General features: G+C 38.4%; 5 protein-coding genes, 1 long non-coding RNA gene and 2 pseudogenes across 6 annotated transcripts; 3 read left to right on the top strand and 5 right to left on the bottom strand.

Moving 5' to 3' along the window:
* Positions 1–1,649, top strand: part of LOC125248705 — a 4,560-nt pseudogene extending 2,911 nt beyond the window's left edge.
* Positions 1,650–5,381: 3,732 nt separating this feature from the next.
* Positions 5,382–72,946, bottom strand: LOC125276910 (complement C3-like). The gene is given in 40 exon segments (XM_048204920.1): positions 5,382–5,547; positions 5,629–5,776; positions 9,318–9,563; positions 9,967–10,044; positions 16,404–16,509; positions 16,608–16,697; positions 21,740–21,825; positions 22,068–22,137; positions 22,257–22,316; positions 26,576–26,731; positions 29,895–30,058; positions 30,166–30,310; positions 33,731–33,841; positions 34,628–34,787; positions 34,876–34,951; positions 35,030–35,233; positions 35,412–35,487; positions 35,694–35,771; positions 35,892–36,101; positions 39,594–39,733; positions 39,841–39,926; positions 40,496–40,684; positions 48,245–49,001; positions 49,192–49,269; positions 50,976–51,105; positions 51,209–51,367; positions 58,712–58,909; positions 59,007–59,222; positions 59,593–59,736; positions 59,830–59,945; positions 61,213–61,327; positions 61,404–61,506; positions 67,825–67,912; positions 67,995–68,077; positions 68,888–68,979; positions 69,098–69,168; positions 71,465–71,624; positions 71,818–72,007; positions 72,150–72,179; positions 72,661–72,946. Coding segments are annotated over 40 exon segments (5,712 nt in total). The 5' UTR covers positions 72,798–72,946.
* Positions 72,947–74,619: 1,673 nt separating this feature from the next.
* On the top strand, positions 74,620–75,069 carry LOC125276843 (protein krueppel-like; the record flags this gene model as incomplete). Its single annotated transcript, XM_048204790.1, has 1 exon — positions 74,620–75,069. A coding segment is annotated over one exon (450 nt), but the record flags the coding sequence as incomplete, so codon positions are not given.
* A 6,528-nt stretch (positions 75,070–81,597) lies between these two features.
* On the bottom strand, positions 81,598–122,617 carry LOC125276778 (annotated as a pseudogene).
* On the bottom strand, positions 87,259–88,395 carry LOC125248796. Its single transcript, XR_007180382.1, has 2 exons — positions 87,681–88,395; positions 87,259–87,302 (listed from the first exon to the last, which is right to left on the bottom strand). It is a non-coding gene; the product is annotated as an uncharacterized LOC125248796 (long non-coding RNA).
* On the top strand, positions 115,194–120,570 carry LOC125247446. The gene is made up of 2 exons (XM_048158751.1): positions 115,194–116,316; positions 118,721–120,570. The coding sequence occupies exons 1-2, from the start codon at positions 115,570–115,572 to the stop codon at positions 118,949–118,951; spliced, it is 978 nt and encodes a 325-aa protein (XP_048014708.1). The 5' UTR covers positions 115,194–115,569; the 3' UTR covers positions 118,952–120,570.
* Positions 122,618–125,739: 3,122 nt separating the features above from the next.
* Positions 125,740–130,439, bottom strand: LOC125248492 (ladderlectin-like). Its single transcript, XM_048160402.1, has 5 exons — positions 130,191–130,439; positions 129,753–129,788; positions 127,887–127,966; positions 126,310–126,444; positions 125,740–125,850 (listed from the first exon to the last, which is right to left on the bottom strand). Exons 1-5 carry the CDS (start codon positions 130,246–130,248, stop codon positions 125,833–125,835), a joined length of 327 nt encoding a protein of 108 aa, XP_048016359.1. The 5' UTR covers positions 130,249–130,439; the 3' UTR covers positions 125,740–125,832.
* Positions 130,440–134,195: 3,756 nt separating this feature from the next.
* Positions 134,196–136,483, bottom strand: LOC125247694 (CD209 antigen-like protein C). The gene is made up of 5 exons (XM_048159139.1): positions 136,269–136,483; positions 135,796–136,122; positions 134,965–135,092; positions 134,781–134,881; positions 134,196–134,689 (listed from the first exon to the last, which is right to left on the bottom strand). The coding sequence occupies exons 1-5, from the start codon at positions 136,378–136,380 to the stop codon at positions 134,548–134,550; spliced, it is 810 nt and encodes a 269-aa protein (XP_048015096.1). The 5' UTR covers positions 136,381–136,483; the 3' UTR covers positions 134,196–134,547.
* Positions 136,484–144,179: the final 7,696 nt, after the last annotated feature.

The following is a 144,179-nucleotide window of genomic DNA, read 5'->3' as shown; positions in this document are numbered from 1 at the left end:
GCCCCAAAATAGGCAGTTAAAAAAATTAATTTAAAAAAATCTATGGGGTATTTTGAGCTGAAACTTTACAGACACATTCAGGAGACACCTCAGACTTATATTACATCTTGTGAAAAAACATTCTAGGGCACCTTTAAAATAGCAAGATTTTCATTTACCACATTTGGAAGATGCTTTTATCCAAAGCCATTTATAATGCATTCAAGTTTGGATTTGATCAGCTCATGCATTCATAGAGAGAGAATGAAGTTTGTGCACTTAAAGGTACAATATGTAAAATTTTTGCAGTAAAATATCCAAAAACCACTAGGCTAGTGTTATATATTTTGTCCAGCTGATTACAAACAATATCTCTAATGTTTTCAACTACTTGTAAATCATGAGAAAATTCCCATTCTAAACAGTGACACGGGGCAGTGCAGTCGCCTGTCAATGACGTCAGTTACCTTTGTTACCGCCTTTACTGACGTAGAAACCACATGACAACAGTGTCGTGGACAAATGCGGAAGTAGTGTCTAGCGTCCAGCAAACCACTAGATTGCTTCAAGCAGTTCCTTATTTACTTCTTGCACGTTTTATGGTGGATTGTGCTACTTATTTATGGAACATAATTACTGTTTACCATCTGCCGCTGGTTCTGTCGACAAGGACAGCTCCCGTAAACTCATGACCGGAAAAGCGGAAGCGGCGCCGGCGACTGTCATAATAAAAGTCCCGCTGCTCGTGAGGCGTGTGTTGATCAATCGCTCCAGCTCCTCGTTCAGCTCCCGCAACACTCGCTCCTGCTCTGCTTCATACAACAGTAACGTTAATAATCGCATCCACAAACATGAGTTCTTCCAGACTCCAATCCCTATTCTTTTGCACCGTCCGTTGAGATGGAGACCACATGTCCCAAGTTTCCGCTCTAAAACTTGGCGTCATCAAACTACGCCTTTGTTTTGAATGGACTTCTAGCGACCTCTAGCGGAAAAAAATATCACAAATTGTACCTTTAAGTGCATTAGTTTTTTTCTTTTGTGATTTCTCTGGAACAGAGAAAGCAGACCGCATGAGCGTGAGTGAGGGTGTTGCTTTAGAAAACACTTTTGCTCTGGGCAAAATAAAAGTTATTTGAGAAAGAATCACATAATCACACTGGTTTCTAGGAGAGCTGAGATTAAAGATCAAGTTCTAGAATTATATTATATTCATTATATTAAACAATCCAAGCTAAAGTTATTTTGCCAAGCTATGAAAGTGTGCATGAAAACCCCCTCAAACACAGTCAAGCTTCTGGATTCATTGCTTGCACTCCTAATAATTACCCAATCTGTAAGCCTGAAAGAGATCTGAATGCACAATTCGTTTTCTTTTTTTAGACGACATCCACTGTTGTGGTTTCATTGAAGATGTGATCCGATTGGCTCTCTCTGCTCTGGTGGGCGTGGCTACTATTGCTTTTCTGGTTTATGACTCATCAGATCTACAAGAAGTGAGCTGAACAGAGCAGAAGAGACCAGATCCCACCGTCAGACTCACGGAGTAAAATCAGACCGTCAGTATGAAATGAGCAGAAGGTTTAGTTCCAGATATGTTTGCTGAAGTTTGCTGGTATAAACCCAAATATTAAACACGCATTAAGATTTTCTGTATTTGCACTGCTGTTTATTAAAGGTCCCGTTCTTCGTGATCCCATGTTTCAAACTTTAGTTAGTGTGTAATGTTGTTGTTAGAGTATAAATAAAATCTGTAAAATGTTAAAGCTCAAAGTTCAATGCCAAGCGAGATATTTTATTTAACAGAAGTCGACTACATCGCACGGCCAGTTTGGACTACATCCCTCTACTTCCTTCTTTAATGACGTCACTAAAACAGTTTTTTGACTAACCTCCGCCCACTTATGGGTATACAGGTATACAGATAAGTAAATTATGTGAAAAATACTGTTTTTTTACACACGAAACATGAACACATGTTATATTGCACACTATAAACACAATCAAAGCTTCAAAAAACCACGAAAAACGGGACCTTTAACATTATTTTTTTTCATTCTTTGGCATTTACTGGTTGTGTATGCATAGAACATGATTTTGATTGATCTGTTAAATGAAATACATGGTCGCTAATCACGCCAAACAAAATAATAATTAGCAATGCATACTGTAGCCTATATAACTTTACATGATGATGAATATATGCATCACAAAAGCTAAATGAAGCAATGGTGATGAGATATATATATATATATATATATATATATATATATATATATATATATATATATATATATATACCTGTCCCAATTTAAATATAGCCTGATATTCTTCCAACTGCTGGCCTATGTCCAAGAAGACTGGCCATTAGAATAACACTTTAACCCCCGGTTTCACAGACAAGGCTTAAGCTAGTCCTAGACTAAAATGCATGTTTGAGCTGTTTTAACTAACACTTTAAAGGTTTATGCTATGTATTATATACACTGTAAAAAATGACCGTGATTTTAACAGTAAAAGACTGTAAAAATGCTGCGGTGAAAAACTGTTGATTGGTTTACAGAAAGTTTCCGTACTATATACGGTGAATAACTGTAATAGATCTAATGGTACATTTAATGTAATTTTACGGTAAAATACCGTTAAATTCACAGTTTTTGGAAGTGAAAAATAACAATTCATTGTAAAATTTACAGTGAAAAACCGTAAATTGACATTCCCACAATTCCCTGCGTGACACTTCACATTTGATATATTTTCGTTGAAATAACTCTGTTTCTTCTTAGTTTTTCTCATTTTTTTCTAATCAGTTATGTACATTAGGGTTTTATGTTACATGTAATGTTGTTAAATTAATGTTTATTGCATTTTTAAAATCTCATGCATGTTACCATGATGGTGTTTAGTGTGTGTGTGTGAATGACACTGTGTGCACCTTCTATATATTAGTATTGTCCTCCTCAGCTTGTGGAAAAGCTGCTTGTGATGAACTTTGATTCATCATGTGACTCTTATCACCACTGTCAGTGTATTATAAAGGTACAAAACAGATATTAGTATTTCATTAGGTTGGTAAATTAACATTATATCAGTTAATGAAATACGTTATTTTACCGTAAATTTTACTGGGATTTTTTTTTACAGTGTACTGAAATCCAATGTTAAATATACATATTTAAAATGTAAAATTCACATGTAACTCCATAAGTATGTTTACGGTTTGATGTCATTTTTACAGTATTGTTCTGGTAACCACAGCTGCCGGTATTTTTCCGTAGAAACAACGGGATTTTTTTTACAGTGTAACATTCTGTTGTCTGATTAATAGTTAAAGACTGTTTTATCAAGTAAAAGTCTTTTTAGTATAATTGTACAAACGCGTCTCTCTGCTGTGAAATCTTTATCAAGTAAACGCAAGAATAACTTTGATATTTGCAAGTAATATTTAAACTGCACCGAAGCAGCTTCGATACAGCAGTCTAAACTGACTGTAATCTGTGTTAGTTTAACGTCTCTCACATCACAGAATCATTACACTCCCATCAACATTTTCTGTCTCTTTAACTTATTTGCTAAAGCAGTCATGAAATAAGTGGGATCACGTAGAGTTAACAGGTGTGATTTTTTTTCTAAATCATTTCCATCAATAAAGTGGGAGGAGAGGAGGATCATCTTCAGCTGTGAAGGGTGGGAAAGGGTTCACTGCACACTTCATCCATCTCAACAACGTCTACAATCAGCTACTTAAATGTATAATCATGAAAGCCAGTTCACAGCTTCACTCTAAAGCAGGTCAAACGCTCGGGTCTCTGTCTCCACCTGCTGGACGGAGCCTGTAACTGCAGCTATCAGGCTGAACAGGATAGTGATGATAGCAACAGCCAGGGACCGGCTCATATCCGACAAACACTGACCAGTTACATTCACATGATCATTAATGACACTTTTGCATCTGAACACATCTCTTATGCCTAAATGCAGCTGTGCACAACTGTGACACTTCTGGATTTGCCCCTTTTACATTGCACAGTGCTACACAACCTGTTGGTTTAGGGTTATTCCACAGTAATACTTACTGTAAACACTGCTGTAATTGCACACAAGTTACAACATTTGTCTGCAGACTTTTATTTAACAGCATGATACTTCAAGCTGTTGACTGCCTGTGGTTTAGGCCTATTACAGCATGCATGTGGTAGGTAGGAAGCACAGCGAAGGCAAAACCTCCCAAAGAAACATAATTTTCATGTTACTAATAATATTTTTTGTTGACATATACATCTACACAATCATGAAGGTCACTAGAATCATCCAAATAAAGACAAATCTTACAAGAGATCTGTAGTTTTCTGTATATAGTCAAAAGTCCAAGCCAGCATCTAAATGACTTGTAAGTACATATATCAGGGGGAAATGGGGTAAACTGTGTTAAAAGCTTAATAAGTTTAAGGTTATTGGTGTTTAGTGCTTTTTGCTTTCATAATATCCCACAACTTAACCCTTTAACTGACATCTACAGTAGACCCTTATTTGATCAGGAATAAATCTGTCAAGAGGTTATTTTTTGTTGTATAGATGTAATTATTTTCTTCATTCTATTTATTTTCATTTAACATTTTGATACACACAAAGTATACTGAGGTTTGTTTTGTTCCACCTACTTTAAGACAAATGGATTTGTTGGTTGTTGTGTTTTCATAGTCAAGAGATTATAAGCATGATGCAGCTTTTTGGGGTTCGCATTCGAATGTTCTTCAACTTTTATACATAATACAAATGTTTATGAATAAAGATTCAATCTGTTGAAAGCAGTTATTTTGAGTTAGATGCCAAATGTTCTTCTCCTTATTCAAATTTGACATTGAGGGGGTGCATAACACCAGTTTAACTATAGTTGCCACACATTCAAATACAATTAAAAAAAAAAAAAACCTTTGTCGATTTTTAGCTTGAAAATGACATATTGTATGACTTCATATTAGTATTTATCAGTATATTGACAAAGCTAAAAATTGATCAAACTCATTCACTGTGCACATTTGTTTTGTTTTGTTGTTGAAATGAAAGAAAAACGATCATTTTAAATTTTCTGTTGTCAGATTCTAGACTGAATTGATTTTTGATAGATATCAGTGTATTTGCTGTGCACATAAACACACATTCTTTAGAAACCATCAAGTCAAATTTATAATTTTAAAAGGTTCATTTAAAAATATACAACACAACAGCAGTATTGTAATACTTTTATTAAATGATATACAGTGTAATATGACCTCAAAGTATACTGAGGTTTGTTTTTGCATTAAATGACTATCTACTGCATGCAGATGATCTTGTGCTTGTTTTTAAGCTGCGATGTATTGAAACAAATTTGTGCACATCTGTGCTTCTGTCATTAGTGTTTACAGAATAACATTTGTGGGACGTCTCTGGCAGCCTCTGTTTGTCACTCCTGCTGCGAAACGCTTCAGTTCAGCACATTTAACCTTCAGAGCGGATTTACGCTTACATTCAGCCTCAGACGGCCAGCGCTCAACCCACGTGTGCTTATGCAGCACATACACGTTCCTGAGAGAGAAAATGTGAGTGAGCTGTGCAGAGTAAAAGAAAAGAAAACCCCTTTCTTTTTCAATATTCAGTGCTACTCACCTGTTGGATGTGCTTTCTGTGTGCCAAACATCAGTGATCGGCCCAGTGATCAGGTATTCCTGACCCTCTTTCAAAGCAAGCCCCGGCCTACAGCTGGCATGAGAGAGGAACATCCTCCTGTCATTTTTTTTCAAATCAGCTTCTGACCCTGCATGGACAAATAGGCACAGTCACATTCATTTAAACATAGATTCATGTTACAGTTATGTTGTTAAAGAATTAGTTCACCCAAAAATTAAATTTCTTTCAATAATTACGCATCCTCATGTTGTTCCACAGCCGCAAGACCTTCGTTCATCTTCAGAACACAAATTAAGATATTTTTGATGAAATCCAAGAGGTTTTTTTTTTATTTTTTATCCTCCATAGAAATCAATGAAATTACCACATTCAAAGTTCAGAGAAGTAGTGAAAACATGGTTAAAATAGTCAATGAAGCGACTCTTCTGTGTCATTGTCTTACACTGTTTTCGTCCAGCGCTTCCAGGAGCCTGTACCATGATTGTAGTTGAACAAACTCAGGATTAAAGGATTAGTTTCGAGTTGACAAAACCAAACCACTCCAATCCGGCTTTGTTGGTACCATGATTCTGATCATCAACTTTTTCTCTCAATTCAGGTTTTGATCCTGAGTTTGTGGAGCACGTGCACATGAATGTGTGACATCAGTGGCAAACAGCTTTAATCTTTATTATTAAAGTTAAACGATTATTAAACAATTTAACTGTTTTTTTTTTTTTTTTACTATATAGTGACCTTTAATTTGGAGGAAGAGAAACTGGGGGAGTGACTTCATTGCGTTGGGTATGTCAGTGTCACTTTGTTCACATCTGATTGGCCCAATTTCAATTTGAGATCTCTGAACCAGAACATAACCTGCCCCGTAGCAGGTTAGCCATGGAGCGTAATACTGGCCAATACTGAGCTGGCGTTCAGACGTCGTAAACACGGAAGTACTGAACTGCGTTCATTGTGTCAACTGAGAATGACGGGAGTCACTTCATAGGTTGAACCACTGCAGTTATGTTGACTTTTCATGTGTTTATTACTTTTCTGGACCTCGAATGTGGTAATTTCATTGCGCTCTATTGAGGTTAAAAAAACACCCTCTTGGATTTCATCAAAGATGTCTTAATTCATGTTCTGAAGACAAACAAAGGTCTTATGGGTGTGGAACGTCATGATGGTCAGTATGTAATGACAAGAATTTAATTTTTGGGTGAACTAAACCTTTAAGTACTGTCATTTTTGCTCTAAATGTTTTGTAAATAAGAGATGCTAGCAGCTATCAGACATTTAATTGTTACAACAGGTTTTTTATTTACAGTATATTGAGTTTCTGTTTCTAGAGATCACTCTAGTGCTAGTAAACCGATATTTTTGCAATTTTGAGAAATATACCATCAGTCAAATGTTTGGAATAATTAGGTTTTTTTTGTAATGTTTTATTGTGAAAGAAGTCTCTTATGCTCACCAAGCACAGCAAACACAATAAATTCAGCATGTACAGCAAGCCTAACAATCACAGCAAGCACATTAAAGCTCAACACACTGAACAGTCAAGGGCTCTACAATGTGAATCTCAAACCACAAAATGCTATTAATATCTTTGTATATCCTTGCACTGAATATTATAATTAATAAGTTCAGATTAGATCATTCTCAGAAAGAAGCAATATCTGGAACAGATGCAACATCTTACACCATGTCTGGCCGCAGTACCTCTTGTGGTCTGGCCACACAGGATTCAAACCCACGACCTGAAAGGTTCAGGGCTTGTGGCTTAGCAAGTTGTGCCACTCAGTCGATGCTGATTCGCTAGACTGCTGAGTAGAGCTTTCAATGCAATAATGAGCACAGCAAACCATTAGTTAGCATATTAACTGTCACAGTTCCCTTCTGTCCCAGACTCCATCTCCCATCATCCTCACTGTTCCACACCTGCACTCACTTCCTCATCACGGATTCCCTGTACCTGGACTTATGGTGCGTTCAAGTCATGTCGGAAAGATCGTATTTACGAGCAGAACCGACATGAACGCCACCACAATGTCGTAAATACCAGTGGGAAGCTCGTAATTTTCTTTAAGCTCCGATCTGTACAAGTTGGGGGCGTGTCAGTCAGAAACATAGCGAAATACCACAATACTTGCAGGTATTTAGCAGTGACATTGTCAGGCTTTTCTATTTACAACGAAGTAAGCTGATTCCCAGGAAAAATACGATAGCATCACAATATAAAAATGTAATATGTAAGAATAAATTTTACAATGGCTTCATAAATTAATTAAAAACATAAAAAAGCAACATACAACTAATGCACATTCTTTGCTCTACATTTTCTAGAAGCAGAAGTGTTGTTATTTTGTGTAATTAATTTAGAGAAGGCACACCGCCATCTTACTCCGACGAAAGTGACTTGAACGCACCTACCGTCGTACACACGACTTCCCACCTCGTACATACGAACTTCCCAGGAGGACTTGAACGCACCATATGTCCTTATCACTCCCTTTAAATAGACTCACTTCCCTGCACTCCTTGTCTGTTCTTATGTTTGCTTTGTATAATGGTTGTTCTGTTTCTTTGTTAATTAAACATCTTTTTGTTGAAGTCCGATTCTGAGCCCTTATCTACTGCAACCACATGTAACATTAACCAATTAGCAAAGCTAAAGATAACTTTGCAACTAATGTAAATTATGTTTAACCTGAATAAAAAGAATGGCCTTTGATTAGCATGCTATTTGATTGGCATGCTAAGCTATTTAGCATAGGGCAACAAATGCAGTGACGGCCAAGTTCAGAAACCTATTTCTCAGGAACAAATATCAAAAATTCCTTCAGTCATTTCTGTCTGGCTCAGTCCATAGATCATCTGAGCTGATTCTGGATTGTTATACATTTATTCTGTATATGGTGGACAAACAAAATTATTGGAAAATGACCAAATGAGATATTCGTCTGAATTGGCATAAACGAAAGAAACTTAAATGTAATGACACAGAAAAAACTTTTTGGACAATGTTTTCAAATGCGTTTTTGCAAAAAAAAACGTTATAATTTAGGAACACTAGGTGGTGCTGTGTTCAAACTTCTAATCTGCTGATGATGATTCCTACTGTATTTTGTGCAGATATGTCAAATAATTTTAAAGATATTGCAATTTGTCAAAAATCTTTGCTTTGATGGTTCATCCGATCCTGGAAAAAAAATTGATTATCCCCGAATTCGGCATGACACAAAGAATCGATAGACACCAAGATTTTCTGACAAACTGTTCAAAAGTTATTAGCAAAAATAGTAAAAAAAAACAAAACAAAAAAAAACCTCTGACCTGTAGGTGGCGCTGTTCCCAAATTTGGCGTGATAATAAGAAAACTAATGGATACAATAAGGGCTATAGCACCTTCAGTGCTTGGCCCCTAATAATAAAACTAACAATTACAATTTTCTATTTGTAACTGTTTTGTATTTTAATAACATTTTCAAATGTAATTGAACAGCACTTCAGAAATCATTTTAATATGTGGACTTGATTCCAATCACAGACATAGGGCCTGCTTTTCTTTCACCATCCAGTTCAACTCCTCCTTTAAAAAGTTACTTAAAATTATATAGTTTTGAAAAGAAATTCGATAAGCACAATTGATGCATTTCAGTAAAAAGAAGTAGTCTGCCATGACTTACCATTTTGTATAATCTGAACAATCTTCATCTCGTACTGATCGTAGTAACACTTCCTTACACTCATCAGTTTAACCTTGTAGGCTGAAGAGGAGACACCAAAAGACCAATTTATTGACCCCGCAAAACTTATAAAGGTCAGGAGATGTAAATGTGACCTCAGCAAATATTTACCATAATGTCTTCCATTGCATGCAACCCGCTCTTTCGTAAAAGACATGTTCTGTGGTTTTTGCACGCAGCAGTCACCTGTCCAGAAATATTAAATAGATAATAATAATTATATATGAAAAAGACCCATGAGTGAAATGCCAACTGAGGCTATGTGTGGAAAAAAGATGCATTCATTAAAGGGTCAGTTCAACTCAAAAAAAAAAAAAAAAAAAAAAAAAAAAAATTATGTATATATTTCATATATTTTATTACTCATGCTGTTTCAGAACATGGAGAAAAAATAATGGAAAAAATTATCTGCCAATGTGACATGCTTCATGTGCATTCTAAATGTGTTAGTGTTTTCCATTTTGATGTTTTACAGTTGTGTTACCCGTATTTTGAATTACACATTGCTTTGTTATGTGTTTTAGGGTTGAAAATTTTAACAAAAATGCTGGTAATTTTCTGCTAGTGTGCAAAAGGAGATGAGACGGACCCTGTGAGCAGTGGCACACATTGCCTCTGCAGAGCTGCTGGTCTTCAGGAGGAGAGTAGAACCTGCTGCAGTGCTTATCTGAAATAACAGAGATCTTAGTTAGCATTCATCACGTAAAATGTCTTGGTTACGTATGTAACCTTAGTTTCCTGAATAGGGAATGAGACACTGTGTCAATCGCTGTGGGATCGCCTCTGCGTGATTGCGTTGTGAAGCGTGTATGAAATCAGTCCAATAGGGTGACGGAACGTCATAGGCGGGTGACGCCACTGACCAGGAACTATAAAGCCTACCCAAAAATCACACTCATTCAGCTTCTGAATTCTGAAGCAAGGTGCTTACGGGCATGTCGGGAGTATGGCAGGGCGTCTCATTCCCTAATCAGGGAACTAAGGATTACATACGTAGCCTGAGACGTTCCCTTTCAAGGCGATTGATTCGCTGCGTCAATCGCCTGTGGGTACGACAATACCAACATCGCCATATGAGCAAGTGACAGTACGTGTGAAGTCAAAACGCACACAATCATAATAGCACCTGCACCCCTGGAGTGGAGCCGAGGTCTAATTCGTAGAACCTCATGGAATGTGTGCGGTGAGGAACCTAGCCATGCCGCATCACAAACTTCTTGTAGGGACACACCCGAAAGGTAAAGCCTTGGAAGGCAGCCATAACTCCTTGTAGAGTGGGCTCAAACAGCCAATTGTGAAGGCTGACCAGCCGACTCATAAGCCAAGTGAGATGGCCTCGACCACCCACTTGCTCATTCTCTGCTTGGATGCAGGGTGACCCAAAACACACAAATAGTTGATCAGATTTTCTCCACAGGGCATTAGCTCTGTGGACATAGGCATCCAAAGCCCCTAACTGGGCACAGTAGATTAAGGCTTTTCCTGGTCCGACGTCGTAAAGTGAGGAGGACAGAAGGCCTGCAGCATGATAGGTCTCACAGTATTAGTGAGGACCTTAGGAATGTATCCCGGTCTTGGATGCAAGAAAGCCTTGACCATACCGGGCGCAAATTCTAAGCACGATGGGGTTACAGAGAGGGCTTGAATGTCTCCAATTGTCTTGAGAGACATAATAGCAAGGAGAAACACTGTTTTTAGTGTGAGAAACTTCTCGGGGACTTCTTTGATAGGCTCGAAGGGGGCCATAGAAAGGCCTTGTAAAACAACGGCCAAATCCCAAGCCGGTACTCTCGTGTGAACTGCAGGTCTAAGCCTCAAAGTGCCACGAAGGAAACGAGTTATAAGTGGGTGTCTCCCCAAAGATACACCACTCAAAGGAGCGTGGTAAGCAGCTAAGGCTGCCACGTACACCTTTAGTGTGGAGGGGGATAGCCCTGTGGAAAATCTTTCCTGCACCACTCTCAAGTCAAGTCAAGTCACCTTTATTTATATAGTGCTTTTTACAATGCAGATTGTGTCAAAGCAGCTTTACATTGATAACTGGTACATAATTTGGCTGCACAGCAGCTCTTAAATAATAGTGTCAATGCAGGCAGATCAAAGCACTGTTGAATAAATGTCAAGAATACTATTGAATATCAAATGTCAAGTGTCCCCAACTAAGCAAGCCAAAGGCGACAGCCTACTACCACATATGCTCAATGAAAAATGCAGATCAGTTAGTTCATGCGTTTATGACCTCAAGGCTAGACTACTGTAACGCTCTACTGGGTGGTTGTTCTGCTCGCTTGATAAATAAACCACTCTCCAGAACTCCCGGGAGCAGTGCAATCGGGGGAAATGCGTACAGCGGCCATGGCTGTACCATAGCATCCAGCCCAAGAGGTGCTGGGTTTGTCATAGAGAACCACAGTGGACAGTGAGTCGTCTCTCGAGACGCAAACAGGTCCACTTGGGCTTCGCCGAAGTTCTCCCAAAGGAGCTTCACCACCTCAGGGTAAAGTCACTATTCCCCGGTGCCTCGGCCCCTGCCTTCGACAGGAATGTCTGCTCCCACATTGAGGTACCCCAGGATGTAAACTGCCCTGATAGAGAGCAGTTTCCCCTGGGACCACAGGAGGATCTGAGGATCTGAGCCAGTTTGTATAATGGGCGCGATCTCAGACCTCCCTTGGTGATTTATATATGAGACCACCAATGTGTTGTCTGATCAAACTAGCACATGATGGTCCTTGAAATACCCTTTCAGAGCTTGAAACACCACCAACATCTCTGGGCAATTTATGTGCCACGAGAGATGATGGTCCTGCCATAGACCTCGAGCCGAGCGATCACTCATGATCGCCCCCCAGCCCTTGAGGGATGCATCTGTCGTTAGCGTGACGCGTCGACCGAGAGCTCCCAACACAGGTCCTATGGATGAACACACTTCCTGAATGGTTGTTCGCTCGCCATTTCACTGATAATTAAGACAGACAACAATAAATAGGACAGACAAGTTCACACATAGTGCTTGCTGAAGACACAGAAGCTGAATGAGTGTGTTTTTTGGGTAGGCATTATAGTTCCTGGTCAGTGACGTCACCCGCCTATGATGTTCCGTCTCCCTATTGGGCAGATTTCATACGCGCTTCATGACGCAATCACGCAGAGGCGATCGCACAGCAATTGACACAGCGTGAGGGAACATCTTTAAAGTGCCCAATCTTCAAAGCAAACACTAATAATGCCAAACCACTAATAATGTGACATGGCCTCCTGGTTATCGCTGTCTCCAGCGACACAAGTTTGATTCCTTTGCCGATCCCATTCCCCTCTATCCACCCCACGTTTTCCTGTCAAAATCTCTACTGTCCTATCTAATAAAGGCACAAAAACATAACTTAAAAAAAAAAAAAAAACACTAACACTGTAAATCAAATAAATCATGATGTTTTAAAATATCAAGTATAAGTTTAAAATATCTTTTTCAGTTTATGCTGTAACAAATCTTCACTAAACATTATTTATTATTCATCTCAATAAGCTTTGTCTTGTTACTTTTGATAATAAACAGTATCAGTTTTCAAATTTTATCACCAATTTATATAATAATGCAGTTTTTCTTATGTGTTTGTGTGAGCACATGGCTTCTGTCATATTTGTTTGCTATTTGTCTTGTGCACATGGCTTTTTGTTTTAGTTTCTGTTTGCCATGCGGCCCTTCTGTCAGTCTCTCCCTGCACCCTTGTTACATTGTTGTTAGTTAATTTGCCCACTTGTTTTACAGCCTGTTTGACAGAAATAATGTTTAAATCATTATTTAGGAAAATTATTGGTATGTGTCAGCTCGCACTCATTACATGCATAAAAAAAAAAAAAAAGTATTCAAGCATGTTGATAAATAGATGCACTATATTGCATGTTCATGTTATTCTTAGTGATTGTTATTCGAATTGTATGTTTCAACAAATCTCTTATGAAAACACATTGGAAGCAACTTAAATGTTTGTTTAATGCTCAGTTTTTACTTTAATGTTAATTATTTTATCTAAAATTACAGTTCCTCTCAATCGATTTGACACATTTCTCCGAACTCGGATCACTATTCTCAAAATCAGTAATCTGAACACATTGTAACTGTCAGTTGTAACATTTTCCTTCATTTCACACAAATTACATATCACATGCAGCATTTTCACAAAAAACTGTACTTAAAATTTCCAGATTGTTTTCACAGAAGTTCATACAGCCAACCAAAACTTTAATATATCAGGCAAAAACAATTGCAGCTCTTTTTACTGATCCAAACACAACAAACAAAACTCTGTTATTTGTTAAAATCTCAGTTGCACTCAGTAGCCCCAAATAAATATCTGCTGAGTTAGTAATACACACAACCCCAGCAAATGCAAATTTCCTAAGTGTTTACACAGCTATCTCATTTACAAAAACTATATAAGGGGAAAAGAAAAAATAAACAAAACAAAAAAATAAAATAAAGAAGAAGAAGAATGAGAAAAGGAAGAGGTGTAAGAGTGAGATGTTTTGGAGAGGATAGAGGAAGGGTAATACTGTATGAAAGTAAATCAGTAGCAAAACTCGAGAGGTTGTTGATTTGAATGTGAGAACTTGAATGTGAGAAATTTACACTCACAGCCCTGATGTGAAAAGCTGAATGTTTCGATTTGCACACACAGACAACAATCAAAACATCAGTGTTACGAAGTTGTAGTTGCAGATTAATAGTTACAAATGTTGGGGTCGGGGGTTGAAGCAGTTTTATTGGTTGATGCCTGACCAATGAACAACGCCATCCAGTGCGACTTGGCATGCGGAAATAAATATTTGCATATGTATGAGACAATATTTTCATTAAAATATCATTAGTTTTAACAGGTTTTTATATTAAAGTAAAAGAGTAGTAAAGTTGTTTATTGGGTGGCTGCAACATGGATCACCAAAACGGCGCAATCTGCTCTATGTAATGATGTCATTGCGCACAAAACATCCCATTTCATTGGCTGACTCCAACCAATAAACGACTTTACTACTCTTTTACTGTAATATAAAACTCAGTTAAAGCTAATGATATTTTAATGAAAACAGGGATTTTATCACAGAACTAGCCAACACATTTAGTGTTGTCAGGCTTTTATTTGTGTTTAATGGATAAAACAATGGAGCTGCGAACTCTATGGCTGCTGTAAATTTTTCCCAAAACGTTTAGAGAAAAGCTTCAAATATTTAAGAGGCTTCATTTTTCCATTCCTACTCAATAGTTTTAGGCCTTTTTGCAAATGTTTAATTCGAATTTAGCTGTTTCGAATTAACCGTTTACTCATTTTGAGCCTGTTTTTTTTTTAATTAACCATCTGTAACATCATATCCAATCAGATTTCTTTTCACCCATATCCCCCACACCCACCATGCACGCACATACACACATTTGACTTTACAACACACACCTTTATTTATTCTCATTCTCTCTTGCTCTCATATGTAATGAGTTTACGCAGATAGATTTTAATAATAAATTTTTAAAAAATGTAAAAAAATCAATTAAACAAAAATAGCGCCCTCTCATGGTATACGCAGAGTGCATACACTGGCGTTGTTCATTGGTCAGGCATCGACCTATAAAACGGCTTCATCCCCACCCCACCCCCGTTCTGCTCTCTCACTTCTGCTTTCAAGTGCTCAAGTCAGTTTTGCAACAGGAATATTGCAAAAAGAGTAGCAAAAGTCAAAGCGCCAGGAATTGAACTTGTACTGCCAGATCTGAGCGGTTGTAAGCGCAGACTTAAAGCTGTACAGCGAAACTGAAGTGTAAACGTAAATATGTCTCACATTTGTGTCTGTCATTTTGTTTATGTGAATGCCATTTTACACATTTGTAACTAACAACTACAACTTTGTAACACGGGTGTTTTGATTGTTGTCTGTGTGTGCAAATCGAAACATTCAGCTTTTCACATCAGGGCTGTGAGTGTAAATTTCTCACATTCAAGTTCTAACATTCAAATCAGCAACCTCTCGAGTTTTGCTACTGATTTACCTTCATATTACTGAGAGGGAGAGGAACAGTGGAAGAGGTAGATGGTGTAGAAAGAGGAGATGGAGCAAGAAGAGTTGAGGATGTAGGATGAGGAGAAGAGGGAGGAGTAGAAGGTAGAGTGGAAGGCAATGGTATTTAATAGATGAAAATATATGAAGAGGGAAAGGGGAAAGAAATGTATGTACAGACACGTTTCAAATGAAATCAGAGTAAACCTAATTGCCCATGTCATAAATGATCGTCTTTCCTCAAGGGAAGCTGGCCAGAGAGTTCAGCCCAATATAAACATTGTACCACAGTAAATGTCCCTGAACAACAAGTGCTCCAATCCTCTGCTGGCGTGGTTTGACAAATTCATTGGCCAGATGTAAATGAGAGGCAAGATATATAAAGTTCATTGATTCAGTGATTACAGTACATTTATTTATTTACTCACTTATTTATTTATTTTTGCTAAAACTCATCATTATACAGGTAAACTTGCCATTAAAGAACTTTGAAGAACATGATTAAAGAACACAAAAACGTATTTTTTAATTCATGTATTTGTGTATCTACAGCTGAATTTGTTATCAGATCAACAGATAGTTTTGTAGTATTAATATTTATTTTTGATAAATGCATTATTAGAAAAAAAACAGCAGAGCTTCATTATGCAGTGAATACTGAATAAATGTTTTGCCAACATAAGAGTGTGTTTAGTTTGCAGTGTTAATTGTTTTGAGAGCAACTACATTCATTTGGAAAAGTGTCAAATCGATTGAGAAAAACTGTAAATAGAAATTGAATTTAGTTAATTCATAATGATATTTTAATAAAGTTATGTTTTAACCACATAAGTGATTTAAATAATGTATTAATTAGTTCAGTAATGTTTGAATGGTAAACTGATCACATAAATAACAGCAAGTTAGTATGAACTACCTCAGACAGCAAAATTAGGAAGTTACATAAAACAACGACAGTTTGAATTACATGTGTGCACGCACCTTTGTTGTAGTAATGGTAAACTGTTACAGTGGACGGCTGAAGAAACCCCACTTTAAATTTCTGATGCAGTCTGAATGAGATCATGTCTGCCTCAGTACTGGACACCTGTCCAGGACATTTAGACAAAGAAGAATATTACATATATTCAGCCTTTTTGGACATGATGTTAAACAAGTTTGAACTAAGGCTTGTTGTTTGGTTACCTTAAACAGGTGAATTATGAGGGATCTTCTGTCGCTCAAGTTGTCCACCACTTCGAAGTTGTTGATGTATTGATCCACTGAATTCATGAGCTATAAAGGCAACAGACTCATTATCACTTATCCTGTTTCCCTTTCGAAAGGGAACTTCTACTCTGCGCTGACTGCGCTGACTGCGCTAGGGGAACGTCCTCCGTGACCCGTGCTCGAAATGCCAAAAATCACCACACTCCAATCCTATTGGCCGGCGACAGCCTATCACGTCAAACGGCGCGAACCGTGACGTATAAAGGGAGTGCCTGGGGAAACAGCCGGCATCCTCTTGTCTTTTCGCGACTGCTTTTGCTCGTGCCTTTTTCACTCTGCCAAAGTTAGTATGTTTGCTAAATCGTTCAGGAAGTGTGCTGATCCTTGTCCCAGGTTTCTGACACCGGAGGCCACACACAACTTGTGCGTTTTCTGTCTGGGCGAGGAGCATGCACGGACAGTACTCGAGGGTGCTGCCTGTGCTAACTGTGAGCGTTTTCCTATGAGAACGCTCCGTTCTCGTTTGGCCCTCTTCTCGAGGGGAGAGGTGTCATCACCGCTGCCTGGTGGTTCCGGCCCCGCTCGTGCTGAGGCTCAGCGGCGATTGAAATCATGGGGCTCGCAGGTGGAGCTCACTGAGGAATTTGAGAGGGGTGTCAATCTTTCTCAAGCTGAAGCGGCTGACGAGGACGCGCTTCTGGCGGATGACAATGATGTTGTATCCTTAACATCCTCAGACCCAGGAGCGAGTGCTCTCTTGGCTCAAGGCCCCGGGGAGCAGGAGATGGCCGAGGTGGAAGAAGCGGGCGAGCCCGCGGCTCCCGCTAGGCCTCCCTGCGTGGCGTTTTCTGAGTTGCTGGAGGTTATGGAACGCGCCTCGAGCAGACTGCAGCTGCCCTGGGAGCGCGTGAGGAGGGAACCCGCTCGCAGCAGGTTAGACGATCGTTTTCTCTCTACTCATAACCCGGCAACTCCAGCGAGCCTTCCATTCCTTCCTGATCTTCATGCTGAGATCGAGAAGGCATGGAAGAACCCGTACTCGGCCCGAATCCATCAGCATCAGTATCAGCGAGCTGACTTCGCTGATGTTGAGGGATTGGGCCAGCATGGGTACGTGTCGATGCCTCCTGTGGAAGAGACGTTTGCAAACTATCTCGCTACAGGGAGTGCACCGACACTGAAAGCTCCGGCACTGCCATCCAAAGCGTTGAAGGTGACGTCACGTTTGAATGGCAGTGCTTACGCCGCTGCAGGTCAGGCTGGTGCGGCGTTGCACACTATGTCAGTGCTTCTGGCATATCAGGCTGATCTGCTTACGGATTTTGATCAGGGTCAAGGTCTTTCCGCTGAGGCGGTCGCGGAGTTGCGTCGGACCACGGATCTCGCTCTGAGGGCCACCAAACAAACTGCCGCCTCGATCGGTCGATCTATGGCGGGCATGGTGGCCACTGAGCGGCATCTGTGGCTTAACTGTGCGGACATCGGGGAGATGCCCCTGTTTCGCCCACTGAACTTTTTGGCACCTCCATGCAGGCGGTGGTTGAGAAGTTCAGGGAGGTGAAGACGCGTTCCGCGGCGTATAGATCTTGCATCCCGCTCAGATCCAGCTCTGGGCCCAGACAGCCGGGAGGTCCGGGCAGGCCCAGAGGGAAAGTGTCGCCGCTCGTGTGCCTCCTCCTCCTCGGAGTAAGTCGCAGAGACGGCGAGACGCTAGAAGGAAGAAGCAAGATCTGAGGGAGGTGATCGAGGAGCAATCGATCCCCTCTCTCGCGAGGGCTTTTTCTCATCCTCACTCTTCCTTCGCCTCCCGGTAGCGTTTTGTGACATCTATATGCTGCGGGCTTTACAGTCGGGCTGATGTAGTGGGCCTATGGTGAATATTTTTCTGACGGCCCGCCGTCTGGCTTGATAGTGAAAGTGCTTTTGGGCTTTGGAACTTTGGATTTTCCCCTCCGTGTGACGTATCGGGGAGGAATCTGCGTTCTACGAGCTGCAGGAGGTAAGCCAGGTCCATTTTTCATTCTTTATGTAGACCTTGCTTTGCCTGTATAGCTTCCCGTGCATATAGTTGTCATCTGTTCATGTTTTATGGGGTTATTTGGGCAAATAACTGTATGTTAGGCTGACTGTGACAGGCAGGCCCTTTATGGCCGCTTTGTTGTTTTAGCGTTGATGTAGTTTCTCGGCTGATACTGTGTATAGCTAGAACTAGCTTTCGCTATTGTCAGTTATGTGTTGGCCAGTTTTTCGGCCGCCTAATGCTGTCGCTCGCACTGCTTTCTCCGTGTGTTTAGGAATTTGTAGCCCGAGTGTAGCGCGGTCTACATACAGTCCTTAGCTAGCGGCTAGGCTAGAACTAGGTTAGGTGTATGTTTGTTTACATCCCCCTGTCATGACTATTCCCCTGTGGTTGTATAGTTCCTAGTTCTGGCCTCCTTCTGAGGAAGTTGCTGGCCGTATTTTTGCCCATATTTCCCCTTCATATGTTTATGCAGGCGTGTTATGTGAGAGTGTTTGTGCTGCCACAGGTTACACCTGTTCTCTATGATAGCAGGCTTTTCCGGCCTCTATTTATGAATACGGTGTTGTTGTTGTGCTCCCCGGTTAGGGTTTGTGTTCCACTGAGTGCATCACCTGTTGGATGGCACACTCAGTATGAGTGTTGGGAGTTTTGTTTACCCGACTTCTCACGGTCGTTCGCACCACAGCATCTGGGATTCGTTGCTGTTTTATTGTTGGCTATTTGTTTTTAGTCTCTCTGTATGCAGCTTGTTTGGATACAGCGCTGTTGGTTTACGATGCTCGTTACGCTCACGCTGTTTAGCATGTTTAACATTGCCTGCTGGAATGTATATGCCTAGACTCAGGTTGTGTAGCTAGTTCCCTTAAATTTGTCATTTTAGGTTATACTGGCCCTTCCTGGTAGCTAGGGCCCTGTCATGACCACAGGCTAGTGCCACATGGTTCTTTAAATAGCAGGCCTCTCCAGGCCTCTTTTATAGCTTCCTGTTGGCCCAGCTACGCTGGTCATGTACGGGCATCATTCCATGATGAGTCATACGTCACTCTGTTGTTGCCAGGTGTTTATGGAAGTTGTTGGCCCCCGTTGGGGCCTCCTTTCATGTTTTATCTAGCATGTTGGCACTGCTTGTATGGGTTTCTGTATGTCTCATACCCCTTGGGTGTTGTATTAACGCACTAGCTATTGCCGCGCATTTTTAAGGTTACAGGCCGTTTCAGGCCTTCCTTTGCTAGCATGTCGGAGTTTAGCTTGGTACTCCTCTCGCTGAGAGTAAAAGATGTTTTTACTGAGTATTTTGTGCGTTTATTCCCTTTAGCTCTAGTCGAGCTAAAATAGTTTCTCTGTCTATTTAACAGGTTCTATTTTTGCTCCTAGAAATTTAGTGGCCGCTGGCTGATGTCGCGTGTGACGGGTAGGCCGTAAAGGCCTCCTGTGGAGCATGCTGACCTTTGACAGCAAATAACACTGCCACGAGCTGATGCCACGTGCCTGCTGGGATTATAGGCCCACGGGGCCTTTCCTTAGCGCATGATGGCATATGTTGTACTCCTCTTGCTTAAAGAGTAGAAGGTACTTCACCGAGTGCACTGCTCGTTGGTTTGTGTTGGACGGGCTGTCTCGTGGGCACTTGCAGCTGTTATGTCTTGGTGTTTGCTCCACCTTGATATGCAATAGGGTGTGGCCCTACAGGCCATCCTGGGCTACCGCCGTCTGCATTCAGTTCTAGTTCTCTAGTGAACTCTGGTTATGTTGTAGGCCCTTTTCCCGGCCTCCATGACTATGTGCCCGCTTTACAGTCTGTCTGTTAGGTTGAGCTTTGTACTTCCCTTCGGGGTTAACTGCGTAATTGTGCTTAGCTCCCTAAGCTGGTATGGTTGTAGACTTCTATGAAGTCTCCCGTTAGACCGGCCCCCAGGCTGGTTTGTGCTCCCCTGGGTCAGGGGTCTTCAGCGCACAGCCTCCTCAGCACCTTGTTAACGGCTGAGTAGATCCTTGGATGAGTGGTTGTACTCCCCTCATACGAGGGTCCAGAGCGTTTAGCTGAGTTCCGCTCTCCAGGATGCCCATCTCTGCATGTGGGTTTGAGTTGCTTACTGCCCTTTCGCAGTCGCTCTTTCCTGCTCTCCTCTCTGGAGTTTGCGCTTGGAGATTCTGTATATCAGACAAGGTTGGCTAGGCCGGATTTAACTTCGCTGGATCTGGCTAGGCCTCCTTGGTGGCAGCGGGATGGATTTTTCCCCCCGAGTGACTGGCCGAGGTTCCTGTGGTTCCTTGGCCACATTCCCTTAAAGGGACCACCCCCCTCTCGGGCTGTTGGTTCCAGATGCTCGAGCAGCCTTGGTAGGCTTTTTTCGGAAGGCCTCTTTTAGGCTCAGCTTGGGCTGTTGGCCGTAGGGAATGCTGTCACTGACAGCCTTGGAGTTCTGCCACCGGTTTTTCCCTGGAACTGCCAGATGTGTGTCCAGACATTTGGACTGGCATTCTCCTCTAGCATGGCGGCGTGGGTATATCGTTCCCCTAGCGCAGTCAGCGCAGAGTAGAAGTTCCCTTTCGAAACGGAACGTCTCAGGTTACGTATGTAACCATGGTTCCCTGAGAACAGGGAACGAGACTCTGCGCTGACTGCGCTAGGGGAACGTCCTCCGTGACCCGTGCTCGAAATGCCAAAAATCACCACACTCCAATCCTATTGGCCGGCGACAGCCTATCACGTCAAACGGCGCGAACCGTGACGTATAAAGGGAGCGCCTGGGGAAACAGCCGGCATCTTCTTGTCTTTGAGCGACTGTAGCAGGCATCCCACAGCATGGCATGAAAGCGCAGAGTCTCGTTCCCTGTTCTCAGGGAACCATGGTTACATACGTAACCTGAGACGATTCTGTTTGTCAGCACAGCGAATCTGTGTGACCATTTTGAAGACAAGTAAAATCTGCTTCTAAATCACACAGATTCCTTTAAAAAAGTCTAGATTTTACCTGCCCACGAAAATTTGCAGAGAAACAGTAAATGTGAACACACCTTAATTCATACTTTTTTACTTGCATCTTAGTATCATTTATGATCTATCAGAAGTCTGTGGTCTCACCTGCTCCAAGTCTGAGTTGTCAGGCTCAAAGCTGGTGGGCAAGCCAATATCCAGAATCACCATGTTTGCCCTTTCTTCCAAGAGACCTGAGAAAAGTAAAGGCACAAGTGCAAAAATGTGAAATGTCTTGTCCTGCCAAGAGGCTGTGAAAAAAATGTAAGAGTCTCACCTCACTCTGATAGTAAGGTTGTAGGACTTTTCTACATCTGGCCGATGATTTTCTAAAATTGAACACAGACATTTGATTGGCATGTTTGATATTAATGTTTAAACCATATAAGAATTCTTAAAAGAGAGCCAAGACTGCACCAGTTTTAACGATAGAGACATTCAAGCTGGAAACTGTTACACAGGCTGTTCTTGCAGGAGTCAGGAAGTTGGTGGTACACCTTCACTACCTGGGATGCATAAAACCGGAAAGAAATTGATTTTTATACGTATTTTACAATTCAATACACTATTTACCATGTTGTGGGCTGGTATCTTGGTTACACTTTGTGCAAGTGCATTCATGTACCTCCAGAATTCCCTTGCCATTCCCTGTAGCCACCACTGTCAATTCCTTGTCAAAAGGTACCTGGAAGTAAGAAATAGAGCTATTATTTTTTTTTTAAAACCTAAACTGAGTTGTTTTTTGTTTGTTTTTGTAAGTTGTGTTGGTGCTTTTTCATTTTCCTTTAAAATTATGCTGACTGATGACAATACATACAGTAGGTAATAATTTACTTCACAAGTAAATTGGACACTGTAGATCAGGGGTGAATTGTCATCAAATTTGAAGCCTATACTGATGACTTATATCTTAAAACTGTGATTGCAGTACTTATTTTTCAAAAAGCCATCTCACCAGTCACATTAAAAGTGTTCTCTGTATTGAACAATGTTAATGTGTTTCTTTTTGATTTAGTTCCTCTGTCCAGTAGGGGTAGGAAAAAAATGCTGCTTGTATAGCAGTTTATACTATCCTCCAAAAATAACTTAACATACAGCCATTATTGTCAAATTAGCAGGCAACAAATAACAGGTGTATGTTGTTTAACCATGCAAAGCCACATGTTCTATTCATCATGTTCATGTTTGTGTCTGCTTGACAGGTCTGCTCATCTAGCCCCATGGGAAAAACATGAGGTCTCACCCGCTCACCTCAAGCCAGTTCCCTCCGCATACCCCTCCAGTGGATCCGTCAATTACTGTCCTCCGGAAATTCCCCAAGTCCTCAGTCCAGGGATAAAGATGGCCACCGCCACGCCCGAGCCCTTGGTCAAGATGGCCACCGCCATGCCTCAGTCCTCTCCCGAGAGTATGGAGGACCTGTGGCTGATTGACTTTTGGTCAGAGGTGACTCCCTTCCTCGTCCCGAGTCCAGAGGCGACTCCCTTCCTCGTTGAGAGCCTAGAGATGGCTCCAGTCCCTGAGTCTGCTCATGAGCCCGCTCAAGTCCCGGAGTCTGCTCAAGTCCCGGAGTCCGCTCCAAACTTGGCTCCAGCCCCTGACCAGCATCTAGTGACAGCTCCAGTCCCTGACCACTGCTACAGACTCTGCTCCAGCCTGCGAGCCTGCTCCAGAACCCGCCCCGGCTCAGAGACCCATAGCTCCTCTCGAGAATTTTTTTGGTGGGTGACATATACCCTTGGCCATAGTGGCCGAGGCCACAGAGGCCGCACCGCCATGGCGCTCTGAACCTCCTGATCTGCCAGGGTGCCCTGAACCTTGTGACCTTGTAACAGTCCATAGTTCTGTTCCTATGGGTTTAGAAGGTTGTAGTACCTCTCCTGGCCTCTAGGGGCCCTAAGTGCTCTGCTCCTCTACCTTAAATCCAGGTGAGGTAGTAGAGGAAGGGAGATCTGTTTTGTGAAAAGGAAGCATGGCTTTCTCTTCCAGTATTCCCAACACAGTAGAGTCCAGGGGTCTCATTTATAAAGCGTGCGTACGCACAAAACGGGGCTGGAAACGTGCGTACGCCAGTTCCCACGCAAAGGTTGTGATCTATAAAAACAAACTTGACGGGAGAATGTGCGCACCTTTAAGCAAACTTTGAGCCGTGCGTACGCACATTCTGGAGACAAAACTGATATGAATTGAGATAGTAGATGTGCTACTTTCGATCACTTTTCCAGTGACACGCTGCTTTAATGAAAGTGAGAAGCGCTGGGAGCACAATAATTCCTCTTTAAACTAAACTGCAGATGTTATGGCAAAATATGTTTTCGAGAATGACGATCAGTGATGCACACTTAACTTAGATATTATGGAAGACACTGCTGGATTCGGTGGTCGAACGGTCCGTTGTCCAGTTTGAATAGGTCCAATAATATCTTACTGTACAACCACAGCTGCAGGAGGTGTTGATGTCGTGTGAAGGATCTTCAAACAAATTACCATTTGAAGGATATAATTTGAGGAAAAAGGTAAGACTTGCATGTTTTCTTTTTAAAATACTTTGTCAGAGACGCGCCGAGACAGACAATTGTATTTACACTGCAATAAATATGTAGGCCAATCTGTTTCCACTAAAAATAGCCTATAAACTTCCTAAAAGATATGTTCACCTTATCAGCAAAACTGCATAAATTTGATTTGAATTGTTTAAAACTATTAAAATACTATCTGGCCAGTGGAAATGAATGAATCAACTCCATTCTAAAACCTTTATCTGAAGTATTTTATACAATTTTGTTTTTATGGATATTTGATATATTTATTCTAAAACATAAAGAGGATATTGGATGATCTTTATCAATATAATGTGTGACACAAATTGCATTTATAGTCCATATCTAATATTTTCCAATGTCTTGTACCTTTGACGGTGTTAACCGTGGCATCACGTGGATGGGAACGTGTATGGAAATATGCAGATGAGGTTATGCATAGTAAAACTAGGCGTCGTAAGCTCCATATATGATGATTTCAGGGAGGAGACGGGGTGGAGATGCACGTACGCACAATCTTCCGCTGACTGGGATTTATAAAGGGATTTGTGCGCGGGTTCTGGCGTACGCATGGTTTTATAAATCTGATTTTTTTTGTGCATACGCAGAATCTAGCTTTTGCACGTACGTACACTTTAAGTATGGATCCTACGCACAGTTTTATAAATGAGACCCCAGATTGAGAAACAATTGTTTCAAGCTCAATCATAAGGACTCTTTATATTTGGTAGTTAAATACTACTAATATGTACAACAATGATGTGAGGAGCATTTCCACTGGGGTCTACCACACAGAACCTTATAGTGGATCTTTTGGGATTATTCGCTACTCAAGGACTGAAGCGTTTGTGGGGAAGCACATGGTGAATGGTTAACAGGTTGGATTATTGTTTGAGGCTCACTGAACTATAAATCATCGTCATTATCATCCTCATCATTAAGTTCAACGGACATTCACCCAAGGACAGTTGGGAGTCTGGAAGGACAATGGACAGATAAGGGTTCTTCATTTCAAAATTCACTTTGTTTGCAGTGTTGATTGCCTTTATGCCTATTGTTGTTTTTGCCCATTCATATTGTTCAATAATAGTCTGGTATTACGCATTTATCTGTGTTGGTACAAACTTTATTTCATATTTTCGTTGATCATGATCGAACAGTATTTAAGGTGCTTATATTAAATGTGGTTGGTGGGCCCCTCCCTTAACTTATCATTAGCTGTGCCTTTTTAAATAGTGGAGGACAGTTATAACCTGCCATGGCACTCTGAAACTCCTGATTTCGCCATGGCCCCCCCAGAGGCCTGAACCGCCATGGCCCCCTGAACCATCTGCTCCACCATTGCCCCCTGAATCTAGGGGCACCCCTGTGGATGTTATACAGCGTGGGATGCGCCTTCCAGGAGGGGGGATATTGTTCACATGTTGTTCTATTTAGTTCATGTCTAGAGTTTGTTTTACATTTGTCACATGTTCCCCTTTGTTCTCAAGTTTCCCGCCTCTTTGTTACTATGGTTTCTGGTTTGATTAGTGTCCTCGTTTCAGATGTGTCTAGTTAGTTTCTCCCTTTGTTTGCCTTGTATATATTCCCTATGTTCTTCCTCAGTCTTTGTCGGTTCTCGTCTATGTTGTGCTATGTATATTGATCTCCTGTGTTTTGTCATTAAAAGCCTTGATATTGAAGCTCCATCGTCTGTGTACGTTTCCCACAACCAACGCCTGACAGTCAGTAAATGAGTAAATTGAATTAATTAAGAAAAAAAAGTGGATTAAGAATCTTTTTGGAATCGGATTGAGACTCGATCCCAGAATCAGAATCTGATTGGATTGTGATCTGCCTAAACATTCCCATTATAATTCATAAATATTATATTTAATATTTCAATATTTAAAAATATCCCATATTTGAATTTGAAAATAGAGTATAATATGTGGACAGGGACAGACTGGAGTAAATTCCATCTGTTAGATACCACTAAATGAAACAGTTACTGTATCTGTAACAACTGTAAATTCTGATGTACTGCAGGGCACAGTCTTAGGCCCCTTTTTTGATCTCCTTGCATATTACTCACTTTATCTTATGAATGAGTGAAATTATGCTATTTTTGTCCACATCTATTAATTTATTGAAAAAAAAAAAAAAAATAGTTTGAAAATTTTCTGTATACACCACAAATTGTATATTTCTAGATGTATTTGGACTGGTGAAATTTGACATTTCATTTGAAAAGCCAGTTTGGAATAATAAGTACTGTGAAATGATTCATACAGAGCAAATGGATTCAATAGCATAACAGAATACTGTAAACCAGTGCATGATTATCTTGTTTTATTTTTTGAAAGAAAGAAAGAAAGAAAGAAAGAAAGAAAGAGCTAGTGAACGTCCCCTATCAGATGCTCACCTGAGCAGTTTGAAGCTTATGAGCCATTTTTGGTAGGAAGGTCCACTGAATGCTTTTGTGACCAGGCACACGGAGCTCCACCTTTAATATACGTTTCGAAGGAGGAGGCCACTTCACTAGGTACTCAGACAGGGCCTGTAGCACTATTACAGTGGACTGGGGATAAAAGAGTGCAAACAAACAAATAAACAAACAAATAAATGTGTTGACAGTTTTTTTAAATGAGGTAAAGAGAGAGTTAATAGCTGCATCTAAAATTGCATACTTTCCTACTATATACAGTAGTAGAAAAACAGAAAGTAACAAAAGAACACTCAGAAGATGTCCAAATTCACAGTACTTCAGCAGTAGGCAAAAAGAACCCAGATGATGTACTTCTCCCGGTGACTGAAGTCTGTATTTGATAGACACTTTACTGTCCCATGAGGTCATAAGAGGTTTTGTGAATAATAGTGAAGCGATGCAACTGATGCTGGTAGATCACATGATAAGGACAACTTTATAGAAAATACTTTTTTAGTGGTCGTGAATGTATTATAAGAAAGAATCCATTAATGGAAATAATGTATCGCGAACCAAAATGCTTATTATCCTAAAGATACTATTCCCCTGCAGAATCCTCTAGGCCAGGGATGGACAACTGCAGAGTTTATCTCCATCCCTGATAAAAACTCACTTGCCTATAACTTTCTACTAATCCTAAAGACCTTGATTAGCTGGTTCAGGTGTGTTTGATTAGGGTTGGAGCTAAACTCTGCTGGACCTGGCCCTCCAGGACCGGAGTTGTCCATCCCTGCTCTAGGCCTATGTCACAGTTCCCTTCTGTCCCGGACTCCATTTCCCACGTTCCTCCTTGTTTCCACACCTGCACTCACTTCCTCGTCAGCTTCCCATCATCACTGATCACCTGCACCTGGACTTCATCATCTGCACACCCTTTATAATGGACTCACTCCCTGCACTCCTTGTCTGTTCTTATTGTTAGTTAAATGTGATTTGGTTGTATTCTTGCTCCTTCGTTGAATAAATACCCTGTTTTGTAGAGGTCCATGTAAGCTTCATCTCTGCTGCAACCTACACCATAACAGCCTAGCCTTTCCTCAATATGTGTGCAAAAACAGCACATTATCATGATATCTTGTTAGATAGAGGACACGGATTATATACACGACCCTAAAATGATGCATTAATTGAAATTGATTAAAATGTTTAAAGCATTGAAGAAACTTCTGTGGGTTGATGAACGCATTTTATTTTATGTATGTACTCTTTTAATTCCTTTTTTATTTTAACTGCTTTTAATGCATTTTATTTCAATCTTTTATGCATCCTCTTTTTAATATTTCCTATGCATTCCATTTTTATTAAATTGTTTGATTTTGTAAGGGCTGTCTGAGTGGAAGAGATACACTCTTAGAAAGGATGTGTTAAAACTGACTCAAACTTAAATTCTTATACAATAGGTGAGTTTAGGGACAACGTTTGTTGTGTTGATTTCTACACAGTCACTGTGTTAAGGATTTTAACACAGTAAATGTGTTAAATTAAAATTGTATAATATGCAATTTATCACTATATTATCATTGTAATATAAATATTCTATTCTATAAATTTCAATATTAATGTTGTTAAAGGGATAGTTCACCCTTAAGCCATCCTAGGTGTATATTACTATCTTCTATCAGACAAACACAATCAGAGATATATTTAAAAAATATCCTTAGTCCTCCAAGGTTTATAACATGAATGGTAGCCTTTGGCTTGCTTAGTTGGGGACACTTGACATTTGACTTGACATTTGATATTCAACAGTATTCTTGACATTTATTCAGCAGTGCTTCTGATCTGCCTGCAATGACACTATTCTTTAAGAGCTGCTGTGCAGCAAAAAATAATGTACCAGTTATCAATGTAAAGCTGCTTTGATACAATCTGCATTGTAAAAAGTGCTATATAAATAAAGGTGACGACTTAGTTGGGGACACTTGATATTCAACAACATTATTGATCTGACTGTACTGACACTGTTGTATGACAACTGAACTGAGCTGGACATCATTTTTTGCAGAACTGCTTTATAGATGAACCTTTTGTCCTCCGTTTGTCCTCGTCAGCACTCCCTTTAAGTTGGACTCACTCCCTGCACTCCTTGTCTGTTATATTGTTTGCTTAGTGTGTGTGAAGCTGTCGTTCTGTTCCTGTTTGTAAATAAAGCCCATACGATTGTGGATTTACGTATTCGCCTCATCTATAGAGCATACACCATAACACATGGTCAGGTCAAAGTTTCTGAATCATTTTTGGTCCCAGATGTTTATCCATTTTACTGGTAGTCCACTTTATGAAGAATTTTTGGGTATAATATGTCACAGTTTACTTTATTGAATCCTCACTTACAGAAATGAACTACAGTGTCCTTTACCCACTAGTAAAAATATAGTAAACATTATACCTAGTGTCTGAATAATTTTTGGTTTGACTGTAAATAAAGGTGACTTGACAGTGTTCTGAATATGATCAACGATATAATCAGATATAATCTTTAATAAAATTCTCTCAGCTTTTTGTTCAAAATGTCATTTTTTTTTATGAAAAAAGGAATATGTATGAAGCTAGAATACAAGGTTTTGTTGTTGTTCAAAAGCAGAGGCTCTGTTCTTTATTTTGATAAATTGTTTAGCAGATATTCATAGAACAAAATATTCTGGGGGCCATGAACGTTTGGTGAAAATCATCAAAAATGCTAGTGGTGGCTGGCAGCTTTTTTAAAAAACGCTGGTGGGGAAAGAGTTAATCGGCGGAAACAACTCCAAACTCCAACGGGGAACACACTGATCCGACAAAGCCTGACAAAGTGTCTGTTGCTGTCTGTGACGGCAGCCAAAGTACAACGGCTCCAGTGCGCTCACCACACACCAGCTGTGATAGAGCTAATTCAATGGATGGGGATTATTAGGAGGCCATGATTGGTAAGGGCCAATGGAGGGAGTTTGGCCAGGACACCAGGGTAACACCCCTCTTCTATTGGACTGGATTGGATTGGACTGGGTGCTGATTTATTAATATTTCTACTTGACATTGTGTGGTGTTTACTGGTAGATAAGGTCAAAGACTATAGATATACAGGCACTACAAGCTGCTGAATGAATGTAAGCTGGGACAAATTTGCATATTCATTAAATGAAGCAAAGGTGTAGAGTTACATACAAGCTATATGAAGAAATTGAAGATTTTAAGAAAAAAAAAAAAAGTTTCATTATGTCATTTTGATTATCAAAAATGATTGACTACAGGGGGAATTTAACATTAACATTCTTACCTGAGTAGAGCCATAGCCTCCTCCAATACCACGTTGCTCATTTAACCATCGAAATGGGGCCATCGCCTCTTTCATGTGACCTCCTTTGATCAGTGCTAACAATGCGTAGCCGGTAGCTTCCAGTGTAAAGTAGTGATTGTCAGAGTCAGGCCAATGGGTACGATCTGTTGACAGAAGACGACAGATAAAAGACAAGAAGAGAGAGAGAGACTGTTTCTTATGAAACAGTATCTATTGGCAAAATGTAAATGATAAAGGGTTGTTTGTGTACTCTGTGAGGCAAAGTTTAACAACATGCTCTTCGTGCAGCTGTGGTTAGATAATGCTAAAGCGTAGCAGACTATAGCCGCTGAGTACGGCCTCTTCAGGTCAGGGAAACGCCCTCGGAGATACATCGCTGCTTTTCTGGAACGGCTCTGTATTGATCAGCAATAGAAAATGTAATTAGAATCATTTAGACCATAACAATAGCGAAGAAAGGGTGTGTGTGTTCATTTTATGGGCGTTTCTTCAACTAGGTGCACTTTTAGCCTTGTGAAGTTGAATTAAAAAAAAAGCTTGTTCAAAAGCCACGTAACACTCGTATGTTTAAATAATATCTCTAGTTTTAAGATCTGTAAGAGGACAAACTTAGATTACAAGAGAAATTGTTAATATTTTACAGTTTTTCCGACCCGCAATGAACAAATGTCATTTCCACCACATCTCAATATACCGCTGTTATTTAAAAATAGAATAATTTATGTCACTCAAGAATTGTCTAAGATCACTTTTTTAACTAGGTTAACTAGTTAACCAGTTTTTCCACAATTTACATTAATTACTGTATACATTTGTCAATGAGATAACTCAACTGCTCTAAGGACCAAATGCTGAACTGTACACCTGTCACACTCTGAAATTTAATATTGGTTTGGGTAAGAGCTTATTAGAAAATAAATAACTTTAATTTTTATATTAAGCAGAGCATGATCTCATAAATCGTGGATACATTTTTAATGTGTGATGAGAACTTTTTTAATATTTTTTAAAAATGTGTGTGGTGATGGAAATGACAGGGTGTGGTAGAAATGACAATGAGTTAACGTGAATGTAAAGAAACAGTAGAAATATTTATTAGAAAAATACTTAAATTCATCACACTCATTAAACAGAATTCACAGAATCATTAAACATAACCACACCTGCTTTAGTGTAGTGCTGAGTTTGATGTATAAAACTGATTTGTCTCACAGATGAACGGTTACAGTGCATACTGTAAATAACTGACACAAATGATGGCAAGGCAAAAATATAAGCAATAAATGATGCATCAAAATTTCAACATTGTGAGATAATTATGAGGCTATATAATTGTGAGAGTTTGATACTGAAATGTTCTCAGTAGTCTCAAATGAACACTTATCTTCTGTAAAGAGTAATTGTATCATTTAAACAGAGGTGTGGAATGTGGAAAATTTTGAGCACCTTGAATGTGAGAGTGTATGTATGTTTGCATGTGTGTGAGAGAGAGCGTTTGACAGTTTGAGAGTCTCTTTTAAGTCTCTCCTTCATATTTTATAGGGTCAGCTTTTATTTTGTCCCTATAGGCCTGTGACCTTTCTTTTGTTGTCTTAGGTGGCATCTTAAACACAGAAAAAATTAAACCAATTAATATAAAAGTAATATAATTTAGAAATAAAAAAAATCATAATATAATTATATGCACTATATTGTCAAAAGTTTTGGGACACCTGCCTTTACGTGCTCATGAACTTTAATGACATCCCATTAATCCATAGGGCTTAATATGCAGTTGGTCGACCCTTTGCAGCTATAACAGCCTCAACTCTTCTGGGAAGGCTTTCCACAAGGTTTAGGAGTGTGTTTATGGGAATTTTTGACCATTCTTCTAGAAGCACATTTGTGAGGTCAGGCAGTGATGTTGGTGAGAAGGTCTGGCTCACAGTCTCCGCTCTAATTCATCCCAAAGGTGTTCTGTCGGGTTGAGGTCAGGACTCTGTGCAGGCCAGTCCAGTTCCTCCACACCAAGCTCAATCATCCATGTCTTTATGGACCTTGCTTTGTGCACTGAAGCGCAGTCATGTTGGAACAGGAAGGGGTCATCCCCAAACTGTTCCCACAAAGTTGGGAGCATGAAATTGTCCAAAATGTCTTGGTATGCTGAAGCATTAAGAGTTCCTTTCACTGGAACTAAGGGGTCAAGCCCAACCCCTGAAAAACAACCCCACACCATAATCCCCCTCCACCAAACTTTACACTTGGCACAATGCAGTCAGGCAAGTACTGTTCTCCTGGAACCGCCAAACCCAGACTCGTCCATCGGATTGCTAGACAGAGAAGTGTGATTCGTCACGAGAACACGTCTCCACTGCCCTAGAGTCCAGTGACGGCGTGCTTTACACCACTGCATCCGACGCTTTGCATTGCACTTGGTGATGTAAGGCTTGGATCAGCTGCTCGGCCATGGAAACCCATTCCATGAAGCTCTCTACACACTGTACTTGAGCTAATCTGCAGGCCACATGAAGTTTGGAGGTCTGTAGCTATTGACTCTGCAGAAAGTTGGTGACTTCTGCACACTGTGTTCCTCAGCATGCGCTGTGATTTTACGTGGTCTAACACTTCGTGGCTGAGTTGCTGTTGTTCCCAATTGCTTCCACTTTGTTATGATACCACTAACAGTTGACCGTGGAATATTTAGTAGTGAGGAAATTTCACGAATGGACTTATTGCACAGGTGGCAACTTATCACGGTACCACGCTTGAATTCACTGAGCTCCTGAGAGCGACCCACACCTGTGACCATGAAAGTGATTGGAACACCTGAGTTCAATGATTTGGAGGGGTGTCCTAATACTTTTGGCAATATAGTGTATTATTATAAAAAGTGTTACACAACTATACTCTCGCAATCCATATCAATTGTACTTTGTAACCATAAATGTCATTTCCACCACAGAGGGCAGTGTGGTGGAAATGACTGTGGTGGAAATGACATTTCTGTAGTTTTTTGTGAAAAAATGGAAGATAGCTTCACTGATTTGCTTTGAATTAATACTTAGCATTTCATGTATGCAAAATACTCTTATTTAACTTAAAATTTTTAGCTTTTTAAAAACACCCTTGAAGGTACAGCATGTTTGGAAATGACGTAGAATAAATATATTAACTGATCTAGCAATATTTACCTTGATTTTTCTTCATTTTTTGTTGATGAAAATTTAAACTTTCCTCCATGTCCAACATGTGCTCTGATGTCACTGAACATTTCCACAGAAACCACCTAAACAATCTTTCACACAAACTTTTTAAAGGGACATTACAGCATTGTGGTGGAAATGACACCAATACTGTGCGACAGCTATATTTTGTATAAAAAGTAATATTGATAGTAGTCTCACATTAAATACTATAATGTATTTTAATTATTTTACTAGTGCTTAATTCAGGTACAGTAATAGTTACCAGATAAGTCATATTTTTAAAATGTATTTTCAATGTTGAAGTTTAAAAGTCTGGGTGTGCGACAAGGAGAAAACAGTGATTTTGGCACCTATAAGGAGGTTGAAAAATATGAAAAAATCAGTTTTTAAGGTGGTTTTATTGTTAGTTTGATAAAGAAAGAGGAATTTGTCCAAAATTATATGTATTTTTAAAAATATGCCCAAAGGACATAAAAGTGCCCATAGTCTAAGAATCACCCTTATACAGTGTATTCACTTGAGTGAATATGTGTTAATGACCTACTTGTGTGAGTGTGTGTGTGTGTGTGTGTGTGTGTGTGAGTGTGTGTGTGTGTGTGTTTGTTTTTAAAGAAGAAAGACTCAGGTTACCTCTATGTTGGCTGCTGACTCTTGGCAGCACACAGAATTTGGTGTCTCTGCCAGAGCAATGAGCACGAATGCCGTCAGAGTCTCTGTGGATTCAGAGCCCTGCAGGCCTCCCTGAAACACAACACAGTGGACATTCAGATCACCAGAATCTCTGCTTGTGTACATGAAATAAAGCAATGCCCAACCTTTCATTTCTTTTTCAAATTAAACATGGACAAAACTGAGATCATTATTGTTGGAACCCCGTCACTCACTAGCAACTTTTTCAATGAGATAGCTGGTACTCTCATTAAATCATTCAATACTGTTAAAAACGTAATCTTTAATCGTTTTGCTTTCAGCCTCCTATCAACTCTATCACCAAATCAGCATTCTTTCATTTGCGCCGCATTGATCAGCTCCGTCATTTCATTAGTATCAAAGATGTCAAAACCATTTTCCATGCTTTTGTCTCATCCTGCCTTGATTACTGCAATGCCCTTTTCACGACACACTCTACGATCAAATCTGTGCATATGCACGCTTTATAAATGAGGCCCATATTCTTGATAAAGTATTTGGAGTTCAGTTATATTTAATGAGTTCAAATCCTCAATGAAATGATGTTCACTCACTTAGTCACTGAAAATAAACCCTGACAATGTGTCCTAACCAAGTGCAATGCAACAAGGTTTTAGCAAAAAGCAAGAACATTAAAATGGGGAATGATGCAGCACAATTGAAAAATCCAATCAGAACAGTTCTCCCTGTTTACACACTCTCATATGTGCAACACACTGCAGAAAGTACAAATCTTGTCTGTCTTCCATAAGGAGTTTTTTCCCAGAAAATCCTTTTATTGAGAAATGGATGTGTTTTCCTTTGCTTTTTATTTTGAAATACTGCTCTCTCTCTCACCGTATGTTCGAAGAAGCGGACCTCATTGTCCTCCTGAAAGGATCCATCTGGACGCTGTTTGTTCCACAGCAGGTATTGCAGTGGGCCGCACAGATGCCTCTCACTGACACTGATGAAAGAGTGTGCCATGGAGAACACCTTCAGCACGAATGCAGTGATCCTGACACGGACAGACATGAACACACGTCAGCTCTACTACAAAGGTTCAGTATCTTCCTATAGTTTAAGTGTTGTGCTGGCATGAATACCATGTGCTGCTCCCTGTTTTTTTGTAGGGAGGGTACGAATCATCCTCCTTTCGATAATTAAGCTGCTTTTCATAACCTATCAATACACAAATATATAATTATCTAAAACATGTGAAAGAATGATGTTCAGATCCCTGCTCGTGTCTCGTCGCACCTTTTTGTATGTATTTGATGGCCTCTTCTCTGCGGTTTAGTCCCACAGCACCCCAGTTTGCACTGCGGTCTAGGTAATGGACTGCGATGAGGGGCAGCGCCATAGTGGCCAGGTTCTGCTCCACACATCCACCAGGCATTCGGATCAGAGACGCCAGTGAGTCCTCCTTCATGGAGTTATCAATGCTGTCTGCCAGAAAATCACCTGTAGAGACACAAAGCCATACTCTATACTAAAAAACTATATTTATATTCAAGTTTTTTTTTATATGCCAAAAATGCTTAATTAGCAACAAAAATGTTTAATTAGCAACAAAAACACCTCTAAATAGTCAAAGTAATCTTCAATATTACCTGATGTAAATTCAAAAATAAATACAAACCTCTGACATTGATGAATGTCTCAGGCTTTGAATTTGGTACCACTGATTTTAACTCCGTTTTCTTCACTTTTATCACCTGACTCCCTGATAATAAACACAAATTAATATTCTAAGGGACAAAAGTGCACAAACATCATAGAAATAACCATTCATTACAGGAAAATTTTTAATCCCCTGACAAAATACATGCACAACATTTGTTCACAAATGCAACATTACTTCTAAACCTATGAAATCTATACATCTACATATTTTTCTGTAAAAAAAGGAAAAAAGAAACACTTGAAGATCACCCTTGTCTCCTTTCTCAGAGGGGTCCAACACAAAGCTCCTTGACTCAATTCTCTGGATGCCCTCGACCTAAAACATCAGATCCAGCACAAACAATTGTGAGACTGTTTCAGGGAACACACAACATGTGCCATGTAATAGATCACAAAATGATTCCATAAATATGTGTGAGATGTTTCAGGAGCTCACTACAACACGTAGATTCTTCCTCACAGCATCCGGCTCAATAAAAGAGTGTGCAATGACCGTGACCTGTAGGGGGAGCTCTCCTGTCTTAAGGGGGATGATGGTGTATGTGATGAGCTTGGAGGAGCTGGCCGGCACAGAGACCTGCTATCTGTGGGGTCTGCTAAACGCCACACTACACATGCCCTCTGTCTTACTCAGGATCACCGTTACCTGCAAACAGACACATCATTCAGGCCAGGTTCATGGATCATTTGCTCACTTATGGCATCCTTGGATGCTTCTCAATCCAATACTCAAGTATTTCCAAGTATCCAAGAAGTATCCAACTTCTTCCAGCTGGTAACGTCCAAAAGCAGTCTTAAAATATGTAAAAATGGGTTTCCATTCAGATCCAACTGTTACTCCTGGTTAGAGGCTTTCATTAATTATTCTATTTATAAATAGACTTACTTCAACTAAGTTTAATGTTACAACCCAAAATTATTATCATTAGTAGAAACTAGGGTTGTTTCACAATATACATTATTAAACAACCAATCACTTTCTATAATTTCAAAGTTTCCTATATATCATAATCATTTGTTAACAAACATGTTGTCACGCACTTGGTCCCAATGATAAGGTGAGGATCTAATTGCAGCAGTTTAGCTTAAAGGAACACACCACTATTTTTGAAAATAGGCTAATTTTCCAAGTCCCCTAGTGATAAAATGTTGAATTTTACCGTTTTCAAATCCATTCAGCCGATTTCCATGGTACAGTAGCAAAGTTCCTTGATTATTACGCCTGAATGAGAGTATAGTTCCTAGCCATATCGGCCTAGAAAATCTTTTTTTTTTCCACTTTTAATTTTCCGTCGGTCTTAGTACACGATATAACTACAGAAGAGTCAAGTTTTAAATAGGAACTATAAAGAAATATCGAAACTCTTTTCTCTCTCATCATTTGAGTGAGATGCTAACGGTCTAATCAATTTCAATAAACTATGCTAAGCTATGCTAATAGTGGTACCGCCAGACTCCTGAATGGATTCGAAAGCAGTAAAACTCAACTGTTTAACTCTAGGGGAATTGTAAAATGAGCCTATTTTCAAAAATAGTGGTGTTTTCCTTTAATAAACTAACTATGGTAAAAGGACAGAGACTTCAGCCTTGGAGGTTAGAGATATAAAAGTGAGGGGAAGCTTTCACTCTTTGTCTTACACTCTGCAGCTACTTGTGTTTCTGTTGACTGTCTGACCTTTCTTGCAAGAAATAAAACTTTTGAAAGACAATTGAACGTGTTCATCTCTTATGCTGTGAGTTGGATTTTTTGCCACAACAATTTGTAGATCATGGTAACCCAGGTAAAATCATGCATGGTTCTGCACTTCCACAGTAAAATAAACAAACAAACAAAAAAACTAATAATAATTCCTTACATTTATATAGCATTTTCATTGGTACTCAAAGTGCTAAACATATTGAAGGGGGAATCTCCTCAACCACCACCAATGTGCAGCATCACCTGGATGATGCGACGGCAGCCATATTGCACCAGAACGCCCACCACACAGCAGCTGATTGGTGGAGAGGAGACAGAGTGATGAAGCCAGTCAGTGTATGGGGATGATTAGGAGACCATGATGGACAGAGGCCAATGGGCAAATTTGGCCAGGATGTCGGGGTCACACCCCTACTCTTTTCGAAGGACATCCTGGGATTTCTAACGACCACAGAGTGTCAGGACCTCGGTTTAACGTCTCATCCATCTATATGACAGTGTTTTTTGATAGTGTAGTGTCCCCATCACTATCCTAGGGCGATAGGACCTACACAGACCACAGGGTGAGCACCCCCTGCAGGCCTCACTAACACCTCTTCCAGCAGGAACCTAATTTTTCCAGGAGGTGTCCCATCCAGGTACTAACCAGGCTCAGCCCTGCTTAGCTTCAGTAGGCAACTAGTCTTGGGCTGCAGGGTGATATATCGCCATGTTCTCTATAAACCTGGTATGCCTTTTGAATAACAGTAGCCAAAACATTTAGTATATAAAAAAGAACCTGCCATACATAAACATACTGTAATTATACTCCATTACTAACAAATTTAACATTTATACATGACTATATTAATACAACAACATTCAATATTAATATATACTACATTTCTGCCAAAACAGTTTGTTTTTCTACAGTAAATTCATGAGTTGTGGAGTGAAATGTCTTTAACTGAGATAAATTTTGTTCTCTGAACAATGTTTCTCCTGTTTTTCACATCAATATGTTGAGATCGTCAGTATTGTTTCATCTGGCTTTAAACTAGTTTATATCACAGAGTCATATGTGGGTTGAGAATTGCGTCTCAGTGCTTCTCAGTGGATCACGCAGCTCTGTTTAATAATGTTCATGTGATGAAGATCGGCCCGCACACAAATGTAGCTGCTCTGGGAATGCTTGCTGTTGCGTATGCTCAGGTGAGATTCTCCGTCTGATTTATCCCCCCCCACCCCAGGTACGGAGGTCTCCAGGGCGCTTATGCCATGCGGTGACCATTTCATGGCATAACTCCGATGCGGTGGCAGCCATTTTCCTTGGCGGCTGAAGCTTCTTGGTGGCCATTTCATGGCGGGAGTTCGATGCGGTGGCGGACATCTTCTTTGGCGGCTTAGGGATAGGCTTTGAGACAGGCAGGGCAACGTGGGAAGACACACTGGAGGAATATGTGGAGGAAACTGGCTGTGGTTGAACTGACCAGGCCACCTGTTTTTCTGAGGGGACCGGACGAGGAAGACACGTTTTCTCTTGAACCTCTTCAATTTCGAAATCAGAACAATTTAAAATGAAAATCAGATTAATAGAATCGTCTAGGCAGAAGTAACAAGCAGGTTCAATATAACAAATAGTCCTCGTCCAGACCCTTCAGAAAACACACGTTAAGTGGAGCATCTGGCTAGTTCACCATACAAGAAAGTTCAGTAAATTCCTCCACGTACCTCTCCAGACTGTCCTGCCTGAAAGTCCAAAGACGGTCCTCCACAGTAACTTTGGGTCCGTGGATCTTTGGGGAAATCGGGACCAGAAAAATCCCCATCTTTGTAGAAGTCCTCTCGGTTTGGACCGTTACGGTTGTTACGGTGTAATTGTAGCAGGGATGAGGCAGAATCGGTACTTCTACAAAACAGGGCATTTATTTAACAAAGGATCGGTAAAGCAGACACATTTAACAAACAACAAGAACATACAAGGAGTGCAGTGAAGTGAGTCCAATATAAAGGGAGTGCTGATGATGAATTCCAGGTGCAAGTAATCCGTGATGATGGGGAGATGACGAGGAAGTGAGTGCAGGTGTGGAAACAGGGAGGATCGTGGGAAATGGAGTTCAGAACAGGAAGGAACTGTGACAGTTACAACCCTAGAGAGACTGCAAGACCTGAATTGGGTGAAGGTTTTTATTTGAGTTTAATTTAATAGTGAACTATGTAAGCTCAGTAGCATGCTAGAACTAGAAGCTAGTATGGACAGCCCCTGAAGTCATACAGGTGCCATCGATTGAGGCTGAATGGCAGTGGTGTGTGTACATTTATAAATAGTGGTTTCTAGTTTCAGAATGCGGTATATGTTGTCCGCCTCCTGCATTCAGTCTACGAGCCCCTTCAGATGGTCATTTCCATCTAAGTGGGTGATCTAAAGCTAGAACAAGGTGAACAGTCAGGGAAACTTGCCTTCAGGTTTTTGTCCATGTAGTTGTGGACCACAGCTTTGATTTGCACACGTTCATTTCTGGACACTGAGTGAGGCAAGTGCAGGTCTACGAAGAACGGCTTCCATGCACTCACGTTATACGGTTCAGCTACACAGAAACCTGCCAGACATCATTTGGTTTAGTTGTGTATGCAAAAACCAGAGATAATCTAATAATGCTGTTGCTGCCAAGACAAACAACAGACAAGCAAGAACAGGGCTGTATACCTGCTTCAGGTGAGGCACTGATGGCTAGAATCCCCCACTGAGTGATACTGTCAGGAAGAACGGTTTCCACTGGAAATACAGCCAGCCTGCAATGAATGTATGAAGTGTCACTCCCAACAAGAACTATTACAAAAGGACCTCTACGCTAGGTGTGTTTATATGCATTCATTTGTGTCATTCTGAAGGAATACCATCTCATTACAGATTCAGAATTTCTCTTTATATGAACCCTAAATTTTGCAATCCAATTCAAAACTTAAGTACATGTGAAATGCATTTGGGTGCATGTAAAGATACCCAGCAAACATTGGTCTGAAGGCATTCGCTGTCGGACAGCATAAATCTGAAAAAATATGTAACATGAACACTGTTACATATTGAACATTTCCTAAAAATACATTCAGATATGTTCATACATATCTACAATCCTCTGGGGTTGCATGTATAATTGTTACTTTGACTTTTAGCTACGTGTAGTTCAATATATAATGCTTAATTAATTAATTACTAAGATAACGTTTAAGACGTCTGTTCAAATTTCATTTTTGAACTATTTTTCAACCATGACGGGATGTGTCAGAAGGACATCTTTTCAACAGTCATTAAATGTCCAAATGTTTGCTGGGTAGCTACTTAGTCAAAGTCAGACTCTTACCCATCTGACTTGGCTGCACTGGGTAGTCTGATGTCAGTCCACAGCCACGACTCAAAGAACTTGGTGCGCACCTCAGCTAAATCATCTTCTTCCTCTTCCATGTCCAGTCCCTCAATTTTGTCCCAAACAACCTCCTTGGGCCCTGAGACCCCCCTAAGCCCTACTTCCCCCTTGGGCCCTGCTTCCCCCCTAAGCTCTAAGAGAGAGATATAGGGAGGCTACTGTGTCAAAATGATTGATGATGACCTTTTGACCTTACATGTTTGGCATATTTTTCATGACGTATGATTATCCTCATGGGGTTGGATTGCGGAATGATTGATATTGAACTGTCAGGTTGTATTTAAATAGTTGTTATTTGAACTCTCTCTAACCCGACTGATCTTTTGACCACATGTGTGAAAAAATGGATAATTTATAATCAGGATGATCATAATATGACAAACAATAACCATTATTAGTGCAGAGTTTGGCAGCCACTCTCTGTCTCACACACACACACACACACACACACAGCCAGCCATCCCACCCCCATGCACAAACAGTCTCAGATTTCACACCTCTGGTTGTAAGAAGAGAAACAGAGAGATGGAGTAAAATCAATGATCTATAAAATGGTTTAAACAATTAAAAATAATCTACTTGATCACAAATGAAATAAAACAGTGCAAAAGATTTATTATAGTTTTTACCTGAGTGTATAAAATCCTCTTACATTTTTCTCGTGGAGAAAAGAGACTTCATATACCACAAAATTCCATTGAGTCAAGCAATTTGTTTAAAATAGTAATAAAAAAAATACTTAAAGTTTAAAGCTCTTAAAGTTCAGCTCTTCTCACAACTTGCTGAAACTGGTTCAGAGTATAGGGAACCATGAACTTTTATAACTTAAATCATTAATGAGATCCAATCAATGTTTGATTGTCTATGACACAAGTGATTATGCATAAATGTAACTCAAAGTATGAGTTTATTCAATGGTACATGTTCAAAAAAAAAAAAAAACCTTTTGCTGTTATATCCATACGCTCTTCCCTGGGAAATCAGGCTGAAAATCGTTTTCTATCACTTCTCACAGCAAGGTGTGAAATGTGAGACAGTCACAGTATTCAGGCTGTGGGGGTCTGTGGACACTTCCATGTTTTATGGGGCTTTCCATAGACATATGATAAAAAACATTAAAAAAACAAATAGTTTAAGTTGTATCATAAACAAAACACTCCTAGGGATAAATTCCAGTGTGAAACAAATCCTTCAGACCCTCACAGAGATGGGAGGAAGCAGACAGATGACCCTCTGTGTCACAGCATTAGTCTGCATTCCAGGGCACATTTTTTTTGTACTAAATTTATTACAAAGCATAATCTAGATATTTTAAAATGATATGGTTGTTTAAATCCAATCTATAAAGTTTTATTAAAATCATATCTTCTATTTATCTTTCTAGAAGACTACTGTATCAGGATAACATCTGATGTCCAATGGTAGAAATGATTTTACTTAAATTTAAATTACATCAAAAACCTCTACTTAGTTTTATTTGATCTTATTTCTCAAAGATTTAAGCAGCATTTCCATCTGGCAAATACCCACCAATGCGATGAAACATATTGACAAAGTTTGTCATAATAAAAAAAAAAAAACTGTTTTTAAAAATGAATATTCAATTTTGACTTAAAAAAAAAAAAAAAAAAAAATGTAAAAAATCCAAACGTAAAGGTGTCTGTGTGTTTGATGCCTCAAAACTCCCGTCACCTGAAACAATGACTCAACATTGCTCTTTTTAGTTTAAGTTGTATCTTTAAGAAAATCCCACATTTTCAGAGAGAGGGAGAGAGAGAGACCAGATGTTCCTCTGTGCTGTTCCCCCTGAAAAAAAATTGTCTAGAGTGAATATTTAATTTTACTCGTCTTAATTCAAAGTATGATATTACATTAAAAATCAAACAAAAAGTGGTCATATGTTGTCATACTATTATGGTGTGCCTGAACTCAACATCTGATATTCTGCAGTATCTAATATTGCACTTATAAGTTGTATATGGTTTTACTTTTCTTGTAGCTTCTTAACTGGTCTTTATCAATATGGAAACATACCCTTTACTAAAAATATACTATTGGTTATCTACTCAAAAATACAATGAGTATTTTCAAACGTTACCATATGTTGATGTAACTGTTGTCTGTTGGCCTTATGAACAGACTTTAGGGAGCACTGATGACAATGCCCTTTGACTTCCAACGATTTTGCAGGGTGTTAAAGACCTTACAAGGTAAAACATAATTTTTCAACTAAGTGAATCCGCACATGTGAGGTCTTTCAGAAGACGTGACTTCCAGGGGACAATGGATCTCTTGAGAATATTTAATTGTGCTTAAAAACCAAAGATTAGGCCAAATCCCCTACCTGGCATGTCCGCATTAAATATCTTCGCTGTGTATCTGTAAAATATGTTTGTTTTTAAAAAACTTTACATTTAAGGTGAGGTATGTCTCATAGATTTATATAATTTTACTTTCTTTTTTTTATTTTATTTTTTTTTTCTCAATAAAGTTTCAATTCCTAGTAAATATAAGGTAAAACTATGGTAAACCAAAAGAATAATGTTGACAAATATGTTTGCTGCAATGTTTTTTAACAAATAGATATTACCTTGCTCCAAATCAGTTTCTCACACAATGAAACCATTAAGGATAGCCAAAGGTTCAGGACAATGGGTGAAAACACATTACTATGTAAGATAGTTTTACCCCAAAATCAAATACTGTATTACACTTTTTCAAAATGATAATCTTGCTTTAAAGTTTGAATAAAAATTAGAAGCAAATGTACCTTCATACCGTGTGTTCTGACACAAGGCCATTAGTTGTTTCTTTTTGTTTTATAAAAATGTACGTTTATTGGCTCATGCTACTTTTATCAGCCTGATAAATATGAAGTTAGAGTAATACATGATGAAACAAAAGAATCATGCTACCAAATACGTTTGACACAAGGAAAAAGGGGTGATTTTAAAAATACAACATAACCAGATTATTTTTACTTTCCCCCCTTGGTATTAGAATAGGTCTTATTTTTTAAAGTTTCAGGCATGTTACAATCATGCGATACAAGTATCCAAGTGAAGCTTCATATTAAACAAAGAAAAGAATATATCATTTTCACTTGTGAACATGAATTATACACACTTCCAACATGTATTATACAATATTTGTACTCTAGTATCAAGTGCTCACGCCATTGTTTTAAAAAAAAGTTTTAGTAATGATTTAGATAAGAATCCAGATTTTAGCATCCAACATGACATTTAAGAATTGCATCAGCTATTAAAATATTAAATATTTATTTAAATAATATTTATTTAAATATTAAAATATTTGACTCAAAAAATAGATATTGAATATAGCTTACTGGCTTTCCTTTTTCCCTACAGATAAAAGTCAAACGTCCTTTGTAGGAATTATCTGAGTACAAAACTCAAATGCGAATTCAAGGGTCTAGTTACTAAGAAAGTAAATTGATAGTTCTTGTAGTGCAATTATCCATCTCTTCGATGTGGGATTGCATGAAGCGTCAACACCAAAACTAAGTCTGGTTGTTTGCACTTGAAACGATTACAACTGAGACATAATCTAACCGTAGCACTAAAAGCTATGCATTCATTAAAGTTTGAGGACGGTAATCAAAGTTACACACTGTAGTAAAGCTATAGATAAATCTCAACCATGATCTTTGTAGGAATTACGAGTGCAATCAATTTTCACATCTAAATTCAAGAGGCCAAGTAACTAAGAAAACAGTGACATCATGTTGTTAGAGTATGCCATGCTGTTGCAATGCAAGCTCATTTAAGAAGTATAACATTGCAAGCCCTTGTGAAAGCTGTAGATGAAATTCAGACAATCTTTATACAGGTATTATATGTACACAATTTACTACGACGACATATAAGAGACATTTAGCTATAATGAAAACATATATATATATATATATATATATATATATATATATATATACACACACATATAGAAATCCTCTCTTCTGATCTATTGTGAAAGATTGTGATTTGTAAATGCCATTTTTCCGCTAGCAGATGACCCCGTTTACAATTTTTGTTAGTTTATGTACAGTTCAAACATACTCGCAGGGAATAATGATGCTCCTACTACACAAGAGTGTGGAAACTAAAACTGTAATGTTCTTTTAGGTCATCTTTTCTGGTCTGTGTATGAAGCGGTCACAAGTCACATAATGCATCAACATGAAAAGTGAGTCTTGCTGTTTTTGTGTAACATTTACAACTATTGAGAGCTTAAAACAAGGCTATCTATTACACTTAGTTACAGCATGTTACAGTCATGGAATCATATTTTCTTTGTACTCAGGACTTCAATAAACTTCAGTAACTTGATAAGTAGTTATTTTAAGTGAAAGGTTAGTTGATTCAGGCCGCCCCAATGCTGTCTTTTTAGGTGTCAGCCTTTTAGGTTTGATCCAGGAAACAGGCACGACAGTGTGTTTTTTTTGTCTCGATTTGTTCTTCTTTTAGGATGCCATTATGGTAAGTGGCATACGATCAAAAAATGTTTAACATCTCTTAAATGTTTTTTACAATTTTAAATATTTGTTTAGCTTAAGACAAACTCAGTAAAAACAGTATATTCGTAAATAGAATTAAATAAATGTAACCATACAAATATTGACTATGAATAAATAAAACAAAACCTAACAACATACACAACTCTTTCACAAGCCAGACTGATCCCAGGTAAGTTTACCTCAAATACCTGACTCACAATAGTTAGATATCTTGACTTTATCCACACATAAATTTTATGTTTCTTGATTTTTTTCTTTCTTTTTTTTTTCTGAAACAGTGTTTTACCAAGGCTTCATTTTTTAACATCACCATTCTTTATTTTTTTCCTCTGAATTTGTAACAAATTAATTAAAAATTATTTAACAGCATGATACTTCAAGCTGTTGCCTGCAGCGGTTATAATTTTTCCATATTTGAATGTGTGTTTTCTACACATTGCATGCTGGGATGCATTCCAGTACCTTCAGACCATTTTCTCCATGTTCTGCTATTTTTTTTTTTTTAGTTTCAAATGTCTCAGTATAGGATTTCTCTCTCCTACTCCAAATAAAGAAAAAATGCATATTCTGATCAGATAACATAAAACCAATACTTTAAGATGGCTGAATGTATGCCATGTGTGTGTTTGTGAAAGTTGATTGGTGGATTTCAGCTTGTAAAGAACATGTGTGCTTTTTTCATCTCTATTCACAATAAAATTTGTAAAGACATTCGGATCAACTGGTGCGTGGGCAAAGGCCTGAAAGTTTAAATCTGGTGAGCAGTGCAGCTTTGTACACTTTAAAAACAGACTATGCATTGTTTGATAATTAGATTGCATAGTTCGCTATATTTGTATCCAGAATTACAGAGTTTGAATGTAAAAATACCAATAACATTTACTTTAAAATTACAAAGATGTTACATTGTTACAGATGTTACAGGGATATCACCCTTTAATATAATGAGCCACACGTTTAATTACAGATTATGATCATTCATGTAATTTTACAGACAACAGACAACAGTTACATCAACATATGGTAACGTTTGAAAATACTCATTGTGTTTTTGAGTAGATAACCAATAGTATATTTTTAGTAAAGGGTATGTTTCCACATTGATAATGACCAGTTAAGAAGCTACAAGAAAGCAAAACCATATACAACTTATAAGTGCAATATTAGATACTGCAGAATGTCAGATGTTGAGTTCAGGCACACCATAATAGTATGACAACATATGACCACTTTTTATTTGATTTTTAATGTAATATCATACTTTGAATTAAGACGAGTAAAATTAAATATTCACTCTAGACAATTTTTTTTCAGGGGGAACAGCACAGAGGAACATCTGGTCTCTCTCTCTCTCTCTCTCTGAAAATGTGGGATTTTCTTAAAGATACAACTTAAACTAAAAAGAGCAATGTTGAGTCATTGTTTCAGGTGACGGAGTTTTGAGGCATCAAACACACAGACACCTTTACGTTTGGATTTTTTACATTTTTTTTTTTTTTTTTTAATCAAAATTGAATATTCATTTTTAAAAACTGTTTTTTTTACATTTTTTTTATTATGACAAACTATGTCAATATGTTTCATCGCATTGGTGGGTATTTGCCAGATGGAAATGCTGCTTAAATCTTTGAGAAATAAGATCAAATAAAACTAAGTAGAGGTTTTTGATGTAACATTTTAAAGTTGTTTTTTTTTTTTTTTTTTTTAAAAAATGCCGTTTAATAAAAATAATACTTTAGGTTAGATTTAAGTAAAATCATTTCTACCATTGGACATCAGATGTTATCCTGATACAGTAGTCTTCTAGAAAGATAAATAGAAGATATGATTTTAATAAAACTTTATAGATTGGATTTAAACAACCATATCATTTTAAAATATCTAGATTATGCTTTGTAATAAATTTAGTACAAAAAAAATGTGCCCTGGAATGCAGACTAATGCTGTGACACAGAGGCTCATCTGTCTGCTTCCTCCCATCTCTGTGAGGGTCTGAAGGATTTGTTTCACACTGGAATTTATCCCTAGGAGTGTTTTGTTTATGATACAACTTAAACTATTTGTTTTTTTAATGTTTTTTATCATATGTCTATGGAAAGCCCCATAAACATGGAAGTGTCCACAGACCCCCACAGCCTGAATACTGTGACAGTCTCACATTTCACACCTTGCTGTGAGAAGTGATAGAAAACGGTTTTCAGCCTGATTTCCCAGGGAAGAGCGTATGGATATAACAGCAAAAGGTTTTTTTTTTTTTTTTTTGAACATGTACCATTGAATAAACTCATACTTTGAGTTACATTTATGCATAATCACTTGCGTCATAGACAATCAAACATTGATTGGATCTCATTAATGATTTAAGTTATAAAAGTTCATGGTTCCCTATACTCTGAACCAGTTTCAGCAAGTTGTGAGAAGAGCTGAACTTTAAGAGCTTTAAACTTTAAGCATTTTTTTTATTACTATTTTAAACAAATTGCTTGACTCAATGGAATTTTGTGGTATATGAAGTCTCTTTTCTCCACGAGAAAAATGTAAGAGGATTTTATACACTCAGGTAAAAACTATAATAAATCTTTTGCACTGTTTTATTTCATTTGTGATCAAGTAGATTATTTTTAATTGTTTAAACCATTTTATAGATCATTGATTTTACTCCATCTCTCTGTTTCTCTTCTTACAACCAGAGGTGTGAAATCTGAGACTGTTTGTGCATGGGGGTGGGATGGCTGGCTGTGTGTGTGTGTGTGTGTGTGTGTGAGACAGAGAGTGGCTGCCAAACTCTGCACTAATAATGGTTATTGTTTGTCATATTATGATCATCCTGATTATAAATTATCCATTTTTTCACACATGTGGTCAAAAGATCAGTCGGGTTAGACAACTATTTAAATACAACCTGACAGTTCAATATCAATCATTCCGCAATCCAACCCCATGAGGATAATCATACGTCATATGAAAAATATGCCAAACATGTAAGGTCAAAAGGTCATCATCAATCATTTTGACACAGTAGCCTCCCTATATCTCTCTCTCTGCTCTACTTCCTCCTTGGGCCCTGAGACCCCCCTAAGCCCTTCTTCCCCCTTGGGCCCTGCTACCCACAGGGGGGCCCTGCGGCCTCATTGGGCCCTGCGGCCCACCTGGGCCCTGCGGCCTCATTGGACCCTGGGGCCCCATTGGACCCTGGGGCCCCATTGGACCCTGGGGACCCATTGGACCCTGGGGCCCCATTGGACCCTGGGGACCCATTGGGCCCTAGGACCCTTGGGCCTTGAGGGTCCCTTAAGACCTGCTCCCCATTGGGCCCTGCGGCCCACCTGGGCCCTGCGGCCTCATTGGACCCTGGGGCCCCATTGGACCCTGGGGCCCCATTGGACCCTGGGGACCCATTGGACCCTGGGGCCCCATTGGACCCTGGGGACCCATTGGGCCCTAGGACCCTTGGGGCTTGAGGGTCCCTTAAGACCTGCTCCCCATTGGGCCCTCTGGCCTCATTGGGCCCTAGGACCCTTGGGTCTTGATGCTCCCTTAAGACCTGCTCCCCATTGGGCCCTGCGTCCCACCTGAGCCCTGCGGCCCACCTGGGCCCTGCGGCCTCATTGGACCCTGCGGCCTCATTGGGCCCTAGGACCCTTGGGCCTTGAAGCTCCCTTAAGACCTGCTCTCCCTTTGGGCCCTGATGACCCATAGGGCAACTATTTATTTCTTCTATCTGAGGCCTGGTCACGTTATCAAGCTTCTCCCCTCGGTACTCCACACAGCAGTGGAGGAAAGCTAACATGCAGCACCGGTCCTTGGTGATGGAGAGAGAGCGACGCGAGCATGAATAGTTCATGGGAATCTCCCTCATGCCGTCCACACAACACCTCCGCAGGGACTCGTCAGAAAAACCCTCCTCTGGAAGAGAAGAACACACTGGTAAATGTTTGTCTGTTTATAAAAACATTAGCATGAGACTACTAACTTTATTCTTCATAGGGAACATGTACTTAAGTTTGTGAGTTTGTACTGTAAAACTAAATTCTGCTCTTATGACTAGATAGTGTTTTAAGCGTATTGTGATGTTGTGAAGATAATGCTGACTCACCCAGCTTCTCTCTTTGTTCCAATTTTGTTGCTTTTTGCTTTAAAGACCTTTTCCTCCTAGATTTTTTGGAGCAATGATCTATTCCAAAAAAAAAAAGAAAAAAGAAAAAAAAAATGAAAGCTTAAACATCAGAAAAGAAGACCTGCTTGTCCATCTCTTGTTTAGACTGGGAGTAAAAACAGCACGAGACCAACATGTTATTCCCGCTCATCACAATCCACAGTGTATAATCTCCCAACATGCCTGCATGTATGATCATACAAGCATGTAATACAAAATATTGTCTATATTTTTAGCTCAGTTTTTTCACTATACCTTCAAATGTCTGAAATCAATTTGATAAGTCAGTTTTTGATATGTATATTTACTTGGTATATACATTTAAGTTTATATAAAAATATGTATTGAGTGATTTATAATCAAGTTATTAATCAATATGTATTCTTCTACACATTAAATAATTTGAATGACTTCATCAAGCTTATAAAATTTAATTAGTTATATAATTATATGTATTGTGCTCTCTTTCTCTGTTTTTGAGAGAGACTTCCAACATGTTAAAACGTATCTGTTCTTCTAGCTGACTAACACAGCTGAGGTCACAGGGGTCACTTCAATCTGTAGTCTACATATTAAAGCATTTACTCTGCTTTTCTATATTCCAGCACTAAAGAATAATAATGAATATTGTCTGTACCTCTCACTGAGAGAAAGAATATGCTATCTGGATGTTTTGGGAAAGTTTCCTGTTTAGAGCAAGAACGCAACAAAATCCAAGAAGCTGTGTATCCTGTGTATTGGTGTGTCCACTATTATTCTTTGTTACAGATCAGTATTGGTGAGGTGAACACAAGTTGGAACAAGTTGGTGTTCTGGACAAGCTGGTGCCTAGATAACGTAGTTCTGTGACCCAATACTGTTGAGTTTTATGCACGATGCCCAAGTTGACAGTTCTGATCAGGCCAGTGCTACATTGTCATGAAAGTTTATCATTTGCACGTTTTGTTTAGCAAGAAGATACGAAAGATAACTCGCACACATGCCCAGAAAGCCGCTTCTGACAGAACATGCTGAATTGAGCACTTTTGTGTCTTGCACTTGAAAACACAACTTCACACAAAATGATGTCAAAATGTCTGTCTTGGTGAGTATCCTAGTAAACATGATCATGAACAGTTGAGAAAGACAACACATGTTTACAATATCAGTACAGTATACTGGATCCATGTATTATGGCGTAAAGTGACAGCAGCCTAACATTTCTGCTGCTGTCTATGTTTTTAATGTTAATCAAACAAAAGTGTCACTGCTCTTGACTGAACTTTTATAACTTTAACAAGGATTAATCTATATATAATCTATACAGTTGTATAACCTGCATAATCTATGTAAAAATATGTTTTTATGTAAAAATATTTTCATTTGGACTGTTCTTGCATTCCATGTAAAAAGTCTGGCGAGTAAAATAAAAAACTTTACAATCTAGTTTTATCATAAAGAGTGGTCACGTTTCAAAGCTGTGCAGTGAATGTTGAACAACAATAATCAGGGATCATCATCAATCTTTGTACATAAAGGGGTTAACTGCAAATCCCCCTACAATATCTTTTTAGTCAAGTCAGTGTACATACAGTGTAATGAAATTATATACAAGTATGTAAACAAGTATAAACACATAAATATTGAAAAAAACTAATACAAACACTATAAATAATCTAATTGTACATATAAATAATCTATTTATCTTTCAAATGAACAGAGCAAGAATGCTGTGTGTGAAGCACCTGATCCAGAGTCAGTGAATGGTCCTGTGCTGGAATAAAACATCAGTCCTGCATCGCTGAAAACACCCATACTATCCCGGCCTCCTCCTGCAGTGCAGCCCATGTCTCCCTGACCCACCGCCTCCCACACCTGAATAAAGGAGTCATGAGTATCCATAAATCTCCTAGAGAAATCCAGAAGTGTTATCAAGATTGACTTGCATTTATGAAGAGAAATGTGTATTGTAAATGACCTTTCTCTGTGTCAGGCAGTTTTTACTCAGCAGAAAGATGGCATTATCCACAGCCACCAAGCTAACCTTTGCTCCTGGGTCACCCTTCACTTGAAACTTAAAGGTTCTGCCTGGTGAGTACGAGTTGAGTTTTTCTCCCTCCACTGGTCCTAAACTGAGCTAAAACCATCACAATTAAGCAGCAAGAATTACATCGATGTATCATATCTGTGCACAGGGCCGGCCCGTGGCATAGGCGACATAGGCAGTTGCCTAGGGGGCGTCACACGAAAGTTTTTTTTTCTCTGAAGAACACCCTCTGGTGACCATTGTGCGCTCTTACACCCATATATTAAAGGATTAGTCCACTTTCAAATAAACTTTTCCTGATAATTTACTCACCCCCATGTCATCCAAGATGTTCATGTCTTTCTTTCTTCAGTTGAAAAGAAATTAAGGTTTTTGATAAAAACATTCCAGTATTTTTCTCCATATAGTGGACTTCAATGGCCTCCAGACAGTTGAAGGTCAAAATGACAGTTTCAGTGCAGCTTCAAAGAGCTTTCGTTTCGTAAGCTGAATAGGCAAGGTGTAGGACAAATGTGGTTTTGGAGGAGGCACTTAGAAGACGAACATTTGTTTATTTAAAGCATATACATTTCCATTTTTTTTAGAAAATGACTGATCATTTCACTAGATAAGACACTTATTCCTCGTCTGGTATTGTTTAAAGCTCTTTGAAGCTGCACTGAAACTGTAATTTTGACCTTCAACCGTTTGGAGGCCATTGAAGTCCACTAAGAGGAGAATAATCCTGGAATGATTTCATCAAAAACCTTAATTTCTTTTCGACTGAAGAAAGAAAGACATGAACATCTTGGATGACATGGGGTGAGTAAATTATTAGGAAAATTTCATTCAGAAGTGAACTAATCCTTTAAGCAATACTGATCATTAAGAATTTTAGGGCTGATTGATTATCGAACTGATTAAGATAATGTTAGAATAAAATAAAATTGACAAACAACAAAATCATAAGATTCGACAACATATCATATAGGACTAATGTAAACACTTTCTGCGTAATGATAATTATAATACATAATCATAACACATTAATTATTCATGGCGTTCAAGTTTATCACTGTATTAGCCTGTGATGTTTGTGCAGTATTTTGAAATAGCATTTTTAGAACATCTTAACTGGAAACACTGACACTGTGGAACGATTTTGCTTGAGTTAACTGGTTATTAAATTTGACTTTATTTTCTCTAAAATTAATGTAAGCTTCTGTAATGTTGTTTTAATTTCAGGTACATCACTACTTGTGTCACAGACACGCCAGGCTCCCATGTCAGCCAATCACAACGCACTCCCTCTCCTGAGTACTAATCACTCACACCTGCACGCCATCACCTCTGCAATCACTCCACACATATAAGCCACACGCTCACACATACACACTCACTCACTGTCCGGTCTCGTTCGCAACTAAGGATTTTTCCTGGATGCTTACCTCAGGGACTCTTTTTGTTACTTACCTGTCTCCAGTGTTCCAACGTTATATCTTGTTTCTCCATCGTATGTGTGAGTGTTCTCCGTCATCCCTGTCTCCATTGCTCCAGCAATCTTCTCCAAGTCATCATCTGCAACTCAAAAAGGACAGTATCATTCTACATTCACTCTCACAATCACCAGAACTGCTATTCAACTCACCTGTGTTTGACTATACCTCTGTTTGTGTCAATAAATACAGTTTAACTGTGATATTCTGTCTCTGAGCCATCTGTATTGTAACAGAAGACAGGACCCACATCGTAGACGCAAGCATGAGTCATCCCAACCAATTCCAAGACCTGGTCGATGCATTACGTCGAACACTCACCGTGCATCCAGCACCCACGCCGACTCAACCATCCATCACTTCCGCAAACACCGCCATCACTCCTTCACCGCTGCAGCGCCCTACTCTGGTTCGGCGGAGGATTGCAACGGTTTCCTCCTACAATGCTCACTGGTCCTGGAGATGCAACCGCACACGTTTCCCAACGAGCAATCCAAAGTAGCGTTTCTGATTACACAACTAAGCGGCAAGGCACTTCTATAGGCTGATTCCATTTGGTCCCAGAAACATCCAGCTATCCAGTCATATTCCAGTTTTGTTGAACACTTCAAAGAGGTGTTTGGAAAACCCTCTTGGGATTCTGCCATTGGTGATAAACTTTATAATCTTAAACAAGGAAAAATGTCTGTTAACGAATATGCTCTTCAATTCAGAACGCTGGCTGCCAAGAGCGGATGGAACAAACAAGCTTTGCTCACTTCCTATCGTCAAGGACTGGATCCACAAGTACGGTTGCATCTCGCTGCATATGAGGATACCATCGGCCTTGAAAGATTCATCCAGCTGTCAATCCGTTTCACCACTCGTATGCAGTCGTGTCTCGAAGAGCACCAGGGCCAGTTGAAGCTCACCACCGTGCTCTGCCGGCCAAACTCCGTCAGCCCTCCAGAACCAGCCACCGGACCCATGCAAGTGGATTCATCTAGGCTATCACCCGCTGAACGGCAGAGAAGGCTGACCCAGAATCTATGTCTTTATTGTGGTGCTCTGGGACATGTAATCTTCTCATGTCCCATTCGTCCTCCTCGTACCATGGTGAGTGCCATCTTCCCTTCTATAAATAAGCACTCACCTCTGTTGTGAAGCTTACTGCTGCTGATGTTACTCTTCCAGTTACCGCTCTACTTGACTCTGGGTCAGCAGGCAACTTCATCTCTGGCGCCCTCTGCCGTCAGCTCAAGCTCAAGACCACGGCTACGACTACAACGTACCAGATCCAATCAATAACTGGAAGGCCTGTTAGTCAACGTCAAGTGAGTCAGAGTGTCGGTCCACTACTTCAAATTGGTGTTCTACATGTGGAAAGGATTTCATTGCTGGTTCTGGAGGAATCCACTGCTGACGTGATTCTAGGGCGTCCGTGGTTGGAGCAGCATAATTCCATCCTCTCTTGGAAGACCGGCGAAGTCCTGAAGTGGGGCGACACCTGTTTTAACGACTGTTTCTCTGAATTCCCTGTTCCAAGTTCTCCAAGCTCCAATCATCTTCCTGTCTGTGCTACTTCCATTGAGAGCCCACTGGAGAAAAGATCTGTGGACATTCCATCCTGTTACACCCCCTTCAGTGATGTATTCTGCCCCAAGAGAGCTTCAAATCTGCTTCTGGGTGAGTCAGTACCCAGGGGAAAGATATATCCCCTGTCCATCCCGGAGGAGAAGGCCATGGAGGAATACATCAAGGAGGCCCTGGCTCAAGGTTACATCCATCCATCCACTTCCCCTGCTGCTTCGAGCTTCTTCTTCGTGGCAAAAAAGGACAGAGGCTTGCGGCCTTGTATTGATTAAAGAGCTCTCAACAACATTACTGTTAAGTTCAGGTATGCCCTTCCTCTCGTCCCAGCAGCCCTAGAACATCTCTGGGGTGCCTCTGTGTTCACCAAGTTGGACCTCCGCAGCGCGTACAACCTCATCCGGATATGTAAGGGGGACGAGTGGAAGACCGCCTTCGTCACACCCACAGGTCATTATGAATACCTAGTCATGCCCTATGGAGTTGTCAACGCCCCCTCTGTATTCCAGGATTTCATCCACGAGGTGCTCCGGGAGTTTCTCCACAAGTTTGTCCTGGTATACATCGATGATATTCTGATATACTCCCAGAGCAAGTCCGAACATCACCACCACGTTGCGGAGGTCCTGAAACGCCTGAGAGAGTTCCAGCTATTCCTCAAAGCCGAGAAATGTTCATTCAATCAACCCTCAGTGCAGTTCCTTGGTTACAACATCGACAGCAGTGGCATCCGGATGGACGAGGGGAAGGTGGCCGCCATCAAGAACTGGCCAACTCCCACCACAATAAAAGAACTTCAACGTTTCCTCAGCTTCACCAACTTCTACAGACGCTTCATTCAGAACAACAGTTCCATCACCAGCCCTCTCACAAGCCTCCTGCGAAACAAGCCCAAGTCTATGTCCTGGACAACATCTGCCGAAGAAGCTTTCAACACTCTGAAAGAAGCCTTCACGACCGCTCCTCTCCTGGTACATCCTGATCCCAACAAGCCCTTCATAGTCAAAGTTGATGCCTCAACACCCGGAGTAGGAGCGGTGTTATCACAGCAGCAGGGGAATCCGAGCCGCCTCCATCCATGAACCTTCTCCCGCAAGCTCAACCCGGCGGAGGTAAACTACGACATTGGCAACCGAGAACTTCTAGCAGTCAAGCTGGCCCTCGAGGAGTGGAGGCATTGGCTAGAGGGGGCCAGACACCCATTCCTAGTACTCACAGATCACAACCTGGAATACCTTCGTGCTGCTAAGAGACTAAACTCAAGACAAGCCCGCTGGGCTCTATTCTTCACCCGCTTCAATTTCACCATCTCTTACAGACCTGGATCCAAGAACACAAAGGCTGATGCTCTGTCTGTATACTCCTGAAGAGAACACCAAAGAACCTGAGTCCATCCTGCCCAAAGAACTTGTAGTCAGCCCCATTACATGCTCTGAGGAGACACTTCCCTCTACCAATGCCTCCACCAACACTCTGTCGGGTTTCCCACAAGGCAATACGTCACCAGAGCATGACGCACCCCACTGATTCACTCATCCCATACATCACTTGGCACTGGCCACCCAGGGGTCAATGAAACCCTCTCACTGCTGAAAGAGCACTTCTAGTGGCCCAATATGGCATCTTATGTCAGAAGGTATGTGCAGGGATGTAGGGATTGTGCCATTTCCAAAAAGTCCACGACCATCGGGCAAGATCCTTCCTCTGCCCGTTCCCAACCGCCCATGGTCACACCTGGAAGTGGACTTCATCACAGATCTTCCTCCTTCCAATGACTTTACATGTGTATTTGTGGTAGTAGACAGAATTCTCTAAATCTTGTCGTCTGAAGGGACTACCAACTGCTATGGAACCTGCTGAACTGATGTTCAATCACTACTTTGGAATTCCCGAAGATATTGTCTCCGACTGAGGACCCCAGTTCATCTCAAGAGTATGGAAGGTGTTTTTCTCACTCCTGGGTGTGGCCGTCAGCCTGTCATCTGGTTACCATCCACAGACGAACGGGCAGACGGAACGGAAGATCCAGGAGATTGGCCGCTAACTCCATGCCTTCTGTCATGGCCACCAGGACTCTTGGAACCAGTACCTGGGTACGCACAGAACTCCCTACGTCAACCATCCACCGGTCTTACACCATTACAGTGCGTACTCGGATACCAACCCCCACTGTTCCCCTGGGATGGGGAACCATCGAACGTCCCCGCAGTCGACTACTGGTTCCAAGAGAGCGAGAGGGTCTGGGACTCAGCACATCACCAGCTACAACATGCCCTCCGGCGGCGCAGAATGACAGCCGACCTTCATCGCTCAGAAGCACCGACCTATCAACCTGGACAGTTGGTCTGGCTGTCTACGAGGGACATCAGTCTGCGGCAGCCGTGCCGTAAGCTGAGTCCCAGGTTCATTGGCCCATTTCCCATCATGGAGCAGATCAACCCAGTCACCTACAAACTGCAACTCCCACCTGAGTATTGTATTCACCTCACATTCCATGTGTCACTCCTTAAGCCTCACCATCCCTCTGTTTCTCCCTCCACAGAGCCTGGTGTGAATGCAGCCGAACCACTCCCTCTCCTGAGTACTAATCACTCACACCTGCACGCCATCACCTCTGCAATCACTCCACACATATAAGCCACACGCTCACACACACTCACTCACTGTCCGGTCTCGTTCGCAACTAAGGACTCTTCCTGGATGCTTACCTCAAGGACTCCTGTTGTTACTTACCTGTCTCCAGTGTTCCAACGTTACCTCTTGTGTCTCCATCGTATGTGTGAGTGTTCTCCGTCATCCCTGTCACCATTGCTCCAGCAATCTTCTCCAAATCATCATCTGCAACTCAAAAAGGACAGTATCATTCTACATTCACTCTCACAATCACCAGAACTGCTATTCAACTCACCTGTGTTCGACTATACCTCTGCTTGTGTCAATAAATACAGTTTAACTGTGATCTTCTGTCTCTGAGCCATCTGTATTGTAACAGCTTGCTTTTAATTCACCAAAAATTGCTAACCTAAATGTCCTTTGAAAAATACCATGACTAGGACTATAATCTAGCATTCATGAATAAAATAAACTGTGTAATTTTCCACTGTATGCACAAAATGGAATTTAAATGGGTATGCTAATTAGATGAACTAGCTTGCTGCCTAACATCTACAAATAAATTACTACATGTAGCCTTTATTTTGTTGCCTTCAGGTGCGTTCAGTTTTAAAAATGTTCTGTAATTCTGAACATTTAATAGTTTTTTTCTCACCTAGGGCACCAATAGAGCCTGGGCCGGCCCTTTCTGTGCATGTACAAATACCACTCTATGGTTATCAAGCAACACTGTTTTACTAGATACTTTACAAAATACTGTGCAAGCTGCAAGGACTATAGTGTGCAACAGCTGGGTTCCAAAAGTAAAAATATTTCATTTACTTTTTTCCATAGGGAAACTAGGGATTTTTAAATGTAAATCATAAACATTTATTTATAAATCTTTAAAGACAGACCTGAAGTTAATAAATAGATGGTATATACATTTGTGGATGCCATCTATTCACATTATTTAGAAGCTAAATTAGAAGGCAAATGCCTTCTCATATTTTATAATTATATTATATTTATCTCTCATCATCTCTAAGAGAATATGAGCCGTTAATGCAGTGACAGATGCCAAAAGCTCAGTCAGTTTTTACTTTCAGTTTCTGTAGTGAATAATTGACTGGAGTTTGAGACTTCTTCACCTGCATAAATCTCACACAAAGTTTGTGTGATATCAACTGGCTTGCCTTCACGGCTTAAAATCGAAATATTTACAATATTGCGACGTGACATTTTTCTTTATCATCAGTTGCTTGCAAAATGATGGACACTGATGCACATATAATTTCCTGTGATAATAAAATTAAGTGAATTATTAAATAAATGAGTAAATAAACAACAAGCAAACTTAAACTTGTTTGCTTAAAATTTTTGCAAATATTTTGCTGATGCAGGTACCTGCAAAAAAAAAAAAAAAAAGTCAAAGGTCACCCATGTATATTCATAGGTATGTATAGATAGATAAATAGAAAGATACTGTAGATAGATCGTCTTGTACTTTTGTTTTTCAAATAGTTTTTTGCTTCAAATAAAACTTTGTAATTATGTTATGCACCTCTTGGCTCGGCTGGTTGGTTTGGTTCATGACTTTTGTAAAATATCTTTAGGTAAAAAAAAATAATGGGGAAAAAAATACTTCCAGAACCAGAGCTGCTTTAAAAAAAAAAAAAAAAAAAAAAAAGAGCTGCTTTAAAAAAAAGTAAATAAAATGGTGGCTGGGCACTGTTGCAATCTATAATGAGCAGGCTATATATTCTTCGTATTATTTTGTAGTTTAAAACTTACTTACTGAGCTTACACACTGGTTCTCCACATCCACAAACACGGAGTCTGCCACCACTTCTGCTTTTAGTTGCCATGGCAATATATAGTACGCCACCAGCCTGAATGAAGGTAACATCTCTGTGGTAACTAGTAATGGAATATTTGTGTCATTCTGGCATACATCTACCCTAGAAGCTGTTATTATTTTCCCTTTGTTCAAAACCTAGAGAGAGAGAGAGAGGGGGGGGGGGAGCACTGTTTACATAAAGACTACTGTTTTGCTGTCACGTATAGCACTTCCCAAAATGTCCAACACTCACAACATATGTCAGCTGCTTCACAAGCTTTCTGTGTTCTGGCGAGGCTGTTTTGATGTACAGTTTGATGTTAAGACTGCTGCCCACCACCACTTGTTTGGCACCCACTGAGATGTGCAGGTAGTTCTTACTGTAGCCATCAAAACCTAAATATGGCTCCAGAGTCATCTCCTGTACAGCCTGATTTTCTGCATTCACACCAGGAAGTGCTGTTTCTACCTGCAAATGTATGGACATATTTACCACATGCATATAAACTCTGTCTTTATTGTCAGCTATGGTTCAAAAAAACCTGTCTGTAACATCCAAGGACCATTTTTTATCTCATGAAAGGTCTTTATAGTTGCATAAGGTTCTTTAGATCATTGAGATATTCTTTGATCTAAGAAGAAGTGGCTTTTGTTCACCGAAATGTTTGAAGAACCAACAAATTTTATTCTGTGGCATCATCACTGTGAGACCCCCCTTTTGAAACACTTATTTTAAGAGTGTATACTAGTCCTGTCCCAAATGCCACTGTGGAGTCATGGACCTTAACTTAATACCTCATTTTGAATTTGAAGTTTGAGTTTTGTGGTGTTCAATGTACCTTCAACATTTGATTCTTGTCTTCATCAGGCATGTTGATGGAGACCCTGATAGTGCCTCTGTGTGTTTGAATTGGTTTTTGAAGGAAGTTGAGTTTAACAGGGATATTGGGGGCTGGAGATCCATCTTGGTTACTCACTGTAACCTAGAAAAAAATAAAATAATTCTCCTTTAATATTTCACTTAAAGAATAATGCAAACATAGATAAAGCAGTAAATGTCAGAGTACCAAACTTACCACTATGCCTAGCGGAAGGCCTGGTTTGAAATACTTGGGTGTGTCCCTGATGGAGAGCATGTAGGGTGACATCACTATTTTAATGTCGGATTTCTCTGCTTCCACAAGGTCACTACCTGAGAAGAAAGTCTTAAGACATTACAAAAACACAGCCCAAAACAATAAAAAAAAACTATGGACAGGCTATAGTTTCAGCGCCATGAGTGAGCCTTGGAGGGCCTGGCCAGTGTTGTGCTGAAAACCGCATAACCAAACGAATAACAATCGACAATAATCGTAAGTGTTCTCATTATACATCTCATTTTGTTCTCATTAAGTTCCAGATATAATTAGAAAGTGTTTTGGAATATTGTTTAAGTAATTGTTTAGAACAAGTCTTCCAAATACAGAGGGCAGAGACCACAGTGCTGTTTAAATCCACTAGATGTTCTTAGAATTTTAATAGGCTATTACTGTTTGTCTGGATTAGTTCAGCCTACGAAAGAAGCTTGTAAAGTGGCATGTTGATATAAATGTATCAGCAATGTATTAAAATGTATTGAGTATTGTTTAGATCAATGTAAGGATCAATTTAAAAAAATAGGCTTTTGAATATTCTTCGTCTGAACTCACACACTTATGGAACCAGTGTAATGGAACAAACTACTCAAACTACCTGCAAATTATGGTTGAAAGGATGGGTGCATTAATAATAAGTTTTGCATTAGATGCAGTATATTAGTATAGTAAACGTATAGTGTAGTATGTAGTACTTATAGACCTTATTTACCAGAGAAACAAGCGCGCCGCCATCTTTAGAAAATTGTCTTTGAACTTCCGTTTTTATGGTAGCCCTATATATTTCTATGGCATCACTGTTGAAGAATAATTAGCTGGTGAAGTGGATTTACCTGTTAATGAAAGTTATCATGAGCATTGTTATGCTTAAAGCAGATGTCTTAACAAATGTCAGTAGACCTGGAAGATTTTAAAACGAGTAGTTCATTCATAAATACGTAAGATCGCTGTGGAAATACAAACCGGAAGTCAAAAGACAACGAGCGCAGCGCTAAAAAGGGGGTGGGGCTACATAAGGTCTATAGTGTGCAGGTGCTTTTCACAGCAAGCCAGTCTGCCAGGAAATGCACCCCCTGATATCTCCAACTAAGAACGTGTCCCCCCGCGACGGGGGTGCTTATCACAGCAGGGGTGTTTTTTCGGCACAACACCGGACCACTTCATTCCTTTTACTGCCGTCAACAAAAAACAAGCTTTGCCGTGCATGACAAAAAAAGTCAATTGAAATCAACATATTTAAAATATTAGAGTGATAAGAACAGTAATCATGGTAGTTTTCTAAATATGTAATACAAATTTTACTCTCATATTAAGGCTAATTCCCACCTGAGCTGGTCATTACTGACGCTTTGACGTACACATAATTTCCTAGTAGGCCTTTTGTATCTGGAAAGACCTTCTTTATCTCCGCCATACTCAAACTAACTTTTCCTCCATTCAGCTGCAAATAAACAGGTGAATCTGTAGTAAATAATACATTAAGTTTTTTCTTATACTCGCACCTCTCTTTCACTTACATCATTCAGTTGCTTCAAAGAAGTGATTCTCCTTTTCTGACCATTCATGTCAATACCAAACAGCACATATGCAACACCTTGCACTTGTTCACCATAAAGATACCTGGGAAGAACACAAATAGTTATTCTTATCATTTTTTAAGTTTTGAATGTTTTTCCATTTACATGTTAAACTATTTCACCATGCTGTCTGTAGTAAAGGGCCACCTGAAGCAGTTAGGGCTCAGATCGCAGTGAACCAGTGGTGGATACAGTACCAGAAATCCACACTTGAGTAAAAGTATAAATATCTTACCAGAAAATGACTTTGGTAGAAGTTAAAGTCAGTGTTTAGAATATTATTTGAGTAAAAGTTTTAAAGTATGTGATATTTACTGTACTTAAGTATGTAAAGTATATTATATATATATATATATACACAGGTGCTGGTCATATAATTAGAATATCATCAAAAAGTTGATTTATTTCACTAATTCCATTCAAAAAGTGAAACTTGTATATTATATTCATTCATTACACACAGACTGATATATTTCAAATGTTTATTTCTTTTAATTTTGATGATTATACCTGACAACTAAGGAAAATCCCAAATTCAGTATCTCAGAAAATTAGAATATTACTTAAGACCAATACAAAGAAAAGATTTTTAGAAATCTTGGCCAACTGAAAAGTATGAACATGAAAAGTATGAGCATGTACAGCACTCAATACTTAGTTGGGGCTCCTTTTGCCTGAATTACTGCAGCAATGCGGCGTGGCATGGAGTCGATCAGTCTGTGGCACTGCTCAGGCGTTATGAGAGCCCAGGTTGCTCTGATAGTGGCCTTCAGCTCTTCTGCATTGTTGGGTCTGGCATATCGCATCTTCCTCTTCATAATACCCCATAGATTTTCTATAGGGTTAAGGTCAGGCGAGTTTGCTGGCCAATTAAGAACAGGGATACCATGGTCCTTAAACCAGGTACTGGTAGCTTTGGCACTGTGTGCAGGTGCCAAGTCCTGTTGGAAAATGAAATCTGCATCTCCATAAAGTTGGTCAGCAGCAGGAAGCATGAAGTGCTCTAAAACTTCCTGGTATACGGCTGCGTTGACCTTGGACCTCAGAAAACACAGTGGACCAACACCAGCAGATGACATGGCACCCCAAACCATCACTGACTGTGGAAACTTTACACTGGACCGCAAGCAACGTGGATTGTGTGCCTCTCCTCTCTTCCTCCAGACTCTGGGACCCTGATTTCCAAAGGAAATGCAAAATATACTTTCATCAGAGAACATATATTGTTAGTGTTGTCTTCAATATTGAACTCTAACAGTTTAGCGGCGGATGAATCGACAGACATCGGAGACGTTGCCCAGCTTTGCATTTGGGTGAGATGTGTGAATTCAGGAACGTTTGAGGTTACGAAAGATTTACTGGCGTTGAAATTGCTACATGAACGAACAAGGGGCGAGGACATTCATAGAGCCCTTAGTGAAGCATGCGAAGACATGAACATACCGACATCATCAGTTGTCTCCATCACTACTGATGGTGCACCCTCAATGAAGGGAAAACACAAGGGTCTCGTCGCTGAAATGCAAAAAATCTCCCCTGACTTGTTGGCGTTTCACTGTATTGTGCACCAGCAAGCACTATGCAGCAAGTTAGTTGATGGATATCTCATGGAGGTTATGGGCGCTGTGGTCAAGGTGGTCAACTTCATTCGAACATGAGTGGAAAGCCAACCTTGCTTTTCTTGCAGACATCACAGCTCACCTAAACAAGCAGAACCTGCAACTTCAAGGTGACGAAAAACACATTGATGATCTGTTGGGCTGTGTTGAGAGTTTCAAAATGAAGCTAGGGCTGTACATTACACTACTCAAATATAGTGATTTAACTCACTTTCCACTTCTGAATGACACATGTGAGGGTGTACTGGACATACAACAGAGAGAACGGTTCGTTACAACTGTCAATCAAATGCAAGAAAAATTAATCGCTCATTTTTCAGATTTTGAGGATGATTTGCAGGACATTTCATCAGAGAGCCATTCACTTTCCCTGTGGAAAATATCAAGCACTTGGCTGCAACTTTTGGTTTGCCCTGCCGCGCACTTGAAGATGAATTGATGGATGTTCAGGCAAGAGAACACACCCATACCGCACAGCAATCAACTTTAGTTGCAGAAATGTGGCGAAACATCACTGGACAAAATCTCAGATTATTAAGTTCGAGAGTGCTTTCCATATTTGGATCAATGTACGTTTGCGAACGGATATTTTCTGTAATAACGCGCGCGTCAAGTCACGTTTCCGTGCGCGTCTTACAGACAGCAACTTACAGTCGCAACTTCACTGTGCTGCGACTTCTTTCGAGCCGAATTTCACCAAATTGGTCAGCTCCCGACAACATCAGGTATCCCATTAATGGTGAGTAGAATTACTCTCTAATAATACTAATAATAATAATAAATGTAATTGTAATTGTCTAGATACCATAATATGACATGTGGTTGGTTTGCATCGGTGACGTCATATAAATGATGTGCGGCCCTTAAGACTTGAACTTGGACATAGTGTGGCCCACTGGAAAAAAAGGTTGAGAACCACTGCTGTAGAGAAAGCTGCTTATGCAGCCTACACAGGGAAAGTAACCGTAAAGACACTGAATTAAACATAAATGCAGCTTTTGTGTCTTTATCAGCTTTTCTGCATTTATACTGGCCCTGATAATCATCACACGTGCTTGCTCTATTTCTGCAAATCCCCCCGATAGATGATGTCTGTTAAAGATCACTTCATCTGGAAAGCATCTGCTGTTTACAAACATCTGATAGACATCTTTAAGATGTCAGTTTTACATACATTCTAAATCATAAATGTCTTAAAGACATCTTCTAAACGTCTTTTTGACATCTGACAAGAAACGTCCAATAGACGTATTGCTGATGAGCAAACACTCTCAAAAATACGTCTTCCAGATGTAAACACCACATCAAATAGACGTCTCCGAGATGTACGTGTGCTATGAGGGCCGTTTTATTGAATGAATGATGACTTACAAGACGTTGCTTTGGTCTTCATAAACAGCCGCTAGCGGCACCTGCTGGTTAGGACGACTAACAGCAGATGGAGATCATACATTGGTACTCTACTGCTTTTCCTGCAGTTCCTGGATGTAAAATGTTGAATTTTCTGCCGAATTTAAACCACTGAATTTGTTGAATTTAAAAAAAAAACTTGTAGTATACTATGGGTTCAAATGTACTATAAGTAGTATCTAAATATATTTTTTAAATACAGAGATAGTATATTAAAATCACATTTTAGTTCATATTTCATGCTGTCTCAAAATAGCACACTTGAGTACACTTAGATGTTCTTAAGAAGTACTAAAGAATAATTTTTAGTATATTAAGTACAAAATTAGTGCACAAAAATAGAGCACTTTAGGTATATTATAGAAATGTACTTTTTTTCACCTGGGTATGAAGATTATTTACTTTCAATAATTAAGGTTATATAAGACATTTCTCCAGGAGGCTGGTGCCACAGGTCTACAGTATGCTGTTGTTTTATAGTGTGGTTTTATGTAACTGCGTAGTTTGGCCAGAGCCCCTCTCCGAGAAGCTTCCCATAAACAAATATTTTTCAGGAACATTCCAAAAAATTTTTGCCAGGGCCAAAGAGCCTGCTTTGCATGTCAAACAGAAGGTTAATTGTGAGATGGCTGCATCTGGCTGATTACTGGTGGTATGGGAGTTTTATAAAAACTGTGCTGTTTCACTTCAAAAAGTAGCTTTGCAAGATAAAGGCCCAATAATTCAATTTAGAGCTGATGTCACATCCATTTTAGGGGTGCTCTGATTGATCAGTTACCATTCGCTATAGGCCGATAATCGCTTTGGGAAGTTTGATCGGAGGTCTCCATAAAGGCCGATCTTATAAACAGATCTTATGCTGATGAAGCAAAAGGACGCGCATCTACGATGAGAGGAACGCAGCGGCACCATCTCGATCTCTGTCAAGCGCGGGTAAAATAATTATAATGCTGAAGGTGTGGCACAATTCATATTTCTTTAACTTACGAAGTAATTTCTGTGAGATTTAATTTCACAAACAGCGTGAGTGAATCACAGCACGTTCTCCCTCTTTCCCTCTCAAGATGTGCAAATGGCTTCACATCACAACATCACGTCTGCACTATGAATGATCTAGTTGACAGGAATTGTCACTTGCACAATCGAGGCAGTCTTGCATCATCATTTAAGTTTCTAATTTGCATGTCCTTTTAAGTCTTGCCAGTGTTTAGACCACTCAGCAGCACTCGCGCACTCTCCTAGAGACGGAGAACTCATGCACACTCAAACCACACACACATAAGGCCACCTCACAAACAGCTCGCCAGTACCAAATTGCACTTAAATGGTCAAATATACTCAAATGTGTGTACAAAATTACCGTCCTGATGAGTATGCACATAAATACAGTCGGTTTTGTCACAAAGGAACGCAAACAGTTCTGTAACTATCTGTGTAACACTAGCCTATATTGGATCTGTGTGCATTCAATATTAAAGTGACAGCAGCCTAATAATCCTCCCACTGTCTCTGATTTCTTTGTCTTTTGTTGTTTGATTAACATTGATGACACTCACTGCTAATGAATGACTTTCATAAGGTTTTTTACCCTTAATTGTAAGGATTAATCTGCATTTAATTTACTCAGGGAAGACCATCCAGTATTATTTACATTTGATTCCTTATTAAATGTCTTTAAAGTCCCCCTGTAGTCAATTATTTGATCCCTTAAAAACTCATCTTTGATCACCAAAATGACATATTTAAAAAAAAATTCAAGTGAAAAAAATTCTTCATGCCTTAAAATAGCTTGAATGTAACTCTACAACCTTGTCTCATTTAATATACATGGGTCAATGAATATGCAAATTAGCCCTGCCTCCACTCACTCACGCCAGCTCGGAGAGTCTACTGTTGCTGCAGTGACTAGTAATTTGTTGTTTGTGTTGTGGCTACATGAAATAAATGCACATCCTTGAATGAGCGCGGATTTCCAGCGTATTTACTTGGACTCATCAGATAGGCTAATATCTATGGTTTGATCCATTCCAGAGGCGCCAAAATCAGAATTTATAATGTACTGAATATCTCTCTCAGAACTTGACGTGTGATTCCACACTGACTGAATATGCACATGAATCACAGTCACACGCACACGCTCAGATGTCTTAGCTATGTTTTAGAGTATTAAAATATTTAGAAGGACAAAAACATGAACTTTATTTGCTTTACTTCAAGTCAGCTGTCATTTTACTTTTTGCGCTTGCACACTAGGCACAGCGCTTGCAATGGTTCAATTAATATGAATTAATATGATTAGCCTTTTGCTTGACTACGTTATCAAACAGCTAATAATATGTTGCTAATGTTACACACACCATTTCCGTTCTTCATCTCAGAGTCAGACAGCTGACTTCTAACAATCAGTGTCCTTACAAACGCTTTGAGCAACTCAGAACGCCAGTGGAGAAAGGCTTATAGTTCATCATAACATCGTTATAGACTCTCTATATTGATAAATCTACACTATTTTTCTTATCAGCAGAAATACTTTCCTGCTTCAGATCGGTCATAGTTAATGATATGCTAAAACCCGCCGGCACGTTGTTGTGATTTGGTTACAAGGTAGTCTGTGACGTCACAAACACCACTGATTTCAAACCGCAGGATTTTGGTTTCCTGCAGTTTCAAACATAAAATACTCAGCAATGGTGTTGACTTATGAATTTGAACATGGTTCGTCTTAAAGCATATTAAAAACACTACATAGACATATAAACAACATTAAAAACTTGATTTTCACCACAGGGGGTCTTTAATATTTCTTACCTGTCAATACTACTGTTAGACCTACCTGAAAAATAAACTTAAAGAATTGTTTATGATATTTATCTTTATTCTATTTTATTTATTTGTAATACTGCTTGTAAATGGTGCTTATTTTATTACTGTTTACTTGTGTGTTTTATTTATTTATTTAGTTTCTTTGTTTTTTGTTTTGTGAATTCAATTCAGAGTTTTCTCTGAATTGAAAAAATTTGGATTCCCCCATTTTCATAAATTAAATTCAGGCCCTGAATGAATGTCTTATTGGGGAGTATAAAATAAGGTTTTGGCAGATATTAAGCAGACAGCTTACTACTTTGAATGTCTGTAAAAATCCTGATTGAAGCATCCCTATAAATAATTCTACATGATAAAAAGAAGGGCTTCAAAATTATCGTTATTAGTGATCGTATCAGCAGGTGTTTGGCTTCAAAAATCCTGATCAGAGCACCCTCAATCCATTTTAATATGTTTGTCATTTCAGTGAGTGTTGAGTAACAGTAAAAGCGGTTGTAATTGAAACACACCTGGCTCTGACTTCTACTTCCAACTTATCTTCGTGTAGGTTGAAGTAGGGTTTCTTTGACGTTAAAGTGACGTTGAATGCTGGGAGAACTTGGGGACAAGGAGAAATAGGGTTATTCTAACCATGCATAGCAGCAGGTAAATGTCACCATGAAGAATATAAAGAACTTACCATATTTCTTTACATGAAACCCCGCACTGAATGCGTTTTCTTCAACATCATCAAACTTCGCAACAACTTTCCATTTTCCCTCTCTAGGAATTAAAAGCAAAATATTAATTCCATAATTGGCTAAAGTGCCAAATGAAAGATTAGATATTTTTAGTACTGCCCTAAATTATTTCACACATCAAAAATGTACATATAGTCCACAAGACAAAATAATATCTGAACTTCAACTGCTTCAAGTTGAACAAGCCTTGATTCATCCAATTTGTCAAAACGTGAATTCATTCAGAAAAAATGTTGTGTTGCTCAGACACACAATCATTCTGCTATGGCTTTATTAGTAACAAAAACAGATAATATTGTGTCTAAAATATAACACAATATTACTTCTTATTTATTGAATTGTTGTATAAAATCAGTATCGCATTTGCATTCGTGCTATTCAGGACAAAAACAGCACTTGTTTGGTTAGATTGGTCAGATGGTCAGATGATGAACTTCCTCCAATTTATATAATTCTAATTCAGTCAACAATCTTCCATGATTGTTCTTTATTGTCAAGGTGAAATTCCTTGGCTTGTGTGCCGTAATATAAGAAGGAATCATCTGACACTTTCACTCTCCCCTTAGGTGACATGACCAAATGACTAAATATAAATATTAATACTAAATATTAATATTTAAGAGCATAAATTACTATACGTGCCTATTGGGGAGTATAGAATAAGGTTTTGACAGATATTAAGCAGACAGTTTACTACTCTACTCATATAATGAGAGTTAGTTGGCAAGTAATTTCAAAGTTAATTACAGTCAACATAATTTCTAAAGTGGACCATCAAAATAAAGTGTTAAAACAAAATTAAAACACAAATCTAACGGTTTTCTTTGCATACTTGTCCACAGTAGGTAGAGGGTAGCTTTCAGAGAGAATCCCGTCGCTTGCACTGGTGTTGGAGCTGATGTGCACCACAACACCATCTGGGTTCTGATTGTTCCATGGAGGTATATATATATATATATATAAAAAAATTATCAAAATTAAAATATATGTATGCAATGAAATGAAATGAAATGAAGCTAATTTTAATGATAATGACAGTTACCTGAATCTCAAGAGATATGTTGGTGTTGAAAGCGTGGAATTCATGATTGGACACAAAAGCCCTGTAATGAACTGAGAGATTCAGAGACAGAAAGTGAGAAGTGATAGTGATACAGTTGTAACTTGTAATTTAACAAACTTTGTGCTTAACAGGGCTGGTTACTAACACAAATTTCACAATTCAATTAGATTTTGATTCAGGAGCTTTCGATTCGATTTGATATTGATTAACTGGGGCCTTGTCACATTGGTTTGGGTTTTGTTTGTTTATGTGTCTTTTTATTTTTTTTAAATATGCCTTAGTCAGGTCCCCTGCTTCCTGTTTACCATGTGCTCCCCTTGTGAATGTGTCATGTTCTGATTGGTTGTTTTGATCATGTGTCACATTTTCATTGGTTCATTGTGCTTTCAGGTGTTTCTTGTTAAGTCTGTGTATATTATAGCAAATTAACTTCTGTACAGTAGTGATGTAAAGTTCGATTCATTTCCGTGAACAGGATCATTGAGCTGAACTGTCCGAAATGAACCGGTTCGCGGAAATGAATCAAACTTTGTTCAAAAAGCCGATTCATAGGTTCCTGACGTCATCATGCTAAGACGCCACTATGCATTTCTTTTCTAACAACTCAGTGTCATGTTATATCAAAGAAATGTTCAAATAAAGTCATTTGTGTCAACGCATATTGCAACATTCAACTAAAAAGTCATTTGTGTGAACTGCTGACTATTGCCTTTCATTCACTTTCATTCACATTCACACATTCACAAGTTTGTGGTCAAGTTTGTGGTCAGTTTCATTGGATCACTGATCCCTTATGTCGGACACGACTGACCAATATTGATTAGCCTACATCTTGGATAAGATTCGCAACAACACCACACATATTTATGCACTAATGCAGATATGTTCTACATGTCCAATGTAAACTCATTGATTTCACTTAACTTAAAATATAATCTGCATGTATGAGACCATAGTAAACGTAGCCTATTTACATCTCTCAACAAAAAGGTTTTTGCAGGTTTTAATAACAGTAGTCATAATAAGCATATTTCCAGAACGTCCCTCAGGCTTGCATGGTATCATCAACTCACTCATCGGACTCCTCTGTAATCCTCGGCACCGTCTCAATTGGTTCTTTTTGAATCATACATGCTACTTCGGCTTGTGCGCCTTGCGTCATCAACCCGGAACAAAAGTTCGATTCAGTTTGATTAGTGTTCGTTCAAGAACCGAACATCACTACTGTACAGTGTAGTTGTCCCAGGTGAAAACAGTACATTTCTATAATGTACTTAAAGTGCTCTATTTTAGTGCACAAATTTTGTACTTAATATACTAAAAATTCTTCTTTAGTACTTCTTAATATAATCTTAAGAACATCTGAGTGTACTCAACTAAAATGCTTGCTTTTAATATATATTTTATTAATGCCTTTTAATATACTATCTGTGTATTTACCACTTAGTTCACTTGATGTGGTAACTAAATATAGTTTTTAAATACAGAGATAGTATATTAAAAGCACATTTTAGTTCATATTCCATACTGTCTCAAAATTGAGTACACTCAGATGTTCTTAAGATTATCTTAATATACTAAAAATTCTTCTTTAGTTCTTCTTAAGTACAAAATTATTGCACGAAAATAGAGCACTTTAACTACATTATAGAAATGTACTTTTTTTCACCCGGGGTACTTGTCTTGGTGTCGAATGTTAAGTAAAAACACAATGAATATGCAATATTGCAAACATTCAGCAAAATGCTCCCCTTGAGTTCATATTGAGTTTATGCTCATGGCGTTTCTGAGGTAAATCTAACATCACATGACATATTGTTTCACAAGCTGTTTTACTGATGTCTTTCCATGGTTGAAATACTGATTGAGCAATTACATGAGACAAGATACAGATTTCAGGTAAGTTTTACTGTGTCTTTCAAAATACCCTCTAATGTTCATTCATGTTTTTTTCGTGCTGTAACTAGTAGTAAAGCAGAAGACGATCAATTTACATGTGCTCTGTGCTGCCACTTCGCTTGATCTGAGGTGATAAAGGTATCTGTCGTGCCACATTAAAGAGCGCCAAAACATATAAATAACATATAATAAAATTGACTGATCTTTAAAGCTGAGACTTGGATTCATATCAAAAGTAACAAAGCACAAAGCTTACTGTGACTTATTGGATGGCAGGCACAATATAATGCTTTGTTCATTCATCAGTTGAAAACAGTATAGGCTGAAATGATCTTTTCTTGGAATTTAATAGTTGATATCAGATCTTTAAAATGATAATTGATTGAATCAAGAAATCTATATTTGTAACCCAGCCCTAGTGCTTAGTCATGCAGTGTGAGTTCTGACCTGTGTCCCCAGGGTTGTAAACCGGTTTATCAGTCTGAATGAAGATGTATCCAGACCGGAACGACACCATGATAATTTTCTCAGCTTTGTGGAAACTCCCAAATTCCACAACCAGTCTCACAGATTGTTTCACTTTTTTTTTAAACAAGTTTGGGTTGATCTTATGAAAAAAAGTAGAAGTAGTAAGAAGATTTTATGTGATAATTATCCAAACAAGCTTTACCTGATTTAAAAAACAAAACAAAACATTTACTACTGATTAGTTAACATTTACATTTTGCTTAATTACAAAATGGCAGATATATAGTTTCTATAAACACAGACAATAAATACACTTGGTCTTCTGAGCCAACCTCTATGGTTTTGAGATCACTATAGCGGTTGGCTGAATTGAGGATGGCAGAGTCCCGCATCAGGACGGATTCCTTCTCGAAAGCATAGACAATGACTTTGACTGTGATTGGCTCGGACAGACTGTGTGCCTCTAGTAAGATATTCAGTTTGGTTCCAAGCCTCAGTCTTGCTGGAGCTAACATGATAAACCTGACAGAAAATACATACAGTTTCATTACAAAGTCCTTATCTGTTTTGCATAAAGTAAAAATACATGCATACTGGATCACCTGCTATCTGCTTTATGTTTGTGTATCTTTACACTGACGAGATTGGAAAGTTTTGTACTTACTTTGGTGTTGAGTCAAGAGTTTGACTGCCACTGTAAACACAAATAAAATACTTTACATTGTAAGGGTTGATTCATCCAAAAGTAAAAATGGTCATTTATTCACCCTTTTTTATCTTTTATCATGTCGTTTCAAACCCAAAAGGCTCAATGCCAAAAATACATTTGAATGACAGGTTTCTGCCCCTCATTAATTCTACCTAAAACTTTGACGTTCATAAAAACATCGTAAAAGTAATTCATATTATTTGAGCAGTTTAGTCCAAGTCTTCTGAAGAGCATATGATGAACAGATTTAATTTACACTGTAAAATTAGAATTGGTTTGCAATTAAAACAAAGATTATTCAAGTATGTTTTATAAAAAAAAAAAAAAAATAAATAAAATTAGTCTTTCCACTTAAATATTTCATGTTTAATTCAACGTGTTACATTCTGTTGTAATTATTTGTAAAAAAAAAAAAATATATAATAATAATAATTATAATAAATATATAATTTAAAATTCAACTTACCGGCTTTGGGAAGAAACCTGGTAATTGAATACCAATGGTATCCATAAAAGCAGTGGAATAATCAGCCTCATCCTGCAGGACTGGCTACTCACATAATGAGAACATGGCAACAGTGGGAAAGCTGAAATAAGAAACATCTCTCCTCCCACTAAAGCAAAGATATCCTTTGGAAAAAAGCTCAAACACTCTTGGCCTCTGATTGGTGAGATGACCACATAGAAAGCAGAAGTGCTGTCATGATTCAAGTAGTTGATTTGAAAAAATCTTTGATTGCAATTTATCACCTAAGACATGTTTCTCAGAGCTGCTCCATTAACACTAAATGCTGCTCCACACAAACTCAGACTCTGCATGACATAGAAAGCACACATGTAAGCAATAAAATATGAGAGGCTTTGCTGTATTGTGAATAAGTCAAGGCTGAAGGGTGTTGTTAGGCACAACACAAAGCCAAGCATCCCCTTCAGCCTTGACTTATTCACAATGCAGCACTACCCTCAAGTACCTTATTGCTTTTATAAAATGGTTACCACACAATACAAATGAAGAGTTCATTTGCAATTCTCACAAATTATGTTTTTTTTACTGTGCATTCCAATTAATATCAATCAAACTGCAGTTGGGTTGTTTTGATTAAGTAATAATAACTCCAAAAAATACAGGTAACATACAAAATTAAAGTTCATGATTTTTTAGCAAAAGCAGATAACTCCACATTTCATGTTTTAAAGTTAAACAAAACCAAGAAATTGCTTTGTAATTGCATTTAAAAGACGTGTGCACACAAACGCACACACATGCAAACACTGACGCGCGGTCACGGACACACACTAAAGCGCAAAGGGACGAAGTTTCAGCATGTAAGATGTATATGGTGTACAAGGACTTGCAGGAGTCGAAATTAGAAATCCTCGATCACTTGTAGTCCGCTTTGACAAAACTCTCCTCAGCTAGCGCTTCTTTTTGAAGTGACTAGCAGCCTTGTCACCTGACCTGAATACTGTGCTCTTATTTGCTAAAACAGACTTGTCAGTTTCTGGGCGCTTGTCGGCTTCTGCTGTTAAACGTGAACTCGCGATGCCTTGACAGTGGACAATACTGACTTTTTTGACAAAACAAATTTAGGGTTCAGAATGTGCTATATGTGGAAACAACGCACAGCAGTCAGTTCAGTTTTTTTTTTTTAAAGAAGCATTTATGGGTTTTTGCAAATGAACTCTTCAAACATTAAAGGAAAAAATATGCATCAATGCAACTTTAATGAAGTAAAATCACTAAAAGCTTTCCTTCCGCTGGAATATTTCCTGACCGTGAACAGCAGCAGAATGTTCCTATGCGTCATCTCATGGAGCTCAAATAAAAACAGACTAGGAACTGTTCTCACACACTGTGTCATTATATTTATTTAATATCATTTCAGTGACTGTAGCAGTGACTAACAGTGATTTTGCCAAGTTAGACATGTTCCTGGATCAACATATTTTGTTGATCCTGGAACATTTCTGTGTGAAAATACTCCTACCCCTAAACTTAACCCAACCCATAAATTATCCCTAAAATCAGAGGAAAATTATAAGTGAAAAACACCCTGGTTGTAAGCCTAAACTTGGCATTAAGTGAAAACATGCCCCCCAAATCTGAATGGTAGATTGAAATGTTGATCCAGGGTCAACAGAGATGTTTATCCAGGAACATTCTGTTCACTGTGACTAAACAACAGATGTGGATCCACACCGGAGAGAGACCGTTCATATGTGATCAGTATGGCAAGAGCTACACGTGAACATCACGCCTTAAAGAACACAAGAGGATCCACACCGGAGCGAGGAATCAGCTCTGAAGGAACACCTGAGAGTTCATACGAAGGAGAAGCCACATTCATGTTCTGTGTGTGGAAAGAGTTTTTCACTGTCATATTTACATAAACATTATGTAAAAATGAGAAAATTGAGAAAATGCTTTGAGTGTGAGAAGAGTTTTACTACAGCAAACAGTTTAAAACTGCACCAGAGAATTCACACTGGAGAAAAACCGTACAAGTGTTCACACTGTGACAAGAGATTCAGTCAGTCAGGAACACTGAAAACACATGAGAGGATCCACACTGGAGAAAAACCTTACAAGTGTTCACACTGTGACAAGAGATTCAGTCAGTCATCATCTCTGAAAACACATGAGAAGATCCACACTGGAGAGAAACCTTACAAGTGTTCACACTGTGGCAAGAGATTCAATCAGTCATCACATCTGAAAAAACATGAGAGGATCCACACTGGAGAGAAGCCGCACACGTGTGATCAGTGTGGAAAGAGTTTCTCTATTAAAAGTCACCTGAAGATACACATGAAGATCCATGATAGATCATCTTTATGTGCTGAGAAGAGACAAATCTCTACTCTCCACCTATAGTTGGCGCTGTTGCTCTGTGGCTGCTGTTGAATTATTTCAGTTCAATTGACATTTATTCATTGTTTCACTTTCTTTCTTCTTTTTGTACTTGTATTGCACTTTTCACAATACATATCATTTCAAAATAGGTTTACAGAAAATGCATGTCAACATTACAATTTAGAGGTGACTGTGTCCAAATGATCTAATTTCAGAAATGTACATATACAGATCACACAGTTATCTAACAATGTATTAATTTAAGTTAGAATCATTGAGTAATTGATTAAAGTAATTATCCAGGTTGTGGATGAGGAGCGACCCCTGATGTGATTGTGTACTATCCATTTCTTAATATACGTTGTTGCTTGTTTTTGTGAAACGTCATCAGTCGCTGCCCAAGTTCAATTCAAAGTTCACATCTAGCCAAGTACAGATCAAATCCCCAGATGTGTTTTTGATCCGCCCCTTTTATCGAGGATGCATCGAGAGGTGACTTGTGCAGACTTGAGACAGCCAGGTATCCCAGAATGCATCTCGCACCAACCAGCAAGTGTCAATAGCAGAGGAGAAAACCTGTGTAGTTTAAACATATTACTGTTATTATGTCATGATATGTAGTTTTAAGAGTTTTCAGGAGAGAATGTACTGATTTAAAGCTCAAATCTGTGGTTTATTGATAAAGATAGCGGCTATTTGAAAATTTGATCAGGGGCCGTATTCACAGAACATTTTATCTTACCACTAAGAGTTCTCCTAAATAGCAGTAAAAGTTCTTAGCTAAGAGTTTTCTCTTAAAACCTATTCACAAAGCTGCTGAGACAAACTTTTACTAAGGAATAGACTGAAGTCTTAAGCTAAGAGTAAGGGCGGGGTTGACCTCGTTGCTATGGAGTATACACACAGTGATTGGCTGATGGGGGAGGAGTCAGTGATTTAATCATAGAAATATTGTAGAATGAGGTGTCATGTTTCCACATTAAAATAAAGGTTTTAAAATACAAATGTTGCCCTGTTCAAATAAATATTTTTTTAATAAAAATGTTGTCATAGTCAAAATAAAATGTTGCCATTGTTGCCATAAAGGTTTAAAGTGTCACTAATTAAACTAGTATATACAGTTAATTGTGGACCGCATCTTGGATGCAGAATTCAAGCAACAAATTATGTTTTATAAACAGAGTTTATTTCTAATCAGCTTGAGAGGAGGAATATATACACGAGAGCCAACTCGCCTATAGTTACTTCAACAGTTGTTTGCATCCCTCTGCCAACCCGCTATTCGATCATTTGTAAGTGTGAACTCATGAAAACCACTGCCACAGGTAATCGGACAATATTTATTTATTTGTTAAAGATTTTTTTTTTTGGCATCTCATCATAGATTCAAATCTATAAATCAAAATGTATTGCATTTATGAAGAAAAGGTTCAGCACCCAAGGCTATTGCCTCAATGGTGTTCAGTGTCTTTGGGTGGATTAGGACTGTTTGTGATTTGGTCTTAGTGACTTAGGAGTCCTCTTGACTACTCCTAACGTTTCACAGATTTAGGAGCTAGTTTTAGCGATAAAATGCTTTGTGAAATACTCTTAGAGCAAAAATTTAGGACTCCTAAAATTAGGACTGACACGCCTTTTCTCCTAAATCGGCAAGTTAGGAGATACTTCTAGCCTTAAGCATTTTCTTTAAGAATTTATAATTATATACCAGTTATCACTGTAATATAAATATAAATAAAGGTGACTTGACTTGTAGTGGTTTAACATGATATAATTCATCTTTTGTATATATAACAGGCGATCTTTGGTCTCATTAATCTATAATTTGTTCCCTGGCAAATTTTATATATTTAAGCTATTTAACTTTACCATTTTAGCCTACTGTAATGCTGACTTTATACGTTTGACTGAATCGTTTGCTTTATTTCTTATCCCTAATGTCCAATTTGTTGTGCACAAAGTATAACATTTATGCCTTTTTATGATGTACAAGGAAGAAAGGGAAAAAAAAAAGGGACCTTTCTCTCCTTTTCAATATTAATTTACGTTAAGTATTACCTCTGGCTCATAGGGGTTTTTTCTCTTTTTTTTTTTTCTTTTTTCTTTTCCATTGTTTATTTATTATCATTATTTATTTTTTGTTTGTCTCTTATTTTATATATATTTTTTATTCTATTTTATATATATTTTTATATTCTTATTTTATGTCAATAAAAAAAAAAAAAAAAAAAAAAAAAAAAAAATCAGGCGTCTCCTCTATAGGATCATGTGATGCTGTGTTGATGACGTCACTGCAGCTGACGAGGAACCGAAAGTGAAAGTGAACAAACAGCATCTCGACTCCTGTGAGATTATATTCCACACAGCGCGGTGTTTTATGAATCATTTCGAGAAAATACTGAGATAGTTTTTGTTTATCTGTTTTCTAGAAACAGCTTTATACAGTGAAGATGGCGACCGCAGATGCACCTTTTGAAACTCAGTTTACACTATAGGTGACCATATTTTAATTACCAAAAACCAGGACACTCGGCCCGGCAATGCTCAAATGATACTCGAAGTTTACTCAAAGATGCCTTATAATTTCAATACATTTAAAATATGCCTCCTCTGTATGGATATAAAATTGTTATATTACAAAACACTATCTATAACCAAATACACAAATTCAGAAAGGCTTCTCAGAGGTTACTCTACATATTTTATTATGACAAGTTACTGTCTCTTCTGTATCAGAAAAATAAATAAATAATAAATAACTAAAAAATACCTCTGCTATATTAGCAATCCAAATTTGACAAAAACAGCTCTCACAAACTTACAAAAACTAACAAGAAGTGTCTATATCTTTGGTTTTCTTCATCCTCGTTTTCCTCTTCTTCCTGTTTTTCTTTCTCATCCTTCTTGCTTGCCCTTCTATATTTTGATGTAGAGCTGATCTTTCCCAGCATTTTTTTTTTGTTGTTGTTGCTTATCTACGGTGGCCCAGTAGTGCACAACACAACGAAATTAAAAAAGCAAACATAAGTTCACAACACAACGGAAACAAGCCACAAGACAACGGAATAAAGCCACAACACAACGGAATTAAACCACAACACAACGGAATCAAGCCACAACACAACGGAATTAAACCACAACACAACGGAATCAAGCCACAGCACAACGGAAATGCTCCCGACCACTTGGGGGCTCTCAGAGCTCGGTAATATTACTATTCCTTGCCACTGTTCTATAAAGTCGACAGTTTTACAAAGATATCAATACCATGATCAGTTTTAAGTATGTAAGCATTGTATATCGACATGATATATTAATTAAAAATCAACTACGTTCACAATAGCTTCATATTTATACTTGTGAATGATTTGACGCGATACCACGGCGCATGATAAAGGGAACATCCACCAATTCCACCAAGTGGTTAAAACGTATAATTTGTATTCATTAAAATTACATTTAACATTTAAAAACAGACATGTTCAAATTCCAAAGGTTGTTAGTTTCTGTTGGTAAGACTGACAAGCTTTGGAATTTGAATATGTCTGTTTTTAAATGTTAAAAGTCATTTTAATGAATACAAATTATACGTTTTAACCATTTGGTGGAATTGGCAGACGTTCCCTTCATCATGCGCCGTGGTAGCGCGTCAAATCATTCACAAGTATAAATATGAAGCTATTTTGCACGTAGGTGATATTGAATTAATATTTCATGTCGATATGCAGTGATTACATACTGTTTAAACTAATCGTGGTATTGATATTACTGCCGACTCTATAGAACAGTGGCAAGGAAAACTAACTTTACCGAGCTCTGAGAGCCCCCTAGTGGTCGGGAGCATTTCCGTTGTGTTGTGGATTGATTTCGTTGTGTTGTGGCTTTATTCCGTTGTGTTGTGGCTCGATTTCGTTGTGTTGTGAACTTATGTTTGCTTTTTTAATTTCGTTGTGTTGTGCACTACTGGGCCACCGTACTTATCAAATAGGCATGTCTTCAGTCTCCCGCTAGCGAGGAGCTAATGGAGGTGCTTTCTCGTGCTGTGGCCAAGTTGAGCATCGATTGGCCGGCCGAAAAGCAAGAGCAGACGGTGAGAAGCAAGCTCGACGAATGCTTCTTGCCATCCAGGTCTGCTCAGCCTCCACGTCGGGCGCTACCATTTTTTCCCGACCTCCACACATGAGGTGTCGAGGTCGTGGAAGAAGCCGGGATCTACCCGTGTCTACACACCTCAAACCTCCATCTACAGCAATGTGGCAGGGATGAGGAGACACGGGTATGCCACGATGCCAATCTCACTGAGAATTTGCATAAATAAAACAAATATTCCAATCTCTTCTTCACAAAAGGTGCACTCATTACAATCCAGGTTGAATCGGTGTCTAAGGAATTCCTTACAGGGATAAATATCATTAATAATTTTAAACTGAACTTCTTTTACCTTTGGTCGAAGTGGAAAAGAAATAAATCTTGTTCTAATTCGAACCACTTTATCTTCAGGAAAAGCAAAAACATTTACCTTTAGAAGGGAAAATCTACTTACTAATGTTCTTGAAACCTTACTTCTACAGATTTGCTCTGTAAAATGAATGCCAGAGATGATTAGATTACCTAACCTTGGTATCACAGGTAAATAACACTATGCAGCTTTAATGAGCTGAACCAAACAGCTTTCATCAAAGACATATATAATTCCTGAGAAGTTATATTGTATTTTTCACATAAAACATCATATAAGGAAATTTTCATTTCTATCCATAATATGTGCAATGGACAAGACACCTTTGTCCATCCAGCCCTGAAAAAACAGATTTCCTTCTTTATAAGGATAAACCTATTATTCCGCAAAGAACAACTATGTGGCGAAAAATTGTGTTTGTATATTAATTAAAACAAACCCATCATCCTTAATTAAATAACCATAATCAATTAAGTCTAAGACAAGTCTAATATTGTTGTGTATTAACCTTCCTTTAATAAAACCAGAATGGGTTTCACTTATAACTTGACTTTTAGCAAATGCAGATGTAAGAATTTTATAATCAACATTAAGTAGGGTAACCGGTCTTAGATTCTCAACCATTCGTTTTTATCTTTGTTTGACTTTGGAATGAGAACAATTAACCCCTGTTTTATAGTAGGAAGTAAAGAGTTAGATTCACAACACTCCTTTAAAGCCTGAAATAACAAATCTTTTATATCCTCCCAGAAAAAATTGTAAAAGTTAGTAGTCAAACCACCCTGCAGGAGAACAGAATCAAGTTCCTCTAACCTCAGGTCTCTGTCACAGAGTTTTTTATATTAAATATTAATCTGTGGGATCAAATCTTTTATCTTTTCAAGAAATTCCTTACCATTATTTTCAGAGTATTATGAAGTAATAGTAAATATTACTATAAAATACTGTAGTAGGTCTGACTATGTTTCCTCGGCTATTAATTTAGGATCTGTAATTACCTCATCATTAATAAATAAACTATGGACTGCATTACTGTCTCCTCTTTTCTTACTGACAACAATAAGCTGTATTTTTCTCTCCTTCTTCCATTTATTTTGCACATGACCACCTTGTGCTTTCATTAAATACATATTGTCTAATCTAGCTTCACTGTAAAAAAAATCCCGTTGTTTCTACGGAAAAATACCGGCAGCTGTGGTTACCAGAACAATACTGTAAAAATGACATCAAACCGTAAACATACTTACGGAGTTACATGTGAATTTTACATTTTAAATATGTATATTTAACATTGGATTTCAGTACACTGTAAAAAAAATCCCAGTAAAATTTACGGTAAAATAACATATTTCATTAACTGATATAATGTTAATTTACCAACCTAATGAAGTACTAATATCTGTTTTGTACCTTTATAATACACTGACAGTCACCAAACCCAGTGGTGATGAGAGTCACATGATGAATCAAAGTTCATCACAAGCAGCTTTTCCACAAGCTGAGATGCACAATACTAACATATAGAAGGTGCACACAGTGTCATTCACACACACACACACTAAACACCATCATGGTAACATGCATGAAATTTTAAAAATGCAATAATCATTAATTTAACAACATTAGATGTAACATAAAACTCTAATGTACATAACTGATTAGAAAAAAAATGAGAAAAACTAAGAAGAAACAACAAAAATATATCAAATGTGAAGTGTCACGCAGGGAATTGTGGGAATGTCAATTTACGGTTTTTCACTGTAAATTTTACAATGAATTGTTATTTTTCACTTTCAAAAACTGTGAATTTAACGGTATTTTACCGTAAAATTACATTAAATGTACCGTTAGATCTATTACAGTTATTCACCGTATATAGTACGGAAACTTTCTGTAAACCAATTAACAGTTTTTCACCGCAGCATTTTTACAGTCTTTTACTGTTAAAATCACGGTAATTTTTTACAGTGTTGAAGAGAAATCAACTTTTCAACATCTTGAGTCACTTCTTGTGTATTACAACAGGCATTGATTCCTTGAATTAACCTCAACTTGCTTCAGTTCTCTGCTTTTTTTTTTTTTTTTTTTTGTTGGGCTTACCAAACCAAATTGAAATTTCCCTTGATTTACATTTAAAATACTCCCATTTAATCCCATTAGAAGTTAAAGTATAGTCATTTTTAATCCTACTAATCAAAAATCTTAATTGACTACAATAATCTTCATCCTTTAAAAGTTCTGCATTGAACTTCCAATAGTCTTTTCTAACTGTATGTTTTATTGCTGGCGTCAAAGTTAATGAAATCACGCAATGCTGCAGCAGAAATTGGAGTTAGTAGCAAGCTCAGAATTTTCCTCAGTGATAAGCCAAAAGTCGATACGTGACTTAGAGGATTCATTAGGTCTGACCCAGGAAAACTGACTAGCATTAGGATTTTTAACCCTCCATATATCTGTAAGTGAATTTGATGGCAAAACTCCTGAATAATGTTATTGAAATGGTGGCTTGTATAACTAGAAGGAGATCTGTCCTGCCAAATTAAAATCACCTCCAATTAGCATCAGATTTGTATGAAACGCCACTTTTAATAGCGTATTTATCGAACAAAAAGATAAACAAGAGTTTGGTGAGAACATACGCCCACTGGAACTCAAACAGAAAAAGTCATTAAAGAGTCAGTTAACAGCCGAATAAAATTGCAACACAAAAGAGTCTCACAGAAACCAACATTTCCCCCCAAAAGATTTGTTTTTGAGCTCATGATCAGTGTCATGAATGTTTATTTGTGAAGATCTTGTTCTTGTTCACAGAGGCGTAAAGTTCATCCTGCGGTTCATCTTCTGTTCATCTGATGGCAGCATAAGTCACTGTATCATTATGATCCTGAAAGAACAGATTCTGTCCATTAATATTGATTATTATTATTATTAGAGCACAAGCTTCATTCATCTGAGAGTCAAACTCATTTCAGCAGCGTAGAGATGAGAGAAAGGGAAAGTGCTGGTATCTACTCACATCCACTGATTTTACTGGCTTTTTATTGGAGGAAGTGACCTCAGAATAAATCACATGACCATCTGTCTGCTCCTGAACATCAATGCAAACATGCAGAGAATTAAGTTTAATACATACAGCAGACACACATCTCTCAGTATAATCTGTAGAATAACACTAAAGCGTTCAGTAAATCACATTAGAGAACAGACTCACATTTAGTTGACTCACATTGGCTCTGGCAGCAGGAGGAATGGACGTGTTGATCGTCTCATACGTCCCTTTATCTTCATTCTCATCTTTGACCTTCAGACAACAAACAGTTCAACTGCATGAATGACACTTTATTAAGCTTTAAAGACAGTAATCAGATCTAAATCACTGCATTACTGAACTCACCGCAGAGTCGACTGTCCCTCTTTTATTACCTGAGAATTTATGATAAAACACACAGAATGTAACAATAAGATGATGTTGAAGCATTATTTGACTTGATGACTCTTTGAGATTGACATTACAGGATTCTCAGCAGGAATAAACTTGTGTTTGCTAATTTGATATAATCCACATGTTTCTTTGATACACTCAGTCTGAACATGTGATCATTTTCTCATCATTACAGTGAGATCTGAACTGTTTTTAACTCTTCTAAAGGAGCGAATCTGAAACTCACCAGCTGTTTTTCTGTAGATCAGCCAGAGAACAGCGAGAAGGAAAACAGCGACTGCAGCGACAGAAATCACTGCGACTGAAGAAGAGATCGAGCTCAGAGTCAGAGACGACTGGAGACAATTACAGTCAAAGACAAAAGCCACTGGTCATGGGAATGTGATGATACCTATAGTAACTTTGTTTGTGTTTGTAGTTGAGCGATCCTGTCCTGTTGTAAAGGATTCATCGTTGTATCGCCAAGGATGAGGAGAAAGAGGAGGTGAGGTGTATCAGATATTTTAGCAGTTTAAAGTAATCCAGCACAAGAAACAACGTAACAAAACTGTTTGCTGAGGCACATACAGTACAGCACCAGACAATGACGTGAAGGCAATACTGAGTTAATGAACTAGATCAGAACAGGTGAGTGATAACAATGAAACGATGAATAACCACGACAACCAATGAAAACTTAGTAACCATGACAACAAAAGGAAACACATGAACATTTGGAAAATAGTGAGAAACAAAGGTAAAGTACCTCTGTGAAGTTGGCACTGCATAAAACGAAATAATCCCCAAAACCAGGTTATTCGTTTGTGCTGATTTGTGCCGCGATTTTTTTTGGTCGTGTGACGTCATTTTCCACCTCATGTCGTTCAGATTGCTCCAAACCGGTGCTGTTCATTTGTGCTCGATTTGTGCCGTTAAAAGAATGACTTATAATAATAAAGAAAAAAAAACAATCCACCCCACATCATCTTAAATCATTCCAAAATGGTGCTGTTCATTTGTGCTTAATTTGTGCCGTTGAAAAATGTAACTACGACCCCTTCTTAAATGGACTTATACATTTGAGCCAGATATTGTTACAAACACGTATAGGCCTACATGTTACCTGCCTACTTCTGTAACCAGTACTGTATAGTGTGCTACTGTATAGTACTGGGACAGATATTTGATTAATTAATAATAATAAAATACTATTTAATCGCATGGTAAATGTTCAAATATATTAAACAGCTGTTTGGTGTTTAACGTGTTTCTGCGCCCCTCAAAAACATCAAACAATGCATAGTAGGAAAGTCTGCCTATATGAAGAAAAGATATCTGCTCTGAGACTGAATAAAAAAGCATGTGTGCAGGACAATTTACAGGTTAATTAAACATTTTTTAGACACATCAGAGAAGTGAATTTTTGTATTAATTATTGTGCAATCGAGAAACTCACAGAAGCGCATGTATAATATTTTAACACATCGCTTCCCATCTTCTGCAGAGAAAGATGACATGCTGCAACTAACAGGCCTTGTGGAATCTTGTGGAATTGCTTGTGCTCAGATTATTTCATCATCTAACTGCAAAATGCACAATAATACACCTTTAAAACAAACACTTTAATCTCTGTCCATGTGAAGTAGCCTATAGGCTGTTTTATTACATAAAATAACAATAATAACTACATAAAAACATTTGTCGAGATACACTTTAATTTGGATTGAAAAAGCCTAGCCAGAAAGTTTGAAATAGTTTTAAAAGCTTGAAAGTTTTCAGATTGAAGGTTTAAGTTTTAATTTAGTAGTTTTGATAGATATGTGTTTGCTAAGGTATTCTGGGTGGTTGCTAGGGTGTTGCTATGCGGTTGATAGGGTATTTGGGGTGGTTGCTGATGATAGATAGATAGATAGATAGATAGATAGATAGATAGATAGATAGATAGATAGATAGAATGTAAATGAAACTACAGGATGTGCTTCTCATCTTGGTTTCCTGACTTGCGTATTGCCGCACCTCACAACAAAAATAAACTCAGCAGCACAGACTTGTCGCAGTTTTTTTTTTTTTTTCATTTTGTCAGTCTGTAAATTAAGTCAAATATATTTTGCGTATTTATTACTTTAATGGCTTGCCTGCATTATTAAGGGGAAACAGATTATTGTAATTTCAAGGCCACAAAACTGTCACAAATTTAACACAAAGGAACAGCGGCAGTAACGATTTAGACCATAGAGGACTGATGTGTATGAGAGGGCGTTTCTGGACATATCTGCAGATTTCTGTATGTCACCATTTATTCACTCAATCTGTTGACATTTACCATAGTCACATTTAGTTTAGCCATACTTTATCTTTTCCACATCCACCTATGAATTTGCAGTGTTTCCATTCAGATGTTTTTATGCAATATTTTGAATTTATGATTGGATTGGAAACATGATTACTGTTACATTATGTTGAAAATGTATATTATGCTAATATAATTTAATTTTCATATGAAAATTGAAAAAAAAAAGTTTTATAAAATAATTGACATTGCTATATTATATTTTAAAATAAAATAAAATAAAATAAAATAAAAATAAAACATTAAAAAATCTAAACAATTCAAGTTTGTACTGTGGGGTTACTTTTGAAATTTGATGAAACTGAAATTCTCTCAATTTAAAATGAAAATTAAATTTAACTTTTTTTTTTTTTTTTTTGCAAAGATAAAGGACAATTTTGTTTGCAGTGACATTTTAACAAGGTCATAGTCAGGTATATTCAATAAAAACAAGACTGGCTATAGTTACATCAGTCCTTTATGATACTGAGGACTCATTTATTTATATTTGTAAAACACAATACATATATTTGTCTGTCCTCTGTGTTTTCGCTCAAACTGCCTTTGTATTTGCACATCACTTTCTATTTGTTTGCGAATCAAGTTTTCCTTTGCAAAGCAGATCGTGTTTGTTTGCAAAATGCTGTATGTGTTTGTTTAATTATGGCACAATATTATCTCCATATAACTGTTTCTAAATCAAGCACAAAAGGGCACAAATGAACGATGCCAGTTTTGGGGTGATTTTTTTTTTTTTGGGTGGATATTTGGTTTTTTCATCATTTTTTAAAAAAGGTAATCACTTCCAGGGTTTCTTTTAAAGGCACAAACCAGCAAATCGAGCACAGACGAACGACACCGGTCTGGAGCGATTTGCATGGCATGGGGTGGAGAGTGACGTCACAGCTCCTGAATAATATTTTTTACTAAAGAGGGGAAATAAACATTTAATAAAAAAAAAAAAAAAAAAAAAAAAAATCTAAAGAGGGGAAATAGATGAACATTTTAATGCCACAAATCAAGCACAAACCAACGACACTGTTTCCGTGCGTTTTAGACGAAGTGGGGTGCAGCCCCTGAATTATATTTGTTATATCTGTGGAAGAAAACAGTTATAGTGTTTGTTTTAACGCACAAATCGCCACAAATCGAGCACGAATGAACAGCGCCGGTTTGGAGCGATTTGAACGAAATGGGGTGGAGAATGATGTCATACGACCAAAACAATAATGCTCTCAAACACCAAACCAGCACAAACATTTATTTTTCGCGGCACAAATCAGCACAAACGAATGACATAGTTTTGGGGATTATATTATTTCATTTTATGGTGTGCCAACTTCACAGAGGTACTAAAAGAAAATGAAAATGAAACTAAACCAACAGCTGAACATCCATCATACTGTAGACTATGACGATCATAACTGAATTAGTTTACACACAAGATAACTCTAGCATTATACACAGTCATGTGAGAGAGTCAGTGATGATGTACCTGTAGTTTCTGGTGTGTTTCTAGCTGAGTTTGTGATGTGGACTGGAATCACTGCTGTCGCTGGATCAGCTTCAGCTGTGAAGAGAATGAATGTTAGTTCAGATTAAACGTTTTTTGCTGCCAGGTTTGAATTCCTTCAAAAGCTTTTGTGAGTTTAAAGGAGTTTTGTGAACATGTGGAATAACGTCCTTTTAAAGTGAACATATAATTCACAGAAACACTGACCATGACGAACATACAGAGAAACACGAGCATCAGGTCCATGTTTGTGGTCTCTATATGGACCCGTCCATTGTTGGCAGCTGTATAATCCAGAATCTTCTTCTGTGACGTTCTTGATGTTCAGAGAGCAGTCAGACCCCAGACTCAGTCTCTCTCTCTGTGTCTTTATTCTTTATCCCTAATCTAATCAGTTCAACTCCTACTGAACGTCTGAAACTGTTATAGTTCCATGTAGTTGATGTACAGTCAGAAAGAGCATTATTACAGGGCAGACGGACATTTTCACCAGAACTGATGAACACATCAGTCACTTCTGCTCCAATCGTACCTGAAACACAGTATATTTCAGTGATTATTATGATCTATATTAAATTATAAATAAAACATATCATCATAAAAAGCAGATGATTCAAATATCGTCTTTTTTCCCATCAATGAACACAATCATCTCACTCTCCAGAATAAAGTGTTTGTCTTGATCATGTAGCTGTTGAAATCTCTGAATATGAAGATAATTGTTGATCATCAGATGTTTGAGTGACTCTATGTCCAGTATCAGGAATAATACAGTATGATCTGTATGTATCAATACACAACTCTGAGATCACAACGTGAATGTGTGCAAGAATAAACTGAGCATGTTCAAATCAACTCTTTCCAGACTAATTCCACTAAATGTCTTTAGAGAAAATCCAGATTTCTTTACCTGTGAGAAGTGAAGAGAGAATGATCAGTCCCAGCAGACACAGATCACACTGATCAGCCATTTTCTGTTTCTCTCAGTCTTTCTCTTCTTTATATAGTTATATAGTTACAGTTCTTCCTCTAAACACTGTCAGCTCCTCCTGTGTGTCTGAACTTCCTCTAGACTGACCGACTGTGTGTTGAAATCCTGCTAGAGTTGCTATTCACGTTTGTGTGAAACGTGTTGTTCAGTGTGAGAAGTGTATATTGTTAACCACACTGGCTCAACACACATCTGATCTGAGAACAGTCTATAGACTTTTGCACTCGAGTGCATTACTGATAGTTACACTTCTTTCTTTTAGCAGTCCTAGTTCCAGAAACAGCACTTAAAACAAGTGTCTGCAAGAGTGTTCAGTCCAAGCCCATCTGAGAAAGCAGTGGCAGGAATATATATATATATATATATATATATATATTCAAGACAAAACAAGACAAAATATTTTTAAGCAAAAATGACATTGTACTTCTGACATTGTATTTATTATTTTAATTAATTCCCTAAACAGCTGTCACTTTTATTCAAGACTGGGGCTTCCCACAATCTTGGAAAACCTGGATACATGAGCGAATTTTAAAAGTGTGTTTTCTAATAAAATCTTAAAGTCATGGAAATTAAATTGTTGTAGTCAGGGGAATTTCTATGTCTATAATTTTACTAGTTATGTCAAGCTCTAAAATATGATATCATATTTATTATATATTTCAAAATTTTTTTAAAAAAAATATATTTTTAAAAAGTAAAAAAAAAAAAAAAAACTGCATCAGATTTTTGAATGACAAATCACATTAGACTCATGATTGCCATTTTCAAAGATATATTGACAAGAAAAAAAAAAAAAAAAAAAAAAACTCTACAGCAACTGAACAAATAAAAAACGAAAGTGAATTATTGCCCAACTATAAAATAATGGGAGAACATATAAAAGTCATTGATTTGTTGTATCTCTGATGATTATGGATCATCATATCATCATGCAGATTATCTCATATAATCACTATTAAACTCAGAGTCTGTAAGTTTTACAGTGATGTTTTCCATCTATTCCAGAGTCAAGACTTTCTTACAACAATGAAATAACAGCCGTTCAACACTTCTGTAACTAAAATAGTGAATTATTTATAGCAGTTGTGTTTTCAGAGCTGTGACTCACTGTTGAGGTTTGGAAACATGTTGCTGTTGAGTGTGAGAACTCAGTTAGTTTAACCACACAGAGCAATGGTCATCTCTGAACTCGGTTTAGATGGGTGTGGATTCTCAATCATTCTGATGTCACTTCCTCTTCTTTCTCTATGCTGTGTGCCATTGAGCGCTGTCTTTTCAGTTAACAATAGCCTCTTTAATAAACTGAACTTTAACCCAAAAGTGATGGGTCAATCATGAAGGATTAATTCATTTTAAACAAATCTTTAATATGACTCGGGAACAAGGAGTTTTCTCAAAGACCGATTTGTTCATATTTTGTGCAACATCCTATAGGTTCTGTACTGGATACAGGCTTGTTGTCGAACCGGCGCTGCACAGACCGATCTCTGTATGACTTCAAAGTACCACGAGAGTGATTAAGAGAGCAAACTGTATGCTTTTGAAGTATATCACTGAATTTTTATTTTGCCCCAAATGTTGCACATATGCAGAGTCATCATAAGGGCTGTGTGAAGTGTGCGACTGCACGGGCCTCGTGCCAAAGTGACTTGATACAATATAAAGCCAATAGCTAAGTTAGTGTACAGGAGGACTCTCCTGATGACAAAAATTCTTTGTGCAGCGCAGATGACTGAAGTAAACTTTGAAGTTCATGTTTTAAATGTTTTTAAATCTGAAAAAGCAACAAAATTGTCAGCACATTAGTGCATGTTCATTCATGAAAACTGAAAAACAGCACTGTTTGTTCTCGCGATACTGTCTGTTTGTTGTACTGACTGAAATCACTTCAGCTGATTGCCACTGGGAGAAAGAACAATTTTAGGGCCAGATTTAATAAACGGGGCAAATTAGCGTGAGAGCTCAATTCCACAAATGCACTGATGGGAGTGGCAAGTTTTGCGCGTGATCTACTGCTGACACACATTAAAGAACACAGACGCAGTCAAATCATTTACATAACGACCAACGCAATCTAACAAGAGCAGCGCAAATTAGTGTTGGGTCACAAATAAGCAGAGCTGATGCTCATCATGTGGGTCGACACACATGCAACTTGTTACATGTAATCTGACAAACACGTACACATATATATGTTCGGATAACGTCTTCCTCTGGCATCCCAAAGAAATTAATATGAGTGGAAAATATTTTACCTTCTACCACAAGCTCCTCCTAGCAGCAACAACTGCAGCCATGTCACAAAATGGGTTAAGACATGCTTTTTTGAGCATTAAATATTGGTGCAAATACCAGTAAATTTACGAGCGCAAACATTATTAAATCACGTTGTGATTCATTTAAATACTCTCCTCCCATACATTTTTTGTCTGAAAGGGAAACTCCTAAAAATGCATATGCAATAAGTTCAACAGCTCAGTCCACGCTTTTTCAGCGCTTATTTTGCACTGCGTGTCTTTAGTAAATCCTGACAGTAGTTTTTTAACACCTAAAGTTGTTTGCGCTGCCGCAAGCTGTTAGTATCTGTCCCTGAGTGTCTAGAATTATGTGTGCAGTTCAGTTACATAGTAATTGTATTGTGTTAAATTGACTTGAAACAGTTTGTGTTTTGGCTCAACTCAATATTTTCATTTTGAAAGAACATGTTTCAATTAATTAGGCCAAAAATAACATTTGATGCTTGTTCAATTTACTCAAATAAATGTAGTTAATCCAACACGATTCTTTTCAACCACTTAATTCAGTTGAGTTGAGAGTACATAAATGATTTTAGTTGTATTAAAACAGCATTATAGACACTAGGAACAGGATTTCCCCTTCCCATCATGCTTTGCACAGGGCTGGATAGGGAGATTAAATCTTGAAATAAAATGTTATGTTCTGCAATTTTTTTTAATCAAGATGATAAAATTGGGAGACTAATGTTTAATGTTATTTTATGATCGTATTTAAAATAGTTTCTAGTGTTTTGGGGGGTTTCCATTGTGCTGAAGTGTAGAGCATGTGTTTGGGTTGAGTACCTGCTAACAACAATTAAAGTTGATTTAATAATAAATTGCTTTGGACTGTCATGGGTTTAACTAACCTGTCTACTGGCTGACACCTACAGAGGACAGATTTTGTAAAAGGATTTCTTGTTAGATAACATTTGTAAAGGTTGTAAAAATTACGTTACATTATTATGTAAGTATTTGGTTATAAGTACTCAAATAAAAATGTAAAAATAAAAATATATAGATTTTAAAAAAGTCACAGTTGCTAGGCAACAACAACAGTCCTCCGTAGGCTGGACCTTCCCATTTAACAACCCTTGGTCTGACCTGCGTGGCCTTCGAAGCTGTAGCCTGTACTGTAGTGTTATATCAGAATCAGAATCAGAATCAGAAAGAGCTTTATTGTCACAGACACACCAGGCTCCAGCACCATCCAATCACAGCACGCACCCTCTCCCGAATACTAATCACCGCCACCTGCACATCATCAGCCTCATCATCACCAGCACTTCAAAAGTGGTAAAACTGATGGTGTTTGAAAAACAAAAAACAGGAAAAACTAACAAAAACAGTACAAACACTGAAGAGCTAAGCACCGTGGCTGCCATGTGCGGTCATATAATGTACATTCTACTTAAAGGGTTAGTTCACCCAAAAATGAAAATTCTGTCATTTATTACTCACCCTCATGTTGTTCCACACCTGTAAGACCTTCATTCATCTTCAGAACACAAATTAAGATATTTTTGATGAAAATCGAGAGGTTTTTTTATCCTCCAGACAGCAATATCTGTGTATCATGTGACTGCAGTGCTTCAATCTTAATGTTATGAAGTGACGAGAATACTTTTAGTGCGCAAAAACAAAACAAAAATAACGACTTCATTCAACAATTTAATCTCTCCCTGTCATTATTGTACGCAGTTGTGCAGTGATGCAGTGAATGCTGTTCAGCGCTTCCGTGTTTACGTCAGAACACTGACTCGGTATTGGCGACACATGCGTGTGATGCTGACACGGGAGCCGGCCAATAATGAGTCTGCGTATGGAAGCTCTGCAGTGTCTATACAACATACTACATAAACAGCATAGCAGACTGACAGGAGAGAGAGAAATTGTTGAATAAAGTCATTATTTCTGTTTTTGTGCACAAAAAGTATTCTCGTCGCTTCATAAAATTAAGGTTGAATCACTGCAGTCACGTTGACTGGAACATGGAAATTTCATTGCTTTCTATGAGGGATAAAAAAAGCTCTTGGATTTCATCAAAAGATCTTAAATTGTGTTCTGAAGTTTGAACGATATGAGGGTGAGTAATTAATGACAATAGTCTGGGTGAACTAACTCTTTAACTTCAGGTCCTGATCAACCTGTTAGGATTATTTGTGATAACACTGGCTGGACATTATTGCACTTATTACAATGGCTAGATGATTATGCAACTGACCAATAAGAACTGAGTTCTCCAGCAAGCTGTACATTAATATTGTGTATATAATCTTATAATTTTTAGGTCCTGAGTCCATATGGGCTGAAGGTCAAGACAGAACCAAACCAAAGTTGGACTGTAACCTACTGGAGACTCCATCCGATCTAACAATGCCAACAACACACACTGCAGAATAAACTATTTCTCTCTATCAGAGTGTTGTTCAAATCACTCACAGACTCTGAATATGAAGATAATTGTTGATCATCAGATGTTTGAGTGATTCTATGTACAGTATCAGGAATAATACAGTATGATCTGTATGTATCAATACACAACTCTGAGATCACAACGTGAATGTGTGCAAGAATAGAGTACCTCAGGGATGACTTGTTTTTGTAGGCCAACCCGGAAATTAGCGGCGCACGGATCCCCTCGATTGAAAGCCTATGCAATTTTCTCATAGACTTTTGGAAAATTTCAGAAAATAAGCTCTGTGTTTAACAAAGGGTTATGATACTTACACGTTTTGTCTATCAAGATAATCTTTACAAGTTAACACAACATTTATAGATTTTGAAGCCTAAATAAAGTGGTCAGATATAAAAGGCTAACAGTAGGCTATAAACGGACTACAGCACACCATGGTCGCGGTCAACGCGTCACCACCAAACGTCCTCAAACTTTATTTAGAAAACAACTTTATTTATAAACATGCTCGCTGATTATGATCTGTGCTGTTATGAATACTTATCCACTTTTTCATGAGAAATGCTGTCCAAATGTCCTGTTTTTAATGATGACGTCTAAAGTCCCCGCCAAAGGAAGTAGCAATTTGTTAGCAACCGCAGATTTTAATACACAGTAAAAGTTTAAAAAATCACAAGCAGGTTATAACTGGTGTGTTTTATGTCATAGATCAAAACCTGAAAGTATTTAGAGGCTTTGTTAACCACAGACCTTATTTCAGGCGATTTAGCAAAAACCCATTCAAAAAACCCATAGACTTTACGGCGTTGGAACCAGAAGTCCTAAAATGCTAACTCGCTTCCGGATTTTGCCTACAAAAATGTGTCATCCCTGAGGTACTCTATGAACTGAGCATGTTCAAATCAACTCTTTCCAGACTAATTCCACTAAATGTCTTTAGAGAAAATCATTACCTGTGAGAAGTGAAGAGAGAATGATCAGTCCCAGCAGACACAGATCACACTGATCAGCCATTTTCTGTTTCTGACAGTCTTTCTCTTCATTATATATAGTTATAGCTCTTCCTCTAAATACTATTAGCTCCTCCTGTGTGTGTGAACTTCCTCTAATCTGACTGACTGAGCTGAAATTCTGCTAGAGTTGCTATTCACATTTGTGTGAAACATGTTGTTCTGTGTGAGAAGTGTATATTATTAACCACACTGGCTCAACACACATCTGATCTGAACACAGTCTATAGACTTTTGCACACGAGTGTGTTCACTTCTTTCTTTTAGCTGTTTCCTGCATGACATTAAAATCATTCAATTATTAGTGATAAACTTGTTTTGCTACTGAAAAGTTATCCACTATCCATAACTCACTGTGGCGAGGGGGGCGTGGTTCAGCGAGGTGTGCAGCGGGAGAGAGAGGCGGGAGACGTGCGGTGAGTGAGTGGGTTAAGCGCAAATAAAGAACACCTGTCTCTTGTTGCAGTAATTGGTGTGGAGAGAGTGTAAAATGCCAGGAGAAGCAGGAGTGAGTGACAGAGAGAAGGACTACTGGCTGCCACACACACACACACACACACACACACACACACAGAGACTGGAGCTCATCTGCTGTGAAGTGACACCTGTTATTTTGTGACCTTTTTGTGCCTGTCTGCACACCCTTTGAATTTGTTGATTAATAAAAAAGCAGTCAGTAGTCAAGCCAACCCTGTCCTCTTCCTTCCTTATATCTACAAACTTTTTTACACTCACTTTTACAAAATAAATTATAAAACAGTTTTTAAGTAATTATTAGCATCAGCTCCAGTTTTGGTCAAACAGAAAGTATTTTCACACACTACATGAGCATCTCTAAAGCAGATATGAACTGTCTTCTGGGAAAGTTACTGCGTCAGGAGCTGAGAGGGTCAAGGACATCAATTGAAAGTCACACGTGCCTGTATTTCTGTGGGGACTGGACGAAGAATGCACGATTTTTCTTGAACCTCTTCTACCCCCTTTCCACCAGCACAAACCAGGTGCTAGTTCAGAGCTAGTGCTAGTGCCACTTCGGAGTTGGTTCAACTGACGAGCCTTCTAAGAACCGGTTTGCCTTTCCACAGGCTAGAGAACCAGCACAGAGCCAGGACTTACATCACTGCATACATCTATTTCACAGCAAAGCTAGTGCTGCAGCACCAAACACAAACACACCAGGGTCGTTTGAGATACATCGGCTTCCCGCAGAGTGAACGGCGCATGACATCAAAGCTCCGCGAGAACGATTCAAAAGCACAAGGAGTCGTATGCTCTACAAACGCTCCTGCGGATCCGCGGCACCCACCGAATCGGTCCGCTCTGCTCCGATGCATCTCGAACAAGCCTTCTATCAACAATCGCGGATGTTTCACTACTGTTAATGCTCATGGCTTTGCGAACCTACATCGGCATCCAAACACGGCTCGACGTAATTTGTATAGACGGAGATTACAATCGAGCTGCTATTAGCTCGATTAGCTGCTATTTCAAAAATGGCGGTCACAGGTGTCTTGTTGGTCACGGTAACCCCGCCCCCAGCCCCTGACGCAAGCGGTTCTTACTTCTAGCCCAGCAATGTTTTGGTGCTACTTACGAACCACTTTTCCTGGTTCGGAGCTGGTGCTTTGTGTGTCGAAAGACAAATAACTGATTTGAAACTAGGCTCTGGCTCCGAACCAGCACTCAAACGGCCTTGGTGGAAAAGGGGTATTCAATAACAAAATCAGAACCATTCAGGAAGAGAATCAAATCTATTGCTTCGACTAGGGAAAAAAACATGCAGGTTCACTAAAACGAATCATGCCCTCGTCCAGACCTGCCAGAAAACAAGTGTTTAAAGGGGCATCTGGCCAGTTCACCAAATAAGCAAGCTCCGTAAATTCCTCCACATACCTCTCCAGTGGGCGACCATCCTGTCGGAACCCACAGGCCGGTTTCCTCCGCCTACCCCTCCAGTGGGTATTTCCCTGGTGTCCTGCCGGACCAAACCCCCAAGTCAGAGATTGAAAGGTCTACCACTAGGACCAAATGGCCTAAAAAGAAGAAAAAGGCCGCCAAGCAACCTCAGTCCCCTGTGAACTGCTCCAGCAATCCACGAGCCCGCTCCTGCAGCCGACGAGCCCACCCCAGCAGCCCACAAGCCCACAAACCTACGCCATGCCACATGCCCTTCCAGCCAAACATTTTTTTGGGGGGGGCATGTACCCGTGGGTGGAGAACATGTGGGAGATACACATGAGAGTGATACATATGTGGGTGGGGGCTCGGAACTCGCCATGGCCGTCCACGGCCCCTGACCCGTCATGGCCGCCCAAAACTCCTCACTCGTCATGGCTGCCCACGGCCCCTGACCCGTCACGGCTGCTTAAGACTCCTGACCCGCCATGACGGCCCAAGGTCCTAGACCCATCCTGGAGACCTCCGCACCCGTCTGCACCTCACCCTGCACCTGTGTGTAGGTCTCCAGGGCGCTACCCCTTCCCCCGTTGTTCCATCTGAGGCACATGGACGCACCTACTGGGGAGGGGGAGGTTGTAACACTGTCACATAAAATACATGTTTTACCGCTCTATTTATTACAATGATTTTATGTATGATAGAGTTTTAATTGGTTTACATGTTTTTTTATAGTCCATTTTATTCCTCTTACGTATTTTAATGTGTGTATGTCTTTAAATGTGTATGGGTCTGCCTGTCATGTGACTGATCACATGACAGGAACCAGGAAGTAAGCCAGTATAAAGGAGGCAGCATGGCAAACAATCAACCCCCCATTACAAACGTGATCACCTGCTAGCTGGATTGTGGAGTTTCATTTTACAGACTTACCTTTCCAGTAAACCACATCACTTTTCCATTGGATTATCACTTTCAGGACTTTGTATATACACCGGTGGACACTTTCAGCACACTACTAGGACTCTTAAGGACTGTTTTAGGGTATGGTACAAACAGACTCCATGCTTTTAAACAGCCTAAGTTTTTCTAGTTTTATTATGTTGTTTTAAGTTCCATGTGGATATTGTAAATACACCTTATTTATCCATTTCTGTTGTCTGTCTCATCTTTTTAAACAGTCCAAAAGCTCACGCAGTATAATCTGACCCCATTTTAATTCATGTAAAATCGACCGATTGGGCCGATCGTTTCAAGGTAATGTTACAACCATGCCTTCCTGCACTCCAGTTCCCACAATCCTCTTTGTCTGCACACCTGAAGTCACTTGCCTCATCAGCCTTCCCACCATTTCCCCGGATTCCCTGCACCTGTTGTCCTTGTTAGCACTCCCTTTAAGTTGGACTCACTCCCTGCACTCCTTTGTCAGTTAGTTTATGTGTGTGATGTTGTGTACTGTATCTGCTCCTTCGTGTGAATAAAAGCCCTTATTTTGTGGATTTCCGAATACACCTCATCTCTACAGCAACACCTCGTCTCTACAGCAACACCACGTAACACATATAAAGGTCATTGATTTGTTGTATCTCAGCAAATGATTATGATAATGGTGATTATGGATCATCATCATCATGCAAGATTATCTCATATAATCACTATTAAATCAGAGTCTGTATAAGTTTTACAGTGATGTTTTGCATCTATTCCAGAGTCAAGACTTTCTTACAACAATGAAATAAGGTTGTTCCACATTTCTGTAACTAAAATAGTGAATTATTTATTGCAGTTTCAGAGCTGTGACTCACTGTTGAGGTTTGGAAACATGTTACTGTTGAGTGTGAGAACTCAGTTAGTTTAACCACATTGAGCAGTGGTCATCTCTGAACTCGGTTTAGATGGGTGTGGATTCTCAATCATTCTGATGTCACTTCCTCTTCTTTCTCTATGTGGGCTGCTGTGTGCCATTGAACGCTGTCTTTTCAGTTAACAATAGCCTCTTTAATAAACTGAACTTTAACCCAAAAGTGATGGGTCAATCATGAAGGATTAATTCATTTTGAACAAATCTTTAATATGACTCAGGAACAACGAGTTGTCTCAAAGAGCGATTTGTTCCTATTTTGTGCAACTTCAAAATCATACAGTTTGCTCTCTTAATCACTCTCGTGGTACTTTGAAGTCATACAGCGATCGGTCTGTGCAGCGCCGGTTCGAGTCCAACAAGCCTAATCATTTCTGTATAGTCCTCCTGTACACTCCCCAGCCGTGTGCAGCCTAATTTTTGTGACCGTGCTGACGAAAGACATGAGCTTAGCTATTGGCTTTATATCGTATCAAGTCACTTTCAGCTGTCACTGCAGTCACACACTTCACACAGCCCTTATGTTGACTCTGCATATGTGCAACATGTGGGGCAAAATCATATAATACTCAGTCAAATCATTTACATAACGACCAATGCAATCTAACAAGAGTTGCGCAAATTAGTGTTGGGTCGCAAATAAGCAGAGCTGATGCTCATCATGCGGGTCGACACACACGCAACTTGTTACATGTAATCTGACAAACACGTACACGTATATATGTTCGGATAACGTCTTCCTCTGGCATCCCAAAGAAATTAATATGAGTGGAAAATATTTTACCTTCTACCACGAGCTCCTCCTAGCAGCAACAACTGCAGCCATGTCACAAAATGGGTTAAGACATGCTGTTTTTGAGCATTAAATAATGGTGCAAATACCAGTAAATTGACGAGCGTAAACATTAGTAAATCGTGTTGTGATTCATTTAAATACTCTCCTCCCATACATTTTGCATCTGAAAGGGAAATTCCTACAAATGCATATGCAATAAGGTCAGCCGCAAAAACAACTCAGTCCACACATTTTCAGCTCTAATTTCTCACTGTGTGTCTTTAGTAAATCCCTGACAGTAGTTTTTTGCCGCAAGCTGTTAGTTAATCTGTCCCTAAGTGTCTAGAATTTTGTGTGCAGTTCAGTTACATAGTAATTGACCCTTCACTAAGCCACGCCCGAAAACCATCACAGGTTTAGCAACCGTAACTAGGCGCGGGAGGTCTGTCAATCTTTCGAGCGAGGGAAACATGCCGAAGTGTTGTGCGTATGGATTGTGTAAATCTGATACCCGGTATCCTAAAAGTTTGAACAGGGTGGTGGAATTTTTTCCCTTCCCGAAACCTAAAACCCAAGGGGAGAAATGCCGGTGTTCTGACAATTTGTGCTACCCTGTCAGATTTTGCTACCTCCCATTGAAACAGTAGGTAACGTTAGCAAAATTCTGACAGCGAAAAATGCAACCTATCAGATTGTGCTTCCAGCGTGATATTAACGTGGTTTATGGCTTTATTAACATCTACACCTACCCCAACCCTAAATCTACCCTTATAATAATGCAAATACAGTAGTGGTAGCACAATATGATATAGCATTAATCGTTAGAACAAGTATAAATCGAAAGCGAAAAATGCTACTTATCAGATAGTGCTTTATTAATGTCTACACCAACATTAAACCAAATACCCTTACAATAATGCAAATACAGTAATTTTGTGTTATTTATCATGACAACAATGATGTAATATTGATGTGCGCATATGCAGTATGCCCGGGTAGGACAATCTGACTGTAGGTTAGCTAGCTAGCTAACTCAGCACATCATTGCTTGGAAATAATGACGGTTCTTTGTTCATAATGCATATATTTGAATGTAAAATAAGATGATTAAAGGCAAGACGGAGTAGCCTGGTGCGCTAAAAATATAAGCGGGAGAATGTTATCATTGCAAAACGGTCAGGCTAACGTCATGTGTTTATTCCACAAGACTTATGGATAAGCTGTTTGATTTATAATTATTAGGTTATTTTCACAAATTTCACTTAACCTGCTGTGGATGAACAAAGCTTTTCCTCAATAATTTGTGTGTTTCCCATTTGAATGGTCAGCGTATGAGGCGGCTGCTGCTCGTGCTGGGAGCTTTAGCTTCAATTTTGATCAAATTATTTTCTTAATCGTTGCATATTACGTCGTGGATATATCCCTCGAATGCATACTGCAGTCCCTTTTGTCTTGATCTCTCAGATATTTCACCTGTTTGCCAAAAATGACTAATTATCTCCTTGGAAATGTCTGACACCGGTGCATACATACTGTAAATGACTTGCCAGGCGCGAAAGCTTAACAGGCGTAGCAACAGTAACTAAGGAGGTGCGGGGCTTAGCGAAGGGTCCAATGTATTGTGTTAAAATGACTTGAAACAGTTTGTGTTTTGGCTCAACTCAATATTTTCATTTTGAAAGAACATGTTTCAATTAATTAGGCCAAAAATAACATTTGATGCTTGTTCAATTGACTTAAATAAATGTAGTTAATCCAACACGATTCTTTTCAACCACTTAATTCATTTGAGTTGAGAGTACATAAATGATTTTAGTTGTGTTAAAACAGCATTATAGAAACTAGGAACAGGATTTCCCCTTCCCATCATGCTTTGCACAGGGCTGGATAGGGCGATTAAATCTTGAAATAAAATGTTATGTTCTGCATTTTTTTTTAATCAAGATGATAAAATTGGGAGACTAATGTTTAATGTTATTTTATGATCGTATTTAAAATAGTTTCTAGTGTTTTGGGGGGTTTCCATTGTGCTGTGTTTGGGTTGAGGACCTGCTAACAACAATTAAAGTTGATTTAATAATAAATTTCTTTGGGCTGTCATGGGTTTAACTAACCTGTCTACTGGCTGACACCTACAGAGGAACAGATTTTGTAAAAGCTTTTCTTGTTAGATACAGCCTTTACAAATGTTAATTGTTCTTGAACAGATTCACTCAATAAACTAATCAATTAAACTGGATTACTTGTTTGAATTTTTGTTTGATATTAATTTTAGGATAATTGAACTTAATAGTTTTGGACTAAATTAAGAATGTTAACCTGACTCATCTAAATGGCATTGAATTAATCTGATGTAATAAACCTGTTGACATAAAAATGCTAAGTAAATCCAACAAATAATTTTTCGGAGTGTTTCATACCCCAGGATTCATTGTAGCCTATGCCATTTTTATTAAATTATTACATTATTAAATGTAAGTATTTGGTTCTAATTATGAAAAAATAAAAATATATAGATTTGAAAAGTCCAGTACAAACGTTACTGCCGCTGTCACAGTTGCTAGGCGACAACAACAGTCCTCCGTAGGCTGGACCTTCCCATTCATCAACCCTCGGTCTGACCTGCATGGCCTTCGAAGCTCTGGCCTGTACTGTAGTGTTTTATTGTATTAACACACAGTTTGACAACACAATCTCTGACGTAGCAAATATCTTTACTCTCAAACACACTTTATTTTTGGGCAATATCTATAAGTATTTCAAAAATAATTCCAATCCCAATAACTTTGCTCTTGTAACCTGGCTGTGAGAGAATGTGAAGTGTGTTAAATTATATTATCAGTTCATCATTAGTTTATCAAAGTGAATTTCTGAACTAACCACAATAAAGTTATATGAATCATTATGAACCATGAATGAATAATTTCACTATTAGTTTATCTTTTCGTCACAGTTTAACATCCTCACATTATGAGCTCATGAAGGGGAATCACCACAGTTGTAACAAACATCTCAGGAAAGAGGTTTTATTAAGAAAATTAGTAGCAATCATCCAAAATAAGACGATGGAGAATCACCAAATCAGCTTCAACACACAGAACAGAGAGATGATTACACCGACAGTCTGAGTCTGTCTATTGCTGTATTTCATATTATATTCAAAGCATTTTTATATAAAAAAAAAAAAAAACACTAGAAAATGACATTCACCACTGTATGCAAATATCTTGCCTGTTATTTGCAAAAATATTTGAATCTAAACTTGATGGTATCACTATTTCTTCAGGGTGCTCAGATGATTTTTCAGTTTTTTTGAAAAGAAAAAATAAATAAAACAGTGAACTGTCAAGTCTTTGCTATTTTAAGCAAAATAGCTCTCTTAAGCTTGAACAATGACATATTTGACAAACAATGCATTATTTTTCCATTATTTGAGGTGACGTGGACTTAAATCTTGTTTCAGATGGTCTCCAAACTCAGCAGTATTTTATTATAATCTTGTAGGCATCTCTATTTCCTCTGGGTGCTGCGAGTCCTTCCTCCCTGCACAATAAAAGCATCGACTGACCTCTCGTATGTGTTTTTACCATGATTGATCCAGATCAGATGAGTGTGAATCATCAGATTGTGTGAAGCTCAAACTCACCAGCTCTTCTTGCACAGATGATCTGAAGAAGAATCACAGTAGGAGCAGCAAACACTGCGATCTCAACAATAATCACAATCACTGCAGGAAACATGTGTGGAAGAAGAAGAAGAAGAAGAAGAGAAACTGGACATGACTGAAGTCAAGGGGATTCAACTATGAACAGTTATTGATGAAGCATTTACAGACTGACTGATAGTTTAATGGTGTAAAGCTGTCAGTAGAAATGAATGTGTCGTACCTCTGAATAATGATCCAGCAGTCACACAGATGACAGTTTCTGATGCTGTGTCAGCTGGACCTGTGGATCACGTCTGTTAGTTCACTTCAACACATCATGACACATATAAACAACATCATCATCATCATCATCATCATCATCACAGAAATGATGAATATGTGCTGGACTCTGTGTGAACTTCCACCGTTACCACGAGTCTATCATCATTTTATTTCAAATTAAAGGTGTCAGGAGGAGAATGATGATAGATAATTACTAAAAATGAATCAATTGACAAGTGACACTTCATTGAACAAATCTTTTTGTCACTGATGTCAAGTTCAGCGGTTTCATATTTCTCTGAGCATCTACCAGCATGTGTTGCTGAAATTACAATTGTCCTTCATTTAAGACTTTCGTTGTGATGAGAATTGATTACACGGTAAAGCAGTGATGTGAGAGAGACAGTGATGATGTACCTGTAGTTTCTGGTGTGTTTCTGTTTGTGATGTGGACTGGAATCACTGCTGTCGCTGGATCAGCTTCAGCTGTGAAGGATGAATGTTAATATTCATATTCATAGTCATATTTTAACTTGGATCATCACATTATATAAAAGTGTTTTTGCCACCAGGTTTCAATTCCTTCAAAAGCTTTTGTGAGTTTAAAAGAGTTTTGTGAACATGTGGAATGATGTCCTATTAAACTGAACATATAATTCACAGAAACACTGACCATGACGAACATGCAGAGAAAAACGTGCATCAGGTCTATGGTGTTGGTCTCTATATGGACCTGTCCATTGTTGGCAGCTGTATAATCCAGAATCTTCTTCTGTGACGTTCTTGATGTTCAGAGAGCAGTCAGACCCCAGACTCAGTCTATCATGTCTCTCTGTGACTTTATTCTTTGTCCCTAATTTAATCAGTTCAACTGTCCCTGAATATCTGATACTGTTATGGTAGTTCCATGTAGTTGATGTACAGTCAGAAAGAGCATTATTACAGGGCAGACGGACATTTTCACCAGAACTGATGAACACATCAGTCATTGTGTAAACACTTGTAATCATTCTCTTCTGTGACGCTCTTGATGTTCAGAGAGCAGTCAGACCCCAGACTCAGTCTCTCATGTCTCTCTATGATTTCAGTGATAAAAAAATTATTATGATCTATTGTGTTCAGTTTGGAACGATATATGAGTAATAATGATTGGGTGAACTAACTCTTTACTTCAGATCCTGATCACCCTGTTAGGATTATTTGTGAAAACTGGCTGGACATTATTGCACTTATTACATGGCTAGATGAATTCAAATAAGAACTGAGTTTTCCAGCAAGATGTGCATTAATATTGTTATAATTTATCATTTTTAGGTCCTGAGTCATGGGCTGAAGGTCAAGACAGAACCAGACCAAAGTTGGACTGTAACCTACTGGAGATCATCCGATCTCTGCCAACAAATGCAGAATAAATATTTCTCTCTAAGTGTTTTTCAAATTGAAATCTCTGAATATGAAGATAATTGTTGATCATCAGATGTTTGAGTGACTCTATGTCCAGTATCAGGAATAATACAGTATGATCTGTATGTATCAATACACAACTCTGAGATCACAACGTGAATGTGTGCAAGAATAAACTGAGCATGTTAAAATCAACTCTTTCCAGACTAATTCCACTAAATGTCTTTAGAGAAAATCCAGATTTCTTTACCTGTGAGAAGTGAAGAGAGAATGATCAGTCCCAGCAGACACAGATCACACTGATCAGCCATTTTCTGTTTCTGTCAGTCTTTCTCTTCATTATATAGTTATATAGTTACAGCTCTTCCTTTAATCATCATCAGCTCCTCCTGTGTGTCTGAGAACTTCCTCTGATCTGACCGACTGAGTGTTTGAAATCCAGCTAGAGTTTTGATACTATAGTGACACGTTTGTGTGAAATATGTTGTTCAGTGTGAGAAGTGTATATTGTTAACCACACTGGCTCAACAGTTTCCTTTATGGCATTAAAATCATTAAATTATTAGTGATAAGCTTGTTTTGCTAATGAAAAGTTATCCACTATCCATAACTCGCTTTTAGAAGTAGTCAGAGAAATTTCTATAATGTCTATATTTTTTCTAGTTATGCAAGCTCTAAAATATTTTATCATATTTATTATATATTTAAAAATATAAGTAAAAAATGTAAGTAAAATATTTTTAAAAAGAAGAAAAGAACTTTAAATTTTTTAATGACAAATCACATTAGACTCATGATTGCTGTTTTCAAAGATGTATTGACAAGAAGAAAGAAAAAACTTTACAGCAACTGAACAAATAATAAAAAAAAAAAAGGTGAATTATTGCCCAACCATAAAATAATGAGATAACATATAAAGGTTGTTGATGTGTTATATCTCTGCAAATGATTATGATAATGGTGATTATGGATCATCACATCATCATGCAGATTATTTCATATAATCACTATTAAACTCAGAGTCTGTAAGTTTTACAGTGATGTTTTGCATCTATTCCAGAGTCAAGACTTTCTTACAACAATGAAATAACATTGTTTCTGTAACTAAAATAGTGAATTACGTATTGCAGTTTCAGAGCTGTGATCTCACTGTTGAGGTTTGGAAACATGTTGCTGTTGAGTGTGAGAACTCAGTTAGTTTAACCACACAGAGCAATGGTCATCTCTGAACCAGTTTAGATGGGTGTGGATTCTCAATCATTCTGATGTCACTTCCTCTTTCTCTATGTGGGCTGCTGTGTGCCATTGAACGCTCTCTGTTAACAATAGCAAGTTTTGCCTCTTTAATAAACTGAACTTTAACCCAAAAGTGATGGGTTGATCATGAACGATTAGTTCATTTTGAACAAATATTTAATATGACTCGGGAACAAGGAGTTTTCTCAAAGAGCGATTTGTTCCTATTTTGTGCATCTAACAATATAACAAGAGCTGCACAAATTAGTGCTGGGTTGCAAATAAGCAGAGCTGATGCTCATCATGCGGGTCGACACACACACACACAACTTGTTACATGTAATCTGCCCATGGTGACTGCTGGCAACGTGAAACATTCAACGTAATGATGAAATTAAGAAATGTGTGGATATTAATGTGTGTTTCTGTGTCTTACCGGTTCCTGGAAAAGCCCAAAAAGGAGTGGCCTGCGAACAGGAAACCAGTTTTATGGCATCCTGAAGGGGAGGAATGTTGAAAATGTTCACTTTCAATGGACATTTGGCCTTGGCTTCTGTTACATCTATATGAAACTTGTGGATCGCCAAAATAAAAAGAACTTTCCTTGGACTTTTCTTTAGTTTTGTCACTTCTATTGCTGCCTGTTAGACACTGCACTAACCATCTTATCACAAATGGGCAAAGGAGGTGCTGTGTCTCCATGCACACAGTAGCAGAGGTTGAGCATGCCTGGGACATGAATGGCACGAAGCGACCTCCGATGCTTCTGATTCCATAGCAAGAGATGGCGGGCGAGTTGCGATATGCAATGGGAACGTAGACCATCCTAAAGGTTGATGTACGCAAAGGTCGCAGTGCTGTCCGATCGGTGCTTGTCTGACAACAGCTCCTTGAAGCGACCCAGTGCAAGACCTACTGCTAGCAACTCGAGGGAATTGATATGCCAATGCAGTTTTTTGCTCTTTGCTCATGGCTCCCCACCCGGTGGCAGAAGCATCTGTCTAGACCACAGCATGCCTGGACACATGTTTCAGGGGAACTCCTGCCCGCAGGAACGAAGGGTCCGACCACTGAGTGAGGGTACGGCGGCAGTTTGGTGTCACGGGGACACAGAACATACCGCAACTAAGAATGTGTCGGGAAACATGTATTAATGTTAAGGTACTAGAAGAGAACAACTTAAGGTATAATTTAAGAACAACAGAGTTTATACCAGTGATTCCCAATGGAATCCCATGGAGCCTCTGCACAATTGAACATCTCGAGAGAAAACTCAGTTGTGCATTCAGACAGTGATTCTAGAAGAGACCACTGCAGGATGGATTTGAGTTTAGATTCACCACATTGTGGATTGAATGAAATATGTGTGAAATGTATTGTATTATTTTTAGGGAAATCAGGTCTAAACTGCACTCTCTGGATTCTCTGCTGAGAGCAGGAATTCACCAGATCAAGAGATAACATTTAATTTAATGTTAAGGGGGAGGAGGAAAGCCACCTTTGGAGAAGACGATTCCTGATTGGTCAGAACTCCTCAAAGAGGTTGGACAAATAGTCAGATCAGGATGACAAATTCAGTATAATATGGCTTAAGACAAAGAACAGACGATGAAGGGCAGACAAGCAGTTTCATTCAAGCCATCCAAATTCTCACGTACTCACTTTTTTTTAACTTTAACTTTCTTTTTCCATTGAGAGTCTCGTGTTCTAAGTTAAGTTTTGCTGCCTCAACTTTAAACTCCAGCCATGACAAGAGTCTCCATTCATTTGCCAGCACGCCCGAACATGATTAGCTTTTCCACGACAAACCAACAAACCTGGAAAACCCTTTACTCCAAGCCAAGGATGCCGACAAGGGAATCCAAATTCAAAGACACGATCGACAAGTGTAAGACTTGATTTTCCTGCTGAGACCAACTGAGATCAAGCACCCTGTAATAAAGCAACAAAACTCATCTGGAGAGAAGATCTCAAAGAAATAGCAAGGACAACACCTTGCCCTAAACTGTCCTCACACGTCTACAGGATGTACATCTTCTGTAGCCAGAAGCCCCCATGCAGAGATGGCTGAATGTCTGAAGACATTCACACATCACTGTGTGTATATACATTTCTTTGAGCAATTGATGTTATGCATTTATTATTTCTGAATTGGCTTCTAATTGTCTAACTGTAATGTAATTGGCATGATACATTTTTACTTGACAAATAAAATGTTATATTTGGTTTATTCTGTGTTATTCTTAATTCATTATTTCTAGTAGATTAAAGCGAAGGTATTACCGCAAATCTGTGTTCAGGATGGATCATACGGAAGGTTTAATATGTGGAGCATGGGGCACATCAATCTTTTTGTTCATGTAAGCAGAGCGCGACCGACTGAAAGGTAGATATTTGCCCTGCATCCAATGTTTAAGGTCAGAACTGACGAGTTTATGTCCGAGAAAGCCACTCAGCCGGCCGAAGTGACTTTTCTAAGCGATACCGGGACCGCAGCGAACGAATAATTGAAGATATAAGGTAATCAGAATAATCAAAAATCTAAATTAATACATAACCAATGACTATATAAATTCTACAAATTAAATGAACTTCACAGGAGCGCTGAAAAGGCATACACGTGTTAAACCTTCTCCCAGGCCGTCGGATTCTGTTTTTGGGCCGATGGGGGGTTCACTACACAAGCAAGTACCTCCAGATTCTATAGCTGAACTGGTGAATTAAATTAATGATTCATGGTTCGTTCAAGTCAGGTCTTATGAAGTGCATATGTTGATATAAATCATGCTCATCATTTCATTCTCTCTTAAAACTCTTTCTAACTTCCTTTCCTTCTGCAACTTGTATGAATGTGTGTGTGTGTGTGTGGGTGTGTTTATGTTAGATATTAGCTTGTGTTAGAATATACCTGTTTCACTGACCGGGTTCACAGCAGTAACCAGACAGACCCCAGAAAAAGCCTTTGAATATGCTTTAATCACAGTCAGGAGGATCTCACCACAATCACAGAGAATCCTCACCACAAAAAGAGTTCAACAGTTTATATAGAATAGATGCATGGGCAAAGGTAACATAATTCAAATTCAATTACATCATATATCATGGTCATGTCCAGACAGCCATCTATTCTTGTCATCTGCATCTGTTATTACAACACTAGACCAAGCACTAGAACATTTTGTTCTCAAAAGCATTTGAATGTTAATCCTGCAGAAAAAGGAATATCAGTGTATTCATTTTATTATTGATTAATTTTAGTATTGATTAATTAAAAATTTCCTTAACAAAACTGAATCTGACGGAGGTCTTGAGTTGATTTCTGAGAGTAAGCTGACATCTCCACTCTCTGTTGTCATCTTCATTCAGGAGTGTTGTAGTCAGAGTGATGTTACAGTGATCTGATGAGAATAATATCTGATATCTGGAGTCTGTCTTCAGATCAACACCAGCCTGATTCACCCACGACAGATGAAGATCCTCAGAATCAACCAAATCATTACAAGAGAAATCATATGAATACAACTGACAGGAGAAAGTCACAGAGCGACCTGGACTGATCTCAGTCTGTGAGGATGATGATGATGATGATGATGATGATGATGAAGAGACTGAAACTGAACACAAGACACAAATCACAGACTCTTCAATCATCATGTGAGTTTAAAGGGAGAATCTGTCCTTTTTAAATTGATCATATAATCATAAACTTACCATGAAGAACATGCAGATAAACATGTGCATCAGTTCCTTGTTGTTCTCCATTCACAAATTGTCTGCAGGTGTATAATCCATAATCTTCTTCTGTGACGTTCTTGATGTTCAGAGAGCAGTCAGACCCCAGACTCAGTCTCTCATGTCTCTCTGTGACTTTCTTCTTTATCCCTCCATTAATCAGTTCAACTGCTGCTGAACGTCTGTTATAGATCCATACAGTTGATGTACAGTCAGAAAGAGCATTATTACAGGACAGACGGACATTTTCACCAGAACTGATGAACACATCAGTCACTTCTGCTCCAATCGTACCTGAAACATAAAGTACATTTGAGTGATCATTATGTTATATATAAGTCTTTTTTCCTCACTTATTCCTCTGGGGTCAGTGGAGGCACCAACGCATTCAGTTGCATTTTATTTTATTGCATTTATTTATTTTTTGTATACAAATCAAGCATAGCGTTAGTTCTGGCAGGTCACGTTAGTCAAGCTTGCATCAGTTGACTCTCAGCTGATCCACATCTATCTGTAGGAATACGACACTTATCTCAGCATCCCTATATATAGGTCCATTCAGTATTATCAGCAGTTTATCATGTTGCTCAGGTGCTAATTACCCTCCTCCATCCCCAGCTCCTGCACTTGTCCAATCAGGACTTGGCCTCTGATACACCAGACTAATTCTTCTTGAATTATGTTGTTTCATTAAATTATTGTCATTAAGAACATTAATGATATCTACCCTAAGGGGGGGTTATCGCTTCTCTCCCTGCTCTTTTTCAAACCGGACAATGGACCGTTCAACCACCGAATCCAGCAGTGTCTGCCATAATATTGAAGTAAGTGTGCATCATTGATTACCGTTCTCGCTAAAAACATGAGATCTGTAGTTTAGTTTAAAGAGGAATTATTGTGCTCCTAGCACTCCTCGCTGTCATTAAAACAACGTGTCACAGGAAAAGTGTTCAAAAGTAACCCCGTCTATCTAAATTATTATCACTTTTAGTTACTGCATAATGATTTTATGTAATTTCAATGCTTATTACCGGTGTTGGCACATTACTAGTTACTTCTCACAAATAGTAACGGAGTTAGTAACTGAGTTACATCATTATAAAAGTAACTAATTACCAGGGAAAGTAACTATTGCATTATTTTTTAAATTTTTTTAGTTATTTATCTGTTATTTTTTTTTAAATCAAATGTCAAATACCTTGTATGCCCCCAATATTAAACATTCATAATCATTACTTTTGCTGGTTCTTTATGGCAAGCTTTATGCGTGCGCTTGACTGCTATATAGCCTGTATTAAAGGTGCCCTAGAATTAAAAACTGAATTTATCTTGGCATAGTTGAATAACAAGAGTTCAGTACATGGAAAATGACATACAGTGAGTCTCAAACTCCATTGTTTCCTCCTTCTTATATAAATCTCATTTGTTTAAAAGTTAATACTGGCTGCCCTGTCTAATGCCTTGAACATGGGCTGGAATCAAATATTGGGGCAACATAATATCCCGACTGTTAAGTAACAGTCGGGATCATTAATATGTACGCCCCCAATATTCGCATATGCCAGCCCATGTTCAATGCATTAGACAAGGGCAGCCAGTATTAACGTCTGGATCTGCACAGCTGAATCATAAGACTAGGTAAGCAAGCAAGAACAATAGTGAAAAATGGCAGATGGAGCAATAATAACTGACATGATCCATGATATCATGATATTTTTAGTGATATTTGTAAATTGTCTTTCTAAATGTTTCGTTAGCATGTTGCTAATGTACTGTTAAATGTGGTTAAAGTTACCATCGTTTCTTACTGTATTCATGGAGACAAGAGCCGTCGCTATTTTCATTATTAAACACTTGCAGTCTGTATAATTCATAAACACAACTTCATTCTTTATAAATCTCTCCAACAGTGTAGCATTAGCCGTTAGCCATGAAGCATAGCCTCAAATTCATTCAGAATCAAATGTAAACATCCAAATTAATACAATACTCACATAATCCGACGCATGCATGCAGCATGCATGACAAACACTTTGTAAACATCCATTTTGAGGGTTACATTAGCTGTGTGAACTGTGTTTATGCTGTTTAAGGCAAGCAAATCAAATTAATATAAATGTGATTAGTCAAATCAAGTTAATGGCTTAATTGAACAACTACTAGTCGACTAGAAAAAAACTTATTTCACATATTTTCAATCCAGCATTTCACAAAGGGTTTTCTGGTTTGAGCTTTCTCTACGCTCACATGCTCACAGACACACACACAGAGCATCGTTCACTATTATCAGTTTAAAATTATATTTGTGTATGACTAACCTGTACTATTTCTTTACAACAAAACGCTTTGCAGGTCTATCGTCACACACCAATCTGCATCAGTTAGCATGCAGGTCCTGTGGGTAAGAGAGAGCCTACTCGGATGAAAACCAAGTCAGTGAGCTCAAATATAGTAACGCAGCATTTTTTGTTGTTGTCAGTAACAGTAACGGCGTTGTAAGGGGAGAAAAAGTAATTCGTTTGATAACACGTTACTGAAAAAAATTACGTCGTTAGTAACAACGTTTATTTATAACGCCATTATACCCATCACTGCTTATCACCATAAATGAAAGTGTCATATTTAATCTAAATGTATATCAAATGTAAAAGAGAGTTCAAAATCATTCTGTTTACTTCATTACTTTTCTCACTCTAGTAAAGGAGTTTGTGCACATGGACTTGAGTTTCCATATAGGGTGCACATATTTACGGCAAGTTTAATTTTTTGTAAATCCTGATATGTGCATGGAAAATGCCGTACGCATATTTCTATGCCTATTTTGTGCGTATGTAACGGTTATAAATGAGGCCCCAGGTCTGTATTTTCATTGCGTCTGTTGTTCCCTTTCATGGCAACATCAACGCTGCGTTGAGACGAATTGGGATCACCTCTGCATGATTACAGTACGTCTTGAGGCACTTGTGAAATCGAGCCAATGGCGTGATGGAACGTCAGAGGCGGGTGATGTCACGGACCAGGAAACTATAAAGCAGACCAGCTTCTGTGTCTTCAGCAAGCGCTCTGTGTTATCGAGACCCCCCGTCATACGCTTTCTTCGTGGTACTCAGAGGCCGAGGCCTTCACTTCGTACAAGAACTCTGGCCTTGGACTTGGCCTTAATTCTTTATTATATTTATATAATATGAATTATAATTACTTTTAATTCATAATATATTCATATTATATTCATTGAAAAGTAATATGAAACTTTGCTTTTTTTTAAATTAATATAAATATAATGCATGTATAATGCATATAACTAACGTGTATTGATTTAAGCTCTTTGTGAACCTATATAATTAGGCCTATTTCTTTGATTCACATCCTGCATTGATATATTCAGATATTTTCTTTTCATTCCTGCCTTCTCAAACTTTCACTGCAGCAGCAGTGTTTATTCCTACCTTGTAAATGCTTTTAATTTTATGATTTTTAAAAAATATTCTATCTATTCTATCTTCAGAATCAAACCGATGCTCTGCATGTTCCGTGTGATTGGCTGTTTGCTGCACGTGTCACTCTTTCAGGTGCACACGCTTCAGAGTTAATTGCAAACTCTGGATTAAACCTGAGTTGACAGGGAACGTTTATACCGAGCGTTATGAGACTGCTGAGCCTGATCTAAACCAGGTTGCCTTTATCTGGATTTGTCGAATCCAAACCTACTCTGAAACTGAAAGTTTGTTCAGCTAGCTTCGCCCAACATGCCCCAGGACTATTGTGGTTTGTTTTCACTGTGGACTAAAAAAACTCTTTAATTGCACTCAGCGTATCAGTTATGATGCACCTTTAGATACGTGTGTGTTTATAATTGAGGGATCCTGAGAGTTTGTGATGTGGACTGGAATTACTCCTGTCGTTGAATCATCTTTACACAAGATAACTCTAACAATATCTATCATTATATTGGCACATCTAACAGAGACCTTTCCATAACTGATTCATGAGATTGTGTCTCACCTGAATATTTGATAGTGTATCTGACTGAGGTCTGGAGTTGATTTCTGAGAGTAAGCTGACATCTCCACTCTCTGTTGTCATCTTCATTCAGGAGTGTTGTAGTCAGAGTGATGATACAGTGATCTGATGAGAATAATATCTGATATCTGGAGTCTGTCTTCAGATCAACACCAGCCTGATTCACCCACGACAGCTGAAGACCCTCAGAATGACCCCAGTAATGACAGGAGAATCCAGAATACATCTGACAGGAGAGAGTCACAGAGCGACCTGGATTGATCTCAGTCTGTGAGGATGATGATGATGATGATGATGATGGAGACACTGAAACTGAACACAAGACACAAATCACAGACTCTTCAATCATCATGTGAGTTTAAAGGGAGAATCTGCTCTTTTTAAATTGATCACATAATCATAAACTTACCATGAAGAACATGCAGTAAAACACGTACATCAGTTCCTTGTTTTTGTCCATTCCAATATTGTTGGCAGGTGTAAAATCCATAATCTTCTTCTGTGATGTTCTTGATGTTCAGAGAGCAGTCAGACCCCAGACTCAGTCTCTCATATCTCTCTGAGTCTTTCTTCTTTATCCCTCCAGTAATCAGTTCAACTGCTGCTGAATGTCTGAATCTGTTATAGATCCATACAGTTGATGTGCAGTCAGAAAGAGCATTATTACAGGACAGACGGACATTATCACCAGAACTGATGAACACATCAGTCGCTTCTGCTCCAATTTTACCTGAAACATAAAGTACATTTGAGTGATCATTATGTTATATATAAGTATTTTTTCCTCACTCATTCCTCTGGGGTCAGTGGAGGCACCAACGCATTCAGTTGCATTTTGTCCTGATAACGGTGGAAAGAACTTAAGGCAGCGCTGGCTGTTCAGTGGGCCAAGGCGGCGCAGGCAGCTCAGGAAGCCACGGTGGTGTGGGCCATTTGGGAGGCTATGGGGGTTCAGGTTCTTCGGGTTCCATCGCCATAGCCCAGATACCAGGCTCGGCCACCAAGGTCAGGGAACTGGAGTGGGTTCAGGGACTGGAGCCGAGTCTTGAGCTGAAGCCATCATTGGAATCGGGACGAGGACGGGAGTTGCTTCTGGACTCGGGATGAGGATGGGAGTTGCCTCTGACCACCGGTCCTCCATACACTCTGGAGAGGACTGAGAAATGGCGGCGGCCATGTTGACCAAGGGTTAGTCTTTGGCGGTGGCCATCTTAACTGAGGCCTCAGGCGTGGCGGTGGCCATCTCAACTGAGGGCTCAGGCGTGGCGGCGGCCATTGTGACCGAGGGTTCAGGCGAGGCAGCGGCCATTTTAGGAAGGGACTCTTGAGATGGGGACTGGTGAACAGGGAACTTCATTAAAGGATTAGTCCACTTTTAAATAAACTTTTCCTGATAATTTACTCACCCCCATGTCATCCAAGATGTCCATGTCTTTCTTTCTTCAGTTGAAAAGAAATTAAAGTTTTTGATGAAAACATTCCAGGATTATTCTCCTTATAGTAGACTTGAATGGGCACCAAACAGTTGAAGGTCAAAATTAGTTTCACTGCTAAGTGTAATACTGCCCTCCACAGGTCAAAGTTTGAACTAATTGTTATATACTATTGCATAAAAAAAACTTTGACCTGTGGAGGGCAGTATTACACTTAGCAGTGTCTACACTGCTGGAATTCTAATAGAGGAGAAGAAGAAGAGAGCTAGTTCGAGATGAGCATTTATGGTTAAAACTTGTATAATTTTCTTTTTTTTTTCAGAAAATGAGCGATGGTTTCACTAGATAAGACCCTTATTTCTCATCTGGGATTGTGTAGAACAATTTGAAGCTGCAGTGAAACTAATTTTGACCTTCAACCGTTTGGTGCCCATTGAAGTCTACTATAAGGAGAAAAATCCTGGAATGTTTTCATCAAAAACTGAAACTTCTAGCAACGAAGAATTTGCTTACTCTGTCTGCCTTCTTTTTGCTGTTGCTATTGCTCTCATTGAAATAAGAGAAGAAAATATATAGGAAGAATATCTTGCTTTTGCTATTGTTTCTGCAAAGAAGTACTTGCTTGCTTAATTAACAATGGGGAATGGCTGCGGTAAAATAAAAACTGAAAAAACTGAGATCCGGGGTCCTTTCCGAGAATTGGTTAGAAAGTGGAATTTGCAAGAAGAACAAATTGCTCAAATTCAGTTGTGGTCAAAGTTCACAAAAGGACAATTTGAGAAAAACTGTGGTACTTTGAGTGTGTCAGTTTTAGGAGAATCAAGGCGTATCTTGGAGAATCTATCCCCAAAGAAGCGGAGATGGATTGACTGGACGCTGTTCAACAGATGGGAGCGGGAAGCGGAGGCTCAATACGAGAGGCAAAGAAAAGGTCGAGACTGGTCAGCAATATTCAGTGCAAGACTGGGATTGAAGTGGACAGAAGTGCGTGGAGCAGGCGAAGATGCTTTCAACCCCGCCCTGCAGCGTCTGGATGAAGGAGGAACTGAGGAGTGGAGAGTTCAATGGACAGCAATGCTGGAGAGACTGAGACTGGCTTACCCACTACGGCCAGACTGGGCAGCGATTGCCAACACGAAGCAGTTGAAAGGTGAGACTGTCACTGCTTATCTTGCAAGACTAAATACTGTTGTTGATGAATGTGCAGGTCTTCCAGAAGGAACCGACAACACAGGAGTTTTGAAACACCATTTTGTAAATGGCCTGCTTCCAAACATACAGAAAGCTGTCAAATTGACCTGCATTGGATGGGAAGCTCAGAATCTGGAAGTGGTGATGCAACATGCCAAGCATGCTGAGCAGAATGACGAAAAGAGGAACACAGAGAAACAACAGAAGTTGGAAAATGCTCAGTATATGTTTTACCAGTCCCAGTCCAGCAACCAAATGCCAAGAGATGACAACTATCAAGAGGCAAGAAGAGGAAGAGGCAGAGGCCGTGGCAGGTGGAATGCACAGAATGGCAGGATTGGGGAGAGAGACAGGTTTAGAATCTGCGGCCAGAAAGGTCATTGGGCCAGGGAGTGTCCAGAAAATCCGAACAACTTCCCCCAACAGCAGCAGTACCAAAATAACTTCCGACAGCAGCCACAGCAGAGCTACCCGCAGCAGAGGCAGAACTACAGAGAGCAACAACACACTTCTTCTTTTCCTCCCCCTCCGCCAACGGCAAGCTCCACAGCATAGGATGAGGAGGGAGACACTCAAACTCGAACAACTCAGCTTATTCAACTGACTAAAGACCCAAGCTCAAATCCAATGATGACGATACTTGTACAAGGACTTCCAGTCTCCATGTTATTGGACACTGGGGCCACGAGGTCAACACTTACGGTAGAGACTGCATCTAAATTTGATAAATTGCCACTTTCTAACCAAACTTGTACTACTTATGGTATATCAGGGATAGCACAGATTGATAAAGTGTCAATGCCATTAGCAGTAGTTAATGGGGAGAAAAAGTGTGCACATTCATTTCTGATTTCTCAAACATGTCCTTTAAATTTGATGGGCAGGGATCTAATTTCTAAATTAGGATTAACAATCGATGTTTCCTTGAGGGGAGTTGAAGTGACAACTATGAGTGCTAATTTTGCTCAGATATTACCAAACTGGTATTATAATTGGGCTATAACTCCTTCATTTGATCCATATTCAGAATATAGTTTTATACCTGCTGATTATGAAAAACCATCTCATTTCCATTGCACTTCATGGTTTGTGGGTCATGAAAGAAATAGCGAGTATGAAGAAAGTTGGTTCGATGGATCTCTGGGTGAGACATTAAATCTTGAGTATCTATTAATATCGCAGCATTTCTCAGCATTCACTGTAAAACTAACACCATCTCAATCTACTCTTTTCCAACAGATGCAAGTCCAGCCTCATGTCTCAGTGGGGAAAAGAGGAAGCTCCTGGGCGGAAGTAGGAGCGTGGCTCACGGAGCAAGTGGAGAAGGGGGGCTGGACTTGGCATGATGATGGGTATTATACAAATGAAGCAGGGGTAAGAGCATATCCAGCAATGCAGACAGTGACGGTTCACAGGTTGTGCAGTGAAGAGAGAAATAATATTTCTAGTACTCCAATTGAAAATGATTTTGATTTATCAGGGGTTCCAGAGACTCTTTGGGCAAAAGATAAATTTGATATTGGTCGGATAAAGAATGCAACGCCTCTTGTAATCACGCCTAAAACTCAGCACAGGCCATATAGGCCTCAATATCCTCTCATCAAAGAAGCCGTAGAAGGGATTTCTAAAGTTCATGCAGCGCTCATCGAAAAGGGGGCTATTGTGCCTTGTCCAGATTCACCCATCAATTCACCGATACTCCCTGTAAGAAAGGCATCAGGTGAATGGCGTTTTGTGCAGGATTTGCGATTGGTGAATGCAGCTGTTCAGCCTCGTTCTCCAATCGTACCTAATCCTTCTATAATTCTATCCGAGATTCCAAATAATGCCACTTACTTCTCAGTAGTTGATTTGGCAAATGCATTTTTCTCGATCCCAGTCCACCCAGAGAGTAGATTCTGGTTCTCATTCCAATTCCAGAATAAGCGCTGGACTTGGACTGTAATGCCGCAGGGATATACAGAATCTCCCACTGTGTTTACCGAAGAACTTTCCCGAAATTTAGAAAGTTTCATCCCACCTAAAGGAAGTACATTAATTCAGTATGTGGATGATTTGTTGATTTGCTCCCCAGACAAAGCCTCCTGTGAAGCCGACACACGTGCATTGTTGAATTTCTTAGCAGAAAATGGACATAAGGTGTCCAAAAATAAGTTGCAGTTAGTAAAACAGGAAGTAAGGTATCTTGGCCATCTAATCTCAGCAAATGGCCGAGCTTTAGGCCTAGATCGAATTGAAGCGATCCGAAAAATTCCGAAACCAGTTACAAAATTACAGATGATGACATTTCTAGGGATGACGGGATACTGTAGACCATGGATCCAAGATTATGCTGAGATCTCAAATCCCCTTCTCATGGCAGCTCATGAGGTCAAAAAAATGACAGATCTGATCACTTGGACAGACGAATGCCAAATTGCATTTGAGAAATTAAAATTATCATTGACCACTGCACCCAGCTTAGGGCTGGCTGATTATACAAAGGTTTTTGAATTATTTGTCTCTGAGAAAAAAGGGTTCATGTCTGCTGTTTTAACTCAGTCCCATGGTGACTGTTGACGCCCGATCGCATATTATTCCAAACGATTAGACACTGTCGCAAGAGGAATGCCACAGTGCCTACGTTCTGTAGCCGCCACGGTCGAAGCTGTATTAGCATGTTCGGATTTAGTGGCTTTCCATCAATTAACTGTTTATGTTCCTCATGCAGTACACGCTTTGTTATTGCAGTCAAGGACGAAGTTCTGACGAAATATCGAAAGGTAATAATTTTGCCGATTCCATAGCAAAAAACACCGTACTGACGGGATGCGTGCCAACTGAATTTATAGGTTTTACATCCCTCGCTACCGATAGCACCCAGCTACCACCATCATTAAGCGGGGTTCAGAAACTGGGTACTGACCGTGAGTTGAAAATTTGGTCAGAGAGGGGTGTAAAAGATGATGAAGGTGTCTGGAGAGATACCGAAACAGATAAGCCATTTCTGCCTAAACAGCTATATCCAAACTTTGCAAATTGGGCTCATGGGGTAGATCATGCCTCGAAATTGGCTATGAATGATTTGATCAGTACTTCCTGGGTGGCTCCAGGATTTACAGCAGTGGCAGAGAAGTTTTGCCAGAAATGCCACATCTGCGCAGCGAATAATGTGGGAAAGCAGAGTAAACGGATTGTTCCCTCTGCTCACCCTGTACCAGAATTTCCCTTCGAGCACGTCATGATGGATTTCATTGAATTGACACCATGTCAAGGGTATAAGTATTGTCTTGTAATTATTGATATGTTTTCAAAGTAGGTTGAGTGTTTCCCAAGCAGAAAAGCTGATGCTGCGGCTGTAGCAAAAGCTCTAATACGAGAGGTAGTTCCCAGATGGGGAGTGCCTGCAAAATTGTCTAGTGACAATGGAACTCATTTTGTAAATAAATTTATTACTGAATTGGCAAAAGGACTAAGAATAAATTTGAAAACGCATTGCTCCTATAGACCACAGAGTGTTGGTGCTGTTGAGAGGTCTAACCAAACGATAAAGAATAAATTGTGTAAAGTTATGGCAGAAACTGGAATGACATGGGTCCAAGCCTTACCCATTGTTTTGATGGCCATGAGAGCCCGAAAAGGGGCAAGAACAGCCCTCAGCCCACATGAAATTCTTACAGGTCATCCCATGCGAGTAGGAATTGAACCTCCTCCCCAGGAGGGTTTGGCGGGGGTGGATGAGCAAATGAGAAAATATATGTTATCCTTAACCAAAACTATCAAAACAATCCATTCGCAGGTTAAAGCTGCTCTGCCAGTTCCAGGTGTTGGACCCCAGCACTCTTACGAGCCAGGACAGTGGGTCTGGATCAAAGATCTCAGGCGAAAGGGGTGGAGCAACCCAAGGTGGCTAGGGCCATACGAGATCATTTTAACAACAAACACCGCAATCAAGGTCGCTGAACGTGACACCTGGGTTCACGTGTCACATTGTAAACCCCACCAACACGCAGATTCAAGCCAAAAGTAGAGGAAATCAGGGCGTACTAGTGACGATCCCTCCTCTGCCAACGAAGGAAAGACCTTGCTACGGCTCGCAAAGAGTCATCAAGGTGAAGATGGAACGCTTCAGACGTCTGTGGGGCCAACGGGATGATCAGCGCACCTGGGAGCGGCTCTGGGCCGACAAATTGTTTAAGTGTAGCATATGTGTTATTGCATTCATAAGTGTTGTGATTTTGGTTGTGCTTTTGCTTCTGTGTTTGAATTTTCTGCAGGGAATGTCGAAGGTAGAGGGAATGTTGCAAGTAGAGGGAAAAGGGAGGTGATGTCAGTTCCTGTTTATCATGACCACTCATCCAATGTGAACCAGCACCATTTTGGGTTGAATATGTTTTGGAAATATGCTAGTTACACAGCCAAACAGCATGCACCTAACAAAAATTGCTATGTTTGTGCACAGGCCTCCTTCTCTGCCGCATACCCATATCCATTGTCTCCAGAGCCGGTAGAAGATCATGAATTAAGGTGCATTATGATTCGTATAGCTGGACCGGGATCGGAGTGTTAACTATTCCGATTTGCAAATGACACTCAATTGGCTTTGACATTTTTGAAAACTGAAGTAGGAGCTCTGAGACAAATGACTCTAGAAAATAGGATGGCTCTGGATGCGATCCTAGCAGAGGAGGGGGGAGTTTGTGTGAAAATTGGTAAGGAATGTTGTACTTTTGTTCCAGCTTATGATGCTGATGATGGTAGCATTTCAAGGGTGCTGACTGACATGACAAAGGTTCGGGATGATTTGTGGCAAGATGAACAGGCCAAGAATAAGGGGATAGGATGGAGTTTAGATTGGATCTCTGATGCCTTCCGCAATGCTTTTGGCAATATCTTCGGACCCATACTTAAGTTTTTGGCAATTATATTCGCAACCTTGCTTGTTGCAATGATGATAATTGGGTGTTTGATGAAGTGCATTCGAGTTGTATTGGGAAGGTTTGTCCAAAGCATTGTGGAAGCAAGGGAAGAAAGAGAGTATGTGGAGTTGTTGCCAGCTGTCAGGAATGATTACCAAAATCTGCAGGACAATAATGCACATCGATTTTAATCAAGTTTGATCATTTTTGATTGAAGTAAAATATGATCAAGAGAGGGGAATGTGATGGAATTTTTGAACTAATTAATAATGAACTAACATTTCTTTTCTTCTACAGGCCTAATAATAATAATAATCTAACTTAGAAATAGAGAAACAGTCACTAGGACTGAGTGTTGTGATTCAGAAACATTCTGCTGTGCTGGCTAGACAGCATCCTTCTGGGGATAAAAAATAGTCTTTGAGAGGTTGTTCTAACCTATTGAGTAATCTGAACTATTAACCCTGAGACATTTTTTGATGATCTTGTGATTCAGTTGTTCTAATCTAAATTTACTCCGGCAGTAAGCGGGACAGAGGAACTGATATGTTTTTCTTAAATCTAAACCAATCATATTGAGACTGATGATAATGAGTAATAGTTCATGCCATGCTGACTATGAAGTGTACCTGAAATCCTATAAAACGTGTTGTATTCCTTTGTTCGGAGAGAGATTCTCTGGAATGATGAGAACTCTCCCGGCCGTGATTAAAGCATATTCTGATGCATAGACTGGAGTCTGTCTGGTTTTTAGGCTGCAGCAAACCTAAGCACTAGAGATCTTTTTCTATACTATAGTGATAGTGTTTAGTGGAGGTGAGGAGCACTAAAGAGCTTAGTATCAGGTGATAGTGCCCCAAAATAGGCCGAGACGTCGGCCGACTCGAACAGGTATTAAAAGAACGCTCAGTAGAGTATAAATTTATAGGTTTATGGGTGTTTGGGACACCCGGGTTTAACTAAGTCAGGTGCGTAGGAAAAATCTACCACACTATATAATTAGGTATATTTCTTTGATTCACATTCTGCATTGGTATAGTGAGGTATTTTCTTTCAGCTGCCTTCTCAAACATTCACTGCAGCAGCAGCAGTGTTCAGAAATGATCTCTTAATCTTCAGAAGAGAAGTGAATTTGCCATCTCTCTCACGAGAAGTCAATCAAACTGATGCTCTGCATGTTCCCGTGTGATTGGCTGTTTGCTGCACGTGTCACTCTTTCAGGTGCACACGCTTCAGAGTTAATTGCAAACTCTGGATTAAACCTGAGTTGACAGGGAACGTTTATACCGAGCGTTATGAGACTGCTGAGCCTGATCTAAACTAGGTTGCCTTTATCTGGATTTGTCGAATCCAAACCTACTCTGAAACTCAAAGTTTGTTCAGCTAGCTTCGCCCAACATGCCACAGGACTATTGTGATTTGTTTTCACTGTGGACTAAAAAAATTCTTTAATTGCACTCAGCGTATCAGTGATGATGTACCTTTAGATACGTGTGTGTTTATAATTGAGGGATCCTGAGAGTTTGTGATGTAGACTGGAATTACTCCTGTCGTTGAAACTCTAGCAATATCTATCATTATATTGGCACATCTAACAGAGACCTTTCCATAACTGATTCATGAGATTGTTTCTCACCTGAATACTTGACAGTGAATCTGACTGAGGTCTTGAGTTGATTTCTGAGAGTAAGCTGACATCTCCACTCTCTGTTGTCATCTTCATTCAGGAGTGTTGTAGTCAGAGTGATGATACAGTGATCTGATGAGAATAATATCTGATATCTGGAGTCTGTCTTCAGATCAACACCAGCCTGATTCACCCACGACAGCTGAAGTCCCTCAGAATGACCCCAATAATGACAGGGGAAATCATATGAATACAACTGACAGGAAAGAGTCACAGAGCGACCTGGACTGATCTCAGTCTGTGATGATGAGGATGAGGATGATGATGATGATGATGATGATGATGGAGACACTGAAACTGAACACAAGACACAAATCACAGAGGGTTCAATCATCATGTGAGTTTAAAGGGAGAATCTGCTCTTTTTAAATTGATCACATGATCATAAACTTACCATGAAGAACACGCAGATAAACACGTGCATCAGCTCCTTGTTTTCCTCCATTCACATATTGTTGGCAGGTGTATAATCCATAATCTTCTTCTGTGATGTTCTTGATGTTCAGAGAGCAGTCAGACCCCAGACTCAGTCTCTCATGTCTCTCTGTGTCTTTCTTCTTTATCCCTCCAGTAATCAGTTCAACTGCTGTTGAACGTCTGTTATAGATCCATACAGTTGATGTACAGTCAGAAAGAGCATTATTACAGAACAGACGGACATTTTCACCAGAACCGATGAACACATCAGTCACTTCTGCTCCAATCGTACCTGAAACATAAAGTACACTTGAGTGATATTTATACTATATATTAATAAATTAAACATTATTGTATGTGTATATACATTGAGCTCTTTCACAGAAGTCTTAAAGATCACGCAGAAATGCATTTACCTGTGAGAAGTGAAGAGAGAATGATCAGTCCCAGCAGACACAAATCACACTGATCAGCCATTTTCTGTTTCTCTCAGTCTTTCTCTTCATTATATACTTATAGTGCTTTCTTTAAACATTAAGTCCCTCCTGTGTTTGTGAACTTCCTCTAATCTGTCCGACTGAGTGTTGAAATCCTGCTAGAGTTGATCTTTAGTGACACTGTGCCATTGCATAAAGGAGAAGTGCTGCTTCACATTTCTCTTGTAAATATCCACTCGAAATCAAGTGGATTTCACTACTATGTCCTTTTAATTCATGCTTAAATGTAATTAGCAGTACACATATTGTGATTTAGCATTTTTTAACAAAGTAATCTGATCAACAGCAAAAAAAGAAAAAGAAAAAAATCTGAAAGAGTAGGTACTATATATAGCCTGATATTCAGTGTTGCCAATTTGGGGATTTTGTTGTCAAATTGAGCTAATTTCTCATTGTTGCTGCAACTTTTTTAATGTTTTGAAACATTTTATTTTAAATAAAATTAGCTATTTTCTGGAGATTTTTAATTATTTGGCAATTTAACTCTGGCACTGGTTGGCCACACCCTGCCGGTAAACAGCAGTATGCATGAAGAGACTCTCTAAGAGCTGATCTGAATGAATGAACTTGAATAAAATTTGTTCAACTTCACATACTTACTATATATATATATATATATATATATATATATATACAGCACACAACCAAACATCAGTTTGTCAAGTGTGTTCATCCCTGCCCTCGTTTCATCACGGCTGGGAGTTGTTTGCATCATCAGTGGCGTGCAGTGTTTTTTGTATTGCTCATGACTTGGTGCAGGATTGGGTTAAATGGAGTCGTGAATTTATCCAGGTTTTCCTGTTGCACAAGCACTGTGTCACCTACATTCACAAATAAGTATTTTTCCAGTCAAGTCTCTCAGCCTGTGCAATTCGGATTCTTTTCATTAGCGATGAGTCTGGCGCTCAACCTCCCCATTAGCTTGAGCCCATTTGTGGGTTGCCAGGTCATTTCTACTGCTTACAGACTAGGTGCTGTCTTCCTACAAATATGCGCTGATGGTCAAGAATGTACTGTCGCTTTGGCATCCAAAACACTCACCCCAGCTGAACAGAAATACTCCACTGTTGAAAAGGAGGCTCTGGCTTGCGTTTGGCATGTGACATGGATAAGGGCAATTCCAGCATTATGGACGTGACATTTGCAGTCAAAACTTGAAATATAAATTCTCAGAGAATGCAATTAATACCAACATATTGAACTGTCTGTTTATATATTCATAGTCCCTTATAAAAGTCCAGACATTAGACAAATATCAGTCTATACAATCATTTTATATTTTAGCTGAGGGAAATATACATGCGTTACAGACGTGACAAAAAAAGTCACCAAATTTTAGGTGACTACATATTTTTAGGAATTCTGTGAATTACACTGCGCGAACCAAAAGTAACACTGCCCACCGAATGAAGAAGGTTGGCTCTCCACAGAACATAAAATATTCATTTTATTTAAATACAGCTCCAAGAAAGCCTGCTTTAAAACTTTCAGAGACCTCAAGCAGGCATTTAAACCACCAAATATTGATATCTGGGATCCCAGTATGGTAAGACTGCATAATTAATCAACTTTATACTAAATGACTGTGTGATAACTCATCCCTCGAACAAGGAATAGACTGGAGACGTTATGCTGATTCAAAACAACGCAGCAGGATTTATTTCTCTTCACGTCACTGTGTTGCATATGCGTATATTTACGTAAGTCACGCAGGACTTCTTTTTGTCAATTCAGCTAAATGCATAGGAACATCAACGACTAAATAAACATTTTGTTGCTTTACTCTTAAATGAAAACCAAAAATAATAATTCCTTTGGAATATCACATTTCCAAATTACTACAGACTGTATTGCAATGATTGTGGATTTTTTCTCATGTTAACAAGCGTGTGTGTTGTTCAAGAATCAATTTTTAGAGACCATGATTTGCCTTCTAACACAAATGCTTGCTAAAATACAAACATTAATGTTTATAATAAAGCAATTTAAAAGCACAGGTTTTTCCCCACAGTCGTTGCGAGTCACACACACAATCATGCCATTTTTATGTTTTGTGTCTAAATGCTCACACAGTTTAAGCAAAGCCTTGAGTCAAAATGATCTCATTTTACATTAGGTTAGGGGCGAGTGCCACCCCATGTACTTTTGGTTTTGGCTAGGCAGTGTAGGTTTGTTATGGCATCTCGGATGCTGAAGACTTTTCTTTTTCACATTTTCTTATTGGTAGTTAGTCTTAAGGGATGTTTATAAGTTTAGACTAGTTTGGTTTTCTTATTTTTATTTTCTTTGGAGCCGCCCGTGTCCTTTCAATTGTTTCTGTAAATACTTTACATATAATTTCCACTTTTATTTGTTTACATTTTACAATCATACTTTTATATCTTTACTTTGTATTCACGTATTGCACTATATTCATTCGGCTTCGGGGTTCTCTGTCCCGCACATTACTTTTTAATGTCAATTTTAAATGTTATACCCCGTACCCCTACACCACTCCGAGGGTCGTATCAGTTTAAATGTAGGCAAAATTGTATATATACTATTTTAAGGTTTAGAGGAAATTAAAAGTTAATATTACTCATAAAAAAAAAACTATATATATATATATTTGTTTTTAATGTTTTTACCCAATAATTTTACTCAGTTTTATTTGTTTATTTGTCTACCTAATTTTCTTACTTATATTTACTCAGTTCATAAGGTGTATGTAATTGATTTCACTGCTTTAAAATGGAGTATTTTTAAGTGTAAAAATGTTTCACTAAAAAAAAAAAAAAAAAAAAAAAAGTAAATAATAGTAAAAGTTTATAGTAAAAATAAATAAAATAACCTTTTTATTTTATTTATTAGCCTCCATTACACATTTCTAATGGACAGTAAATGAATCAAAGTAGCTTGTTTCTTCTACATTGATTCTTCACATGCTGGTTCAGTACGCGCACACAAAGGGCTTAGATAATATACAGTTCGCATCATTCCAGTTGCCATCCGTTGAAAGACAGAAAAAAAATAGTTGTTTTTATCATTTGTGTATTATGAAAAAACTAATGTTTATTTAAAGTTTATTTAATATGGTAGACACCGACATATCAGTATTTCATGTCTAAAAAACAGTCACCAACAATGTTTTTGTGATGAATATTCCTGAATTCAACAAACTGGGAAAAAAGTTATTTTCTAGCTTCTGGATATACAGTATGACATGAAGCAGTATCTGCTAATCTTCTGATGGTCTAACACAATTCAGATTGATGGATCATTTATCATGTTATTTCATGAGCATTAACAGAAGTTACTTACTGTCATGGTTCATCTCAAGGCAGTGCTCATTGTTATAGTTATCGGGTTGTCCTGGCGACCATATTTGATAGTTCATTCTGGTTCCATCACTTCAGAACCAAAGTCCCTCCTATGAACAGAAGAGAAAACATGACATTGTGTTTGTGTCCACAGCTTTACAAGACATTACATACTTAATCTTATTTTTATTTATCTAAAAGATGATTCCTCATGAACCCTAACCCCACTTTAAACATGTCAGAAATCTAAACAGAAATGATGAACAAATTATTTCACAGAAAGGGGTATCAGTAAAGAATAAGTGAAAATATGTAAGAAAAAGCTAAATTGCTCAAATTCTATTTCACATCGAGTTTCACAATAAAAACACTGGAGTATAACATCATCATGGTGAGCGGTGCCTCTCATGGCTGCCAATGCACTAAACTAACTGTTCTGAGGACCAAAAATAAATGATAAAAACACATCTATGCTCATGCGTTTTGAGAAATGTTTTTGAGTTTTAATGTGAATGTTACTGTAAATGCCCAGTAGCACAAAAAGCATGATCAAAAAAATAATTGCATACCTCAGCAGCATCATAGCCTCCGATCCAGGTACGCGGTGCGCCCTGAGTTTCGTATCTAACCAGGTTCTGTAGAAACATGTACTCCTCATGACTGTGTACAGAAGCAAGGTTCCCATCATAGTCCAAACAGGTTTTCTGTAGAGGCAGAGACAGAGACATGAGCAAAAAACACTATTTAAAAAAAAAAAAATAATAATTTAATTAATATTCCAAAATATGTGACATGCTTTCAATTACCATCAAAATAATTTTTACTCATTATGCTGTTTATTATTTTTGTTTGTTTGTTATTTTTATCTGTGAAGTTTAAAATCTATGGAGCCCATAAAAAGACATGGTGGTGGAAAAAAAAATTGTGATGGGAGGAAAAAATATTTTTCAAAACTTTTATATTTGCGTTCTCTCACACAACCTGTTTTAAGTTCACACAAGCACTTCCTGTTTAATTTCCCCCTGGCAGTGGTTCAGACAGCTCCGTACGTTAACAATGGAGCAGTTAATTGAGTTTTATTTTGAACTTGGACTTAATTTTAAGTGTATCAAAATAAACTACTATAATTTTGTATTTTAAAAATAGTAATAATACTTTTTCAAGGGATCATTAAATTTCTTGGCATATCTTTCATCAACTAGCCTATGTGATCTATCCCTTCACCATTACACTGACTCAGTTGATTAAGTAATCAATTTATTAATTAGTGTATATTAAATGTAATCATACTACTCTACAAATATATGCTTATTCTGTGCCGTGTAAACTTGTACAGGCGCTTTGAAAAAAAATAGACTCAACGCCAAAACGGAACGCCGGAAAAATGCACCTTTGAAACTAATGTTACGCTTCAAATAAAGATTGTATCTATTATTACAGCAGTCGGTGGGGACCAGAGACTAATGTATTTGATTAATCAATTTCAATATTTCATTCATTGAACATAAGTTCATTTAAATTGTTTTTTTTTTTTTTTAAATAAACATTATAAATGCGTATATAGGACTAAGATATTTATAAAAAGACTAACTTAAACATTAAATAGAACATTTTGTCAGAACCTTAAGTGAATTACATGCTATTTTGTTTAGTTGTCTAATGTTTTGTTTTCAGAATGGTGGGAGAATAGTAATCTCTATTTTAAAAAGCATTTCTTTATGTGTGAGTCCAAATTCAAAATATGAACCACACATAGCTTTCTGAACCACTGCCAGCGGCAAATTAAACAGGAAGTGTTTGTCAGATCTCAGAGGTTTAGCAAGAGAATGCAAATATCTGAGAACCCTAAAGACTGTATATAGATTAGATATAACTTCACATTGATAAAGATTTTAAGTGATTCTCTAATGCTAACATGAAATGTGTTGTGTCTGTATTTTCAGACCATATGATGTTTCAGTATTATCACAGGGATGCATGTTCGCCTCCTAGAGATCCAATTTAATTTTTTTACTATTAACATATAGTTTTTTTTTTGTTTGTTTTTAAACTGAGGAACAAGTTGAAATGACTTTCCACTGATAACTGACAGGTGACACAGATGTTTACAGAGCTTATGTCATATCAGAAGCTGAATGTATCTTACCTCGGCTCCAGCCCACGTTTGAAGGTTACTGAAAAACTTGAAGCATCTGCATTCATAGGAAGCCCATCCTTCCTTACACTCTGTTAAATGAAAGTTTTGTTATTTATTTATTTATTTATTTGACCATTAATGACCTTTCATGTAATTAAATTAATAATTTTCATTTAAAGGTACCCTATGTAACTTTTGTCCATTTACCAGTTAAAAAACAAAAAGGCATGCAACATTGTTTCAGTTGTGCTCTGATAGAGAGCTACATATGGCAGTCAACACTTCCTCACCATTAGAGTAATAAAAACTTCATCACCGCGTCGCTTTTACAACCTTTCAAATCCCTCAGTTCTAAAGCCGAGTTAATGTTGGTTCTTGTTTTATTACGAGCTCTGTCTCATTCTCTTTTGCCAGCAGATTTTCCTCTGTTCGGTGTTTGTTCAAATGTGTGATTCCACAGAGATGTAGCTGCTCCATGTCAACCTTTCTCGTTCTGCCACTCCCACACACACACACACACACACACACACACGGATATGACAAGACACACACGGGCAAGTGATGAATGTATGCAATTTAAAATATGCAAGTTTAAAATATATGAGACAAAAACACGTTTTGGAAGAAGGACTGATGTATTGATTTAAATTTTGATAATTTTGAACATAAAAAGCTAAATAGTGTACCTTTAAATGACACTAAAATCCTGTTTAAAGGTGCCATCGAATTGAAAATTGAATTTACCTCGGCATAGTTGAATAACAAGAGTTCAATACATGGAAATGACATACAGTGAGTCTCAAACTCCATTGTTTCCTCCTTCTTATATAAATCTCATTTGTTTAAAAGACCTCTGAAGAACAGGCGAATCTCAACATAACACCGACTGTTACGTAACAGTCGGGATCATTAATATGTACGCCCCCAATATTTGCATATGCCAGCCCATGTTCAAGGCATTAGACAAGGGCAGCCAGTATTAACGTCTGGATCTGTGCACAGCTGAATCATCAGACTAGGTAAGCAAGCAAGAACAACAGCGAAAAATGGCAGATGGAGCAATAATAACTGACATGATCCATGATATCATGATATTTTTAGTGATATTTGTAAATTGTCTTTCTAAATGTTTCGTTAGCATGTTGCTAATGTACTGTTAAATGTGGTTAAAGTTACCATCGTTTCTCACTGTATTCACGGACACAAGAGCCGTCGTTATTTTCATTTTTAAACACTTGCAGTCTGTATAATTCATAAACACAACTTCATTCTTTATAAATCTCTCCAACAGTGTAGCATTAGCCATTAGCCACGGAGCACTATCAAACTCATTCAGAATCAAATGTAAACATCAATATAAACACCGTACTTACGCGATTAGACATGCTGCATGACGAACACTTTGTAAAGATCCATTTTGAGGGTTATATTAGCTGTGTGAACTGTGTTTATGCAATGATAGAGTCAAGAGCTCGGAAGGGGGCGGAGAGCGCGCAATTTAACGGGGCCGCATCATGAATCGGCACATTTCTAATTATGCCTCAAAATAGTCATTTAAAAAAATGAATTAAAAAAAATCTATGGGGTATTTTGAGCTGAAACTTCACAGATACATTCAGGGGACACCTTAGACTTATATTACATCTTGTAAAAAAACGTTCGATGGCACCTTTAAATAAACAAAGGGCTTAAATTTTCAAAGAAACATCATGATGCGAAAAGAAAGACATTTAAGATTTTGCACTCAGTCGCTATAAGTTAGATTTTTGCTTCTAAGATGCTCTTTAGAACATTTTTAAAGCATGCTGGAGAACACGATCATCAACTGTACTATACATACACAATGACAAGAGTAGAAGACAAGAGAAGCCTTACCGCTACAGCGTTTATTTCCAACAGGATACGTTTCCTCTTAAAAAATAAAGAAATACTATATTTTTAAAACAGAACTTATAGCAGCAGCAGTAGAATTGCCACTACTACTACTACTAATAATAATAATGATAATACTACTAATAATAATATAATATAAATATAATAATAATAAATATATACTACAGATCACACAGGCAAATAAGTTGTTGTATTTTATTTTCAAAAATAATAATATAAGTACATTCATAAGAATCAATAACTTAGGCTTATATAATGATGTAATTGTTTTATTGTCTTAATATTATAATTCAGAGACAAACTCAGGTGCACATACTGTATTAGAACATTCTATTCCTGATCTGATTAGTCTTTAGAGTCCCAGCTTCAATTCATGTTAAAATAACAGTTATGATGTGAAATGTGGAATAATGGTCTTACCTGAAGCACTCAAAGCTATGAGAAGACAGAGAGACAAATAGACAGTCCAGACCGCCATAGTTTCTCAAAGAACAATGGAACTCTGCTAGATTTAAAACAGAATTATACACTAATAATTATTACAACGTTTACATGGTTCAGTATTTATGTGACACAAACCAGTTCAGTAGATCAGTGTCAATGTTGCTTTGTGGAGCCCTGGTTTCTCTTCTTATACAGTGAAGGAGAGTTTGTTTATCAGCACCTGCTCATGTTCTCACTTCCTGTGCAAACAACATTTTTATATAGTTTGTACAGTAACACTTTAAAGTAAGGTTCATTAGTTAAACATTAGTTAATGTATTAACTATCATGAACTAACCATGAGCAATACTCTATTTACTAATCTTCGTTAACATTAGCTAATGCAAGAAAATACAGTTGTTCATTGTTTGTTCATGTTAGTTCACAGTGCATTAACTAATGTTAACAAGATTTTAATAATGTATTAGTAAATATAAACATTTTGTAAATTTCCCACCATAAATATATATAAAAAATCAATTTTATGAGTGGATATACATTGCTAAGGACTTCATTTAGACAACTTTAAAGGTGATATTTCTCAATATTTAGATTTTTACACTGTCAGATTCCAGATTTTCAAATAGTGTATCTCGGCCAAATATTGTGCCATCCTAACAAACCATACATCAATGAAAGATTATTTATTCAGATTATTTATTCAGGTGATGTATATGACTGGTTGTGTGGTCCAGGGTCACACATGAATTCTGAGATCCATTTTTCAGTTTTCAATTTTATTTTCAGTCATTATTATGTGGCTAATATAATTTGCAATGAAAATGTTGAATTAAATGTGAAAGAATACAAAGAATTAAAAAACATTCAAATCAACACAACTGTTCATTTTAAAGCTGAAACTGTGTCATTTCTGTGACACTATAAACCTGTTGCATAAGCATTTTCACAAATGTATACTACTACTACTAATAAATATATACTACAGATCACACAGGCAAATAAGTTGTTGCATTTTATTGTCAAAAATAATAATATAAGTACATTCATAAGAATCCATAACTTAGGCTTATATAATGATATAATTGTTTTATTGTCTTAATATTATAATAATTCAGAGACAAACTCAGGTGCCACATATTGTATTAGAACATTCTATTCCTGCTTCTGATCACTCATTACATAGTCCCAGATGTGCTTCAATTCATGGTTAAAATAACAGTTACGATGTGAAATGTGGAATAATAGGTTTTACCTGAAGCATTCAAAGCGACCAGAAGACAGAGAGACAGATAGACCGTCCAGACCGCCATAGTTTCTCAGAAGAACACTGGAACTCTGCATAGATTTAAAACACAATTATACAATAAATAATTATTACAAAAGATTGCATGGCTCAATTATGTATTTTTGTGACACGGACCAGTTCAGTAGATCAGTGTCAATGTTGCTTTGTGGAGCCCTGGTTTCTCTTCTTATACAGTGAAGGAGAGTTTGATTATCAGCACCTGCTCATGTTCTCACTTTCTGTACAAACAATGTTTTTATGTAGTTTGTACAGTAACACTTTAAAATAAGGTTCATTAGTTAAACATTACTTAATGTTTTATCTAACATGAACTAACCATGAGCAATACATTTGTTTCTGTATTTACTAATCTTCGTGTTAACATTAGTTAATGTAAATACAGTTGTTCATTGTTTGTTCATGTTAGTTCACAGTGCATTAACTAATGTTAACAAGATTTTAATAATGTATTAGTAAATGTTGAAATCAACATGAACATTTTGTAAATTTCCCACCATAAATATATATATAAAAAAAATCATTTTTATGAGTGGATATGCATTGCTAAGGACTTCATTTAGACAACTTTAAAGGTGATATTTCTCAATATTTTGATTTTTACACTGTCAGATCCAGATTTTCAAATAGTTGTATCTCAGCCAAATATTATGCTATCCTAACAAACCATACATCAATGAAAGATGATTTATTCAGATATTTATTCAGGTGATGTATATGACTGGTTGTGTGGTCCAGGGTCACACATGAATTCTGAGATTCCATTTTTCAGTTTTCAATGTTTATTTTCAATCATTATTATGTGGCTAATATAATTTGCAATGAAAATGTTGAATTAAATGAAAGAATACAAAGAATTAAAAAACATTCAAATCAACACAACTGTTCATTTTAAAGCTGAAACTGTGTCATTTCTGTGACACTATAAACCTGTTGTGTAAGCATTTTCACAAATGTGATAGCATTGTGTAAACATCATGTGAGAAAGAGAACATGAGCAGCTGCTGGAATCAACATTACCTTCAATATATCAGTCACCTTAAATGAATGCAGGATTGTTGCTGACAGTAGTTTGCCAATTTCCATTAAAACAGTAATGTGATCAATGTACTGTAGATACAGTAAAACAATGCATTCTGTAATATTTATTTAGAAAGTCACCATAGAAATATACCGTGAATTAACAGAACTCAAAGTCGACACTCAAGGTGATGATACACGGGGCAACTTTTTAAACAATGTTGCTTGGGCACTTTCCCATTGAGAATAAGCAACACATTTCTATCAGGATTAGATCGGTCGATGTCGTGGACAGTTTTTGCGATCCTCCAATCAGAATGCTAACAGACGATCATGTGACGAGCTTGGAGATTTAAAAAAAAAAATCAAAGAATATGGCGGCCACTCAGCGGCAGTGGAGGAAAAAGGTGTATGAACTTCTATCTTTTTATGCTGGTAAGTTGTCATGTGTCAACCCAAGACAGGGAATTTACCTCTTTTAATGCTTAAAATACCAACAGATTTCCAATTTAATGTGCGTAGACTGAAATTTAGCCATCAAATGTTTTCAGTTTTTGCCGAACTCGCTCTTCTCCCTTTTCCAATCACAAATCAGATCAGAAAGACATTTATTTTTAATTAAACAAAGAAAATTTGAAAAGTTTAAGTGGCTATCAAGTGTTTATAATGAAGTATTTATTGGGTTGGCAATAGATTTGCTCCTCTTTGATCTGGCGCCCTCTGTCCAGATTGCCCGTTGATGGCAACATTGCTCAAAAGGTTTCTCTGTGTATCATCACCTTCAGAGGCTGTGTCCAAGTCTGTAAAATTGTGATTGCTTGATGTAACAATATTTGAACAATACAGATGCATATGTTTAAGTAGAATAAAAACTGCAGTCTACAAAGGTAATAAAGGTTGTAGTCACATATGTAAACTATATGTAAAGTGCTTTATGTGCATCACGGACCCCCTTGAAGGCCTTTGTGTGATTTGCACACTGGCAGCACAAGTTGCTAGCTGCTCACACACTTTGCTCATTTTGTATAAATGAAATACATGGAGAAGAACTTTGTCACTTTGTTTTCACTGGGAGCAGTTCTAATAAAATCCTAAAGCATTTTAAGCAGATTCAAACACACAATCTCTCACTCGCTTGTTCCTCTCTGTGGTTCATGACGTCAGATCTGCATCTCTCAGCTGTCAGTCAGAGGAAATGCAGTGTGAACTGAGGTTGTGTGTCAGAGCACTAGATATCAGTTATTTAAACATCAACGTTTATTATTTTATTTTTTTTCTGTTTACTTAAATAAGGAGCAGACTGCTTGAAACTCTTACCAACCTCAATTCAAATGCATTGAGTTCTATTCTTACCTCTTCTGTCTAGGACCCTTTCTAGTGAACAGGTGAAGATTGCAGATAGGAGATGCTGTGTGTAGTCCCTGTGAGGTCAAGGTGGAAGGCATGTTTCTTTCTGTTGCCGGACAAACAGGAACTTGGCCTGTGAGGCGCGTTAAGTCTACCGCGATTAAATAGTGAACGGATTTATTCATCGTTAGAAGCGTATTGAGTCCGGTTTCCAGTATTTTTATTTTATTAATTCATTATTACTTAAAATTGTTGCTACTAGATTTTGTTCAGACTCACTCATAGTTCAACATCTGAACAATCACAAATGAAAAACACAAGATGGTGCTTTGATGATGTCAGTTTTCATTGAATATAACTTTAATTTCATATATTCAGACTTTCATATATTCAGATTTCCATATATATATAATAGAGAGAGAGAGAGGGAATATTTTAGAATTAATAATAAAGAATATATGTGTATTCAAAACAAAGAGTTTAAAGATGGTTTATTACATAATAAACACAAAACAAACAGCTGTCCAATAATAGGCCAATTAATTATGCATGTGTGTTTGTAAAGTACTATTTAGGTATTTATTGAAATATATTTAATTTTCATCAGCAGTTCAAGAAATTATTGCAATGTTAAATTTGGATATAACAAAGTGTGTGATGTTTCTAGGGCAGTATATTGGGTAAAATACTCTTCTCACAGATGCATCTATAAGCATTATCACATAAAGCATAATACCACCGTGTGGAATAACTTAGAGCACAGTACTGTCCTATATATCCATTTGGCTCTGCATATGCCCAGAACCTGAAAATACAGATCAGCGTTACACGCTACTTTCTCTGTGAAACGATACTGTGAGAATCATTAGATAATAATCAGATCGGTGATTTCTCACCCAGAGTTCAGTGCGCTGCCATCAACCCATTTCCATCTGCCATCCACTTTACTCAGACCAATCCAGATTACAGTATTGCCATAAATCCTGTTCACAAACTCCTAAAAATATTAAACAATAGTACATTTAATATCTTAAATTGACAACAGACACATGACCAGCTCACAAACTCTATCACACTCACTTGTTGCGTTGTGTTGTTGATGATGATCAGGTCTGCTCCTCTGTCTCTACAGTATCTTCTGCTCTCATTCCAGCTCTTCAACTCAGAGGAAATGAAGTAAAGACTGGACTGATAGTAAGTCCATCCATCTACAGTATAAACACAACCGGTTCAACTAGCTCTTTATTTCAGTCTTCTCTAAACTACAAGTTACAGTGGCTAAGCAAACTCATTTAGTAAGTGAGATAGTTGATGTGGAATAACAGTGGAATCAACTTCTGATGTGATCGAACCAAGTTTGAATCCACCTTTTCTGTTCCCATTATTCTCCCTATTCTGACTGCACACAGTATCAACTTGAAGAGGATGTGGTTGGTAAATCGACTGTGACATGTGCAGCTCATATTGTGACCACTTCAAAAAGTCTCTTCCTGGACCTTCGAGGATATCTTTACCAGTCAGATAGATACACTTAGTGCAAAGAATTTTTTTTTTTTTTGCTATTTGAAATTACTATGTGCTTAGTGCAATAGCCAACAAGCTGTTGTATGATCACATGTAGCAGTTTTCCAAATTAGATCAGTCAGGTTGTTCATTTGGATTTTTAACTTGACTCGTCTTTGAGGTTAAATTATATTTCTTTTAAATTAGGTCACTTAACCCCAACACAACAGCACCTTTACATGCAGCTAGTAGGTTATATGTCAAGTTTACATTTTACACTTTAAATGTTTTTACATTAGGGTATGTAGAAGCTTTTCATGTGCTCCATATTATGTGTACCAGAATTACACTTGCTTATGAATACTAACCAGATCATATTCCTGCTATAAAATGACCAGAGAAACTCACCCATTTTACCAAGACTCCTCTGAAGATCGCTTTTCTCCTGTTTTAGCTGGTCTCTCTCTCTAGTCAGATTCTCATTCATGAACATGAGCTGATCTCTCTGATTGGTGAGGTTGTCATTCTTGGATATGAGCTGCTGTCTCTCCTGAGTGAACATGAATATGAGCTGGTCTTTCTCATCAGTGAGGTTGTCATTCTTGGATATGAGCCGCTGTCTCTCTCCAGTGAACATGACACACAGCACTATGACTGCGGTCAGCAGAAGAACACACAGGAGCATCAAACTCACTGCAGCTGCTCTGGAGCTTCTGATCTTCACACCTTCAGCTCCTGGAGATCAACAAACACCCTGTTATACTCTTCATTCACTTCACGCAGTAACTGAAATCGTGAAAACTGAGTAAATGCTTGAATCTTTTAGTCATTATTGATCCCATTTTTGCAGTTATGTTGTGTGATGAAATGTGTATCAATACCTGTGAGTTCAGATGACTGGATTCTCGTTGCGTTACAGTCCGTGGTCTCTTTTTCAAACTTACCGCTTGTAACATCATAATTTTCATAGATGTTTTCAGTTGCTATTCCCATCTTCTCTGTATATTTCCCAAGTTTTTCTATATTTCTATTTACACTTTTGGAGAGTTTCGGTGTTGTCACGATGTTGACTCTCCTGCGTTGTGTTCCTCATCTGTTTGTGTGGCCAGTATTCGTGTATTCAGAAAGGAACTGTTTTTGAGGAAAGTCTCAAATATTATGCACAAAGGAACTTTCAAACTCACAGAAAATATTTGTTTCAACAGTGTGCATTGTGTTCATTTAAATGAGGTTCAAATGTATGTATTACCACACAATCACTCAGTATCTAGGAAGTCTTCAGGGGCTTGTTCATTTTCAATGTGGCTGGTGTTGGGAAACATTCTGAAATGTTCAGGTTGTTATTGGTACATTAAAAGTCCATACAGCGGATCTGGTTATGTTTGATGGTTTTATCAGTGGGAAAATGTATGCTCTTTAATACTGTGAAAATTATTCAATAATTTTTAAAAGGACAGATCTTTTGGGCCAAATCTGTTACTACTAGTACTATGTCTTTTGGCATCCCTAGCACAGTTAGCTATCCATCAATTTCATGTAACCGGGTGGAAGAAAGGACACACACACACACCGGAAGCAAAATTATGCTTTTCAAAATTTGGGGTTTGTTTAATCTGACTGCTGTTCAAAAAATGACAGCGGTCGATGGGAGCAAAACTTGAATAAGCAAGCTTACAAAAGGAGATTTTGAATAATTGAAGATTTCACTTATTATCATACAAAAACGAAAAACTCTTATCCACAATTTAAGCAATCAAATTCTGAGAAATGACAATCAATTGTTGCAAAGATAAGTTTACGACAATAATAAGTGTCACATCAAATCGACTAGATGTAGTTCAGAGGAGGACATGCAACCACTGAGATACAGTAAGATGCAAGGTGAAAGACTAACAAAAAAAAACACACCAGAGTCCACCGGAAATAACCAAATTACTTGAAAAAAACTTAAATGGTAATATAGACTGGAATACGGCAGTGGCTGAGGTACAGAAGAAAAATAAGAACACATTAGTAAAGCCACATTCCCTTTGTTTCACATATTAACCATGAACCATAAGAAAAATAAATCAGAATCAATCATAAAATAGCTCTTAACACATCTATAACAGATACATATATATTATATATATACATGCATAATCAAATAAACATTGCTTTGAAATACTTATCAAATCGTGAAATTTACATACCCAATAATCCTTTACTATTTGCCACGAGGTTCACTCATCAGACACGCGATCCAAAAGCATTGACTGAAATATAAACATCAAATACTCTTTCGGACTCCATTTCAGCGCATATTTGTACATATTAAACATATTGGAGTAACATTTACCTGAAAAGATGATGAAACTACATTAGATTAGACGAAATGCATGCACTACCACATGGAGCTCTCATGTACAGTGAGAATGGCTTCTCTGGTCGCGCGCACGCATCCAAATCGCGCGAATAATATCGCAAGAAGAGAGAGAGGAGATCTCTTAAAGGGGCCACAACTTTTTTTTTTTTTTTAACAAAATAGAAACATTGTATATTTAGACCACTTGGCCACACTCTCCCCTGCTAAGAAGTCATTGTCCTCAATGACATCAATACATATTCTTAACTTCTTTCACAGCCTCTCTGAAGAATACACTACCAAGACTTGTCAAAACCTGGGAGAAAACTTCAGGACTGAGAGAGACAGAATTACAGGCCGATCTTGGCTCGTTAAATGGGTTTGAATGCATACCAGCATTGGGCCGACTGGTCCTTCTGGGTGCGGGAACAGGCCTCCTTTGGTCAGGTTTGGTTACTGAAGGAACAGGGTCAGGTTCATGTTCCACTGATGGTTCTGATTCCACTGGCGGTTCCACATTATCCAGAACGGAAACAGGTCCAACATCTAAAGCTTCGTCAGCTGAACCAGAGACTCCAACATGAACATTCCTAGTCTCTTCAAGATGAGGTAATGTGACCTCTTCCGACACTAAATACTCTGTGTCAGTATTTTAAACTTCCGCAGGCTCAACCAGAGCCGTAGGCAGTGATGACGACAAACCACTCCCTATTACCACTGGTTCCACAACAGGATTCACACAAGGGCGTAAGTCAACTCTGTGGACTCTCTTACTGGGACCACCCTCCATAGGTTCAACCGTATACTTGGTGCCCTGTACCTGTATGACCCGATACACAGTAGGAGCCCAAGCATCCTGTATCTTGTTTCTACCAGCAGGTCGGTGACGTAAATACACCGTCTGACCAACACCAACGGTAGGACAGTAGACTTTGTCATTTAATGGAGCAAGTCTCTCAGCAGCCTTGCGCTCTGCATATTCCCTCGTTTTTTCATGAGCTTCTCTGAGGCGATTCTGGTGAATTACTAACCAATCCTGTTTTCTATCCACAGCTTGTTCCTGGCCTAGAAGAGCATCGACAGGAAGATGTGGTTCTACGCCAAACAGCAAGAAATAGGGTGAGTAGCCTGTTGTTGCATGTGGTGTTACATTGTATGCATAGATTAACTCAGGAAGGTGTTCTGGCCATCGCCTTTTCTTCTCAGGAGGTAGTGTTCTTAACAACTCGTGGAGCGTCCTGTTAAATCGCTCACACTGAGCATTACCTTGCGGACGGTAGGGAGTTGTGCGTGTTTTCCTTACTCCATACAGTCGACACAACTCAGCGATCACCTCGCTTTTGAAGTTCCTCCCCTGATCAGAATGTAACCTCTCTGGCACTCCATACTTCATGAACCACTCTTTCAGTAAAATCTTGGCTGTGGTTTCAGCTCGCTGGTCTCTGGTTGGGAATGCCTGTGTAAATTTAGTAAACACATCGGTTATGATCAACACATTCTCACGACCATCTGAGGCAGGTTCGAGCACTGTATAATCCACTGCCACTACTTCCAAAGGCCTTAAAGCTAAGAACGGCTTCATAGGAGGACGGATTCTCGGCTGCGGCATCTTGGTTAGAATACATCGTTGACACTTTTTGACCCACCTTTCGACATCTTCATACATGCCAACCCAGAAGCATCTCTGCCTTAACAGGTTGAGAGTACGTTCAATACCCTGATGTCCCATCTTATCATGGACACTATCAAGGACTTGATCTTTTAAACAGGCTGGCAAGAGCAGCTGCTGGCACTCACCAAGATGAAGATCATCCACCACACGATAGAGCAATCAATCTGATTCTCTAATATATTTCCACTGCTTTAACAGTGACAATACAGGTTTAGGTAGGCTGTGTCGTTCCTGACTGGTGGTCTTTTGCTTCTGATCCCAAAACTCCCTAAAAGAGCAGAGAATCAAATCCTTTAGCTGGAAATCCTTTAACTGAGCTTTGGTATAGCCTGGAAGAGTACATGTACCTCCCCGAGTGTCAGTCCCTTCCACCCTGGCTCCACACCCCAAAGCACGGATCTGGCTCACTTTACAGCACTGATCACCAGCTGTCAGCAATTCCACATCTAAGGGTGTGCCCTTGTTGATCACATTACAAATGGCAACACAATTATCATATTCCATGTCCTCAGAACTAACAGGCTCCCCTGCTAATGGCTGCCTAGAGAGGGCGTCAGCAGCAGCATTGTGCTGTCCGGGTCGGTACTTAACCTCAAACTCGAAAACTGCTAATTGGGCCATCCATCTTTGCTCGATAGCTCCCAATTTTGCTGTTTGCAGGTGACATAAAGGATTGTTCTCTGTGACGACTACAAACTTTGAGCCCAACAAATACCCCCGGAATTTTTCGGAAACAGCCCATTTGAGAGCTAGTAATTCGAGTTTCATACTACTATAGTTCCGATCATTCTTCTCTGCATTACGTAGTCTTCTACAAGCGTAGGCGATCACTCTCTTACAGTCACCTTGTTGTTGGTAGAGGACTGCACCTAGCCCTTCATTACTAGCATCAATCTCCACTATAAATGGAAGAGAAAAGTCTGCGTAGCCCAATATAGGAGCAGATGTAAGCTTATCCTTTAACAACTCAAAGGCTGCCTGACACTCGGCTGACCACAGTGAACAAAACTCAGACTTTCTCACAATTCTGTGTTGTTTCAGACACAAGTTCACCAAATCATGAAGAGGGCCAGCGATTTTGGAAAAACTTTCTATAAATTTTCTGTAATAACTACAAAAACCTAGGAATGATCTTAAGTCCTTTACTGTGCCAGGTGTTTTCCAATTTCTCACCGCCTCAACTTTCCCAGGGTCAGTACCAATGCCTCGAGCTGAAATTTGATGACCCAAGAACTTTACCTCTTCCTGGAGAAAATGGCATTTTTCAAGCTTCACCTTGAGCCCCATTTCCTTCAATCTACTGAAAACGACCTCTAGTCTCTGGAGATGTTCATGGAAAGTAGATGAATATACAAGAATATCATCCAGATAAACCAGCATAATCTGGAAGATCAAATCTCCCATAGTAGATTGCATAAGACGCTGGAATGTAGAAGGTCCATTACAAACTCCGAAAGGCATACGAGAGTATTCAAATATACCAAACGGGGTAGTAAATGTGGTCTTCGGCTGGTCTTGCTCACGCACAGCCACCTGATGATACCCGCTAGCCAAATCAATAGTTGAGAAGAACTTTGCACCTTGTAATGCATCAAAACTCTCATCAATGTGGGGCAAAGGGAAGGCATCTCGTTTTGTCTTGGAGTTCAATTTTCTGTAGTCGACACATAGTCTAAGACTACTATCCGCCTTCCTTACAAGTACTATGGGCGATGCATAAGCACTATTACTAGGTTTGATAATCCCCTTCTTAAGAAGCTTGGTGATATGTTCCCTGGCTTCACCATACTGGGTTGGTGGAATGCGCCGATAGGGCTGAGAAACTGGAACGTCATCTACCAAACTGTTAAACATTCGTTACTTTAAAACTAACCTTCATCTGTTAGATCACAGGGATATGTGAATATTTGATCTGTTGAAGCCACAATATGTAAATTTTCCGCCGCTAGAGGTTGCTTATGCAGTCACTTATCCTTGATTTTGTGGAATCATGGGAGGTGTTGTCTTCACGACTACAGCCAGTGGAAAAGAATCGGGATGGGACTCGGGAAGAATTCATGTTCATGGATGAGATTATTAAGGTTACTGTAGTATGAAGCAGAGCAAGGTCGAGGGCTGTGCGAGCAGAAACAAGGCCGCTGGAGTGATTGCTAATGAGAGATGAACACGACACACGCCTTGCGAGCAGTGGAACTTTTATTATGCCACAGTCGCTGCTTCTGGTCAAGCGTATATGGGGTAAAGAAGAGCTGTTTATAATACTAGATTTGTGTGTTGAAAGTTGTTATAATGCTACTCAGTGTGTTCGCTCGGCAGCTGCTATAAGACACTTGTTGCACACTACATTAAGCTAGATCAATATTAGTCATGGTAAATCATGGTACTCGCTGTAAATCAAGAAAACTAGATTTAAACAAGAAGCTATATAACATGATTCGTTTTCTGTCAATGAATGAATCCAAACAGTTCCTCACCTGTCTAATAAAATGGGTAACACTTTACAATAACAGTACATGAATAACCATGAATTAATACCTAAATTAATAGTTACTTCAACATGAACTCATGATTAGTTAAGATATGAACTAATCATGAACTAATGAAGAGTGATCCTTAACTACGACAGGAGTCATAAGGATTCATGCATGAAAACAGCAGCCTTAACTACGCATTAATACATGTTTGATAATTAATGCATTAATTAACATTTAGGGGTAAACTAAATAAATCAGCCTCCATAAGAGTAAACAAGAAGTACTCTGAATTTGAATTAAACGTGATTTAATACTATCATAATTTACATTGTAATATCATAATCTGCCATCTGCAGCTTTGTGACAAATAATTGCAATGGCACATGATTATTTAGCCATTAATTACATAGATCTGTCTAATCAAATGTGGAAAATAGACTAACTACCACTAATAAATTTAATTTGATCTAAACTGTTTTCTGATTTTTACAGTTCATTTATATTTAGTCATAGCTAAATAGTCATAGTTTATTCCCGGAACTAAAGTATGTAGGGTTTGTTTCTGGCGGGACACTCATTAGTGGCGCACGCTAGGTGCTCTCTTGCCGCGTTTGTTGTGTTGCTGGCATTTTAAACTAATAAATGTTGACTGCTTTGGTAAGCCGAATTAATAATTAAAGACATATTTACATGTATGTTTTATTGGGGTTTTCAGGAGGTTATGTGCAGTTATTAACTGTATTTGTATTTTTGTTGTTTAAATGTATATGCTTTGATTAGCATTAGCTTGTGGACGCGCGCTATTTTACATGTAAATGTGCCTTATGTGTGTCTTTACAGGTATGTTTATGGCTTGCTTTCAAGTCCATATATGTTTAATTATATAAATAAAAATAAAATACAAATACTTTTTATTTTAGTTTTTTTGTACCGGGGTGTAAAGGAATAAGGATGGCACTCTATAGTGTTTATTCATATATTAGTTAATGATGTGTGATATGTGCATCATGTCATGACTTTACTTGAGGGGCACAATCATAATTAACTCATTATTAACTAACCATATACAAACATCAACTAATGGTTTGTTAATGTATACTTATGTCATGACTTTACTTGAGGGGGCACAATCATAATTAATTCACTGTTAACTACTTACCAAATTCAGCTCATGATTATCATTAACTTACTATCAAATACACATGTACTAACACAACTATACAAGTACTCAGCCCAGTTAAGTGATGTGTGACTTTTCAAAAAGTCCGAGAATGGAGGTACAGTATGATCACGGCCTCCGTCTGGATGGAGAGTGAACTTCTGAATCTGATCCCAGCAAACGCTCCCTGACCTTAGTTCATGTTTCCTGTTTGGTTATTTTTTTGGGAACCGATTCCTCAGGAACTGATGTAAGTCACAGTAGTTTAGTTTGATAGGAAAGAATATCACAAAACAGATTAAGACCTTTTAAGATAAATAGTGTATTTAGTATTTTATATGTTTGATAGGGAGGGTCAGTGAAAATAATGACAAACTAATCCTGTGCCTTTCAGTAATGTTTATAATGAAGCTGCTGATGTCAGTAGTTTAAATTCTGACAATAATAAATAGTTTAAATTTATTTCAAAGTCCAAATATGTATTATTCCTTCTTATAGAGACTGTTTGATTTAGTTTACCCTAAATGTTAATTAATGCATTAATTATCAAACATGTATTAACACATAGTTAAGGCTGCTGTTTTCATGCATGAATCCCTATGACTCCTGTTGTAGTTAAGGATCACTCTTCATTAGTTCATATCTTAACTAATCTTGAGTTCATGTTGAAGTAACTATTAACTCAGGTATTAGTTCATGGTTATTCACGTACTGTTATTGTAAAGTGTTACCATAAAATGTAATATATTAAAGTGTCTTTGGTGTTTCCATGGTTTCTACAAAATAAAAACAGAAACCGAGGGTAACACAGGAATGATGTCATTGATAGGCGACGCACGGACACAGCCTGTGTCACAGTTAAAATTGCTTATTTCTCTGGATTTAAACATTCTTGGAAACATTTGGGATAATGTAAGTGTCAACAGAAGTCAACAAAACCTATAACATTGTTCTAGTGGCTTTTAGATATTTTAATCCAAAAATCCTATTGTACGTATTGTGCCTTTAATTTATTGCATATGTCAGATTTATTGCATGACTCAGGCAAAGAAAAGCTATCAAACAAATTGATGGAAGGCTTGCAAAGAAATTTCATGATCCCTTGTAAAAGTATTTTTTTGTATTTTTAAAATACAAAAATAC

The sequence above is a fragment of the Megalobrama amblycephala genome, linkage group LG1 (genome assembly GCF_018812025.1).
Source record: "Megalobrama amblycephala isolate DHTTF-2021 linkage group LG1, ASM1881202v1, whole genome shotgun sequence".
In the NCBI taxonomy this organism is placed as follows: domain Eukaryota; kingdom Metazoa; phylum Chordata; class Actinopteri; order Cypriniformes; family Xenocyprididae; genus Megalobrama; species Megalobrama amblycephala.
The sequence above is the reverse complement of the archived record's forward strand: the minus strand, read 5'-3'. Positions and strand labels throughout refer to the sequence as shown.

Excerpts from the sequence above, each read along its gene's own strand:
- LOC125248492 (XM_048160402.1), bottom strand. The coding sequence starts at position 130,248 with ATGGCGGTCTGGACTGTCTATTTGTCTCTCTGTCTTCTCATAGCTTTG. Across the intron at positions 129,789-130,190 it reads CATAGCTTTGAGTGCTTCAG|AGGAAACGTATCCTGTTGGA; the intron begins GTAAGACCATTA and ends TTATTTTTTAAG. Across the intron at positions 126,445-127,886 it reads AAACGTGGGCTGGAGCCGAG|AAAACCTGTTTGGACTATGA; the intron begins GTAAGATACATT and ends CTGCCTCTACAG.
- LOC125247446 (XM_048158751.1), top strand. The coding sequence starts at position 115,570 with ATGATGACGATACTTGTACAAGGACTTCCAGTCTCCATGTTATTGGAC. Across the intron at positions 116,317-118,720 it reads ATTATACAAATGAAGCAGGG|GTTAAAGCTGCTCTGCCAGT; the intron begins GTAAGAGCATAT and ends ATCCATTCGCAG.
- LOC125247694 (XM_048159139.1), bottom strand. The coding sequence starts at position 136,380 with ATGGGAATAGCAACTGAAAACATCTATGAAAATTATGATGTTACAAGC. Across the intron at positions 135,093-135,795 it reads GAGGAGTCTTGGTAAAATGG|ATGGATGGACTTACTATCAG; the intron begins GTGAGTTTCTCT and ends TTTATACTGTAG. Across the intron at positions 134,882-134,964 it reads TCAACAACACAACGCAACAA|GAGTTTGTGAACAGGATTTA; the intron begins GTGAGTGTGATA and ends TAATATTTTTAG.